Below are 143,094 nucleotides of genomic sequence, written 5' to 3'. Positions count from 1 at the left end.
ATAGTGTCAAGTTAGGGTTGTTAGATATAGTGCCAAGTTAGGGTTGTATGATATAGTGTCAAGTTAGTGTTGTTTGATATAGCGTCAAGTTAGTGTTGTTTGATATAGTGTCAAGTCAGGTTGTTAGATATAGTGTCAAGTTAGGGTTGTATGGTATATTGTCAAGTTAGGGTTTTATGGTATATTGTCAAGTTAGGGTTGTATGATATAGTGTCAAGTTAGGGTTGTATGATATAGTGTCAAGTTAGGGTTGTATGGTATATTGTTAAGTTAGGGTTGTATGATATAGTGTCAAGTTAGGGTTGTATGATATAGTGTCAAGTTAGTGTTGTTTTATATAGTGTCAAGTTAGGGTTGTATTATAGTGTCAAGATATGGTTGTTAGATATAGTGTCAAGGTAGGATTGTATGATATAGCGTCAAGTTAAGGTTATATGATATAGTGTCAAGTTAGGATTGTATGATATAGTCTCAAGCTAGGGTTGTATGGTATATTGTCAAGTTAAGGTTATATGGTATAGTGTCAAGTTACGGTTGTATGGTATATTGTCAAGTAAAGGTTATATGGTATAGTGTCAAGTTAGGGTTATATAGGGTGGGGATATGAAGTTGGGCAGATGATATTGAGTCAAAGAAAGGGTGGTTGATAAAGGAATTTTTACTCTCAGTATTGATATATTTACAGATATTACCAAAAAACATTGGATAGGAATAGAATCCAGGACATTGTGTGTGACTAGATCATGTAGGAAAGCTTTCTCATTGATTGAAAGACCACATCATTGTCGCAGGTAAAGAAAAAAAATCAGGAATTTTTCTCGCCACCTTGAACTGTGAAATCATTTTACATACTCAGTTTGTTATCCCATCCAAATAACCAGACATAAAATTTAAATATGGCAAGACTAGTTAGTGTAGGTAGGATGTCATAGACTATTGTTATCAGAGTTTTTATGAGAAATATTGTTATATATTAAAGATGTGGTGAAGTTTTTTGTGCCAATTGTGTCAAACATCAGAGAAAATTAAATAAACTAGCACATCCTGATCCTGATGGTAAACCATACAAGGTAAAAATATTTATTTTAACATAATTACTTCTGTTGAAGAAATAGTAACAAGGAATTGATGAGGAATGACATCAAATACAGCATAAAGCAGATTCTGTTAGCACATCTCCTATATATGTATTTACCCCCATTTTGGGGGTTGATTTGAGTCATGATTATATCAAAATAGTCTTCAGAAGTACTAGAAATGTACAAAAATCACATAATTCCTTCAAAGATATCTCAATCTAGAAATTTCTTTTCCAATTTCCATAGATGTCTTTCTATATATGACAGTGTCTCAAGAAAAGACGACTCGTCTTTTAAAATTTCAAACGCAGATAATTCTGGACACACTTGCATTTAGAGGCTCAAATTTTGACGGTGAGCTGTAAACACTATTAATGATTGGCTTAGCTAAAAAAAATTCATGATTCTGAGAAGGTATGATTGGTCAAAAAATGGCCTTCCTATCCTTCATTATAGACTGTTGAAAATATACTGTATATATATACTGTATATGTGAATATAGCCTGATAAGTAGACCAAAAAAAAGTATTTTTTAGTATATCTAATATATTAAATATTTTATAGGTTTGTTTAAAATGTTTTGAAGAAGGAAGAGTAACAGTAGGTATACAGAGAAGTTGGACAGCTGAATTTAAAACATTACGTATGACAGCAGAGTTCAATAGACAATCTTTAAGCCGTGGTAGCCAAACATCTTCCAGAAGAGATAAGTTAAGATTAGATAAAGAATGCCAGCGATTAAAGAAAGGGTTTAAGAATAGTATTGGCAAATCAGAAGTTTCCAGAACTTTACAAGAAATGAGAAGTGTAGTAGCAACACCTGAATGGCAGAAGTCTTCTATTTGGATTGTAAGTATTAAGTATTAATAAATCTGTTTATCTTCTTATTAGAGTGAATATTGATAATTGTTCAATTCATATAAGCTTTTTAACTTCAAAATCAAAGTACTATCTGGGCAGCAAGGAGTGATCATTGACCAAGATGCATCTATTTGAACAATAAAGATGTGCAGACCTTTGATATTATAGACGTGGCAAAATCAATCGAAATGCTATTTGATACTACAAATATAAAAAAAAACAAGTAATTAATTGTACTCTTATTCAATGTTACAGCAAGAGAATCTATCTAGTAAATGTGGTAGACTGCTGAGGTCGAGTTTACTCTATTAAGAAGTAAACATTGTTGTAAAGTTTGTGGATTAGCTGTTTGTAAAAACTGCTCACTTAAAGATTTATTGGTTTACATCCCAGATGACCAGATTGATAGTCATAATACTGAGCCATTGTTAGCTGTTATAAAAATAGTTGGGGTAAGTTATTACTACCATTGTTAGCTGTTATTATTATAGTTGGGGTAAGTTATTACTACCATTGTTAGCTGTTATAAAAATAGTTGGGGTAAGTTATTACTACCATTGTTAGCTGTTATAAAATAGTTGGGGTAAGTTATTACTACCATTGTTAGCTGTTATTATTATAGTTGGGGTAAGTTATTACTACCATTGTTAGCTGTTATAAAAATAGTTGGGGTAAGTTATTACTACCATTGTTAGCTGTTATTATTATAGTTGGGGTAAGTTATTACTACCATTGTTAGCTGTTATTATTATAGTTGGGGTAAGTTATACTACCATTGTTAGCTGTTATTGTTATAGTTATGGTAAGTTATACTACCATTGTTAGCTGTTATTATTATAGTTGTAGTAAGTTATACTACCATTGTTAGCTGTTATTGTTATAGTTGTGGTAAGTTATACTACCATTGTTAGCTGTTATTATTATAGTTGTGGTAAGTTATACTACCATTGTTAGCTGTTATAAAAATAGTTGGGGTAAGTTATTACTACCATTGTTAGCTGTTATTGTTATAGTTGTGGTAAGTTATTACTACCATTGTTAGTTGTTATTGTTATAGTTGTGGTAAGTTATACTACCATTGTTAGCTGTTATTATTATAGTTGGGGTAAGGTATTAATACCATTGTCCTGTTTGAATCAGATAACTCTATGAGATACATTTCTTTTCAGTGTCCAGAAGTTGAACCAGAGATCAGTTTAAGTTTAAGGATATGTTTAAATTGTCATGGATTTTTGGTTGAAAAACAAGTTTTAGAGTATGAAAAAGAAGTTAAACCCACTAATGATTTTATGTCTAAAATTAGCCTGTATCATGAAAGATTTGTAGCTGCTGAAGAAAAAATCGATAAACATCTACCAGAGGTAAAGCTTTGATAATGTTGATAAAGATCAAACATAAACTATTTACTACATCAAACATGATACGTGTTGCCTTTGATCTGTTGGTCAAACCTGAACCATGTTAACTCTGATGATCTGGGGGTCAAACCTGAACCATGTTCACTCTGATAAATGGTGGTCAAACATGAACCATTTTCAGTCTGATGATCTGGTGGTCAAACCTGAACCATGCTCACTCTGATGATCTCTTTATCAAACTTGCAATTTCAATATTGCTCAAATATGAACTTTTTTTGAATAATGATTCAAAGATCAGAACTGAAGAACTGAAGGTCCATAGGTCAACATGAACCCTGTTACTAATGAATGTCCATAGGTCAACATGAGCCCTCTTACTTTTAAAGTCCAACAGATATTTGTGTTTATGTTTTAGTATCAGACTATTATAACATCACTAGAAAATAACAGTAGAAGTAATGATAATAAAGGTGGAAGCAATATGAAAATCTTAGCTAAAGCACAGGTAAACTCATTTCTATTTTGTGTATAAGATGTGCCAGGTGAATGTCATTACCTGAACACTATAAAAACCTAATTTAAATGATGTGTTATTTTAAAACTTTTTGTTATCAGATTTGTTAATTTTTGTAAAACAGAGATGACTCAATTGAAATATTACATATTAAGTACTGAATTGACAAATTACAGTAATCAGTGAGTACATGTTATATGATTATCTGAGATGTTAATGTTTGTACTGATATATTTATTAAATTATGATTATTTATTATTATATTTTTTGACAGGAAGATTTAGCTGATTATTTAGCTCAACATGTTTTAATTGTACAGAGTTTAAAATCTTTAAAACCAACATCTAATACACAATCGACTATTCTAAAATACTATATTAAGGTAAATACTGTATTTTCTATTGTTTGTGTACAGGGCCACTACAATTTAAATAATACTTCTTATACTTGCAGATATTGAAACTTTTATGACAGGAACTTTAGAATTAATTTCAATGTGTGTTGTTATTTTTTTCCTATTAACAGAAACTGCACCCATCTTCAATCTCTACTAATGAGATTGTCCTCAGTTGCAATATTTTAAAGCGTTTGTAGGAAAATGTAGGAATTCTTATATATTCAAGCTTTTACTTCTAGATTGCATACTGCGAAATCTTTGTTATTTCAGAGTAAATGTGGCTTTATCTTTGATATTTCAGGGTAAATGTGATTTCTTTCTTTGTTATTTCAGAGTAAATGTAATTTCTATCTTTGTTATTTTAGAGTAAATGTGATTTCTATCTTTGTTATTTCAGGGTAAATGTGATTTCTATCTTGATATTTCAGGGTAAATGTGGTTTCTATCTTTGTTATTTCAGAGTTAATGTGATTTCTAATTGTTATTTTAGAGTAAATGTGATTTATCTTTGTTATTTTAGAGTAAATGTGATTTGTATCTTTGTTATTTTAGAGTAAATGTGATCTCTATCTTTGTTATTTTAGAGAAAACGTGATTTCTATCGTTGATATTTCAGAGTAAATGTGATTTCTATCTTTGTTATTTCAGAGTGAATGTGGTTTCTTTTTTGTTATTTCAGAGTAAATGTGATTTTTATCAAGAGTAAATGTGATTTCTATCTTTGTTTTTTCAGAGTAAGTGTGATTTCTATCTAGAGAATATGTCTACATTTAGATTATTAAAAAGACAGTTAAGTGATACGTCACCACCAGAAATACTAGAAGTTATACAGAGAATAATGAATAAAGATGTAGGTTAAAATGGTTTTTAATGCAATCCTATTTGTTCTAAAGTCAGAAGCTGAAATACATAGTTAGGTTTAAATTTGTGAAATAACTGACTAGCATCATTTTAGGAAGATTGTCCCTTGTAAGAAGTACCTGTGCCTTGCTCACATGCCACTGAAGATAGCCAAATTATGTAACATTGATATCAAATAAATTGATACCATAGAATATATAGTATGATTGTAAATATGTGTATATTTTCAGTCAATAATCAGTGCCCATTTGTATATACGACAGTTAATATATGAATGTATCAATATCTGTAGTAGATATAAACTAGATGATACCTGTCCTAGAATATTGATGACTGTTGAAGAGGTAAACGTATTTTATTTTGTACCTTTGTTTATTTATTAGTAACCGAATGTTTGTGTAGGAGGGACTGATGAGGTGTAAGATGAAATTAATTAACAGAATAAAAAACTAATTATTTTCTGTGATCTTAATGATTTGATTACAGAAAGGTGAAATGTTTTAAATTGATCAATTGTCTTGCATTAGACTATATTTGTCACTCATGGCTTTGACCTAATGTATAGTATGTTACGAATTATTGTTCTGAATTTCCATGATGATAACATTTAATAAATGATGTATATTTTGTAAATTGAACATAGAGAAAGATACACTAGCATGTTTAAGTAATTAAGTAATGATAACATTAATGTATATTTGTATAGAACATAGAGAAAGATACACTAGAATGTTTAAGTAATTAAGTAATGATAACATTAATGTATATTTGTATAGAACAGAGAGAAAGATACACTAGAATGTTTAAGTAATTAAGTAATGATAACATTAATGTATATTTGTATAGAACATAGAGAAAGATACACTAGCATGTTTAAGTAATTAAGTAATGATAACATTAATATATATTTTTATAGAACATAGAGAAAGATACACTAGCATGTTTAAGTAATTAAGTAATGATAACATTAATATATATTTTTATAGAACATAGAAAAAGATACACTAGAATGTTTAAGTAATTAAGTAATGATAACATTAATGTATATTTGTATAGAACATAGAGAAAGATACACTAGAATGTTTAAGTAATTAAGTAATGATAACATTAATGTATATTTGTATAGAACATAGAGAAAGATACACTAGAATGTTTAAGTAATTAAGTAATGATAACATTAATGTATATTTGTATAGAACATAGAAAAAGATACACTAGAATGTTTAAGTAATTAAGTAATGATAACATTAATGTATATTTGTATAGAACATAGAGAAAGATACACTAGAATGTTTAAGTAATTAAGTAATGATAACATTAATGTATATTTGTATAGAACATAGAGAAAGATACACTAGCATGTTTAAGTAATTAAGTAATGATAACATTAATGTATATTTGTATAGAACATAGAAAAAGATACACTAGCATGTTTAAGTAATTAAGTAATGATAACATTAATATATATTTTTATAGAACATAGAGAAAGATACACTAGAATGTTTAAGTAATTAAGTAATGATAACATTAATGTATATTTGTATAGAACATAGAGAAAGATACACTAGAATGTTTAAGTAATTAAGTAATGATAACATTAATGTATATTTGTATAGAACATAGAAAAAGATACACTAGCATGTTTAAGTAATTAAGTAATGATAACATTAATATATATTTTTATAGAACATAGAAAAAGATACACTAGAATGTTTAAGTAATTAAGTAATGATAACATTAATGTATATTTGTATAGAACATAGAGAAAGATACACTAGAATGTTTAAGTAATTAAGTAATGATAACATTAATGTATATTTGTATAGAACATAGAGAAAGATACACTAGCATGTTTAAGAAGAGAAGGAGATGATTGTAATCAACATGAACAACTGGTACAACAAATGATTAAATCACAAATGGTGGTAGGTATAACTGATTGTGTATTGTTTTTTGATCATTCAAAATATTTTCAAGAAACATCACTATTGTTGCACAAGTACATGTATGTTTAATTCAAGATCATTTCTGCAGCTGTTTCTTTGATAATCTATCAGACAATGGTGTATCTCTGATAGGATTATTGAAGCCAACAGATTGATTCAATATTTCAATGCTTAAAATATCATGTTATTATTAAAATCTGCATCAAGTGGAAAAAAAATTCTATCCTGAAGCAATGATATGATTTCCATACAGTTTCCCTTTAAGATGACCAGTTGTAAATCCTACTCCTTTCATTCCTTTGTATTAATTTTGATTTGTATTTTTTTCTTCAGAACCATAAATTAATTCGTACCTCGAGAACATTATTAAAGACACAAGGTGCTCAACATGCTGCAACTATAATGTTATCTAGATCATACGAAGTTTTAAAACAATTATTATTACAGTTACAACTAAAAACTCCTAATAAAAGTTTTAGTGATAGTAAGAATATACTAGAGGAATCTGTGGTCAAATTAGAATCCTTTAATATTAAATGAATCTAAGACAACTCTACCTCGTTTTTGGGCGTTTTTTTTTTACATTACACAGTCTGCCTAGAAAATATTGTAGACATGTATATTTATTGAAAACTTTGTATGCATATACATCTTTACATAAGTATATATTTATATGACTTAATGGATTCAATGTGGCTAGTTGGAAAGGTTTTTGAAATTTAAAAATTATATCAAATTTTTAAATATATAAACATACGTATTTATGATAGATTTCAATAATTTTTTTTTTTGATACAGAGATTACAATTAAGTAAAAAGTCAAAATTATTATAGAAATATTTTACAAACTTTTACTTTCAATAACTTTGGAAAATAGATTCTGGTTAAATATGGTTAAATTTATATCAAAACTTGAAAAGGTTTGTGTATAAATTGTGTTGTTAAGCTATGATTCAATGATGGACTTTTGAATACATTGGACCCGGAGCCAACAAGTGTTCAGATTAATCTGTTAAATACTGCAGAATGTTTTTATGCCACAAAAATATTGTTTTATGTACATATTTCAATGATTTTTACCAATATAATCGTAAAGATGTTAGACATGTTATTTTTTGTGAGTAATTTTATTGTTATGTATATAATATGCTGAAAGCCACCCACTGCTTTTGTTATTGTATATTATTATCTATAATTTATATACAAAATGTGATTCAATTTGTAAATTGTTTAAGATTTTTTTATAAATTAATTGAGGATCAAATTAAAATCATTTTACAAATGTTTAGGTCTATTGCTAAATCAACAAAGACTTTTTTTAATTGTTTTGTACAAGATACATTTTTATAAAAGATTCATTTGAGACTAATATATTTTTGATATTAATATTGTTTATTGTTTTAATGATTTGAATAAATTATTAATGATTTATACTTGTTACATTGAACAATAAATGTAGATTATACATTATTATTATATTATTTGATAAATTTATTTTGAACATGCGAGATGTAAATAGTGAAGAAAACTTTCATCACTTGTGTTGAGAAGGATTTTAGAATAGGCAATAATTTATCCCTTTTTACTATCCACCTGCCATCAGAACCTTCCTAATAGAAGAAGGGGAGGTTAGTATTTATATTCAAATTTCACAGTGAGGAACATTCAAAAGCCCAAATTTCTTTGATGCTGTTTGTGTTCCATGGCCACTGCCCACTTGTACAAAGGGGAGATGTAATTTGCCAATTTTTTCAACAATTGATCATCCGTTGACTTATGCATACTGTACTATAGACTGTATACAAGTAACTATAACTAAATAATAATATATTATACTATATAAATATAAATTTATTATGACATTATATTATTTCCTCTACAATAATAATGATTTACAACAAACAAATATTGCATTTAGTATTGTTAATAATAAATTACTATAATATATTGCTTTTGGTAAGTGCGTTCTCTGGAAAGCAAATATGGAATGGCGAGTAAATTTCTAGTTCAAACTAGGGAAGATGTTTAATATATCTTCTGGTGAACATTTTCAATTGTCAATGAAATTATTGGATATGATAAAAAAACCATAACATAAATATTTTATATAAATGTTTTTAAACACCACTGTCCTAACAATAGAAAAACCTGCCCAGCCCTGTATTTATTTGAAAAACAATCTGCAAGATAAATGAGGCAAGACAAAATGTTCTTTTTTTCAAAAATTTTCGCAACTATTTTTTGACTGGACCAGAAATAAATTCATCAAGCTGATAATATTCGTTGTTAAGAAATAAATAAATAAATTTAGCTGGTAATAATTTGATTGTTATGATGTCAATGATAGCACCAATTCTCTTTTATCTTAGGTGGGATAAAATATTATAAATATAAAACAATAGCTCACATCACCTTCTCTTCAACCAAATCCAATTAGCTTAGATTGAAATAATTTAAAAATGGCTCAGATTCTCATAGTGAGCTTAAAATTAATTAAGATCAGATCTTTCAAGAAAATAATGTAAAAAAAAAAGTGCAATGCAGAGCAGTAAAACAATAATTGGTAAAATAACAAATAAAGAAACAAAAATAAAAACCATTAACCACAACCAATAGAATTAGTAAGAAATAATATTGACTAATTTCTTGTCTATCAAAATATTCTTATCACAATACATATATTTATATACATACAAATACAATACATAATATTAATATTATGTCTATCAACATATATAATCAATACAAAAGGGAAGAAAACACAATTTATTAGGTGATAATTTTTTTACTTTTACAGATGATTATTAGTCACCTTTAGGACAAAATGAAAGTTTAAATTCAATCAATCAGTTTTTAATCAAAGTTTAACAAAGTAAGGTTCCTTTGTGAAAAACCTCAGTTACAGATTAAGATAAACAGAATTTAAACAAACAAAAATAAAAATTAAATAATATGGCAAAACTTTCAATAAATTTTGTTCAAAAATCTCAATAAATGCAGATAAAGAGAGCCCTAATTTACCAACATTTTGATATCAGATTCTTTAACATAAATATACAGATTGATATGTTTGTGTTCAATTTGTCAAATTACGTATTAGAACACAAAATGGTTATATGTTTCAGCACTGTTAAGATGATCAAATGAAAGTACCATATTAAACATAATAAGCAGTTAAACCTTGAGCACCCTTTGTGAATTACACCCCTTTGTTAAGAAAATTGAATTAAATGCTTATTACATTAAATACGGCTATAATAATCTAAATTTCATCTCTCCATTGTGAGTAGTTACCGCTATGTCGACTCATTATGGTACTACTAGAATAGGGTTGTTCATGTAAGGCCTGTTCTAGATCATGTTGAGTGTCCACAATATGAACATGAAATGGGGAACCTGGAACATCCATGCCGGACCATCTTATGGAAATAACATACAACCCTACTTCACTAGGATCATATCGACACAAAATAGTCCGGTCTTTCTGACTGTCCCTGTACATCTCAACTTGGAAAGCTCCTGTAACAGACAATGACATGTACTTAACTATCAATATGAAATCGTTCTTTAAAAAATTTAATACAATAGTAATCAGATATTGGATGTCACATATATGTTAGACTTCATACAAACAAACATACCGAATTCTCTGATCTTAAAAGAAAATACATAAAATTTGCTCTAATTTGGCAATCATAAGTGAAATATAAATATTAAACTGTAGTCTTAACATAAAATATAAACTAACCTTTTGGACCTCTGATTCTCACAGTGAGTTGACCTTGACCAGCACCTCTAGTTTCTACAATAAAACGACTCTGAAACGTGGCCAGTATACCATGTTCAACACCAGGTCCACTAACTCTGACTTTACTAGCATCTGGTTGAGCTGAGATACGGAATGCATAAGGACTTCCTGTAATATATCAACTGGTTGTTATACTGGTTCTTATATAATGTTTATATCCAGAAATTATGATTGTGTGCAAAAAAGGTTCAGAAAGTGAAGAAAAGAAGAGAATTCAAGAAAATACTTTTGGATAACTCTATAACCAGTTGGCATTATATTTGATGGAAGATATAAAGGTTTTTTTTTTAATTTTGCCATACTGGTTTATAGGTTATAAGTGTGTTATATGAAGTTTTGTGTATAGTTTTTGTAACAATATCTATTTTAGGTATAAACTTGCTGGTTGAATCACTGTTAGAAGGTTAAATGAGTTATGGACATTGTTACTTCATGTAAAGAAATTAACTTACCAATTCTAAGAATGTAAAATATGAAATGCTACAAATAATATTTAAATCAAAATATGAAATGAAACTTTAAATACAAATATTTAGAAAAATAAAAAAATACAAACCTAAAACATGTTCACCACCATATTTGATTTGGAGAACATGACGTCCAGTCTCTTGTGGTTTGATACGTAAGTTATATCTTCCATCATGATTGTCTTGTAATTCACAGAAAGCAGCATGAGTTGGTCCCATACAGAAAGCCGTCAATTCACCTACAGCAGAAACATTACAAAGTTTTATAGGCAATATCTTAAGCTCATTTAGCTATCTTTATACCACTTAGTCATGTATAAATAAACAAAATTATCATTTTCAACTCTTGACACAGATGAAGATCCTAAAGATTTATCTAATCATTTCAGCGTCTTCGAACCAAAACCTCAAGTACAGGCATTGTCTTTTATGTGGAGTTTGCACTGTGTGCATTCAGAACATACTATACATGCTGTACGGGTAAAATAAATACCTGGTCCAGCTTTTCTTGTATCAATTCTAACATCAATATCATCTCCCATCATACCACCTTTCAATCCTTCACCAGATACTTCTACCCTATTAGGATAGAATGCTCCAATAACATTGACTTTATATGGTGAACCTCGTAGTTGACGTCCATTCCAGGTAATATGTAGTAAGTAGGCACCAGCTATCAATGGTATATAAGTACATCTAAATTTACCACCACCTAATGGTGTCACTATAACATTAACTTCTGATCGTACACCAGTTAACTGAACTTCAGGATTTCCTGTAAAAACACAGATAATATCATTATAATAATTAATTATAAGATTTTTTTTGACAAATATTACATACATAGACAACGAAAATTAGATTAGTCATCATCTAGTAGATTAGATTAATTTACAGACATTTCCTCTCGAAAGCTTACACATGTAGGAAAGTGGATGCTACTTACCATAGACCTAACCTCAAAAGTTAATTAGATAGTAGTCAAAGAACAGTACTAACCTGGTCCAGCATGAGATCCATCAATCATAAATTCAGCCTCCTCTCTAATAATAGCTTCCTTTAATCCACGTCCAGTTAAAATAACTTTAGATGGATCAGGAGAACCACCAGTAGCATGACCCAGGAAGGGAGAGTTATTTAGAGGATGTTCTGACCAATACAGATGAATGTAATGTTTGCCTGTAAAGATTGACAAGTTTTTAATGGTGAAACAGGAGTCCAGCAGATTTACTTATTACTAAGTTTATTACTGAAAGCATTAATGCTTTTTTTCAAAATCATTATCAAATATTAATATCTATAATAGTGATGAATAAAATTTCTCAATAGTGTATGAATTGAAGATATTGTAGTATATAATATATATGTTTTTATAAAAAAAAATATCCTTTCTGTATGATTTAAGATTGGTAATCATAACATTTTATTAAGTCATGGTATCCTAACCTTCTTCTCTTGGTGTAAACCTGACAACACTTCTACCAGGTTCATGATCATCAACTACAGCATGCACATGACTACTGGGTCCTTTTACTTCTGCTGTTAATCTTCCTGTAACAAAAATACAACATTTTATTGTAGAACAAATTATCTCCCTTGATGTGTCAAGGGAAGTAACTATAGCTTGGAAGTAACTATAGCTTGGAAGTAACTATTAACTACAAGTTTTCATCAATATTGACCAGATAATTTGGATGGATCATTTATTTAAATGGGCAACCTCATCTTTTTTTCTACAGAATTTAAGGTTACTGATTTAGCATTGAAAGTTTTAAAGAAGGAGCATACCTGGACCAGCTTCTGAAGTATCAAATGGTAGTTTCTTTTCTTCTCCAACATGAAGTTGAACACGTTCTTGAGGATCCATATAATGTTGCCATCCTCCCACAACTTGAACTTTACGGGCATCAACAATTTTAGGATGGAAAGGACTTCCTGTAGAATAAATTGATATACTGTGTTATTATATGTGAAGTTGTAGGTTTATTACATTTGTTATGGATTTCAGTCAAGTTTTCTATCAATTTAAAAACAAAAACATATAATGTGAAAGTGCATCAATAACACGTTTGCTATGTTTGTCTCATACTGATATAAAAAAATTCCTGTTCAATAAATAGTGACTATCACACAAAAAACAGAAATATCTATAGCCTATCTCTTACCATGAATATCTCGTCCATTCCATTTAACATAAAGATCAAAGGTACCAACTTCTACTGGTGTATAGGAAACCAGATAATTACCATCAGAACGTTTTTCAAGATTCACTTTCGCTATAGAGTTAGGACCTGAAAAATATGGTTTATTATATCAAAACTTAAAATATTCAAATACTTTAGGGTAAATACACATTTTTCAGCTTTCAAGTCTCAGTATTTTCTTCAAAGGTCTACTCCAGGAATATAATACCATCATGCAAGATAATTTCAATGATATTTATGACAACTTACCATCAACTTTAATGGTAGGTTCACCATGTAAACCTCTAGAATCTATGGTAAATGCTGCTACTCTATCTTCTTCACCTCGATATAAACCATCACCATGAGCTGATGGTAGAGCTCCTTCTCCTATTTCTTGTATAAATGGACTTCCTGTAATAAAATCAAATATCTCTATTCTAATACAAGTCAGTTTTCTCACTGTAGATCTCAAAAAAGTTTCAAAGAAATATAATTATTACCTTTAATTCTTACATTTACTGTAACCCTTACCCCTTTTCAATTAAATAATTAAAAACAGACTTTCTTTGAGCAGCTTAAATTGTGCTCTTATCAATTGTCAAAATGAAAATTGATGTCCCACTGTGATGTCATTTTATATGGTACGAAGTATTTCAAATGTTTTCTAATGTGTCTGATGTAGATATACCAATAGCTTTCGAACTCCTATTTCATTTACGTACATTTTCTCATTACAAAATGTATTAAGAGGGTCTTTCTAGTTGAACACTAATTTTCCTCATTCAAAAGTTCCTGCAAGGGTATCAATATAAAATTCTAAAACTATAAGCTTACAGAAAGAAACATTGTTATTCTTAAAAGTCTGATTCTATGAATAAATCAAGAAATAAAAAAGAAAGTTGCAGGCCACACAAGTTTGATGTGAGTATGTATTTATAGCATGTTATAATTTGATTTAGAAAATAATGTCAACAATAGAGAGGTGTTTCTAATCTTAATTATCCATGGTATGTCTTGTGTCAATATACTCTAATTAAAAATGGTGGCTAGAGTTTGAGCAGACGGTAACAAGGGGTCAATATAAAGTTAGATTTGTAAGAAACATTGATTACACCATGTCTAATTATCATTGAAAGACATGTTTTACTGTCTATAATTTGTGTAGTGTTAAACTACTTCACCTTCAAATCTAAATTTCATGAACTCATGAAAAATGTTTTCATGTGTAATACATTTGCTCAATATAACTGATTCAATGTTCTTTCTGGATTAAGAGCAGACACCTTGGATCCAAAAGAAACATAACAAAGAAAACAGGCAAGGGTGAAATTCTATCCATCAACATCTCAAATAAGTCAAGTGTTCTGGTAACATCAACAAAATTCCACTTGGCCATGCATACATGGGGACACTTTAGCCAAACTTCTTAGTATGTTTGTATTTATTATATGTTAAATGTGCATAGCATTTGGTAAAAATGTTTAACAATATACGAAATGGATTGTAATCTTTATGGGGAAACAAAGTAATTTGTCACAACTCTTACAGACCTGAGAAACATTAATCAAGCAAAATATCATCATACAGAACATTCCAAATAGTGACATATACCCTTTTATCACATGAGTCAACCTACACGAATATAATAGCCAAGAGGTTTCCATCCCCTCATAGAATCAACCTTTAATATCTGAGATAAATATCATGTCAGCCAGGTTATATTGTGTCATCATTAAGGTTGTGTTTATTTACGCCTACTGGTTACTTACAATTGTCTAACAAATATCTAGTTAGGGTCAGCTTTAATGTCAAGATCCTAAGGGTCAGTATAGACTTCTGTCCCTAGATCCTGGATGGTAGAGAGCTTAAATAAACATTATCAGATATATGTACTTAAAAGGGAAGTCAAGCTAGAGAATGTGGCTACATTTGGTATCAAATGCTCATCAAGGGTGAGCAAGAACTATAGGCCCTAGAGGTAACTCACATTGTCACAGTCATTTTTGTAGGTGACAGAGTAGTCTTGATAGGAAATATTCTGTTAACAGTGCACACCATACACCTCAATATTTATAGTCGCACAGTCTAATTCTAAGCATAAACCCTATTTTGCCATCTATTCAAAAAAAACAACTTACCCACATTAGTTGAATTGGAACTATTTTCATGAGGATTCCTTTGTAATGTCAGATTATTAAGAACAACAGGAATATTATGATGAGTGCCATCAATATTGGCATCTAATGTTCCTTGTAACTGTTGAGTGATTGGCAGGGCATTCTCATTAGCTCCACCCACAATTGGCACTGGGAACACAATACGTCTACCATCTAAGAAACTAAGATCACCAGTTCCACTGAGACCATGTGATATATTATGACTGCTTTGAGTTAAAGGGCTGTAATCCCTAGATAAAGTATGACTATTATATAAGGACGGATGAGAAGGTCCTCCACTTAGATTCAATCGATCAAAACTTCCATAGGATATAGGGGAACTAATCTGATTTCTGCTCAATGCCATAAAATCACTACTTATTGTATGAGATAGAGTCTGCTGGACAGGGAATGATTGATTTGCAGACTGGTTCATAGAGTGGTTCATAAGGTGGCTCATAGAGTGGTTCAATGGTTGATTTGTAGAGCGGTGTAAAGAATGATGTGTAGAGTCTACAGCTGGTACTGGAAAGATTATTTTAGGATGATGATTGTTCATATTGGTGTAAGATGGTTGTGGTGAGATAGCATATGAATTATCTGGTGATAAACTTCTAGCTGGACTGGTTGGTAATGACATTAAGCTACTAGCTCTGGATAACTGAGTATCATGAAACACTTCTGGGGTCCCTGGAAACTTTACATTATACACTTTGTGATGCATGTTGTCTTGTTTGGGCTTTCTTCGTATAAAATTGTCATCAATAGAATGTCTTTGTATACTACTATTTCTGGACACATTACTTATATTACTATTTCTTCTACCATCTCTACGAGTTATTCTTTGAACAGTTTGATGCAGTTTCTGAGAAACACTTCGAACCAAACTAGTCTTTCTTTGTGGAGAGTGTTCGTTTCTATGATGATCTAAAGTAGAGTAATCAGGATCATCACTTGCCCAATTACCACCATTCTGGCCTACAGAAATAGTGGTAAATTGTGAATGATTTCTGTTGTTATCCAATGTGTTATCATTATGTTGATGTCTTCTGTTGGTGTTTTGGCGGGAAAAATCATCATCATCCTCTTGACTAAATGAGACTCCACTAGAATTTGAGAGGAGAGTCAAATCATCTGTGTGACAATCTCTATTATGTATTTTTGTGAAAGTTCCAGATGTGTAGTTATCGGGACTAGCATTACTTATTTTAGTAAAAGTTCCAGATTTTAAATTACTATTATTGCTTGGACCTGAAACAAACACTTTGGATGTTCCTTCAGATACTTCTGGTATATGAGAATCAGTTAAGTTCGAATCTGTTTTCTTAGATTCATTATCACTTGAATTACCAGTACTTGTACCTTTAAGAGGTGGATTGGCATCTGCAAATCTCTTACTCAGAGTTCCTTTCAAATGATTTTCAAGATGATTGAGTAAGGCTTTATTGGCAAACACTCCATTTAAATTATCCACAGATTTGGAGAACTTTTTACTTTCTTTAAGATTTGATTCAAATTGATCAATTTTGTCTACACCTTCTATTATACTGTTGCTTCGTCCTAACTTGCGTTTATTCAAAACTGTTCTCAGTTCAGCCACTAATGCATCGTATTGCTTTGACCCTGGATCTTTCTTAGATCTCTTAAAGAACATAGGATATGGAATGGCAGAATTACTGGAAACCCTGGTTGGAGCTGCTCTTGTAAATGGAGAATCATATTCCTGCAGAGATTCCAGACTCTGATCAAAAGAATTGTCTGCAGAAATATCTGTTTGAGGTAGAGTTCCAAAAGAATATGCCACTTCACTTATTCCTGGACTAGTTGGATCATATCCATTCACATGAACATCAGCTGTAACTTGTTCTGTTATCACAACAGACTCTTCAGTCTTGGTATAACTTCCTGTTGACATCCTCACAGCACAATTATTTCAACTTTTTATAATCAATGACATTTTGAAAGGTTATTTTGTTCACCCAACATTTAACTAATTTCCTCTAACACACCCAGCTATAACTCATCAACAACTGAATTCAGTTTCAATCCAGTTCAGAACTATTAAAATTCAAGGTGTTAAAAACCAGTTTCAAACATCCACAATCAAAACAAAGATCTAAAAATAAGAGCCACAAATATGCTCAATGGTTATGTGACCTTTAAAAAATCAATTTTCAATCTTCAGTTTAAATCACACACATACAATCAGTTATGAACAGTGGAAAGTTCCAAACTTAGCCAATATCAACAGTTTAAAGTAAAAACGTGGCTAGACGTCTGCATGGTGTACCACAAATATGAAAAAATAACAGACAGATTACAACATATCCATGTTTAATATTTCCATGTCTTAAAAAGGATATTGACACTTAAATGTTTTAGCTAATCTTTCACAAAATATACGTAAATCTTAACACAGGTCTTTTCTAACAAACAAGATTCTTTTTTTTCACCTTAAAAACACTCCTAGATGGTTTTATTTGAACAAAGTTAGCGTTGACTGTATCCAACTGTAAACAGACCTGTTACACTCAATATGGAAGCTGAATGTTGCCACATTTGTTGTCCTTCTGGGTGTGCCTTAGTTAGCAAGCTTCACAATATACGTCGAAAATAGACAGAATCTGCAATGTCTCTTAACTTGAATACAATATCACCAGTAATCTGCTGTATCTCTTAATATTATTTTTACACGAAGCCTCAACCTTTTTGACTTTTTTGTCCAAGAGTCTGTTCGGGTAGAAATAACAATGAATCTAATTTTTTAAAACAATTCTAGCTGATATTCAAACAGGTGGTAAAAACATCAAAGAAATAAAAACACCACCAGTAATGGTACATATCAGTAACATTGCCAAGATGGCTGTCCAATTTGATTTCCTTATATTTCAGTGAGGAAAGCTGGTTAAATACAAAGTCTATATTGCTCATCTTAACGGAGGTGTTATTTGGCAAGATATGGAGATAAAAAAACTGATGACTATTTGTTGACAGGTTATACCAAAGGCTTTTATTTTCTTTTAGTAGGTCACAGAGCTCTTTCAAAAACTTTCAAATGTCAAAGGTTAAGTTTAGTAATTTTCTCCTACTGTGTCATACTTAATGAAAGTTCACATTTTCGTAAAAAAAACTTCAATGATTCAACCTCCAAAACAGTGTGACAAATTTAAAAATTTTAGAAAATAATTATCAGAGTTAAAAAAACTAATGTTATAAAATAAGTTAGGTACCGGGTAATCAGAAAAATTCAAGAGAATTTGGATGAAAAATATGTAAAAAACATGCTATTTTATCAAATTTTCAGATTTTTACACAAAACGAGCTGAATAAACATTTTTACTCTTTTACATGATATAAATAGTAGATACACTAGTACTGAAATCTGCCTTTTTCAAGCACTGTTATAGCCCAGTCAAATTCTAAAATATGTTTGGTTTCTGCTCATGCATTTAGTTAAGTGTTAGATAGTCATTCGCTAAGTTGTTTTTATCCAATTTTTAGGACAATTTTTTTAAATGTCAGATATCACTAATTTACCCCTGAAAGATATTTTTAAAGTGATATTAAGTTAAATTCCTTCTCACTTTCCTTTAAAAATACAATTCAAAAATGACATTTTCCAGTTAAGTCTTCACAAAGCTGTAACAAGTCATTTAAATTCAACAGTTAAAATTAAACATGTGCAAGTGTGAACAAACACCTAAACCTTTACTTTCAACTCTACATTCGTCAATTAAACAAATATCTTTTCACAATGAAAAAATACATCCTAACATCATTACAGAAAGTTGAAAACCATAGACAGTAACTTAAGAGATAATTTTATATACACTTCAATATTAAATTCAAAAACAAAAATGGATATAATCGATAAGCATTATAATTAATAGCTATTATGAAGACAGAATCTTTATCAGGAAATAAAATGAATTTACATCCAACTTTTCTTCACCTAAAGGGCTAATGAATATTGTCCCATTTGACTGACTTGACGCTTTTTTTTCATGTTACCCTCTCCGACCTGCATCAATGATGGGGGGAACCAGGTTGAAAAATCTGCAGGTATCATCTAGATCTATTCAGCATTAAGGTAACTTGGTTCCCCAAGAAAGAACAAAATTTGTATTCATTGTATATATATATATATATACAGTGTAATGAATGCCTTAATATATTGTAATGTAAAATAATTCAAAATGTGTCACATTAGGATTAAAGTGTTTAATTCAAGATCATTCAATATTGACTCTCAGTTTCTGTCAACATCTAAACTTCAATTATTTCTGCAGCAGTACATTCATAAGATTCTTTTACAGACAGGTTGATGACAAAAAACATGAATCTACAAGAGACTTCATTCTTTAACAATTGATTGCACTTAATGATTATCTTAACATATCTGTCAGTCAGGATTCATCTTCAGTGTTATAAATTTTATACATGGTAAAGACCATACATGTACAGTTGAATATCACAGTATACTCAATATTAATAAATACCATAGAAAGATTCTAATATTTATCTGAAGAGCTCAAGTAGAGATATTTAAACTGTAATATATTTACTAATAAAATTATATCTTGTCATTATTCTAGAAATGTCTCACACCTAGTTAATAAACATGACTACTCAAACTTCTCTCAAATACTTTCAATGACATTAGTAAGTAAATTCCAGCTTGACATTTTTACTCTATTTGTATCAATGTCAATCTGCTTGGTTTGTGTTTACTTTTACTAAAAGGGCGACTCTTATATAAACTGACCTAGTTTACTAACCATTCAACTTTATATTGAAATATTGCTTTTTCAATTTAACTTATGATATCAAAGGAATAACAAAACTATAAATTTCAATAGTTTATAATTCATATACATGTATACATATGGGTTTCTAAGCTTCACTATCACAAACTGTATCACAAGTTGAAGGACAACAGATCCAAACATCCCTAAATGTTTAGACACAGCTTTATGCAACAACCATCACTGGTAACTTTTATGCAAAGTTTCGACATGTTTCACAGGCCTATAAGGACGACGGGGGAAACACGTTGAAACATTGCATAAAACTTTAACTAGTGATTATTGTTGCATAATTCTGTGTACTTACAATTACTAAATGCCATTTAAAGACTTTATAGGTCATAGGTGAGTCACAAAACTTTGGGATTTTCCTTAACATTTAACTGCAGTATCCCAGATGTTCAAAGGATACAGAATTTGCATAAAGCTGTGACTATTAAAAAAACATGACCTAATTGAAATGTGCTTTGTATAATAAAGAGATCAGCAGCATTTTACTGGAGAGAAAGTCTGTGATTGCAAATTCTTGTTAATTTATAAGATATTGGTCTGTCTAATCACATAAATATAATAAATATGTTGTAAAATAAAAACATGTACCAGTTACAGAATTTGTACAACCTCCATTTTATTCTATATTGACTTGTAAATCAGAAATCTCACCACTCCTTTGTTTATATTATGTAAATTACTAGGTCTGACTAGTATGTGTAGGTAACAGTTATTATGCAGTGACGGTACATTGGTACTTATGAGTCAGATGTAAATAAATTGAAGGATTATAAGCATGGGAATAATATAGACAAATATAGTAACTAACTCTAAAATCTTCTTTCAACTTGTGTAAATTTATGATAATAATATGCACTTAATTATTCCAAATCCTACTAGTATTCAAAATGCAGACTTAAAACATTAGTAGGGGACACGGACGCTTCAATTGAAACGTATATGTAAACACATCACTATGTCCTTGTTAATACTTCAATAGAAATTCTTGTCAAAGGAAACTAAACATACTTCTGGTTTTAATAATATAAAAATTAAAATACACTCATAGACACAAGGTGACAAACAATACCTATTGTTCAAGACAAATATACTTCACTTTTTCAACTTTTAACACATTATGTAAAAAACTAGAATAATCCAGTATAAGGTCAAGTTTGGTTCTGCTGGACTTGTCCAAACCATCATTGCAAATACTGGATACGTACTTTTCTGGGTGTCCAAAATCCCCCTCAAAAAACTTTTATTAACCATTATTTTCAAGGGTAAAACACATCCAATGAAAAAAGATTATGTTTATACTACAATGCGATTGTTCCAGGACTAGTTTTGTTGCCATTTGACACCCGGTCGTCCATGTATGTGGAATCATGTTTTTTATCTAATGAACAGGTCATCCATGTATGTGGAATCTTGTTTTGTATGAACAGGTTATCCATGTATGTGGAACCTTGTTTTTTATCTAATGAACAGGTCATCCATGTATGTGGAATCTTGTTTTGTATGAACAGGTTATCCATGTATGTGGAACCTTGTTTTTTATCTAATGAACAGGTCATCCATGTATGTGGAATCTTGTTTTGTATGAACAGGTTATCCATGTATGTAGAATCTTGCTTTGTATCTAACGAACAGGTTATTCATGTATGTAGAACCTTGTTTTGTATCTTACAAGCAGATCATCCATGTATGTGGAATCTTGTTTTGCATCTAACAAACAGGTCATCCATGTATGTGGAACTTTGTTTTGTATCTAACGAACAGGTTATCCATATAATATTTTGTGGAACAAGATACATTTGGTTAATCTAAAAAGTGCCATTGTTTATTAAAATTTTTTGATTGCATGCTCATGAAATGGGTTCACTGTTTTTGAGGACCACACTGTAATTATCTTAATTACATTAAATTTTAATCTAAATTTTATTAAATATATATTGTAATCTTTATTACTTTACTTACCATTAACATCTAGTCCACCATAGGCTACTTGTATTTTATGTTTACCAACTTCTACTGGTCTATAAGTCACGTTATGTTCTCCAGCTCTGCCCTCAACAATTTCAAATGGTACAGTACGACCAGATGGACTGGTTATCATCAAAGTCTGCTCAGCTTTACCTGCTCTTGTACCATCAACTACAACAAATCAAACATTTAATTTAATGAATATTCAATGGAAGCAGTAAAAAGGTGCAACCACTACTATATATCAGACATAGTCAAATTTCTACTAAAAATGGTATCACATAATGAAAGTTGACATTGGTTTTAAAATGGTTGAGAGCCAGAATGGAACTGAATTCATCTATTTTGCCTTGAAAAAAATTCCTTTTGTTCTTGTAAGCACATTTCTTCTACTGAAATTTGCTCTGAAACCTGCCAAACTACAGTCAGTTACTGTAAAAATTTTGTGGCAGATGATACGAGCATATCAGGACATGCTCAATTTTCTGGAACACTTGATGTTACACTGCCATTGGGTTTTGGTCAACATGGCATCCTTTTCAGATAGTCCTCATCAATACATTATATAATCTATATTGTTATATATATATTTTTTAGCACTTCTAACAATTTTTCACCAAGTAAACAATTCTTTAAAGAAATCCAGTCTGAGTACCTCTTGGAGAATCAAAAAAATACACTCTTTTCATATTTCTAAACATGTTGATGTTGTATATTAGAGTTATAATAAATATAATAAACAATATTGACTGTCTATAGGTCAACTATAATCTATATTATATAATATAATATCATTGAACCAGAACATCACTAAGCTTCTTAATATCATTCAATAAGTTGTAATAACTAACAATAATCATTGGATCTTCAACTGTTTTAGTTTTAGTTGTTTTATGTAGCGAAATTCTTTACTATAGGACACTGCTTCTTATCTTCTTATCTTCCATTTGTTAAATAACCATCTTTGGTACATTTTTATAACAATTTTATGTCTCATAGTCTTCAGTCAAAATAAACTTTATTTTAGTAAATCCATAAAAAAAAAAATATTCAAAATTTAAAGGACATGTAATAGAAAGGAAAATGAAAATGTTTGACACAAACCTGTAAAGCCTGCTGGTTCATTAACATTACCATTATAAAAATTATCAACTCTAACTCTAGCTATATCAAATACTTCAATATAGAATGGACTGCCTTGAATCTGTTGTCCAGCAAATGATACATCTACCATATGTCTTCCTACAAATACAAGGAATAAAATATTAAACTTAAAGCATCAGCTTCATAATTAATGGGAATTAAGGAACTGGTCTGATGAAACCAATAGATGCTGAGAGAAATGATTATACTTTTGTTTACATTGATCTTGCATTCTTATCTGTCTTTTAACCTGTACCCCCACCTAGAGGTTGGAGAACCAATTATTTTGAACTTGATCATCACCAGGATCAAGAATGGAATACTCTGGTTCCATAACCAATCCTACCATAACCATCTTAGATCACTCATAATGACATAGCCAGGTTGGCTTGAAAAGAGCTAGTGCTTTCAGTTTTCTCCATGTGATTCAAAGCAAGTATCAGTCAAAATGTATTACCTGCTACATTAGGTGTCCATTCTACTTTATAATCACCATTAGGTTGAGTTACAAGATGAGCTGGAACTTGTTCTCCTGATGGTGCTGTAATAAAAACATTTTAACATCTTAGAATTTAATCATAAATCATCACTGAGATATATTATAATAACACATTTACAATTAAAAATTCAATTAAAATGGTCAAAGTTTTGGCAAGCTTCATTACAATATAATTTATCTTTATAAGAAAACAAAATATAAAATCAACACAATACATCAATAATCATTATAATAATAAATAATACAAAAGATAGATTTATATTTCAAATTCATCAATCTTCTTTCAGTACTGATTCATTTAAACGACTTGACTCCTTTCTTTAGCTTGAAATAATAATACAAATCATATATACATGAACTAAATAATACAACCTTCCCTATCTAATACATCTCTAGGCTAAAAATCATACTCACAATTCCCCACATCCAGTTATATATAGCATAGTCAGTTATATATAACATAATCAGTTATATATAACATAATCAGTTATATATAACATATTCAGTTATACATAACATATATATTTCATTCAACTTAAAATTCACCTGATTATACCTGTGATATAGCTCAAACATTAGTTATTTCAAAAATAAGAGAAATAACAAAGAAATGATGGCTTCTGTCAAAAGAAGCAAATGTAAGAAATACCTGACTACATTTGTAAAGAAAATTTATAGTATTATTTATTATTTTTGATCATAAAAAGATCCTCTAAGCATGGAATAGTAGTATTATAAGCTTATCACAGGTATAGAAAGAAGAAATCATAAACAAAGCAATCAACTGTTTATATGCAGTTTATAATATACCAAAACCATTGTCCATTCTGTAATATCAGAATCAACCCTAGACCGTCAGAATATTATACAACAAATTCATTTTTCGACTAAGGACTGATTATACAACTATGATTTCCAAAAAATACATTTTGTGATCATATATGATATCACAATGATATGATCATGAAAGGTAACTGCAGATCAAAGAGAGAAGCCTATTCCCCATCAAGCCATTGCATGCATATGTTGTTTTGTCTGTCAACCTTGTATTGCAATATTAAGTAGATTCATATCAATCTGTTTTCCATTCATATGTAACATAAAATGGTGATTTTTTTCATTCACATTCAAAGCTTCAACACTTCTGAAACTGATGGTAATAAAAGTTGGTATCTCATCTTCTACATTGATAACAACAGGACAACCTATTGATATAAAAAAAAATACATTTGATAAGACAATATAACAATGTAGTATTATTTCAAATATAGAACAGATAATAGAACATGCTGGCCTTACTAAAACACTCTGTGGCTATAGTTCCTTTAGCAAGAATCTTGGTAACATGAATTATGGTGTAAATTTTTAACTACTTTTCAATTAACTATTGATAATCCTTTAAAGTTGGGTTTCCTTATCTGTTTGTGTCAAATTAAGCAAACTATTTGATTAATTGGTGTTTCTAACGAATTAGCATGTATTCTTTATCATATCATTATTTTCTTATATTGCATATAATTTAAGTTTTAACCAATCATAAATGTACATGTATGTACAGTCTGGATAAACAAAAAAGACTTTTTTTTTTAACCTTTTTTGATCGGTCACTCATTGGAATTCTGCTGGTAATTCTCTTCTAATTTAACTATTTATTAATTAATTATGGACATGTGAGACAAACTGGTACTTTTCCAAGTCCCTGTCCTAGTTTTGTATACTCCAAAACAATTCAGTACTGTGATTGTCGATAGCGTATTTGAGGTCCATAAGACTACAATATAAGACTACATTATAGAGATTTACCTGGAATTGGTTCTTCATTAAATGTAGCATTAACTTCATAATGGCCTGATTCACCAGGATTAAATGTATATCTATATCTTCCTTCATCTATAGATTCTCTATAGGTCTGTACTTTATGTCCATTGTGTGTTACTACAGCTTCTAATTCACCTACACCAGCCATTGATGCATCAACTAGAAATAGAGGAATATACATTTAAAAATTTATTTCTTATTGCTCAATTAACCACTTATTGTACAGTATTTCAACAAGGAAATTATTCCAGCTATTTTGAGAATAGAACCCATATCTACAGTCTAATCCTAAATGGTGTCATATATATCTTCTACTTACCAGTAAAGCCTATTTCTCTCTCTTTCTTCCCAGTTCTATCTACATCAGTAATACGAACTAAACTAGGATCAAATGCATGGCTTATAAATGGACTACCATGAAGTTTATTTCCAGCAAAGAAAACATCGATAAAATGAGATCCAACTTCCATAGGAGTAAATTCTGCTCGACAAATGTGACCTTTACGGCTTAATTTACATGGTAGTTCATGACCAGATGGACCTTAAAGAGAAAGATACATTTGATACAATAAAGGAGGGTGGTGCATTTGTCCCCACGGAATATAGTTTGTACCCCCACTTCATATATGAGAAACATATGATTTTCATACTTTTTTGCCCCAAATAGTTGTCAGAATGCACCAAATCAATTTAAAATACCCACCATGGCAAGCAATCTCAATCCAGCCAGTTGTCCCTCCATTAAATCAATCCACCCACTATTTGTATCACAGTTCCAGAAGGTTCTAGCCCTTGCCACTGTACTTATGTTAGAAAGAATGTTTTGACTTACTGACAATCTGTACATCTAGATCTGTATCATCCATTCCATGTAAATCTAGATTAAACCAGGTTTCACGATAAACTTGAGCTGATCTTAAACCTTGTCCACTCATAGTAACACTACTAGTATCAATAACATCAACATGGAATGGTGAACCTGAAATTATATTCCATTTAAAACATCATTCAAGTTGATTATGTATATACTGTATAATTGGGAATATAATACACACTCCTTCTTAATTCATGCTTCCATTAATAGCTCATTAAAGCATATTAAACAATTTCCAGGAATGGCTGTGGAATTATGGTTTAATTTAAAGTCATATAGCAATCAAACTCATCACTATGGGACTACAGTTGATTGAGAAAGCAAAGAGAGCTCTTAAAATAGTATGGTTGCAGCTTATGTTCTTTCAATGTAGCCCTAATATGTGCAAAGTTTTAAGTATCCTGAACTTCAAAAAGAACCTAAAGCAAAGAAGAGTGAACAGTACCTGGTATAGGATAGTTGTTAAATAAAGCTGTAACATTATGAGTTGACATATCTTTGGGTGTAAAACTCAGTTCATATCGTCCTACACCTACTTCACGGAACTGACTAGGAACCAACTGACCATGAGATTTGATTTCTGCTGCCAATTCTCCTTGACCTGCTGCTGATGCATCAACTAAAAATAAATACATCATTCTCATTAGTTAATTCACTCAAACACCATTTACATTTCTAATCAGATGTTCTGTCTTAGACTTGATATTTTCAATGGATGACATGTAAACTGTTATCTGCTAATATTACAAGTTAAAGGTTAAGATTCACTTTCTCAACTGTTCAATAATTAAAATATAGTAACAGTTATAGTTCTACACAGAAGGTGTCTACATGCTTTCTTAATACCAATTTTTCTCAAGATTAAATTATTCTTACCATGGAAATAGATAGGTCTTCCTAAATAAGCTCTATTAGGATATTCTACTTTAACTAATGATGGATCATAAACATTGGATATAAAGGGACTTCCTTTCACTTCCACACCACCATATTCTACATACACCTTGTACCGTCCTATTTCTTGTGGTGTATAATCTACTTTATAGTTGGAATGAGATGAGCCTGATATACGAGCTGGTATTTCATGTCCTGTTGGTGCTGTCAAAATAGAAGAAATTGATCATGAGCCTTATTTATTCAAGTTCAAAAGGATTGTCTTGCTTATCATGAAATAAAATAGGCTTGTCGCTTAACCCCAAAGTTAACCTTAAACCTTATGAGTTACCTTCTTCCTCAGAAACAAAGTGTCCTGTTTTGCATATTTTTTCCATTACAAGTAGAAGATACTTACAGATTACTTTGACCTCTAAGTCACCTTCACCAGCATCTTGAGGATCAACTTTAAAACTAGCTAGTACACCTGATGGTATTTGTTTAACTGAATCATTAGATACTATAACTCTATCACTATCTAATATACGGCATTGGAATGGACTTCCTGCAAAAAAAATCATATATACACGTATTAGCCTACTGAAAATATGATACATAAAGTGGTAAAATGATACATAGTGATCACAGATGAATATCAGAAACAAAAATAGCTACAAGATAAGTCCATTTAAATCATCATTAAATTCATGGAATGTGGTAAAAGATGTTAATTAACATACCTGGGACAGGTTCTCCATTAAATCTAATATTAACATACCTGGGACAGGTTCTCCATTAAATCTAATATTAACATACCTGGGACAGGTTCTCCATTAAATCTAATATTAACATGATGAGTTCTAGCTTTTTGTGGTGTGAAAGAAACTTTAAATGACATATCGCCATCTTGTCTGACATAATTAGGTACACTATCATGATCAGCTGTAACTTGTATTTCTAGATTTCCATCACCTGCTTCACTAGCATCCACTAAAATTATATACATTCAATTGATTTACTTGTAATCCATCAACATTTCACAAGAAAGGGGATGGGGGCTGTAGAGGTATCAGATCCTAGTTTACTACAGATATCTGGTTGTTATAACAATATTGAAGATAATTCTGCTGTTGCATTCTACTCAGTAAATTACTCAATACTTACATGTAAATGGTACAGGTCTTCCTAAATAACCTTGACCAATATGTGATACTTTAACCATACTAGCGTCAAAAGCTTTAACTATATATGGACTACCATTAATAGACATTTCAGCATATTCTACTACCACACGGTGATCTCCTGTAAATATACATTGAATAGTTCTATGAAACTGTAAATCATGTTTATTCCAGCAGAATACCTGTCATTTCTTTAATATTCAACCTAAACAATAATGTCATTTTAGTAAAATATCAATTTTCCTGTAGATAAGAAACATAAAAGGAATTCAATTCAATTGTGGCATTACAGAATAATTTCCTCTGTGTTACACCGAAAATAATACTCTTTAAGACTTTCTTCATGAAGTTACTATAACATAAAATTGATTCAACAATTTCAGAAATACAGGGCAGTTACTCTTATAATAGGGTCAAAGTACATAGCGAAACTATCCTACCTATCATGTGAGGTGTCCACTCAACACTAAAAGTATCATCATTTTTTTGGCGTATTCTAGCAGGTGTTTCTCGTCCATCAGGAGCTGATAAAAAAATTGGAAAACAATTTACTGATTCAAAAATTACAAGCCAATAAATTTTGTAATATTCATTTTGAGATAGATATTGTAAAATTAAATATAAATAAATTAATTAAAAAAATATAGCAACCTACCTGTAGTTCCTAAAAAATATATCAGAAAAGATGCCCAAAGACTAACCATCACCATGATCTCATTACAGAAATCGAAAGCAGAAGAAACAGAAAAAATATCGCGTAAAGTCACATCCCATTACATGCAATTTTCAGTTTTGTGCAACTATGTGTAAATGCTGCAATAAAAGTTTCATTCATTCATGACTTGATACATTCATCCAACTCCACACTTCTTTCATTCAACCAAAAACAATGATCTTGATCCAAGATGATCATTGGAATTTCAGCACAAAAAAATCTGTAAGCAAGGGTAGTTCCTCAAAAGTGATCGAGGCTCATGCTACCTGAAAACAAATTGTATAGTTACTGTACATGTACAATAGAAAACTCCAAAAAAGGACGTACAACGGATTATTTTGTTTAGTACTTACACATTACCCTAACAGATAAATCAGGCATAGCAGCACCAGGAGCATGAACAGTAAAATTAGCTGATCTGTGACAGGACACAAGACTTAAACCTTCTCCATCAGCTGTTATTCTACTAGCATCTAGAAAATCTATTTCAAATGGACAACCTGAAGGATACAAAATAATGTCTATAAATTCATTGAAATTACAGCATCATTTTATTCAAGAGACAGCATTTATATATCACAAATAGATCTTTCTTGTCAAAATGTATCCAAATTCTATTTGTAAAATCCTGAAACCCAATTAGGCTTCTGACTTGGGCCCAACAAGATCTGTCACTTTCTTACATTTATTAGAACTTAAAAATACTTCATCACACCTACCAGGTACAGGTATACCATTATAAGTAATATTAGCCTGATGTTTGACAGCTTGTCTACCAACAAATGATACCTCATACCTTCCACCACCTAATGATCTAGCCTGATTGGGTATATTACGTCCATGAGCACCAACAGTTAACTCTAGAGTTCCTTCACCAGCTGATGAAGCATCAACTGAAATAGTCAATATCAAACCTATACAGTAATTGATAAATGCAGCTCTGATGATTGTAAAAATATGTGTTTCTAATCCAAATATTGAAAATGCAATGGTTTGTTTGTAAAACTTTGTCATCCTTCTCACCAGTCACCTGGCCATCATGGAAATTGAAATTCAAAAGTCTAAATTGTCAGAAGTAAATTTACTATACTGTTGTAGAAATATACTGACCTATAAATTTACATGGTATACCAACTATTCCTTGAGGCATCTTAGATACTTTAACTTGAGTAGGATCAAATGATTTGACTCGGAATGGACTACCTTTAATAGGTATACCAGCTAAACTTGCTGTAACTGTATAGGTACCAATATCTCTAGGTGTGTACTCTACTCTAAAACCACTAGCTGAATTTCCTGTTATTTGTACAGGAACTTTCTGACCCATTGGTGCTGAAAATCATAGATTTTACATTAGCTTGGGAGCAATATCAAAGAATTTGTTACTTCATATCTCTAAACTTTTGACTCAATAATATCATTTCTGGCCAGGTCAGGTTACCATCTAGAATAATATGTTAGTTCATTAATTCTTTCTACAATTCATGTTCTATGCAGCTTATGCCTTTTTGTTTCACTTTAGACAATATCATTGTAACATTGCCATACATTAATAATGTATTTTGTAGCAATTTTCTTATACTGATTTTGACACTGAGTTTTCAAAGATGAATCTTGAATGCAAAATTGATTACTTATGTAATGATGAAGTATGATAAAATAAAAATACACAGTCTAACCTGTCTTCTGCTTCTTAAATCCCAACATGCATTTCAACCTTCAACTTTAACCTTATTTTCACCAATAGATCTATAATTCCCCTTTGATTAAATATGCTTATAATAAACCAAAATCATGCAGCATGCAAAAATAATACTTAAAATTTGCATTTTCTTTTAAAAAAACAATACTTCTTCTAATTCTTAGAAGTCATAAATAATAGATTGTATATAAACAAAAAATAAACAGAAAATATAATAAAAAGCCCCACACGAATAGTGAAATAATGAGGCCCTGATGATGAAAGATTATGATTTAAATAAAACACAAAACTCGTTTTATAAAACTTTATTGTTCATACACATTCAATATCATAATATACTTCATCAATATTGTATGTAAGAAAATATTAATGAATTTGTAATGAAACTTGCCAAGTAATACCATATTACGTTCATATATATTATATGAAGGAAAAAATTCAGCATAGAAATGTTGCTGATACATAATCAAATAGAATGGAAATTGTGTTTCATTATAAACAGTTGATTATGATCAAAGTGTTAAATAACTATTAAATAACTTACAGAATACTTGAGCTGCACAGTTAAACTGTTCATTGCCTTTAGTCTGTATAACAAACTCAGTTTGTCTGTTAACAATTTCTACAGGGTTTATATTCACCATGGCTAAACTCAGATCTCGAGCATTACAAGTCAATGGGGTGCCTGAAATACCACACAAAGATATAATTGCTGTCTGAAAATTTAATTTGAGTTTTGGAATGGGTTACAGCTTTTCTTAATATAGCAATTTGACATTGTGAATACACAGCCAGGTTCATACTCAGACAAAATTAACTGAGAAGCTGAACAAACAAGTATTAGATCCTTTAAGACAACCAATCAATGCTAGATTTCAGTTACCAATACAGGTACCTTGACTTCCTCTGGAGATATTGTCCTTAAATGACTGCTAAGCTGAACCTTGGTACAAGATAACTTACCTGGAAGATGTTCTTCATTAAAACTAATATCAATAGTTTGTGGACCTGATTCTACTGGTATAAATGATATACTATAAATTCCATCATCTTGTACCTCCACCTCATTAGGTAGATTACCATTATTAACCATAATCTGTAGCTGTCCTTCTCCAGCGTCCTGAACATCAACTAGAATAAACACATCAGATATCTGACTTTATATCAAGTTCATGCTGAATGATCAGATACTGAACTGTTTCAGCTTCTATTCCTATTAAATATTTAGGTTCAGATCGTTTTGTTCAAAGAAATTCCTTACTTTAATAACTTCAGCTTTCTGGATCATATAATAGCAGCTGTTAAACAGAAAGCATGTGAAAGAGTGAACAGAGGGTCAAGATAGTCAGGTGTCAAGGCTCCCTATTTAAACAAATACTTACTGCTAAAATATATAGGTTTATTAACATAGCCATCATCTGGTGGATCAACAACAATAGCTGAAGTATCATAAGCCTTGGCTATAAATGGACTACCATTAACTTGACTTTCACCACATATTACTCTGATTTCATGATCACCTACAATCCAAATATGTTTATCTTAATGTCCAATTTCTTCAAATAAACCACCACATTTCATGACTTCTATATTAAACTGATACAGTATAAGATGAAAGGGATTGCTTCCAAAAATTGATACCATAATATGCATAATATCACTATAATTAGGCAGATTCCTATCCATAATCCCCCATTAAGATTAACTAACTAATAATGATTAAACTTGACTTACCGACTTCTGTTGGTGTATATTCCACTCTTATATCATCTCCAATAAGTGTTATATTAGAGGTAATAGTTTCATCATTTGGTGCTGAAGTAAGCAGTTATATCATATTATGACATAGAAACTTTTAACATTATCCTAATTTATTTTGTGACTAGGTCGAAAAGACATATAATAACTATATCATTATGAAAAATAATATACAATATTTAATATTGAATTTCAAAATCTGAAATCTACAACTCTAAAAATCAATAATGATGTGAACACAATCAGTAATATATCTATCAATTTCAAATCATTGTGTAAATTTTGCAAAAAATTAATGAAATCTACAAAGCTCAATCTACAAATTTTAAATCATTAAACATAAGTCATTTAGAAGTTGAAAGTGCACAAATAAAGTGGATCTATTTTCAGTTATATTGAGAAATGTGATCAGTGTTTGATTTGTTAACAGAAATAAACAAATGAAAATTAAAATAAGCTAAGCAAAGGAACAATGAAAATTGATGAAACAACAAACACACAACAAGTTCACAACAACACAACACAATATAAGCATACAACAATACATACAAGAATTCAATCATCAATCATCATTCAGACACATGATTTTAATAAAAACTTAAAACTGAACCCTTATAATTATTTAAACTTCAATTCAAATAAAACCTTAAAACTTCATGCAGCTGCCCGGTAACAGGGGATGTAACTCTGGCCTGTATCCTACCTTTGACTATAATTTTAACATCATCTAAAGGACTGCCATCACTATGAATTTTAAAATGGGCTCTATGATTGATAGGTATCAATTCTAGACCACTACCTGATGCTGTAATTTGTTGAGGGTCCATCACATAGACCTTCCAGGCGCTCCCTACAATACAATGAAGTGTATGATTCTCAAGAGGTGAGTTATATAAATTTTCAAATTACTTCATGATGTATGCAAACATATCAATATATTTTCATCTCAAAATCAATTCTTCTAGTCTTACTTTGAATGAAAAAATTACTTCTTCCATTAATATTTTTATATTTTAAGCATTGTGCGATTACACTGACATAGATTATATACAATCTTACCATCAACAGGAGCATTATTAAACGTCATCTCAACATAATGTGTAATAGGTGCCTCAGGTAAGAATGATGCTACAAACTGATGGCCACCTTTATTTTCAACACTACAAGCTACCCGTCCTTCATTTACCCGTATTTCAATATTTCCTGAACCAGCCAGGGATGCATCAACTGAAATAAACATTTGTAATACCTGTAGTATTTTTTCACAGATTAAACTTTGTTTTTAAAAGCCATACAATCATCTGTTTACAAATTTTCAGAATACTCAGTGAGGGCATCTTACTTATCAGCAACATCTAATGTCACTCAGCTACTTTCAACTCAACATCTTTTCAAAGTCCACACAACTCATAATAAAATGAATTAAAATACTTTTGACTTATCAGCTAACTTAGGGATAAATATAAAAAGTTTAACCAGGTAAATAAGGAAACTTACTATCAAATAATACTAGATTTCCAGCTAATACTGTTTTTGGCATATTACGAACTGTAAGTTTACCAAGATCATAGACTTTACAGGTAAATGGTGAACCACGTAAAGGTTGATCATAAAAATATACTGTTATTTTATAATCTCCTGTAAATGTAAATGTTATGTAAATTGTATTCAATAACAAAAAAATGCACATAAAATACTTGTAAATTATAGGGAACCATTTATAAAATTCTTAACTGTTTTTAATGTTTTTCATTGACATTCAACATTCAAGGCTTCAATATTGCTTCATATTTCAAATATGTCAAAAAAATAAGGGTCTGAAATATATGTGACAGCTCTAAATTTCTCTTTATTAATGGTGCCAAGGAATCTATTCTCAAGATATTCTTGATTACATCTTACCAGCTTCCTCTGGATAATACTCAATTCTGTAATTCTCTTCATTTTCTTTTATAATCTTTTTACTTATTTTCTTTCCATTTGGCGCTAAATTCAAATCACAAGTACAAATCTCAAAATATTTCTCTTTATTTAGAGTAAGTATAAAAACTAGGTGAGGATTTAATTTACATATAAACATGCAATATTTAAAACAACGACCAATTCCAAAAAACCATTCCATGTGAAAGTGACAACAAAAATTAAACATTTCCCATGAATTGTGGTGTTTAAATAATTAAAAATCATTCACCAATTGTTGATTAAAAAACACTGAAATTCAGTTACTGAATATACTATAGTTGTATATATTTAAGCTACTAATACATTTTATTTTTCAAACATAAGGGAGGGTAATTTCTAGAATATTTTTCTCTAGAATTTTAATTACAACTGACAATAAAACTTTATTTAATGTAACATACAGTGTCACTTTTCAGAATGAATAACCAAAGTTTGGTTAATCTACAATAAAACAATTTTCATTTGAACTTCAAGTGAACTAACTTAAATTGTCATTCTATACAGTAAACCTAGAATCTAGGAATCAAATCAAATATCAAAAGTAGACGTTTTAAATTAGGGAGTGTATATCTTTAAGATTTGTTTAAAACATGCAATTTTTAAAGTTGGATAACATTGGTAAGCATTTGGTAACAGGATCAAATATATAAACTTTTTTTCAGCTGCCTTTTATAATTTCATTTCCTATACTCAATCTATCTCTTGTAAAACAGGATTTCTTGGAATTAAATGGCAGTTGTGTCTGGTAGAGACTTTAACATTTCTAACTATCATAATCAAATTAAATTTTTATAATAAAATGATTAAAAGACTTAAGAATTACTGTTCATTTTATTCAATTCAATCCTTGATTTAAAAAGGGAGCTGAAATTTGTAAGTTTATTAAGGGAGGTTAAAGTTATTCAGTAAATGAATCTCAGACAACCAAACATTATACATACCTTCTACAGTTGTTTTAGAGTTACGCTCCTTTATTTAGCGGTAATAAACAGTTAAGTATTAGAGGACGGGTAGGACTGGGAAATAAAATCTACGTCTGCATTCCAACGCCAGTAACAAAACAAAACTAAACACGTACAAAATCATCTTATAATTTTAGTCAGCACGGCTTTCATGAACAATTTAACAAGTACTACACTTTCACAACACTCTACAATCTTATAGTAAGTATATCTGATATGGGGCCATCTTGTTTTCAATCTATTCAAGGTGTTGACCACATCTATTACCATACATAACACATGCCAAACATGTATTTAACATAGACACCTATATGGTACACCTATGGTAGATATTGAAAATGCAAATTTTATCTGAAACATATCATATAACCTTTCAACCCAATATTTGACTGCATTCATATATACATTCTGTTCCTTGTTTGTTAACCTCTACACCTAAACATTCTAAAATACAGGTACACAATATTCATATCCAAATAAAAAATAAAGCATTGCCAACCACAAACATACATAACCCTCTCAAGATAAAACAATAAAAAAAGTGGAAAAAAGCTGTGCTGACTATAATACATATCATGCAAAAACAACATAACACATATAGATATATAACACATACTAAAACACATACAATAAATACAATATATCATTAATAGGATGCAATGGTTAGTAGCAGGATCATGCATATTAGTAAATAAACTACAGTTAACATCTATTGTAAAGATATATATATATATTGAGAATAGAGTAGATAATGTTCACGTTATATGTAGAATGAGATTTCTGTTTGTCATAAATATATAAGATAAATAATACTCACAAACCACATCAACGTTGATATTGCCCCCGCCAGCTCCCTGTGTCTGTACATTAAACGTGGCTGGACGATTTACAGGAACGAGACTTAGACCATCACCTGTCACTGATACCATACTAGAATCTACTATCTCTAGTGTGAATGGGGATTCTGAAAATAACACAATTTGCAAAGTTTAGAAAATTTCTGAAACAATTAATAAAAATTGTAACATATTCACCTTGACTAGTGATTGTAAAAAAAAAAAAAATTTTTTAACAACATTGATGAATTAATGAGTAAAATAAATATTCATATTATACTTAACAGTTTTAAAGAAATAAACATCTTATTATTCATTTAAAATACCTAAAATTCAAATCAAAATTCATTGATCATTATTGATTTTTAATGACATTTATTTAGCTTATTTCAGCCTACATTCTTTTTTTTAGAAACTTTAACTGAAAGATAATAACATTGAAAGGAGAGAATTCAGTACATGTATACCAGAGAACCATAGTGTAGAAAACCCTAGAATTTACTTCAATATTTTACTTTAATTAGTCTTTTCTCATCTAAGTATTAATTAATTATTATAATAGAACAGCACAGAAGTGAGTAAAGGCAAAGACTACTGACTCAAACACAGCCAAATTGACAAAATGTGACAATATGGTGCAAATATGTATAATGTAACACGAAAAGCAGAGAATTAATAGCATAATATATACACAATTTGTACCAGCAAGTTTTTCTATCTCACGATTTGATTACTTCAAAAAATACTTACACAATTCTAAATTGTGAAAATTCTTTAAAAATCGAACTCTTATAAAAATAAGAGTAAAAAGATTACAGAAGAAAAGAAGAGAAATGGGAATATTGAAATATACAACTCAGCACTAATAAAGCAAAGCACTCAGTAGAATTTCCTGACAAATCTGGACCTAAACTTTCCTCGGACATGATATATGGATGGTGCAAATACAGGCAAGGGGTAGGTCTTCATACAACTCCATAATGATATATGGATGGTGCAAATACAGGCAAGGGGTAGGTCTTCATACAACTCCATAAGTTAAGTCTACCTATCAGATACATTTTGCTTCTGTGAGGAGAACAGGGCAGAATATTCGGTAATGTCCTGATGGATTTATTAATGGTTCAGTTTTGTATAGATACGGCAATGGTGCAAAAAAAAAGCTATCCAAAAACTGGACCGAAGCAACTTGTGTGACATTAAAAAGTGACATTTTACGTCTGACCCTAAATGTACCAATATTCTATCCACATATCATGCCCAAGGATAGGACTATCCACAGACCCACTTTTGTACAATCTGTGCATTACTTTTCATTCTTGCTACTTATCTAGCTACTGAAACATGTGCCCGAAATGGAGTAAACTAAATAATAATCCAATTTGAAGATATCTTGGGCTTACTTGGTACTTCTTCACCAGCAAATCTAACATTAACTTTATAGGAACCAGCTCCTTGTGGTGTAAAGTTAATCTTATGATGTCCATTGGACTCCTGGGTAGTATAACATGGTATATTCTGTCCCTGATAATTAACAGTAACATCTAAATCACCATCTCCTGCTCTTGATGAATCAACTAAAATAAATAATCTCCTGAATTACATTGGTCATCATATGGCAATCCAGCAATATATCTTAACTAAATTGGTCTTCTTTAAACATTCAAAAGTGAAAGTTGAATTCCCTATATGGACAGCTGCAAGCACATAATTCCAAACTTTGACTAAGACAAAAAACATACTAACAAAACAGAAACAACAAGAAAGATGAATCATTAACTCATTACCATTAAAAGCTAAAGCTTTTCCAACAGCACCACCATCTAATCCATAAACATCTACTGCATTAGGATCAAAAACCTTAACAGTATAGGGACTTCCTCCTACATGTTGTCCATCATATGTTACATTCATCTGCCATTCCCCTGAAAATAATTTCCCCATTCTTTTCAAAAATCTTTTTTTTTTTTGTCAATTATTCTTAATTGATTGTTAAGTCTAAAAAAAAATTATTACAATCATTTTATCCAGACATAGTAACAAATATTATGATCCCATGCAGACATACCCATTCATTTACATTGTGTAATTTATGTTTAGCAACACTTTTATCATGCTGATGGCTCTGATTAAATATATACCTTATAGTGAGTGTCATAATTTCAATTTTTTATTAAGTATTTTATGTCAAGTCTTGATCCTTGTCAAAATTGTTTACAGTTGCTTGAATCAAATGAAAACACTATGTGGCCGATATATTTGAGGTGCCAAAATCCAGAACAAACAAATAGTAACATACACACAGATCTGATGCACCAACTTTAATCTGCCCCAATACCCAGGATCCATGAAAAGATGGCACATTGAACCATTGTACTTCTTCTTATAAGGCCTTGTTTTTAACATGCTGGTATAAAATACATTTTTATGCCTTCAACTTACCAACTTCAGTAGGGTTAAAGTTACCATTATGAATTCCACCATTATCAGATACTGGTAGGTTATGTACCCTTCCACTAGGTGACCTAGCTTCAATCTGAACATTACCACGGCCAGCAGCAGATGTATCAACTTTCATATCTGTGACAACACCCATGGGACATCTTTCTATTGGTCTACATGATACTCTAGATCTATCTGATGTTACTTTGAAATTAATAGGACATTCTGATATAACTTGACCTTCACAGTATACATTTAACTACAAATAAAAATAATAAAAAATATGTTTCGAAATTAAAGTGTCGTGTAAATGTAGAGTTATGGGTTTCAAGGTAGTAGCACAATTAGAGTTAGAATGAGACCAAGACAATATTTGGGGCATGGCCTTGGTTGACTTTAAAGAATTGAAGAAAATGAAGACACTGAAATTAAGTTCATTGTTTCAAAAGTGTTGTATTTGCCTTCATGATATGCTTTGGCCTTGGATAAGTTATTTATGGAATATTTGAAGCAGTTGTTGGTAGTTTTGTAATATTCGACATGTTCTTGGTTTTTGTAATCAGCAAAGATATCTTTGCACATGCCTCAACAGTCCATTTTATCAAGAGGTATATCAAGGAATACACTTGAACCTGGCTTTTGGTTCACACTGGTTTAGTAATTCCAAGGATGTGTATGAACATATCTCTGTCCAATTTTATCAATGTAACATTTCATAAACATTCTGAATATTTTGGGCAAAAGTAACTGTTTTGGAAATAACAACAATTCCACCCATTCAATAAAACATACCTTATGATTACCAGTTTCAGTTGGAGTAAAGGTACAATTGGCTGTTTTACCACTCCAATTCATCCTAACTGGTACAATAGAATCAGGACCAATGATCTCTGCTCTAACATCATGTGGTAACACATCAGAGTCTACAGACACTCGGAATGATTTCTAGACAAAATTAACACAGAAACATATTTCAGACAATGTTTCAGAAAACTTTTATCAAGCATTAATTTTCAACTTAAAAAAAAAGACATGCCCATTTACAATATAGAATAAACCAATAGAATGACCCAAAAGTTTAGAAAATAATTTGACATGCAAAATGAGACGAAGTAAATGATGAAATAAAAATTATAAAGAGAAAATTAAAATTTTTAAAAATGATTGGTAAACAAACATGCAGGCAAAAGATATATTTATCCTTTTTGCTACCAAACAATTACTACATGTGTTAAATATGTGAAGATTGAAATTCTACTGTACAACATAAATGATAGTGTAAATCAAGAAATACTACTAAAATATCTTAAATATTATAAATATAACCATTGATAGATTTGAGGAAGCACATTCATCTAATCTTATATTCCTAGAAAGAATTGATAGTACTGCCATCAATAGAAGAAAATAGAGAATTTTCACAAAAATATGGTTAATAGTTGATTTTGTTGATAATAAACAAGGCCAAACCCTGATTTACACTATCAAATAAAACTACTATAGTACTCATATTAATTTTCTATAAACATAAAAAAAAACAATGGAAAACAGAAGAAACCTTGTACAATTAGTGAAACAAAAAATACAAAAAATACAAAAACTAGGTGCCTGCTTGCTTTATCTTTACACAAGTACATTAATAACAACCTTAAGCACTATAAATCTAGTTTAATCAAAAACCATGGACAAAACAAAACCTGTACCATTACCATGGTAACAATTGAAATTATTTCATCCAATTGTTTCTTCAATTCTGAGTAGCAAAAGTACTATACTACTAATAATGTCTAAAACCTAAATAATTTCAATTCTAATTCGAAAAGAGGTTTACTTCTTTTTCATATTCACAATCATCAGGTTCAAAATCCAAAATGGTGGTTGATTTATTAACAGAAGTTTCTACACTTCTGACTTCATTAGTTCTTACAATTTCAGGTTCTAAGTTTACCCTTCCTGTCCTTTCTTCAGTAATAATTTCAGATTCCTAAATACATGTACATATGGAAGATAAATTTTGTATATCCTGATATAGTACCTAATATTGTCCTTGCCATGGACATGACTTTCAAGTGCAGGGGAACCAAAGAGAAGAGCTCAGATCTAGAAGAAATTCAAATAAATCTTCAATAATTCACTTATTTACAGGAATTACAAAATTCAAATTTTCAAATTTATCTTGGTGAAGAAATTCAGTCTGAATCTTAAAGAAGTATTAAAAATTCTCTAGATTTTAGCTCTTCAAAAAAAAAAGACAAAAAGGAGAGGTTTTACCCCAAATGAATACATACATTATCAAAACAAAGCAAAAATCAGAACATGCATATTATGATAGGAGTACAACATGCAATATATTGGAAATAAAGAAACTAATACTTTTAAAATATATGTATCAAACATACTATTCTGTTTGAGATTCCAGCTTTTGCTTTTCAACTCTTCTATTGCGAAATCTGATTCAATGAAACAAATTTTCATATCATCTCAGTTGTAGGCCTCTAGGACTTATTAAGGTCTCAATTGCTTGACAATTGTTTAGGTCTTAAAAACAACATGTTAGACTTCAAAGGCTGGATAAAAAGGTTGACTATTACCTCTTGTCCAACTTGAACATTTGAAAAATCACCATTAACACTAGCTTTCTCAGCTACTACTTTCCTAGGCGTTAGACGTGTAAAATAAGCAGCATAAGCCATAATACCAAGATGTTCTACATCAGGATCAGACATTTCCTTAGCTGATAGAATTGGTTCAATTCCTAATTTCTTGGCGCTATCCATACCTGTTAAAACATAAGAGAGTTCCAAATAGTAAGGGGACACAAAAATTTGGCTCTATCAATTTGTTTCAAAACCATTTTAAGGCATTTTTTTTCAAGGTCAATTTATGTAACAATAATCAATTAAATTAAACATAAGTAGAAAATTAAAATATAAATAAGAAATAACTGCTTAGACTTTTTGGAGCTTTTTCTTATCCTTAGAGACAATATGATATGTTTGTGATTTAATGACATAATTTCAGATGATAATTTTGTGGGGACTAGAATTCTGAACACTTTCAGCAGATTTTTCAGAAAATTCGGAAGAACAAAAACCCTAAACACAAGATAAAGAATGAGAGGAGAGAAGGAAATATTGAAGATAACAGTCTGAGTCCAACACCTTTCATAAGAACAGTCAATCCAAAATAGTATCAATATATAATTCCATACATAATTTTAGTACTTGTCTACTAAAACTACTGTAAAATATTTTAATATAATTTCTCATGCTCTATACAATGTCTTCATGTTATTAATTTATCATGCTTTAAATCCTTGGATTGAATGGTTTATATATTTTACATTTTCAGATTTATTACAAAATGTTTCTCAAAAAGATATCCAAAGTTTCAATTCCCAGCAGAAACAGTGAAAGCATGATCAGATTTTTTTCAAAATCATAGGAGAAGAAAAAGAAACTTGAAGGCCGACTAAAAAGTTTTGAGCCTTCTGTAGAAAATAGTTACTTAGTTATAAAATTCATAAAAGTCACAACCCATTATTAGCTCAAAACTTTTCAGTCAGTCCTTGTAGAAAGAAGAAATTCCTTAAAAATACCAAAATGAAACAAAAAAACAGTTCTACATCCTACTAAATATATTTTCCTTTATAGAAGAGTTTGTGTATTGAACATGCGTCAATTGACTAAATGGTTTACTTATCATGAAGTAAGAAAGTCTAGAATTTACCTGCTAAAATGTAGTGCAATTCAATATTAGGGGAGTTTATTATTTTATTACAAAATTATAAGTGAAATTGGTGTAGGGAGGAAGAAACACTAAGTTTATTTCCTCTTCATTTCACTTAACTAGGCCTCAGTTGCTTCAATAACCAAATGATAATTTTTTTTACCCCAAATGAAATTTTCATGACAAACAAGACATTATTGAAGTGTTCTGTTGAACAGGACAGGATATCAATTGTGAAACAAGAGAAACCAGCCACATAATTAATCCTATTACCTTTTAAAGAAGTGCAAGTATTGATAAAGTTTAAATCAATTCAAAATCAAACATAAGTTTAAGTAGAACTAAAGAAACACAAACTTGAAATGTTTGGAAATGATTTGGAAAAAATGAAAGTAAACAGAACAATGAGAGAAATAAATAAAAACACTAACCTGCTTGTAAGTTTTCCACATTATTTGATGTCATATTTGGCCAGCCTTGAGGTTCAACCCCTAGTGATTTAGTTATATTACATAATAATTTACCATCATGCCAATCAGTCTATAATATCAAGATTACAAATACAGATTACATACAATACATGTACAATAATTAGAAATATACAAAGCTGACAATTGTTACTCTTAGGTCTAAAGTATAGCATGGAATGTCAAGAAGAGAAGCTGAGATATCATGGAATGACAATAAAAAAAAGCTGAGAAATCATGGAATGTCAAAAGGGAAGCTGAGAAATCATGGAATGTCAAAAGGGAAGCTGAGAAATCATGGAATGTCAAAAGGGAAGCTGAGAAATCATGGAATGTCAAAAGGGAAGCTGAGAAATCATGGAATGTCAGTAAGGCAAGTCTTGAAATCATGGAATGCCAATAAAGGAAACTACTTATCATGGAATTTCTGCATGGCAAGCTGGGAAATCATGGAATGCCAGCAAGGAAAGTTTTTTGTGTTTACATAAAGGTATATAAAGTACAATTTATATGCTGATAGTCTCTAGAATTTGAAGATTAGGATATTGCATTAACAATTCTGCATGTCCAGAGACAACTTGATATTTGATATGATTTTATTATAGGTATTGAATTGAGTTTACGTATATTAAAGTCATTTGTTTTGATGATCTGAATATTCACTGTAGAAATATCTTACCGTAAAGTTGTTAATAGATCCATGTTTTAATAAAGATCTAACATCTCTTAATGTAGCATGATAACCAGGAGAATCTACAGTCATATAATAGGATAAATACGTCATACCAGATAGATCATCTAAATGGGGACTGGAGAAATCTTCTGGGCGTACAATAATAGGAATATTAAACTCATTTTTAGCCACATGCATAGCATTGGAACAATTCTCTAACCTGAAATTATCATAAAAGAAACAATTCGGCTGAATGTGTTATCATATCAATCAGTCCAATTCCAACTGCAAATACACAATTAATAGATAATGAAAATATTACTACCAGAATAAGATGAGGCATGTATTAAAATTTATTAAAAATGAAAATATAGAATGAGGGTTTTTAACAATCTTTTTGATTTTTTTTCTAGAAAGTGTGGTTTATAAATGTAGGTCAATAGTCAAAATTTGAGTTGACTACAATTTAGATAGTGTACACTATTTAAACCCAGATAATACCCGAGTAGTTGAAATGTAAGCAGTCTAGAGACTAGAGGAGACTGGAGGTGTAATAAAGATTGTAATGAAAATGACAATAGGACAGTAGTTTTTATGGTTAGCCCTCCAGCTATGAGATAAATAACACTCAATCCATAACTACCTCTTACCAACATTATCAAACTTTAAAATACTGGATTTATTTCCTTCAGCAAGTTTAAATGCACTTTAGAATGATCAAAACAACAATCTTTAATATTAGACATAATTCAATCAGAATTTGAAGGAATTTAGGGCAATAATTCTTTGTTGTAAACATTGTCTTTTAGAATGCTGATGAATATTTTTGACAATGTCCATAGCCATCACGATGGCAACAATTTGCAATGTCATTGTTTCAAGAATTTCAAAGAAAAAAGATTTTAAAAATAATCACGTAGTAAACATCTTGTTTCCAGTAATTACATCAACAATTTTAAACAACCTTTTCATCTATATCAGGTAATGTAAACTATTCAACTATTTACTTTCTGATCCAGATGATTACAAAATAAACTTATAACCTGACACAGCAATATCTACAGTTTGTGATGAAAACTGGGGTAGCCTACGTTTAATATATAAATGTGCAGTTAGATATAGAGGAAAGGTGAATTCTCTTACAACATCATTGAAACCAGCAGGCAAAGCTATATGTATCAGACTTATTTTTCTTTTTCAATGTGAACTATTTGATACATGACAAATCTTTAAGTGGCCATTTCAACTGTTGACTATTTACACAAACCAAATTTTAACAGAACGCCACAAGGATAGTGCTAAACATGCCTTATTAGGATTGGTTTACTGGTCAGAGCAGACTGGTAGTTCTAAAATAAATAATGACACACTTTCACTAAACTCACAGCTAGTTTACTTTCTAAATTTCTTCAATTATGGTCAATCAAGATTTTTTCCCAGAGCCATTTATAATCCAAGGACAAATATCTGAATTATCTTCTAAGGATAAATATCTGATTTATCATCTAAGGACAAATATCTGATTTATTATCTAAGGACAAATATATGATTTATTATCTAAGGATAAACATCTGATTTATCATCTAAGGACAAATATCTGATTTATTATCTAAGGATAAATATCTGATTTATCATCTAAGGACAAATATCTGATTTATTATCTAAGGACAAATATTTTATTTATTATCTAAGGACAAATATCTGATTTATTATTTAAGATCTAATATCTGATTTATCTTCGAAGGACAAAAGTATCTCTATAAACCGAACCTACTACAGTTGGATAGTAAATAGTAACATGTAGATAAAGATTGTACTATAATGTTGAAATGGGATCAAGATTTCTCAGATAATAAAAAACATATAGTACAATAATAAATGTGATACTTCCTTTATATCTTTATATCTTAGTCATGCTTGAACAAAACATTACAATAGTATTAGACTTAGTCTACTAGTATTACACAAAACCTGTTATTTTCTGGGTCAGGGGTCACATGGACTTTTATTCCTGATCCATCAGTAACAAAAGGATTTCTAGAAATACTATGTTCATTCAGGAGATACAATTTATGTTCAGACTAGTATCACGAATATCAATAGAATGTTTCTAACGCTGTTTATTGTTTTAAAATACCACATTGTTTGATTTTAATAAATCATTGTAATGGTACAGATAGTTGAAGCGTGCCAGTTTGTAAAATTTGTAAAGCAAATATTTAGATGACTATAATAAGTTGTGCAATACCTGATTATCTCAGCTGTATATAACACATAGGTAAACTTATTATAAAGATATTTTTTACTGGTTATAGAGAGGGCAGAGAGTTTATTTAGCTAACATAATAAAAATTACATGAAAGCTTTATCAATAATATTCAAATCTAATCAGAATTGGTCACACCCAGTTTATTAGTTATATACTGAAAGTTAAGATTCATATAGACTCTACATGACCTTACCCTTTTAATATAACTTTAAAAACACCCAAAAATATCATACTTGTCCTGGCCCAACAGAGCTAACAAAATTTGAATGAATGCCTTATGGATTACCTCATTATTATCTTATTCATTTATTTCAAACTTTTATCTTTTAATAATATACTGCACAATGTTGCTTTTATGAGGCATAGAACACAAATATAATCCATTGCAGTTTTAGGACAAAATATTGTGCAATACCATTGCTAATGTCACTTATGACAGGTCAATAAAAAAATGAACTTTGCAAAATGTACCAGAAAAAATTACACAAAAATTTAAAGCTAGTTTTCTCATTTCAAAAGAGCTGCTAGCTGATAAATCTTTATCATTTGAAGTAATATAGTTAACTTTAATGGAAAATATCATTACATCACAACTAAGCATTCTTTTGAGCAAAAATCACACATGACTGGTAAGTACAGCTGAATAAACAAACCTGTTGCTGTCAAGTTTTATAAACAAGGTAAAAATGACAAGTAAAAGATCTTAAAGAAAGTTAATTAAAAGTTGTTGTGCTATAAAAATCAATAACTACTGATTGAATATTAATGATATCTCAACCTTCAACATTATATATTTATATTGGTTTCTTATCAGATTAGAGTTTGGTCCTAGAAAATATGATTGAACTGGTTCTTTTAAGAATCAAAGGACACAGGCTATGGTGGAATTCAATATATACCATAGGAGTTGATAGGTCTGAAACAATTCCAGAACAAAGTTTTCCAAGAGCTTAAGAGTTGGAACTCTGAAAATCTACACTCATATTGAAAATTTTCAAGACATTGTTATCAAAGGAGGATAAAAATATACTTACCTATTTTGTCTACTAAGTTGTTTCCAGTTAGGGCATAATCCTGGTTTACAATATTCCAATAAAGCACTGAAATCAAAAGTTACATATATATACACCATTTGATATGCAATCGATGATTGTAGAAAAACAATTTTATTATACGAGTTTTTAGTTTTAAATCATCTTTTAATAAAGTTATATATGTTATATATAAAGTTAGTTATGTTTAGCAACATCAATTATTACTGTAGTTACCAGGTACCAAAATATGAAGGCAAACTTACTGTAAAGCAACACCATCATTCCAATCTGACGTAAAATTACTGATATTACAATCTGGTATAACAGCTTGTAACCAAGCTAACATCAACTTCTTGGGTGGAAATTTGGTCTTTCCTATCTGGTATCGTAAAATTAGATGCCATATTAATCCCAGAATTAACTTTTGATTACCATTGACGATATCTTCACTTCCTGCAAAGACAAGAATATTAACAATTCAGAGCATAGAATACCAACTGCATTAAACTGACTATAGCAATAGCCAATCTTGTCTTGTCTTCCCTTCAGTAACTCGTTGATATGACTATTTGTTCTATAGAAAACATCATAGCAATACAAAATATTTTGAATCAACAGAACACAAAATTAAGAACAGGTTGCTTATTCTGAATCTGTTTGGATTAATGAAAGGGAATTTTAGCTTTAGCTTTAGAAGATTAGAAGATACCCATGCCTATTGTCAAAATTTTGAGTTCCATAAGGATCTTATTGTATTGTATATTTTCCCCATGCAGTTTGTCAAAGTAGTTAATTTTCAACTACCAAATCAAACCAGCAGCTGAAAACTTAGAAGGTTATTATCAAATAAAACTTAATATAAAATAATGTATGTAAGTATAATGAAATGTATTATTATAATGTTATATTTTCAACCTGTTACAATACATACTGAAATATAAAACTCATGGTGTTATTTGACATATAGTACACTATGTCAGTCAATAGATGTTACTTCACCTTAATCCACAAGGTTAATTTAGATAATATAACAGTATTCACTTAATCAACCACCAAGCTTGACAATGTACAGGTATTTTGATGGTGTGAACACTATTAAACCCCCTGTTAAATCTGTTTTAACACCTCCTGGTGGTGTTATTGTTAGTTAATAGGATATTGGTTTTTAAAAACTTTGTAGTCTGTGATATCAGTTAACTAGAGGTGAACATGAACCTTGTTCACTGTGTAACATTGCAACATTTCTGATAACTCTGATCTTGATGGGTACAGAACTCATATAAAATGTTTAAGCCATCTGACTGGTCAAAGGAGAAAGTATTGCAGGGATTTCAGAAAGCTATAGATGTAAGTTTACTGCCTTCTGTGGAAGAAATGACCTGACATGGTGAACATTCTGAAAATATCAAAAATATATCAAATTCAGGTATAGATTTATTGCATGAAATATACTTTCACAAACTGCATTTTGCTTTTAGTAATTCTATATGAGTGTCTCTGTTATAATTTACAAAAAGTTATACATAAGATACACAGAATTGCAAATATATCAACAGTTACAGAACCAGAGCCAGTTTAACACACTTAACTCAACCAACCAAGCAAAAATATTTCATAGAAATTGTGTTATAAGTGAGTCTCAAATTGAAATTCAATAAGAGTAAAAGTATACTCTTCTCTGTTCAAACATTACAATACACAGACGAAAGTACTTTCTAGTAAAAATACCCCAATTCAAATATTTCAATGTAAATAGTATTATTGTAAGACTATTTTTTTCTTGTATGCCATTTTTAAAATCTATAACTTGTTTTTAACTGTTTTTATATTTGACATTATATTTGTTATTCTTGTAGAATGGTAACATCACATCATTAATACAAATCTTTACCAGTAGTGTTTCTATCAATCATTGTGGAAGGGCCCTTTGTAGAAACAACACTGATCTTTAAATCATGTTTGTGAACTACCATTGATCATTTCCTGTCAATCATGGTACATTGAGCAATAAAATCTTTCAAGACATGAAGATTTAACGTTAGACAAATATGTTGAAATCATCAAACCAAGAATTTCCCTGATTTACTGGACACAATTATATGGATAACAATTACTTTAATAAATAACTTGCAACGTTTCAACAATGATGCTTTGCTTTGCTTGACATCATCGTCAAAATGTTGCAAGTTATTAATTAAAGTAATTGTTATCCATATAATTGTGTCCAGTTATTCATACCCCAGTTACTAAATGCCACTCAAGGAAATTACCGTTAACTGATTGGCAATCACTGAAATGTTAAGAAAAAAGTTCTGAAACTTGGCACAATTTAGCAAATGAGTGTGTTTAAATGAGTATGATCAAATTTCTACCACTGAATAAAACCTTGACAAAATCAACATTAAAAGGATTTTACGAGAAGTCAAATCTCTGATCAAACGCTTTAGAAGTTAACCCCACAGTCAACATGACACTATCTCAAACATTGTTTACAAATAAATCTTCAATCTCCCTTTGTCAACAACAATAATAAACACCAGACAACAACCTGATGCACTTAATAAACAAACAGACTTGGAGAATGAACTAGCTATTAAACACTGTGAACAATAAGAGATATCTGGACCATGTACAATGATTAGTGGTTGAAGTTAATAATAAAACACCAAACAATGAATTGTTACACAGGGTTCAAGTCTGTAGGTATTCTGTTAGCTATGATTGATGGATGATGACTACTATATTGTTAATGGACATTGATAATCATAGTGTCCATGCAGATGGTTGGTTGGTAGATGACAAGTTAACTTTCGCTTCCAGAGGATGCTGATATCGCAAACTAAGTGTCAACTTGACTGCATATATACTGTTTTATAGCCAACTGAACTAAGATGAGATGAAAAGAAACACCACTGACACTGATATAACCTGTTGAATCATTTGCAGACAATTTATAATAGACATCATTAATATGATTTTATTAAGGCATATATTTCAGCTATCTTTAACACTTTTCAGCTTTGGAATACTTTACCACAAACAGTAAAAGATAATCCTTCTCTATATACATTTAAACAAGAACTGAGGAAGTTTGTTTGACAATAATTATTAATTATTTGCATAGCATTTATAACCATTCCTTTTGTTTTTATCACCATATCATTTTACTTAGAATAATCAATTATATCACCTTATAATCTTATAAAACACAGTGTTTACATTTATATATTTTTCACCACATCCATGAGGCATTGTAAATGTATATATATATATGTGACTTTGTATATAATTTGTCGTTTGGTGGGACCTATTAAAAATTAAACTTCTGTCTAAAAGGGTTGCCAACATAAAGTTATTATTATTATTATTATAAAGTAAAATCTGCTGCAAGCTAACATAAACATATCCTGTAAGTTCAGACTACTGTTACTTCCATGCCATTATTAGCATTCTCACACACCGCTTGAACAGATGGCATCATGACAGAGGTAAAATCTGCATCAGAAATTGAAAGTGATAACATGCTTGATTTTCACAGTATATTTCAATAATACAACATTAAAATATTAAATCTGAAGAGTGCTATGGATAGCTGAAATTGATATTCATCATCTAATAAATTGATTAAGGATGTATATACTTGGCATTAGTTCTCAATAATACTTCATCTAAATAAATTACTCCATTGTTTTTTAGGCAAGGGGATATTTTTATGGACTTGCACCAGTAATTACATTAAAAGTATAGAATATTTAGATGGTTATTGAAATGTGAAGGCTAACAATATTTGAGTATAACCACCCATCTTATTGTCAATATTCATTCTCTATCAAATAAATCATAAAAAGCAATCATTTTGAGAGAAAAACAAGCCTCACCCTCTGCTAGAAAATTAACCCCATATAGTGATGGACACTTATTGACTGAATTATAATCTTAACCTTATCAAAAAAACAAAACCTTTTATTATGAGGGTTCATCGAAAATGAGAAAATGTTTTCTTTCCTCAAGGACAGGAACATGAATAGATTCTTAAAATGTTTATTATGGGTCCTTATCACTTGTATTTGGTCTGTTGAAGATCCTTAAGACAAGCTGGTTCAGGGTCATATCTGTTAGATAAAATGTCTGATATAAAACAGTAATGTAAAACAGATCAAGATGTATATTTTTCTATATTTACCTAGATTCAGGGGGTAATAAAAGCTAACATATGGTTAATTAAAGTATATAATAAATAATTAATACATTCAATAATTACTACTGTTATTACTATTAATATTGATAAACTAACTATCTCTTCTTATACCTATACAATATGTCTATAATTTATACAACTAATAACAATAGTAAATATTAAAATTTTGTAAGATCTTTGTTACCATATATTTTACTATTTTTTGACTATTCATTGTTCGTTTGTTTCTTCACAATCACATCTTTTCCAATTGGACTTAAATGAATCATGAAATGCTGCCAGAATAGTTATTTATGCTATGTTTGCTACAAATAAAGAAAGGGGAGAGCAGTTAATCTCTTGTGATTTCTCTTCTGGAGCATATTATACCATTATTTAACTATTTATTTATTTATTCATAAAAGATGTTTATGTTGTGTTGGGTGGGGCAACTTTATATTTGACTTTTTTCAACATCCTAACAGCCTGCAAATGTGTTACTATAACTGAATGTCTTCTTCATCTAGTTAGTACATCAAATTCTATATACATGTATTATTTTTATGTGGATTTGAAGTATGAACAAATAAAGTAGGGAGACATTAGATTTATAGAACATGGACTTGATACAATGAAAACAGCACACGGTCAATGGATACCAGATGGTACTCAACGAAATACCTGGATTTTCCTTATACACTTAAACTTCAACAAATGCTGAAGAGTAATTTGGAATGACACTACTGTTTAGACAATGATCACACTTTCAATTACCAACAGTGATCCCAAACCTTACCAGTGAAATGATGTGAAATTAGCACTTGTTACATAGTTTACTTGTCAACTCATTAAAAATGTAGTTTTCATTTTTTTGTGGACAAGCTGACACAAAACAGTAACAAAACATTAACTTACAAAAATAAAAAGAAATTGAAATGTTTGAGTTTATTTTCATTATAATGTAGTAAAAATATTGAAATATAAATATATCTACAAGTTTATTATGTCATTTAATACTTTTAACATCTATTGTTTAAACATGAATGAAAGAAGTGCTTTTCTGAACTTCATATCTGAATGCAGGTCAGAACTGACTCCAGCTTTCTTAGTCAGATTATCTTCAGTACGCAAAATGGATCCACGATGCCTTATTCCAAAACTGTATGTAAGAAACATTATTTCAGAGTTGGACATAATCTGGTATTGACATTACTATAGCTACTGATGTAGGCATTATTGAAACCAAATAGAAAAACAACCATGGATATTAGCTTTCAACTTTGAACATCATCAATAATTTGAATTATTTTAAAATCTACTTCTCAAAAAATGAATTTAAAAGTTTTAAATTGAGTCTTCGATGATAAAATGTTTGTCAAATGTTTAAGAAATACTCTGTTATTCAAATGTAAAGAAAACCACACTATCAGTGTTTGTTGAAGACCTAAATGTCATTAGAATGGCATGTCGTCATTTTGTCAACAAAACTTTACACAGGTAAATGTCAGAGGTAGACTTACCCTACAAACTCTCCCCAAATTAACACTTTATAAATTTAGTTTTAGGTAAGATTATTGAAGATTTTTGACAAGAAGTTATGATCCAAAGGTTTCAGTCCAGAAAGAGAAGCAGGCTTTAACTCAAGTATTGTAATACATATTATTTAAAAACAGCCCTTCATATAAATATCATTTCTCTTTCTAACAGCTACATCACTAATGCTGGGGTCTGAAGGACAAACAATAAAGTAATTTCCATGGAATTTAACCAATTCAATGCTCTGAAAATTTAGTACAATTCTTAAGAGATAATCCAGGAATTATTATATCAAACACTGACTCTAAACATATAAATTATAAATCAGATAATGGATTATATTCTGATGTTTTTAATATTATTATCCTAATGAGATATAGAAAAGTGCCTTTATTATTAGGACAGTTCAACATATTCTGTAACATTGGTTTCTCTTACAACATTTGACCTGTCTGATTCTATAACATAACAATTCCTATTAAATATTATCGTATTAAAAGAAGCTTCCTCTTGTAAAGACTTTTACAGCACTCTCCATGTTTGAAATACTCCAAAATAATTAATCATATATCATTGATAAGAACTGTATCACTTATTTCAAAATATTCACTCTCAGATTGGCATACATGCACTTTTATCATAATTTTTCTTATGTCATAGTATATCATTCATATAAGCAGCTGTACCTGTCTACAGTGTTAATATTAAAACACAATAAAACAGCGAGATAATAAATCATTCTACTATAATACTGAAACAATGTAATATGATGAATGAGAGTCATGAACATCATTATTACATTTTTAAATCAGTGTTTGTTAATCTGAAACTTGACTGAGATAATCCTTTAAATACTCTGTAATTTCATTTCATACTATTTTCTTCTGTTCAATACAACAGAGTGTAATCTAAATCAAGCTGTTAAATGAAAATATATTTTTATCAAGATATAACTTCAATCAATTTACCACATCACCTCACTCAAAAGAAATGTCCACCTAAGTTTTTGCACACTAAGTTAATTCAAAGGGTGTATTCAGGTATTTTCTCTAAGTATTTTCAGTTTAAGGTGCCATTGCTTCACATATATATATATACATATAATTATGTTACATAATATATGTAACTTTAGTATTTTTAATAATAATTCACAAAATGAAACTTCATTTTATTGGACACGACTCTTCAATATAAAGGTAACAATAGTAATATTGTAATATAATAGTACAGGTATTCAATATACAATTCTAGGACTACTATAAAAATATCATTACCTACTACTCATTATAGTAGGATAGAGTCTAGTATGTTTTTCAGTCCAACATATGATGGATTTCTTTGCTAATTATTGAAATACTGTTGATTAGACTCAATGAAAGTCACTGCTCGATACTAACTTCTTCCACATAAACAAAATCCTTGAGATCTAAGTGACAAAAACAAGATGTAAAGTAACTATTCTGTAGGATAGTCCAAATTTATACATAAACACAACAGCGACCTTGTAATAACCTTCAGGATGCACCAACATCTTCAAAGAATTTCCTGCTCACCCATTATAATTCTTTCGTTTGGGTTATTTAGGGCTTCGATTTAGAAATACAAGCTTCTGTTGAAGAAATTTTGAAGTCAGTGTGGGTATTAGAATAATTACAAGCTAAATCAACTGTACATACATCATTATTTTATGAAAGTAATATAATGAATGTAGATATGATAGTATAAGATAGATGACTGACTAATTGACTAATTTGTTAGAATATAAAATTCAAATCAATATTTTCCCAGATGTTTCATAACAATCTGTATAGTTCATATTTATATCAATACAATATATATACTATATATATATAGCTTCAAAATATGTTTCAAGAAAAGGTTGTAGATCTTTCCTCCTAGAAAACAAATAAGCTGGAAATGTGATAGACTTTGATAATAACTTCAATAATTTTGATCATTGAAATATCTTAGCTAAGACAATGTTATTGTTTGCTATGAGTAACCCCAGAGTCATTTGCAATTTTCCTGACCAAAATTTGATACTTTAATGCAATCTTTCAGGTTAAAAACAATTTCTTTCAAGAATATCCACAAAATTAAAAACCACAATTGATACGTTAGAGATCCAGACTAAAACATACATTGAAATCATCTGAAAATTTGGGTAAACAGACCTATTGCACAATCATTGAACAGTTTGTCTAGACCTACCCTCACACACCTAATATATGACAAATAGAGCAGTGATTTCTGTGTAAAGGCTAATACTGAATGGGAACTTATTAACTTTTAGACTAGTCCCTTTATTACACATTTCTCTGATATTTTTTGCTTTCACCAAATTATAAACAACATTGTATTAAGCTGTAGGTGTGCATTCTGATGTAGAGTTGTTCATTGCTAACAGTTGACACACCTTGACTAAATATAGTATTAACAGGACAGATTGTGACTATACATAATTAATTAGACTATAACAATGTCTGTTATGCAGTAATTTAATCATACACTGATTGTCTTACTTTAGACTTAATTTGGAAGATTTTCTTAAGGGTTTTTATCACAAATATTTTTTTTTTGCAGAGAAAAAAAGCTGTTAGGCTGTTAATTTCTCTGCAAACCCCACACCCCATTTTTAAGAGCCCAGACTTACCTATATTGACAAGTCTAACATTATCATTAGCAATAGCTGTTAATGCTACAGTAACATTTTGAATACTCTGATGTTGGTTGATAGGTTTGGCAACAACTCGACCTATTTTCTTCTGCTGTAATGCTTCCACCAGAGCACATAATTTAACACCATCACAGAAATCATCCTGCAAATCCCTGACTTCTAAATTCCTTGGTTGAAGTTGAACATTCACCCAATTAGTAAATGTTGTTTTTTGAATAATAATCCATTTATCACTATCCCCACTTCTGACAGAGATTCCTCTACCTTCTTTAGATCTGGCCTGATGACCAACAACATCAACCTGTACCTCACTCATTCTCAATCTCAATTAAACTAATAGATAACAGTGATTCTTAACAGTGAAAATTTCACGGTATGTAACACGATTAAAACATTAAAAGAATCAATAAAGCAAAACGACTACTCCTTGAACCCTAAGTTCAATCCTGTGTGTAAAATAACTGTTGTCGCGGTCGTCACCCGTAGTACAAGGTGGCCCTTCAATGAAATCATCCACTCGAAACATAAAAGAAAACCTTATCCTTTGGGTGTTGGTTGAAATAGCGATACTTTCAATGAGTATACAAGACGAAACGCCATGCATTTATCCTTCTCTGGTCGTTCGTCATATAAAACCGGTTTACCTGTGAACTATATATAACACATACAGGTAAATTATATTGACAGTTAACTTATACTGTTATAGTTGACAACAATAGACACTGGCCAGTCGAGCAGCTATCAATCATATATCACAACAACACTGACCACATTTTTACATCACCTAGCACTATTCTCATACATCAAGAGAACAGGCATGTCTTATAACAGACCTATGGCGACTTGTTATAGATATAACTGTAAAATTATATATCATTGCATTCTAAACTTATATTGTATTGATTTTATCGAACAGTGAAACAGGTGTTTACTATAACAATAAATCTACTATAGGCCTAATTGAAGTATTTAAATGCATTCAGTATTAATTAAATTTAACTAATTAACGTCAATAAAGATTTGGGTCTGAGTGCAATTGACACTGAGGGCAGACCACAACATTTGGTCAAGTCGGTGATAATTCAATAAATTGGTCTGAAAACTGAAATGGCATTAACCAATTGATCTGATTGACTTCTGATGACATTGACAAAATAACCAGGACTCAAGGAATGGTACCTGGATCAAAGTCAGTACCTATATTTAGATCCACGACAACTTTCCTCTTTATCAAGTTACCTATGCATAAAGTTAGAGCAAATCTGTCAAATTGTCCTTTCATTTAATAATTATATGAATTGACCCTCACTTTTAGTCATGTTTCTCACTGAGTAGGCCTATCTAAAAACTTAAGGTTACCCATTGTTGTGGAATTTTGTCCGTGACTCATTGATTCACTATATTATTAGATATAAATCTGTGAGATTTAATTTAATGATTAGTTATAGTTGTTCTTTAAGATTATTGTTGTCTTACCCAGAAGTTGAATAACATGCTTACGTCCCTTTATCATTTCCCGCTACAAGACCTATCGTCCTGGCCAAATGATGCCCATTAAAATATAGGGCAATTTATATATTGGATTGGGAGACTTAAAACAATGATATGTTACAATAAGTTAGTACGTAAAGACACACAGAGATTGTTTCCCAACCATGAATGAAGGATGAAGGCAAGTGAGTGAAACCAAACTGGTCATTTTGTCATAAAGGGACATTAATATGCCCTGCTGCTTTATGTACCCAGGGCAGTCATGTTGATTTTGATTGGGGTTGATGTGGTAGTACAACCAAGCTTTCAATAAGAGTCGCTACAATGCGCAAACCACGAATTATATAGGTACATTTTATTATAAGATCTGATCATGACAAAAGTCACTCAAAAGTCAAATAGCCTAATATTGATGCATTAAGGGATTCTAAATTTTTTTGAAATTAGTGGTAACTTGAAATAATCTGACATCACAAAAAAGACATAAGTTTTACATATATTATCACTTAAAGTAATAAAGATTAAAAATTTGATAAATGATTTACTTTACTGAATCTAAACAAATAGACGATATCATCACAATAATAATTGTGAAAAGACTGAAATTATGACACACTTACTGCAATGGTTCCAGAGATCTAATCCAATATGCTTGGAACATTCAGTATGATCATTTGGAAATTCTTGGAGTTCTTTAAAGGGACAGGTGCGCCATTTTTCAGCTAAGCCAATCAGTAATAGTGTTCATAGCTCACCGTCGATATTTGAGTCTTCAAATCCATGAAAGTCAAGAATTATCCGCGTTTGAATGTTGAAATGACGACTCGTCATTTTTAGATACTCTGTGATATAGGCTATAGAATGGATATAGATAGAAATAGTGAATAAAATCCCTAGTTTGTAATATTTTTAAAGGAATTATGCGATTTTCGTATATTTCTAGTACCAGTGGCGGAGCCAGGTTTACGTCCGGGGAGGGGCAAAATATCTGGGATAGTCCAAATTTCTAACCTAGTTATGAAATTTTTGCCCGAAAAAACTTGCTTTCGGTGCTGTCAAATGTTTCCAATTTCAGATTTAGATAGTGTATACTGGAGATGCCAGCCAGTTGAAACATCGAGGATGTGAATATTATACATTTTTATCATGATGATATTTACTTTATAGGACACACCTTATAGGTGACGTACAATAAAAGGACGTCCAATTTATTCATAAATGAGTTCTGGTCTGTGGTTTTGATACAGATTACGCATGTATTTAGTATTTTTAAAACGTTGATATTAATGTTATATCTATCTATAAGAAGCTGGTTATTGATCGTTTAATTACGTCATTGGTGAATGTCATTGAAAGAGAGTGCGTCCTGTCTTTTAGTAATTGATTCTATTGCAACGCATTTACCACTCAGAAATGAAAGAAAAAATTCTCTTAAGACCCCTTATATTATATTTCTTCATATATGTTAAATTTGACTTATTGACCCTAGAATAGTTCGTATCGGTAAAGAAATTACTTAAAATATGGTTGTACATAATTACAAGTCAAAATTGAAAGATATGAATGAGCCATATATAGATCTAGGCTATTCTATTGATATGTGTATTTATGTAAGAACGAGGAAGTTTTGAATGAAAGATAAGACCCATTATTATAATATGTACTTCAACATGTCAATAGCCAAACAAATATACCACTTACCTATATTGACGAGCTTTACATTATCATTGGCAACAGCGGTCAACGCCACAGTGGCATTTTGTAAAGATTGGTGACTATTCTTCGGGTTCTGGACAACTTTCCCAACTATCTTCTTATTTTGTAAAACTTCCACAAGAGCACAAAGTCGAACACCATCTTTCATATCCTCTTCTAAATTTTCTATTCCCAAATTTCTATCTTGCATATGTATATTAGCCCAGTTGACAAAAGTATTGGTTTGTATTTCTTTCCACTTGTCCCCCGATGATATCCCCCGTCCCTGTTGGGAACGGGCAGGATGACCATTGCTCATAGTCGTCACTTCGCCCATATCTATCTATAATTGTAGAGCGAGACACGTCCTGATCAAACCCAACCCAATCCACTATATACTTTGAACGTTAAACAGGATACAGGTTTTTTCCAATAGAGTAACTCAGCCGTGCAAACATACATTCCGATCTTTCAATGGTTCAGAAAATCCCTTTCATAAATAATATCATATTCGTAGATACGTATAATTTTAGAAGTCTCCTCATCTTACTTTTTAAATAGACTTAAAATTTAAATATAATACACCATTTGATGTTGATTTATTGGAAAATAAATATTCTCGCATGTATGCTATTTACAATCACTATCTAAATGTAGTTCGATTTGAGACTTGAAGTTTAAATGTATATATTATAGCATATATATTTATGTAAGATGTGTGCATACTTATACAAAATAATATTAGTATGATGACGACGTCAATCACAATTGCAATTACCAAATTCAGATGTTGATGAAGACTACTACAAGACGAGGAAGATGTTACTACAGGACGAGGAAGATGTTACTACAGGACGAGGAAGATGTTACTACAAGATGAGGAAGATGTTGATCCACAAGACGAGGAAGATGTTGATGAAGACTACTATAAGACCAGGAAGATGTTACTACAAGACGAGGAAGATGTTGATGATGAAGAGTACTACAGGACGAGGAAAATGTTACTACAAGACGAGGAAGATGATGATGAAGAGTACTACAAGACGAGGAAGATGTTACTACAAGACGGGGAAGATGTTACTACAAGACGGTGAAGATGTTGATGAAGACTACTGCAAGACGGGGAAGATGTTGATGATGGAGACTACTACAAGACGAGGAAGATGTTACTACAAGACGAGGAAGATGTTACTACAAGACGAGGAAGATGTTGATGAAGTCTACTACAACTACAAGACCAGGAAGATGTTAATACAAGACGAGGAAGATGTTGATGATGACGAGTACTACAAGACGAGGAAGATGTTACTACAAGACGAGGAAGATGTTGATGATGACGAGTACTACAAGACCAGGAAGATGTTACTACAAGACGAGGAAGATGTTGATGATGAAGAGTACTACAAGACCAGGACGATGTTACTACAAGACGAGGAAGATGTTGATGATGGAGACTACTACAAGACGAGGAAGATGTTTTACAAGACGAGGAAGATGTTACCACAAGACGAGGAAGATGTTGATGAAGACTACTACAAGACCAGGAAGATGTTACTACAAGACGAGAAAGATGTTGATGATGAAGAGTACTACAAGACGAGAAAGATGTTACTACAAGACGATGAAGATGTTGATGATGGAGACTACTACAAGACGAGGAAGATGTTACTACAAGACGAGGAAGATGTTACCACAAGACGAGGAAGATGTTGATGATGAAGACTACTACAAGACGAGGATGATGTTGATGATGAAGACGAGGAAGATGTTACTACAAGACGAGGAAGATGTTGATGAAGACTACTGCAAGACGAGGAAGATGTTGATGATAGAGACTACTACAAGACGAGGAAGATGTTACTACAAGATGAGGAAGATGTTACCACAAGACGAGGAAGATGTTGATGAAGACTACTACAAGACCAGGAAGATGTTACTACAAGACGAGGAAGATGTTGATGATGAAGAGTACTACAGGACGAGGAAAATGTTACTACAAGACGAGGAAGATGATGATGAAGAGTACTACAAGACGAGGAAGATGTTACTACAAGACGGGGAAGATGTTACTACAAGACGGTGATGATGTTGATGAAGACTACTGCAAGATGAGGAAGATGTTGATGATGGAGACTACCACAAGACGAGGAAGATGTTACTACAAGGCGAGGAAGATGTTACTACAAGACGAGGAAGATGTTGATGAAGACTACTACAAGACCAGGAAGATGTTACTACAAGACGAGGAAGATGTTGATGATGAAGAGTACTACAAGACGAGGAAGATGTTACTACAAGACGAGGAAGATGTTGATGATGGAGACTACCATAAGACGAGGAAGATGTTACTACAAGACGAGGAAGATGTTACCACAAGACGAGGAAGATGTTGATGAAGACTACTACAAGACGAGGAAGATGATACAACAAGACGATGAAGATGTTACTACAAGACGATGATGTTGTTGATGAAGACTACTTCAAGACGAGGATGTTGATGAAGACTACTTCAAGACGAGGAAGATGTTGATGAAGACTGCTACAAGACGAGGAAGATGTTGATGAAGACTACTTCAAGACGATGATGATGTTGATGAAGACTACTTCAAGACGAGGAAGATGTTGATGAAGACTACTTCAAGACGAGGAAGATGTTGATGAAGACTACTACAAGACGATGAAGATGTTGATGAAGACTACTTCAAGACGAGGAAGATGTTGATGAAGACTACTTCAAGACGAGGAAGATGTTGATGAAGACTACTTCAAGACGATGATGGTGTTGATGAAGACTGCTACAAGACGAGGAAGATGTTGATGAAGACTACTTCAAGACGAGGAAGATGTTGATGAAGACTGCTACAAGACGAGGAAGATGTTGATGAAGACTACTACAAGACGATGAAGATGTTGATGAAGACTGCTACAAGACGAGGATGTTGTTGATGAAGACTACTTCAAGACGATGATGATGTTGATGAAGACTACTTCAAGACGAGGAAGATGTTGATGAAGACTACTACAAGACGATGAAGATGTTGATGAAGACTACTTCAAGACGCGTATGATGTTGATGAAAACTACTATAAGACAAGGATGATGTTGATAAAGGCTAATACAAAGATAACGGAGTCTTCTACATAATGATAATGTTGCTGACTACTACTACACTACAATGGTGGTGAGTGATGAAGACTACTAGAAGCTCAGATAAAAAAAGAGGAAGTTTAAAGTCTTCTACGTCTCAAGGATGATGGTGATGACGTAAAGGACATGCCAAGTATGACTACAACAAAGCGAAGATAAAGTTTATGGCGACTACTAATAAAAGTAGATAAGAGCTCACGTAAAGTTGTTTGTCTTATACAACACTTACCATTTCGAACTCCCTTCAATTAGCTTAAGATATGGCATGGGTGAAAAAAAAACCTTGCTGATAACATACAGGGCGGATCTACATCTTACATTTAAACAAATTATATTTTATCTGTTACTCAGTCATGTGTAAGACTAATATGTTTGAATGATTATGCATACCCACTAGCATCTTGATCATCCTATTCGGGAACATTGTATTTTATTTATGACTAATTTTAAGCTCCATTAGCGGTGCATGCAAGTCACAGTGACTGACTAATCATTAAACTGCATTATATTATGGGTAGTCCGAGAAACTGTTAATACTATCTGCAAGATCTGAAATTATTTTGATGGTTTGTTCTTTTGAAGAGTCCGAAAGAAATGTACCGTTTTGGTGAAAGACGCCACACCTTTCGTGCTTTGAAACCTCTCAATCCTTAACCGTTGTATCTATACCCCCAAAACCTTTTTATTCCTTATCTCGAGAAAATACCTATCGATTGACACCCGTCTTGCCTTTCGAGAATATAACAGCATATGAATTTTCTAAAAGTTTAATTTCTATTGTGTTTTTGACAATCTTCTTGCACTATCTTTCCATAAAGTAACTTCTTTTTGACCCTCTTTCGGTGGCAGAATCCTCTGTTAAAGCCTGTAAATGGTACAAGAGGTTTTCGGGATACTTTACGAGTCATTACACAACAAGAAGTTATAATTCTTCCTATAATAAAACTAAATGGGTAAATCTCATCTCATCTATGCACCTTAATATGGGTTTGGTTGTTTCTCGGACATGATAGTACGTATTATATCCACGAAAAAGAATAATTCATGGGCGTTTTTGTTATCATATTTATGATATTTTGAGAGAGCGTCCTTTAAATACTAGGCTACCATGCAATATATTGATATAGCTGATTAATGTGAACAGAAATGAATGGGTATCGTGTATCAATATAATACCCAGTACTAATTCCATTGTAATACCTGTTTATTTTATTATTTATCATATTGTTGTAAACAAACCATCATGAGCTTATATCAAATCCCCTGTTATAATATAGAAATTATTTTTCCTATCATCATTAGTTAACCGAAGCTTCTAGAACTATTAACCATATTTAATCTCTTCATTCAATTAATTGATTATTATTATCATATACGATATACGTGTCTAACTAGCGGTGTCTTCCTATTAGTGCTAATTTCAATTTGAGCTATTTTTCCTGTGGTGGTTACGGGTTTACATATACATATTTTCTTTTACCGTTTGGAGCAGAAGTTTATTAAATATTGTGATTTGAACATGGAGAGCCACCATTAATGTCAAATATAGGATTGCAATTTTTCTTGGTTTTTTTTAATCATGGTATATCACTATGTTAAAATATTCCAATAATATGATGTATCAGTGTAGCTAGTTGAATCAAAAATCTTTGCCGCCATTAGTCCATCAAACTGAAACTAGTCTTCGATACTTGAAAAGGTGCATTAATGTCTTTCACTTTTTCAGAGGGAGATAATATTTCAAAATCGTTAACTGAATTTTTCTTTAGTCATTATCAAGGGAGGTAATTTCTTTGTCGAAATCCAACATTAAATATAAAAAGTTTAGAAAAAGTCTTTCAACAAATCAAATTAATGTCTTAAATTGAAAACACCATTGTTGAAGTATCAAACTTAAAAACGTAAATCTACTAAACATGTAGAAATTTGATATACAAAACTGTAGTTTATAATACGTTTAAATGTTAAAGATCAGATGACAGTTGTTAATAAAGTAGCCAATCCTTTCAAAGTTTACAAATGAGTCTGACTTTTATATGATACTTATTGTCTTAGTTATTCAAAATATATGTATTACTCTCATTAAAACATCCATTATCTGGATTCAACAGAAAGCTATAAAATCTGAGCAAAATTCAGCAGACCTTGATTTCAACGATTTGAGCCTTGTATCATTATGATGGTTGTGAGTTTGGTGATTATGATCTGGTTTATAGCTACTCGCCAGGCTACAACAGACGCTTTTTATAGAGGAAATGTATCAGATAGTATAGAATATTCGTTACCGTTTGAAGAAGCTGCAATATTTCATGACGATTTTCTGTCGCAAGCTAATTATATCTACAAACTATATTGTCAACAGTCTTGTCAGCAAGTGGACATCACCATGAACAACAAATATTGTAAATATTGCTTTTGTGATTCAACCTGTAGTTACTATGGAGATTGTTGTCCAGATTATCCTTACATCAACCAATCAAAATTGATGCCCCACAGTTGTCTCCCGACACAATTTCCTTTTCGAGGCAAGTACTTCAAAATTGTTGGGTTCTGCCCTGAAAATCATGAAGATAACAGAATGGTTGAAAGATGCAAAAAAACATTTGTGTACAATTGGAAATCAATACAACCGGTTTCGGACCAAGATACAGGTTTAACGTACAAAAACCGGTATTGTGCTAGCTGTAATGGTGTTCGTGGTTCTCGAGTTGTACCATGGGAAATTGGTGCTAAATGTGATGGTGTCACTCCAGAACTAGATGTGTTAGACAGCAAACAGCAAGTTTATATTAGTATTCTTACCACTGAAGATTGTAATGTAGTTTTTGTAAAACCTGACAACATATCTTATCGACCCTGTTCAACAAACGATTATATTCTTCCTAGGCAGTGCAATTCGACGGGAATGTCATCGATTGAAGATCCCTTAGTTGAGAAAGGTTGTTTAACATTCCAAGAAAACATTGTTCGCTTTTATCCAAATGTCTTCTGTTATATTTGTAACTCTTTTTTAACATGGGAAGAAATCAAAGATAATATTGTAGGACATGATTCCAATGTATTTCGCCTTGCTCTCTCGGCTTTATTAGATCTTGATGGCTCGGACGATTATGAAGATGATAAAGTCAACAGCATGAAATCATGTCCATTCACAGATCCATACACAGTAAGTTCTTTTATGACAAGTAATCAAATGAGACCAGTGGCGGCGCCAGCCTTCTGAGACTGGGGGTACAAATAGGGGGCAGACTGACTCAATGGTTGTGTGGGGGGGGGGGGGGGAGGGGACTACTCTTTGGTGGTGTCATAGTCGCAAACCTTAGCGTCTTAGAGGGTTCTCTCAAGAAAATGACCTCCCTTTGGCTCCGCCACTAGTGCAAACCACTTTTCAAGTATGTAAACCTTTCTCCAACAATGACAGTTAGCTATCATAGGCTTGATTGATATTATTTTTTTCAATGTGTTTGATTTAATATATTAAAGAAATTTTCATAATATACGTATACGCGACCATATATTGTTCTGTGTGTCCACTAAGGAACAAGGACAGTTGAAATTGTGCAGTTAATGATAATATTCTTATTACAGTGTCAGTGCAGAAATATAAGTTGTGTTGAAGGAAAGAAGTTCGAAGATGGTCAATGTGTGTCTGTGTTTAAACTGACCAATACTTATAGATATAACGTTTGTTTTCATGTTCAACTTAACTTTAACTCTAGTGTAAATTCTCCTAATGATACATTCCTCGAAAAGTTTGTCCAGAATATGGCATCATTAGACGCTACCTTTGATTGTAATTTGTATACTGATTATTTATCAGAATGCGGACCTAATATAACTTTGAAATTTCTTATGAAATGCACGCTTTATTTTCGAAACCCAATAAACATTGACGTATTTGAAAAAGCGATTTTATTAATGACTGAAAACAAACTAAATTTGACTGTTGATTATCCGGGAATAGAGATATATTTGACTGATAAATGCAAACGTGTATCAGGAGCGCTATACATAAATAATGATTTAACTGTTCCATGTTCTAAATATCTAACAGCCAATATCCTTATTACTCAATATAATTTCACCTTCGATCGAAACATGAAATCCCAAACAACTTCACTTATCCTTACCAAAACATTTTTGTGCCCTAAAATAATCTTGAATGAGGATGAAGTTGTGGTTTCACCCACAAATGACTCTCTGTTAATTCTAGCAACAAACGAAACAATTGAAGCATTTCAAGATGTATCTGATGATGAAGAGTCTGGGTATTTGGTTTGTGTGGATGATTACTTACATTCACAGCTTGATATGTTAAACTGCGACACTGAACCTCCTACTGTGTCTATAACGCCAAGATATTCAACTCTTGGGATAGTTTCCGGAGTTTGTACCTGCATTTCTGTTATCTTTCTCGTTATAACTTTGGTGATTTTCCGATGTGTTAAAAGTTTGAGAACGACCATTGGAATTGGCATAATTGCGCTTTCTGTGTCTCTGGTTATAGCCCAATTGCTATTTGAATTCGGTGCCGAGCAGACAGAAACCAGTTGGGTTTGTCAAACCTTAGGAATACTCACCCATTTCTTTTGGTTAGCCTCAACGTTTTGGATGAATGTCTGCACTTTAATCCTGTTTTACAAGTTGAATTTCCCTGTTGAGTCTCGGAATCTATCAACTAGACTGTTACTGATAGCTTCCAATTTATATTGTTGGGGTAGTTCTGGTCTTATAGTAACCATTCTAGTCATGTCCTCTTACTATACTGATAATTCGTATGGGTATGGAGGCACCTCGTGTTATATTACTAGTATTAATGGTCGACGTTATGGCTTTGCTCTACCAGTTGGTCTTCTTGTTCTGATTAATATACTTCTCTTCTCCTCTACTTTCATCAAGTTAAAGATGAACGAGAAGCTGCAATCAAACCAAGAAAGTCAGATCAGTATGTTAGGTTGTCTTAAATTATCTGTTATCACTGGCCTAACCTGGATCTTTGCTTTCGCCTTTGAAGCTACTGGAAACGTCTCTTTCGCTTATCTGTTCACGATATTTGTGGGATCACAAGGTGTCGTGATTTTTCTAACCTTTGTGGGCAATAAAAGAGTTTTCAGAATGCTTAAAGCAAGTTTTAAAAGTTCAAGTGAACACTATATTCAGTCTAGAAGAGAAAGCTCAAATGTAGAAAATAGAAACAAATCTGTCAATTTAAAAAGTAATCCTGAAACTGAAGAGTTTGATGAAAAGAAGAAATTGGGACAGAAGTGATGCAACAGATCAACGGACGAGTTCCGAAGATTTCGGAAGATACGTAGTAATATAATGCATGGCAATCTATGTCGTTTATTTATTTTCATTATATGTTAATTGTTATTTGTGATTTAAGTAAAGAATAGAAATAAAAAGTAAAACGTAGACTTATATCTAATTTACGGAGCCCCTAAGTACGGAGCCCCTAAGGCGCAATTGTAAACATATTTATTTATTATATGTTTACAATTGCGCCTTAGGGGCTCCGTAGAATTTAACTCACTTTTTCTATATATTACAAAGTATCTTAAAATGACGAATCATGATTTGAAGGCTGAAACTTCAACTGTGAGCTGTGAACACGTTACTGATTGGCTTAGCTAAAAAAACATCACGTTTCCAAGACTGAAGTATGACCCAACTGTCCCTTTAACAGAGGGAAATGTGCGAATAGACGGTGTACATTGTGAATATCTTTACATTAAAATGGAAGAAGCAAACCATGGTCGAGTTCGCACCTCACGTATTCGCCTTTTTACATTATTGACAGTATCCATCATGCGACACAGAGTACCGGGTAGAATACCTCTGTTCACTCCTAGCATATAAAGAGAGTCCAGGAGTATTTTAGGGGGTGTGCTATTGGGCCCTGCCCACTCCTTCAGGCCTGTGAAATGCCCAATTTTGAAGTTGAAAAGTACATTCATTTCATTTTTAAAGCCCTCTAAGTGCTCATCCCCTGGCCTCAGTGGGCCTTGGTCCTTTGGACCTTGGAGACACACGTCTAAGTCTGAATATTTGAAAAAAAAAATACTCCAAAAACAATCTACCACAATCCTCTTGTACTTAGTTGTCTGTAAAAAAAAACCTCCTTTATCGTTGAACTTCTGAATCTTGCACAATGTACTTGATACCTGCCTTCATTAGAAAAATAATTTACATAAATTTAACTCAATTTTAGAGGACAAGTGATGTTTCGGACTACGTTTTATCATTTTCAGTTGATTTTACAGACCTGCAAATCGAACACACCCCAGGAAATCGCCCAAAGTGCGCGTGCATATCAGCATATATATCAACATCCGCCTGAGTTCATCGTCTGTTTTAATGAATGGAAATGTTTCTGATACCTCCAATTTGGACCCGACGAGTAAATATCATATCATGGACGATATTTTTTCTTATCATGTTTCTTGTCCAATTTTGTTTCTTGATATCTCAGTTTTCAATAGAAAAGTCGGCACAAACCAAGGAAATTGATAACAGGTAATTATCGATACTCATTATTGCCTGACAATCGTCTTATCTAAATCGTATTCTTTTACATCAAAAGAGGGGAAAATACTGGATATGTGGGTTATCTTTATGTGGGTATATGGAAGTATGTTTTTGTCAACGTAAAGTTTCCAAACCTGAACCGGAAAACATTCTAAACAAATAATAAGTTTTTGAAAAGTTTGAATATTTGTAGAATTTAAAACAAAATTCAATTCAGAAGCACTAGTGATCAGATAGTTAAACAATTTATTTGCTTTTAGCAATTTATGATAATGGGAATTAAAGATGGGTTTCCTTATATTTTAGTGTCAAATTAAGTAAACTATTGGTAAATTGGTTTTTCTTATGAATAATCATTTATTCTTAATCATATCATTATGTTCTTATTGCTTACAATTAAGAGTTTTAACCAATCAAAAATGTCCATGTATGTACAGTCTGGATAAACAAAAAAATAAGACTATTTGACCTTTCTCGATCGGTCACTAATTGGAATTCTGCTGGTAATTGTCTTCTCATTTAGCTAAATATGAATTAATTATGGACATGCGAGACAAACTGGTATTTTCCAGGTCATTAGAATACCTCTACTTTCAATTCATATAATATTAGCATTTTCATTTTAATAAATGAAAAAAAGGGAACCCATCTTTAAAGAATATTCTAAAAACACATTTTACTCATATAATAAGGCAGCTAAAGAAGCAAATCATTTGTAACCGTCAATAAATAATTTTGAGGCATAATTCATGAAATTTTTTGGAACAAGATATTTAACTTTTGTTTAAAAAAGAATCATTAATAAAGGTATTATATTCATTTAATACTGTAGATTACCCAACGAACAACGTGAACGAAAAAGAGTATTAAATGCTACAGAATTGAAGATTTTATTGGGGGAAATCATTCAAAATAAGTTTCGACCACCTGATGCAGCCTATAATTTTAATGTTAGTATAAGTGATGAAATTCCATTAGATAGAGATATACCAGATACAAGACCTCCAGGCTGTCTGGCCAAATCATACACCATTCCAGATGGCATCAAGGTGTCTGTCATCATCATTTTCCACAACGAAGCTTTGACAACTTTATTACGAACAGTCCACAGCGTACTTTACAGATCTCCAGCTAATATACTGGAGGAAGTTATACTTGTTGATGACCTCAGTACCTTTGCAGATCTTGGAGAGGTTTTATCAATATACGTGTCATCACTGGATCCAAGAGTACGTATATTGAGGAACACACAGCGTCAAGGGTTAGTTAGATCTAGATTAACAGGTGCTGATAATGCTACTGGTGATATTTTGATATGGTTAGATGCTCATATTGAATGTAACACTGGTTGGTTGGAACCACTGGTTCATGAATTAGCTCGCAACAACCAAACCATAGTACAACCTCACGTTGATGTCATTGATTCCAATACTATAGATTTTTATGCCTACCCTGGAGATATGTTCCGTGGAGGATTTGGATGGGATTTAAGGTATGTCATTCTTTTTTTCTTCCACATCCTCTAATAGAATAGGCACATAGTTTTGCAAGACTTTCATTTACTGGCTGAAATTGACCACTCTGTTTTCACAACAATTCTGCTATTAGAAATTGTCTGCCATACATGGGTGGCCACCTTTATATACAAATACTACAAGGTTTATACCAATAAAACTGTTTTTTATTAATTATTCACCTAGGTATTTACAAAACATTCGAAAAAATATTGTGATGAAATTGCAGAAAAAAAGTATACATGTGAATGATCTTTGAAAGTAATACTTGTTTAATTAACAAATGGTATAGTCCGGAAGGGCCGCCATCTGCAAATTAAAATAAACAATCACGTGTGATAACTTATCCAATATTTTCTTGCAGATATTCGTGGTTTCATTTACCAAAATACTTAAGTCAATCCTTTACATCAGTAACAGATCCTTTCCCAACACCAGTACTAGTTGGTTGTGCTATAGCTGCCAGGAAAGACCACTTTGATTCTACTGGAAGATTCGATGATGGGCTTAATATTTGGGGTGGAGAGCACTTTGATTTATCATTTAGGACATGGTTATGTGGCGGAAGAATCCTAACTGTAACATGTTCTCGTGTGGGACACATGTTTAAAGAAAATAAGTATGGTTTTGATGGCGATAAATCAACTGTCATACGAAAAAATCTGATGAGAATATCAGACATTTGGTTAGACGAATATAAATGGATATTCGATGCAGTGTCAAGAGCATTCGGACCCGATCCAGTAATGACACACGCTGAACTCAAGTCAAGGATGGCTAGAAAACAATTGAGGCGAAAATTAAACTGCAAGCCCTTTAAATGGTTTCTGGACCACATCATGCCTGAGATTAAAGTGCCTTCTTACTCTGATGATTATTTTGGAGAACTGACTAATTATAAAACAGCATTATGTTGGGCTCCACTAGAAGATGGGTACATTGGTATAACATATGATTGTTTTAAACACAGAATATTGCCAGAAAATCATTTCAGTTTGGATTTTCGAGGTCGACTTGGGCACGATCATCAATGTGTTTATATGGACAAACATACTTTGTTGTTAAAGAAACAGCCCTGTGAATGTCTTACTGACTCTAACCGTGCTGTTTGGTCTTTTCATCAGATCAAGGAATATGCTGGACAACTACTTTATGAGTTCGATGGTAGATTCTGGTGCCCAGTCCATGTTACAAATATTGCAGGCATCCACTATAAAGAACAAATGGTTCAAATGCATCAATGTAATTCATCCGATCCCTATCAAATCTGGTCTTTCACTTACACTTTAGTTAAATAAACCTCCTCATTTTTATTTGCATACTTCAAAATGAGTTTTTGGATTATTTATTAAGAAATATTTGCAAGAATTCACAAGGCAGAAATCGGAATATTTCTGACATAGCATTAAATCATTGACTCAGTAGCTGAACAGAAGTTATATCTAAAACGCCTTCATCGATGGAAACATTTAGTTAATGGCATCAATTAAAAATCTGTGCATAAAAATCGTTCCAGGGATCGAATCTTTATCCAAATTGTAGCCTATAAATCATAACTGCGATTTGGTTAAAATATAGTTACTGTCGGTGAATCGAATGTGACTGCATAGAAATTGCAGCTCCAAAACAGTCATGAACTGACATAAAAAATGAACATAAAAATGAGCACACATTATCTCTTCGAAATTTGAAATTCGGAACACTTTCGGATGAAATTTTTGAGACGAAAATCGGTAGCTTTTCAATGTAAACTTTGACTTTTTATATTTCTATGTCACACTTAACCAATCAAACCCGTTTTGAAGTTGATATTTAAATTTATTTTTAAAAAAAAGTCAGCAAAGTATTTCTCAAGGAATAGGCCTACAGTCTGCTGTAGTATATATTCTAATACTTTGAAAGCTTTCACACACTATTTGAATGAACTATCAATTAAACTATTCCACATGATGAATTTGATTTAAAAAAGATGCGAAAGTTTCTGTACTTTCCCACCTTTATCCCCGACCTGCACCCAATCTGTCAAAGATCAAAGTGTACCGCTGCATTATATATACCGTGTCTGGTAGACCGCGACTTGTAACTTGCCGATTGTACGCAAGAGAGTGTTTGATTGGATAAATTCACTGACAATATTTCTTACAACTCTAATTGGTTGACAAAAAAAGATATAAACCAGACTCGTTATTATCGTCTGCATATTTTTGCATTATACTTGAGAAATGTCTGAGCAAACTATATTACATAGTGGATATTTTCACCCTGTTTTAAGATCATGGCAAACTAGTAATACCTCAATCCAACCAGAGCATTTGATATATCCAATATTTATCACGTAAGTATTGAATACATTATGCCTTTACATTGTATAGCACGCGACCCGTGTTCTAAAGGATACCGTACATTTCATGAAATAATTCTTTTAAACCATGTAATGTTTTACCTGTTTAATAAAAGTGCAGGTAAAGTTGAATTTCTCGACAAAGACTTACTTCTTTGGACTGGATGGTACTAACAGCAAGAACTCACTTATATCATTGGTTTGCAGTTCTACAACATGTTTTTCTTGTAATTTCTGAAAATGCTTATTTTTGAATTATTTTAGCATCTTAGAATCGGTAGTGTGGTGATGTTATCCCTTGCTTGATCTGTCCAGTCAAATAGTTGAGCACCCGGCCACAACCCCTCTTGAAAAAGTTCCATTGCCTGTATTTACATTGCTATATAGAGCCAAATGTCACTACTAGCTACACAACTTTTACTCTCGATCTTATCATACATTGGAGATTTTGATTAACCAAATTGTCTTGCTTTGTACGGATTTTATTATCCAGTCGATTACACGTTTGCATGTTATTGTTATATACGGTTAGTTATTATTGTGGTTTGTGCTTTGTAGCCTATAATTATATCCATGCGAGAACAATGAAGTGATCACTCAACAGTTACCAACTAAATGCAAGTAGCATTTTATGATTTTTATGTGCGGAGCTTGCGAGTCGATCCCGATTCGCCAAAACGAACTTTCAGACCATACGTAAAATCTTTCTTTCTCGTCAATTAGAAACGACCCAGATGCATTAGAAGAAATTCCCAGCCTTCCAGGACAAAGCAGATATGGAATTAACACATTATTTGATGCTCTGGAACCCTTAGTAAAGAAAGGGTTAAAAACCGTTCTGCTATTTGGAGTGTTATCTAAAACTGAAAAGGTAAGTTATGAAATATAACGAGATATGTATGATGATTATATAATAAAAATAAAAATATCTTAACGTTTCAGTGGTTAACACACACCCCATGCATACCCCATACTGCTGCAAATACTGCATTATATGATTTTGCAGCTTCGATCGTAAAATTCAGCGGGTTACACGACGCGAAACCAATTTTGCGCGAATATGACTAAAAAGATATCTGATATATGAGATACCTGGAATAAATAATGACTTTGAATATTATTATTCACAATATTGTTGGCAATTATTTACATAATAATGATTAAGCTGTTCGGTAAATTGGTAAATCAAAACTTTTTGGCCTTACCCTGATCTAGGTCAGAAAAATGAAAATATGAAAAACATTAACTTATTCACTTGAGTTTTTAAAATTTTATAATGCATTTTTATACGCCCACACATAAGATGGGCGTATATTGTAATCCCCCTGTCGGTCAGTCCGTCGGTCCGTCCGTTCACATTTAGTTCGTGCTCACTCTACAGGCTACAATTCTTTACAGATTCTTTTGATTTTGATTTTGAGCGTCAATGTCAAGATGATCCCTATCTATTTTCATTATCGGATAATTTTTCACCGAAATATCGTGTCTAACTTGACGTTTCACTCAATTAGCTATATTGTGCAACTCGTGCTCACTCTACAGGCAACAATTCTTTACAGGCTCTTTTGATTTTGATTTTGTTTGTCAATGTCATTATGAAGATGATCCCTATCGATTTTTGTGATGATTGGATAATTGTTTAATAGTGTTATATTTATATCTATTAGCTATATTGTGCAACTCGTGCTCACTCTACAGGCTACAATTGAATGGACAGCAAACAAAGACTTATACTTACAATCAAAGCTATCAGTGGGCGTAGGTTAAGTAATGCAATCTATTTCCAAAGCTTTCCGATTGAACGACAAAAAAGAGCAGTTTCAATAACTCTACAGTGCGTTTGCAATTATTTTTCGAAAATAATAAAAATATTTTTTTACATTGTGGCTGAAATGATTTATATACTTGTCAAAACAGCCATGTTTATATAATAGTGTATTTTAATATTTTACTAAATTTTGGGTGTCAAGTTGCATTAAAGTCATTATTTAATGTCAGAGGTTTTTATTTTTGAATAATTTTCAGGATTCCAGGGGGTCTCCAGCAGACAGTGTTTCTAATCCTGTTGTTGAGGCATTGCCGAAAATAAGAAAATGGTTTCCGAATTTACTTATTGCTTGCGATGTCTGTATCTGTCCTTATAGTAGCCATGGACATTGTGGTAAATATTTACCTATTCCTACACGCGCATAATCGATTAAATTGGAGCAAAAGTTGGCATGCCACATTTATCATACTATTTCTTATAACCCAGTTGCTACCAACATGTATGATTCATGTATGAAAATACTATCCCTACACCCGCCTCAGATATTTTTCCGTAAAGAATTTCAGTAAAACATGAAATTTGATTATATTTGGTAAACGGTTTGTTATTTTCCTGCCAGGTATTTTAAAAGAAGACGGCTACATTGACAATGAAGCATCTATAAATAGACTAGCAGAGATCTCAGTCGCATATGCTAAAGCAGGTATCAGTATGCTTAACTTAACTGGAGTTTTTGCCGGACGAAATCAAAATATCATAAGCTATGACAAAAGTCAGCAGCTTTCTATAAAATATTGTGGATTTTCTAACAGCGCTACTTTTACATCATGTTCAACGGCATCCGCATTTCAGGCCACCATGGACATAAACGGGATAGACGTGAGACAACACAAAGGAATGAAAAAAGAAAAATATCCACGGTAGTATCGGTGAGGGTGACAAACCTAGTCGGCCGTATAAAAACGGACGAACGCAACAATTCGTGACAGTTCATAAATGGATGTAACAAAACTAGGAAGCGGTCTGTAGTGGCACGGAAAGCATTTGTCTTCCCCGGTATCTCACAGTTCTTTCAAATTTTGGACAGTTAATTCACGTTTACTCCCCGTTGCTGCGCCGATGGTAAAACGGGCGATTTCTGTTTTCCAGGTTGTCATATAATTGCTCCATCAGATGTAATGGATGGTAGAGTTGGTAGAATTAAAACTGCTTTAAGAAGTCATGGCATACAGAATCACGTTTCAGTAATGTCATATAGTGCTAAATTTGCATCAAATTTTTATGGACCATTCAGGTAAAATATTATTCACATTATGATTCACATAGTCAACCAAAAGAAAACGTAATTATAATCTCAAATTTGATGTTCATATTATTGAATTTACGCAAACTTGAATGCCAATCATTCATACATTTCAGGGAAGCAGCAAAGAGTGCCCCAGCATTTGGTGACAGAAAGAATTACCAATTACCTCCAGGTTCTATTGGTTTGGCTGAAAGAGCAGTGGTGGGTACGGGTATTAGACCTCCATACTGAATTCAACGGGATTTCGAGCCCTTGCACCTCGTTTCTCATCGAACAGTTTGTATCAGTTGTGTATGACGAAACATAATAAGAAGTTGACCGGAAAGAGCTAATCTGTACCTACAGATGTACGGTGTCATATTAACATGTACATGCGTCCTATTCTTTGGTGTGTGGTGAAGACTTCACTTAATTAATATATTTATTGTTTCTTAAAACTTACAGGATAGAGATGTTGCAGAAGGAGCTGATATGTTAATGATCAAACCAGGAATGCCTTATCTTGATGTGGTTAGAATGGCAAAACAAAAGGTAAAAACTCAATGATATCATTTTAACCAATGTCTTTACCGCTAAGGTGGAATTATTCAAACTGAAACCGACTCTTAAAGTTGGGTTTCCTTATTTTTGAGTGTCAAATTAAGCAAACTATTTGATTAATTGGTGTTTCTAATGAATTATCATGTATCAATATCATTATGTTCTTATTGCATATAATAAAGAGTTTTAATCAATCATAAATGTCCATGTATGTACAGTCTGGAAAAACCTAAAAAAAGTCTTTTTGACCTTTCTTGATCGGTCACTCATTGGAATTTAGCTAATTATGAATTAATTATGGATTTGTGAGACAAACTGGTCATTAGAACACCTCTACTTTCTGTTTGTATAATACGTATTATCATTAGCATAAATGAAAATAAGGGAACCCATCTTTAAGAGAAATGTCAAATACATCTTCAATGTCATCTATTCGAGCATATGGCACCTTTTCTACAGCCCAACTTACTATTAATCAGGACTCATACACTCAAACCCATACAATTTAAATTCCATCATATTGTATCCCTTTATCTACAGTATCCTAATCACCCGTTAGCTATATATCATGTATCTGGTGAATATGCTATGTTATATCATGGTGCTAAGGCTGGTGCTTTTAAACTACAAGATATTGTTCTGGAAAGTTTACAAAGTATGAGGAGAGCAGGTAATATTCCATTATTATATTAGACGTTCTTATCTTAGTATCGGATTAGGGTCTCATGATTTTCTATGGAATTAACTAAGACTGCGACATTTTGCGATCTTACGGCGACATTATCGATTCCTTAACGATCTCAACGTCGATTATTGGCGACAATGCCGCTCACCGTACGGTATCTGACGCTTCCTTCACTTTTATACCACTCTTATGGTGACCTTAACATGTTCTGAGCTTTTGGCTTCATGCTATTGATAATTGTATCAAGGAACATGAATCAGCTGCATATTGGCATTTTGATCATATTGACTGCTAGACTTTCTCGCTACTGGGTTGTCTCACTCATCACAAGTTTGTCGGCCGATTTTCCACAGCATCGTGATGTCACTGTATACACTAATGGGCAACCAATTTTGACCAAAGCCACTTCTGGAGTGCAAGTTAGAAGACGGTGATTCAAGCTTAATTATGAGACTTTTCAGAATACTGACAGTCTATCTGGAGGTAGCTGCCATTGGACATAGTTGTCTGACAAGTTGTATTCTTTGTTTCAGGAGCAGATATCATCATTACATATTTTGTACCCCAGTTGTTAGATTGGTTGTGTGAGAATAGATAATCGATTGGTAATGGTGATATCTTACCGTAGGACTGATCACAAAATATAAGAAAGAAGTCTACTTCTGGCACAATAATATACTGACGAATACTAATTTGCACATTAACAATGTCGCTGGTTACCTTGGTTTTATCTCATTTATTCCTATTTTGTTACCGATCTTTTTGGGTATTCCGTATATTATATATTTTATCATGTTATCTATACCTGTGAAAAATATCATAATCAAATTTTATTTAAGAAATCCACTAGACATATTTATATTTAGTATCTATTTATATAATAAATTGATAAACAAGTTATAGTCGATGTTATCACTATTACACACCCATCATCCACAAGAAACCTAGAAATCTTTTGATCGTGATATTAACATAATTTAACTAATCAATCTTTTATTGAACCCTAGCCATACCCAGTATTCGCTACCGAGGATCGGAAATGTCAAAATCATTCCTTGAAATTTACCAAGCCACATCAACGACTCTGTGAATTAAACAAATATAAAAAGACAAAATAGGTCGATAACTGCAGCTCACGGCTTTCTCTAAGAGTGCATTAGAATACAGTCCTAAACTAAATTTATGTTCCATTATGTACTCTACTGCAATATAATTACTATAACACTTGTCATTGTCAGGGGAGTGGCACTGGGATTTAAAGTTAATTTCCTCCTCCGAAGGAAGAATACATTAGCATTTAGTAATATTTGTCTTTATAAGGTTAACAACGCGTAGGTGCCTGTTTCGCCCAATGTAATTTTGCACACCATTACAGATGTCGTAACCAAAACCGAGAAATTGCAACTCTGGGTCCTTGGTCCTTGGTCCTTGTTTACTTTGGTTTTGCTATTTGCCTTGTTACCTGATACGAGCGTAGAGAATGGGTACAAAAGCTGTTCAATGGAATTGCACCATCATTGTCATGTTTTCGCAAAAGGCGGTATAATTCAGTTTAGATAATATCATTGCTTATTTTTCAAAGTGCTAAATTGCTGGCCGTAATTTCCACAATTTAATTGATGTCAAATATTTTCATATAAGGTAATGTTTATCTTCAATAGTTAAATGAAAATGACGAAACTTGCTGTATAAATTTATCAGTAATTAGTATATGTAAATAATTCGATTTCTACAAGAATAAAATGAATATCATCGCCGTATCAATTAGAAGTCTGTTATTATTCATCAAAAAACACGTAGCCTAGTTTTTAACACTGTTTGAATAGTTAATGGATTGTGTTTTATAATTTATGTAATTTGAAACGAATATAACCTGTTAATATTAATTACTTCTCATTATAATCGGATTGATCATGAATTAGTACAAATTCATTATCGCAATATAGTTATCATGATTTGGAAGGATTATATAGGCTTATCAAGACACGCGGGAAAAATATCAAATCTTTTGCATCTGTTAACTCTTTAGATACAACGTCTTAAGTAATACTAAAACGGATTAAGAAGTTTGGAATATTGATCTATATTGTGTGAAACTTAAAACTGTCGTTTGGTATTAAAAGGACTCTTTTGAAAAATGCCACTTTACATCTGTGATCCATCATAGAACAGATATTGACATTTCTAATTATTTGTTGGCAGTTGATTTATATTTGGAAAAAAGCCTTTATTTGAAACGGTATTTTACCTCTGTGAACAAAATGAATATGAAACTGAAACTAGAAAAGATGGTAGACGACTTTTTAGCTATTTCAACATTACATGGACTTAACTATGTTGGAGGAAAAGGGAGGTCTAAATTTGTAAGATGTTTATGGCTTATTTGTGTAATTGTTATGTTTGCTGTATTAACTGTTAATATATATTGGGAATATAAAGAATATAGACAATTTAATTTCATAACCAAAACTGATGTCAAGTTTCAATCCAAACTGGAATTTCCAGCCATCACTCTATGTAATGCTCAGGCATTTGATAAAAATAAACTTAACAGATCTATTGATAACGATATTGCAGCTTATTTTACCAATAGTTTTCGTCCACAAATTGCCATCCAAGAAAATTTGAACTATTCCACTGAGAAATGGCAAAATAAAATAGTGAGCGTTAAAGACATTAACAGTTCAACCTTTAATATTTATGATACCATAAAAGTAGCATATCATGTTAATAGTGAAAACTATTCCATGTCTTTAAGAGAAAAATTCAAATATGTATTCCCATATATAATGTCACCATGCTTTACAATGAATGAACAATGGTTTGAAGAGGAATACAACCCTTTGCAGTTTGGAATTGACTCTAGGATTGTTATGTATATCAATGTCAACCAAGCTAGATACGCCTTCGAAAGCCTTACTTGCGGTATGTCTGTGTATATACATCCTCCTGATGAACCAGTCCATAAGTCACATCCTTCCGTAAAACTTTCTCCAGGTCAATACCATGATATCAAATTATCATATAAACAATATCAATATCTCCCTTCGCCGTACAATTCTTACCAAAATTCTGATTGTGTTCAGAAATCGCAACTGTCTGACACATTGAAATATTTTCCTCGTTATTCTCAAAGTGCTTGTTTATTAGAGTGTCTAACAGATTTAGTGATAGGGCGATGTGATTGTGTTGTTGAATACATTGTGTATAACACAAGCCAATATAAGTTTTGTTCTGTTTATCAAAGGGAATATTGTGCCAACCCACTGGCAATAAAATTCTATCAGAATGCTCAAAATTTCAGCGACAATTGCAACTGCCCTCTGACGTGTAATGAAGATGTGTTTGAACGACAACTCTCCTCGGAATTTTTCCCTTCTGAATCGTTTGTTGATATTTTAATTCGCGTAAATTTTACTACTGGATTACAACATGCTAGAAGTAATTTGATGCGAGTAGATATATCCTATAATAATTTAAAACTTGAACAGATTATTCATCAACCAAAGTTATATTTAAGTGATGTGGTTAGTGTACTTGGTGGTTACATGGGATTTTTTCTCGGTGCAAGTATTTTCACCTTAATGGAACTAACAGATTTGATCATACGAAGTATTATTACTGTGATCTCCTCATACTTTACCACTGAAATAAAATCAAATAAGACTTCAGTGGTAACACAGTAAGATAAATAACACCAGTGGAAAAGTATGCAACTCATTTGTAGCGACTTGTGTAATTCTATAATTTAACAGCTGAAATCCAAAGTTTTCGACCATTTGGGATTCAACATAATCTTTATACGCTGTATTTACTCTACCCTTCGTCCACAGTGTTCGAAACTAAATGTAAGCTTTTCAGGAAACAGGTTACTGTTGTTAAAGATAATGGCCTATCACTTATTAAAGAACAGTATATCTTAAACATGTCGTAGAAGTCTTTCTTGGATATACCCCTTACGGGTACTTATTTTCGTTAACATAATATGTTAACCTCATAATTCACAAAAATAGCTTTATAGGTAGAAACAAAAGTTGATATATTTAAAGAAAAGCGGTTGCTCCAAAACAGTGCTCTTTGCGCCTTTCTAATACTCTAATTTCACTGAGCATTATGTTGGTCCCGATAGTACAGTTTTTGGGTCGATCGGTTGCATTTCTGCTGAAAGGTTAGGAACATGCGAGCACCATCGAGGGTAAAACCTGGTGCGATCGTCCCAGTTCATTGAGTTCGGGTAAAAAAAAAAGTGAAGTGAACAAGTGATCGGTTTATTTTTGATCGGCCCGATTGTTGTCTCGAATCGCCTCCAGTTGTCCTCTACTTTTTTACCTGATTGAGTCCCGACCAATGGACCACAGGGAGGTGGGGGAACGAGGGACGAATCATTGATTTCTGTGAACTATCGACACGATTCCGGGTCGCAAGTATGCGACGGTATACACTGTTCCCGCTCGAGATTGGCCAAATGTAGGCGAATGTTGACACAAGCAGCCGTAGGAAACCGAAAGTAAACTGTTTTCGGACGATTTAACCAAAAGCTCCCCCGAAAGGACGAGACGAAGGAACTTTCAGACGATTAAGAGGAACTATGGTCCAACAAATTTAACATTTTCGATCTGAAGTTGCCGAGTTCTTACTGCCCTGTTACTGGCTCAGAGCGTCTTATGGTCGCTGTTAGCATAGTATAAGCGTGTAGGACACGCCAGACGTCGTGTAATTGGCGCCACTATTCGCCGAGTCACGGCGTTTGATTTGGTCAAGATTCGTCGATCTGTTCTGAAACGTCATGAGATCAAGACGGTCGTCAGATTAGTTTTGTAACATCTAATTTGCGGAGTAAAAGTGCAGTACACGCGTCTCAATGACGCTGCAAAAAAGTTAGAACGCAATACGGTCGCATAACGTATGAGGTCGACTGTTTTTAAGTTTGTAATTTTGGGGGACTTTTCCTCACGTTTGACCGCGATATCATGTCGTCGCAAAAGTCGCAGTCCGGTTTGATGGTGCTTTAACAAATATAAATGTCACCACCCTTTGCTCCACATATTCATCTGGATATTGACATATTGATCACAATAAAATCAAAGTATTTCATTATATCATTGCTTTATTTTCATATACTCATTTGAGCGCACATCACATAATAGTTGTTAAGTGGCCCGCGGTTGCTTATAAATTTGCTGTGTAGGTGAGACTCAAAGTAAAGAGGTTTATACCGAGATTGGTTATGATCTGAAAATTTCAACGAGTGGGCGTAACCAAATAATAGGGTTTTCAATTTTTATTAATTTGTGATGATTGAATTCACATAATGTTATCATTACATCTGACTGTGGTTGAATATCTCCTCGGAATAATTTGTCAAGAAGCGTATGTTTTCTTGAATGGTAAGCTCCCTAACGTTAAATAATCTGTTGGTTTACGAATGTTGTTCATAAAATGTCATACTATTGCTGTCCTAGCCTAACATATATGAACAACATGTTTCAAAAAAGAATATTCATTTTCACGAATATACAAAATCTGCCAAGGAAGATTCAACCGTCTTCCTAATTATTGTCTCTTACTTTAAATATTTCACATACCTTCCTCCGTTGTTTTCTCATTTGTGATATGAACAACATTTTTACCTTTGAACTTGTATCGCAGAACTGTTGTTATGCCAGCTGATATACTGCGATAGACAACTTCAATAATTTCTACCAGAGTTAATATACTGGCTCCCAAGAAAAATCCCATGTAACCACCAAGATCACTGATTGCTTGTCCTACTGTCAACTTAGGAACGTGGTTAATTTCTTCCAACATTGAATACTTAAACGATATGGTTATCTGAATCAGGTTATTTCTAGCATGGTCATAACTCTCTGAAATATTCTGTTTGATAAGATAATCTGAAAATGATTTTGCTGGAAACACAACAGACGAGCTATCCACATCATAAACGGTTTCGTAACACGGGTGAGAACAGTTGCAAATGGAATGAAAAGATGCCTCCGCTTGAATAATAATAGTATGAACACAATGTTCCCGTTCATAAACATTACAGTAACGTAGCTGAGTGGTTGGAACCATAAACTCAACCATACAATGACAAGTATCCAATATCAAATCAGTTAAACATTCAAGTTGGCATGCTTTAAAAGTGTATCTTGGAAAATATTTCATAACTTTAGCTGCAATGTCTTTTCTTTCAATGCAATTTCTGTTTTCAAATGAGTTGTGAGGCGCAGGTAAATAATTGTATTTTTTAACCGATACTTTGATATCGTAATGGTTACCAGGAGACAGACTCACTGTTCCCGTTCCAAATCCAATTGGTTCGTCATAAGGATGTACTGCCATTTGAATGCCGGCTCTTGAAGCTTCAAATGCATAACGGTCTTGGTTGATGTCAATATACATTGTCAGAGTACTACCTATTTTTGATATTTTTGGTGTCAAATTTTCATTAAACCATTGGCCGTTGTAAGTAAAACAAGTACGTAGGTTTAATGGAAAGACCATTTTAAGTTCATTATTTACGTCTATTTTGTCCGTACTGTATTTTGCGTATATAAATGTATCGTTTGCAAAAAAAGACATAGACTTCAAATGATCAATTGTAATTTCGGTCCTTTTCCACTTTTCTCCAGTATAATTTGGTCTCTTCTGGTGAATAGTAAAGGACGACTTGAGATAGGCATAAGATGGGTCTGTGTCACGTACTTTTGTTTTATCAAACGGATGTGTGTTACAAATAGTTAAAGCTGGAAACTCAAACTCGTTGACGAATTTTACATTTGTCTTTGTTTCAAAATTATATTCTTTATACGTGTTATACAGTCGATTAAGATTATAACTTAGACATGAAACAGTACATACAACAAAACAAGTCCATATCACTTTCACTATCTTATGTCTATTCTTATGTATAGCAAATCGAACACCATGTAATGATGTTTCGCCGACAAAGTCACTCCAAATGTTTAGCTGTTGCTTCTTTCTGTTCATGATAAGACAATCCTTCAAACCACTATAAGAATGTATATTTTCTACAAATACATCACCATATACACGAACTGTTGATGCAATACACTGTTTCATTACAACCCAAATGTAAAAAGGCTTACAGATGTTTTACCATCCAAACGAATAAGGGCGTCCAAACGTTTCATCCAGGTATACAATACCATGTAACAGATTCTAGATAAAGATTCCTACCACCGATATGTATGTTTGGGTGTTTAGTTCATCCAAATTAAAAGTAATATTTTCAGTGTTGACAATGTAACAAAACTAATTTCGGCTTCAAGTTAACAATCTGGAGAAAGGAGAATTTCCTCTTGCTCATCACCTTCCTTAATTTTCCCGAAGATCGCCTTATAATATTGATTCTTTGGTATTATACGATTGTTTAATTTCAGTCAGTTATTTTATCACTGTTTTAATACTAATTATATTTATAACGAACATTTTATCTAAGTTTTGAGAATAATCTTCTGAATAAATATGTAACCAGTTAATGAAATATTTTGAAAGGAAGAGGCAAGCCTAATTCCAATATTTTATTGGTAGACCACTCCAGACCGGAAATGTTTCCATAACATTACGAGTGGGATTTGTAATATTCTTTAATACCCATTATTATATTAGTCCAGAGATATCCTGGAATTTGTTACATTAGCACTCACATTCGTAATGCCCCTTCTCAATAAAACGTGATATATTTCATAAGGAAACAGGAAATGGCGATAAACCATGATACACAAATTAATCGATCGATTCTCGTTAATGTCCAGGCTTTGATGACTGATATTTGAATAGTGTTCAGTCAGAGGAACTGGATCTGTGGGTAACTCATTACCACTTTTTGATGTTATCAAGTTCGATACAAGGCCTTACCTAGTAAGGTCTGAAAAGAATTGTAATTTCAGATAATTTGTCTCACAGAATAACAGTTAAGAAGTTTGGGAATATCATTTTCAACTCTGAACTTGTAGGAAATCTTATCAAATTACTACAATTGGATGGACTTTTACATGATACACCATTGCCCCTCCGGATATATTATCAACAATCAAGTCTGGCTATGGGCCTGCTCAAGTCTGATATCTACCGATGATATCATGAATTATTGAATGTCTTAAATATCAGTAAACTACAGCTTAAAATTAGCTTTTCAAATTTTTCTCCTCGTATTTTCTTTTCTTTTTTATCATTCATGAAAGTTGTCTCCCTTGATATTCTTTTTAATTATCATAGGTGTATCTTTATGACATTTATTTCTACATTTGGTTCTTGAATAAAACGCTCTCAAATGGAAGACAATACCATATATTCTTTGAAATTGCATGCTTTAATTGAGATCTTGATCTTTTGATTATTATTTGAGTACGGTGGTGACTGGTAAGAGATAGAAACCAGATAAAACTAGTATCATAAATTATACCGTTACCTTCACACCTCTGGTGCTTTTGAGAAACCAACAGGATTATAGGAAAAAACTGCCTCTAGTGATTGTACTTTTCTTATGTCATTTCATGCACTGCTTATGGGCCTTATTGAACGAAAAGGTACTCGACCAGCTCGAGAAATAACAACTGATGAACAGTTATTGGTTGTCCATATGTCAATCTTGTTTACATGACAACAAACACAAAAGGTTAAGTTTTTATATACAATATTTGACATTATACATAGCTTTCAAAAAAAACTTTACGACGTCATTTGATTTCTGTAAATGTTATCTTACATTGTGACATTGTGTGCTTTAATTAACCTAAATCTGTGCCAGTGGCATTCGAAATTGAATCTGGTTAATATATATTTATGTATTTAGAAAAAGTTTAGAAAGTGAAGAATCTTGAGTATCAACAATGACAGTAATAATAGACAGACGGTGGATCACATCGAAAGTAGTGTATGTGGTAAAGCTTTCTTGACATTACGCACAATATTTGCCACTAAACTTTGAGGACCGCGATATCCTAGTTTACCATTAACACTACTACCTCACTGGAGCTGATATTTGGATTTATTAAGATTTTATTGTTATATTATATGCGATGTTGAATTATATATTGAGTTGACCCCATTCAACTCTAATGCTGAAATCAACAGCTGGTATTCATTCTTGATCATCTCTATATGTCTCTAATGTCTAATGGGTACCAATATAATTAGATGCCAACTAGTATTTCAACAGTCTTATCGTAGAGTTATGTAAATTGTTCATGAAGGTTTTTGGACCTCAAATGCTAAAATGTTGCGGATTTACCTCGGAAATTAGAACGTTACAGAATAAATATTATTGTCACGAATGTTGATTTTGTAGAAAAGTCTCTTAAAATAAAAAATGTGCAGGTAAAAAACGAACAAAAAAAATCGATCACAAAATAACATGAGTAAGTCCTACTAAGCATTATGTGATGACGAACTAAATATGTAAATTGAACACATGTCGATCATTGGCAAGGTGTCGCAAGATACATATACATGTATATAAAAACTATTTATAAACTTGTATTATTCACTATCCGACCATTATCTGCCACTAAAAGAAGTTAACACAAGCTTTCACCAACAGCAGCACTAAAACTTGTCTTTTTACTCATCTGTATATTCATTAAGAAGCTGATATAGGACATAATTAAATCATCTATATTGTGACCCTGGAATTAGATCAGACAGAGAAAATTGTTCATTTGATATTAAGTCGTAAATATTTAAATATATTTTTGGAAATATCAGTATCCCATAGTATGATCATTCCTGATAAAAATAATTCTACAGATACTTCTGAATTGTGATATTAACGCACAGATCTTTAAGCATAGCTTTGGAATTATCACATTTAACAGTACTAGAGTATGATAGTACTTTCCTTCAGATCATTCCTAAAGTGAACTGCAAAAGAAACTAAATGGTTATGCATAAATTCGCATTGACGTATACACAATTTATAAGGTTTTGTAACTATTCTAGAAAAATATACATTTTCTTCACGAAAATGTCTCATGACATGCTCATGTCATTAGGTGTTTAAAAAGCTTATCAGAACACCATTTCAAAAATATAATGTTAACGTGAATTTAGACTAAGAAAATGACTTACAACTCTGGTTTCTAACAAAATATGTCTCGATTCTTGTTTCTCTTGTAACATGATTGTAAATGAATTTTCATCATAAGCCCAATTTGGTATGTTGGCAAACGGATGGGTTACAATCAACTCCTACAAAAGAAAAATAACCCACTTTTTACTAAAAAAATACCCAATCTAACATGAATTGTCCGACTGATTCTTGATCAACATTACCACAATTTGACTGTAGTTTTCAGAAAACGGAAAATGGACCCAAATAAGGAAAACTGTATATTTTTTTAATTGAGCAACGGACGTGTTAGTATGTTCAAGATATAAAAAAAACAAGCGGGGATTTTGCTTGCCTGTTACTCATTTCAATAAATATATACATGTACGTGTATATAATTTTGTTTTATTTACTTTCTTATTCAAGTTTCATTTGTTGCAAATTTCTATCTTTGATAAATTCAGATCATCACACAATTTTACCAACCTTTGTGGACTTGTGTAATAAATGAACACCTTTAGAATTTATTGCGAGTAACATTTCTTTTGGTAATGTCTTGGAGCTTCTTTGCTGAAATCAAAAAAAAAATTATAATGCAACCGCATCATCAGTAGGTAATAACCCATTTATTTTCTATTTGCTTTATTAATAAGAAGTTTGCTGTGAACACAATTCTTTACGCCAGGTTATTGTTTTTAGGTGTATGTAACAAATTGTCATGCTGGACACACATTCCCTAGCGAAAACGAATTGATACATTTCCCATGTTATCTCCAGAAAATTCTTCCTTTTAGATCAATCTTAAAATCAATTCATGGTGGATCTCGGTTCCTACAAAATTCTGAATTACTATAAATATCAACAATATTCTTACCTTTACTTCAAAAAACACAGAGCCATATGTTGGATATTTTTCTGTCTGTTTTAAAAATTCTGTCATGGCATCGTCAGACGTCAGACCTTTAGACTTCTTATATTCATCAGATATATGCTGAAACGACAATGGAGACCAACAATTACAATCATAAAACAATACGATAACATATCGATAAAAAACTATTTATACATTCTTTTTTTGCATTCATAATAGACTTTAAACATAATATATTGCTACGATAAAGAAACGACATACCTGAACCCAATCTCCAGCTGGGCTTGATGATAATAAATGTCTTGGGATTATTGATGTAGCAATTTTGCTGAAATAAAACATTTAAGAAACATGCCAAAGAACGAAATAAAGATATTATTATCATTATTACTAGCAGTTAAAATTGTAATTTTCGATTATTGAACTATGAACCCTTGTTGCGGACTATGATACAAATACATGTATTGTCTGTTTTTTTTTTCCACTCATAACCCATTGTCTACTAAGTGACTAAATCTGAAAATTGTTTACCCGAAGTTTGTAAATTGTGTGTTATCATCACCATATTTAGCCCTATACGCCAATGCTGCAAATTGTATAACAGCTGCGTCTGTACATTTCAGATATCCTTGAAGATAATTCTGTAACTCCTGAAAAAGGTATTGTCATAGTATGATTATTCAGCCTCCCTACATGTAGATGAAATTTAACAGATGGAAAATAGAACGATTCTTGGAATCTATCGGGGAAACTGTCACATTGTAAAATGGTAGTGAAACCAATCTTCTGTTTATGTATACCAGTCTACTAATGTATTCGGTAATTCTTTGTTTAATACTAATATGACCAATAGAAAGAAAAGCTTCGTACCTGTGGGTAATGAAAGTGGAAATCGGCTGATTTGTTATCCCCACTCTGTGTGTTTACCCATAACTTCCTTAACATAACAATACATATTCCTGTTTTCGGCACTGAAATACGATACGAGTAATATGAATTAAACATTTCTGTTTGAAATCAAGAACAGTACAATATTTATATTAGAAAACTTTTCACCGGAAAGATGAATCCATACGAGTAAGTTGTGGGCACTACGGTGCACATTAACGTCGCTTTCTTTGCTAACCCAAAAAATTAGAGAATTTTCTGCAAATATATTTCTCCTTAGAGAGACTAAATAGTAATACTTACACGGAGTGTCTGGTCGAGGTCGTAAACTGAATATCTCGGCATGAGAAATACCATCATAGTAAAAATGATCCCAAGCCATTGCATGAACTGAAAAAATATTTAATAAAGGTCTCAATATAGGAAGTCGACTAAAAACCTTTACTGGTATGAAACATAGGTAAAAAGGAGTGTTTACTTACTTCCATTGGCTACTGTTATAAATAAAGAATATTCGTCGACATATTGTAGTTTTAATTTGACACCAATATGTTTAGTTATATCTCTTACTCTGGTATCAGTACTAACAGCTACTGTCTGAAAATAGATTCGTACACATTGCACATTTAGAAAAAAAGTCTTTCTATAATCCTTCTTCCCTTATTCTGTGTAATTTTAAAGTGTAAATTCGCCTGCTGTAAGCGAAATGAAGGGTCAAATATTCACTGACAACTGAACTGGGTTCAAATACTCAACCGAAACCTATGACTTTTTAGAATCTGAATATCTTTTGATTTTAATATAACGTATTGTTTCGTCACTTGTGCCTTCTGCTGTGCTTTTTGGGAGTCAAGATCCATAATCATACAGATTACCTAATTGTTACGTGAATCAAGGTGGTCAATCTTTTCGAAAAGAAAAGGGACAATAATCTTAAAATATTTAAGTTATAAAACTTCATCATCTCCTGCATCTTAATAACCTACTAAACGTTTACAAGACGCGTTCCTATTTTAAGAGTTTTATTGGGTATTTTTCCTTCTTACACTTAAAAATTTGGTATATTTACCTGTTTAGTACCATCTGGCAAGAACACGTCAACAGGTATAGTAAACTGGGTGTTGCTGATAGCCTCATATTCTACTGGATGAGGTGGATGTAAACGGCAACCACATCTAAAAAACACATGTGATTTTAGACTAAATAAACATTACATCAAATCAATACCTTAAATTATGAAAAAAAGAACCGGAATTGTCAAATTCTCAGTATCATTTTGTTCATATGGATTAAGAAATAACTAAGCTATCATTATCATCTTTGACATCTTTTGGAATTCGATAAAAGTCAAAAATTTATCCACAAAGACACCCCCACGGCATTTATTGTAGATATATATATTGAACTTCTGAATTTTGAAAGCTTAAAGTTGAAGCTTGGAAAAAGCTTAGAAAATTAATCTCACTTTTTAGCACTATGTAGTCTTTGAATACAATGTTTAGCCATGAAATGTTTACTGGTATGTAAAAATCGGAGAAGTTCTTGTTGTATTTCATAACTAGGTAGAGCTGCACCACAAATAAAATACAGCAGTTGATAGCCTCTATCACAACTTATTCTACAATTAAGAAAATATTCAATCAGGGAACAACTAGGGTGACATTATTAAGAGAATGTAACACAGGTTCAAAAAACATGTCTGTATCGAGTATGATGAATACATTATTTCAATATTATTGTCGAATTCTATTTCGCACTAGAAGGGATGATAAACACATGTACAAGACATCCCCTTTTTCTGTAAGTATATTAAATCCTCTTGAAGTAAAGAATATATAATATTAAGGTTTACACTGAAAATATATATACTTTAAAATCTACGTATTCAAAAGCAAGTAATGAGTGATTCAACACTTCAGTTAAATTTCTTTGATCATCAAGTCAACTTACTTATTTGGGTTGTTTGTTAACTGTTTAATCATCTGACAAAAGATCTCCTCTCGTAGATATCTCTAAATATTAAATATTACAATGCATTACAAGTCAGGGTATCTAGTGAAATTGAAAAAAGGTAGTGTATTTCCATGTTCTTTGAAAAACATGCAGTTATATTTATGAGACGAAAGACAGGGGTCGTACCTCTCTCATGATATTACAAGGAACATTTAAAGCTGTATCTTTCTCCAAAGAAACATGTTTATAATATGTTTTATTTTTTTGGAACGATGAATATTTTTCTATAAATAACTTAAACTTACATTTCTACTGACTTGATCTATAACATTCTCGTTAACAACTTCTGTTACAGTTTGTGTTTCCGGTGCCGGGACATCACCCATAAATTGTTGTATTGGTAATATAGAGTTAAGGAATGTTAAATTAAAAAAATGCTATAATAATGATATTCGTAATATCTACCAACACAATATAGTCATACTCCCCCATTCCCTGCTCTTCTCTGTTTTCTTTGATGTATAGTGACATCAATATGATCACTTAAAGGCATTACAATAAGAATACCTGCACATTATTTTATAGATATAGAATTATTAATAAAAGGATATCAAGAAACGAACGTATTGCACAAATTCGTACATCTTCTTTTAGAAATGATTTCTTTAAAAATGGTTTCTTAGATACTTCTCTACTGTACTGCCATAATAAATCCGATTTCTCTTTTTTAAATGAAGCTTTAGACAATAGTTTACTAACTGCATTTTCATTACTTTGCCTAAAGTGGTAGCGAGCAAACAGTGCCAGGGTATGCTGTTTGTTACCATCCTCAGAACAAAATGGCATGACATCTTTCTTTAGCTGGGACGTCATCATTGTCTGTAATTAATAGATATAGATTCGGGATGCTGAGGAGGAGACACTACATGTATATGTCATAACTTTCAATATGTTGAATATAAATGTAACGATCTACAAAGGCGACGAAAATTAAGCAGAAATCAGAATCATTCACATCCAGTAAGTATAAAAACAATTTCCAAACTTAACATTATTCAGACAGTTCTAAGACTCCAACACTTTCATTGTCGGTCCTTCGATATCATCTTATTCAATTTTAAATCTAATGAACTTACCATGATGCTTGTATTTGGTTTTTGGACTGAGGGTAATATATATAATATGCCACGTGGAAGTTGGCCAGATTTACTGGTTCGAGGACAGGTTACAGAAAAGATATCACAACCATCATACTCTTTATTGGCCTTGTCTAGTATTACTAGATCTCCTTTCGATAGAGTCATATCAACTGCACCTGAAGGGATAACACAGTTACTTATTTCAGGACTGGTGCCATGGCTATATACAGTATATTATATAACATGCAGTGTAAGTTTGTGTTTGTGTCTTTTCAACTAAAATCATACTAATGACTAACTAATTTTCACATAATTAATAGACTTATCTATTGCTCTGTGACCTAGGCCAGTGCTTTCATTGAGACTCGTCTCAATACACCCTAACACAGTTATATAAGTCTCTCTGTATTTCCAGTCCTTTAGCTGTTAGATATTAGCATGGTATCGAGAAGAAAACATTAGAACGTTCAAGCATTGTGACTTCTAACAGATAGTTTCAACAGTTTAAGATAAGCATTTGTTATTATACACCTTTTACAGAAATTGCTGCGATTTAAGACACATAATTTGTACAGTGTTATCTTTATAACTACTAGATATATACCGTATTCAGCAGCATCTTGAATAACCAGAGCATAGGTTGACTGATCTTTTAAACCATCATAAAATGTACTGAGTAATTGATACATATCATCAGAATGTTGAGATGTTACAACAAAACTCTCATTTTTCACTGTATTTATGGTCACAGAGTGTCTGAAATAGATTGAATTCAATGGAAAGTTATGTACAGTAATCATATACATGTGGTTAATGCAAATGCAAATATCATCGAACAAACTGAAAGTACGTTGATAAATTACTTGACAGTTCATTCAGAATCAAGCAGTCATGGTGTACTTACGAGTTCAGAATCAAATGGTTGTAGAACAAAAGTTTGTACTTACCTCCATTTCGATAAACCAGAAATTTCTATATAATTTACAGTAGAACGAACATTTTCAGTTTCATCAAGTATATGTACACCACTTGAATTTATAGCCATAACAACATTACTTAATGCTTCAACCGGCCCGGCATATCTTGACACATCATAAAAGCGTGAAAACAACAAACACCATTTTTCTAGAGCAAACGTTACAATGTCGACTTTCAGCTGGTGAGGCGTTGGTTGCTTTTCTTCAAAATTGTTTTTGATGGCATCTTTCACCTTGTTTGTCCATTCCTCCATACTATTTTTATATTTGCTGTCTTGTGGAAGCCAAGATCTTAACATTAAGTCTAATTTCTTATCATCTACACCAGGGGGATATTCTAAGTAATATTTCTGTGCAGCTAGAAGGACCAATACATTTTCCTGTGGAAAAATAACAATTGTACAGTCGTAACAGACTCGGGAATAAATACAATGGCCCCCCCAATATCTGAAATTAAGACACAACAACTGACAGCTCACTCATTGGTCAGTCGGTATTCTTGGGTTAATTTCTCACCCGGATTTGGGTAGTGTTTGGTTTACAAAGCATACAAAGTTACAGGTAGTAAAAAAGAAATACCTTATCGCATTCATATTCCCCAAGTGAAATTCCCCTCATTATCTGTTGATACACCAGATTAGTACCAGTTACATCTAATGTAGCATTGTGCCAGGGCGTAAAGTACTCTTTTCTATAGAACAATCTCCAGCTAGAATTACTCTCTCTCATTCCTAACTTTCTTGTATGTTGTTCACATTCTGAGATGGCATCCATAATTCTTAATTGACCATTTCCGAGACAAGATATCTTTTAAAAATAAAACGAGAAATATTGCTGTACAGTGAAATAATGGTATCTGAGATATCCGTTGGACCAAAGCTAACTTTGTTTTGCAAATATAATACAATTGGGTAAACAGGAAAAGGTATAAGGCTTTAAGAAGCTTTACACCACTTGTCAGATGTGTCGATATCTCATCTCAGTTGACATCAAACTCGCAATTCCGATGTATAGTATATATATATATTGATCAACATTTTTCGCATACTGGCTTGTATTGTATGCAATCAGTATGGAAAGAAACTCACCTTATTATGTATAGATATATAAACAGAGAAGCCGACATCATCAGTTATATTATGCTTGACACAGACATTATAACTCAATTCTTTTACTGTGGAAGAAGCATCAACTTCTACAAGGTATCGTTGTCCAGTCATAAAACTTATTGGAAGTAAAATTGGTTTACCATTCTTCGCTGCCTATAACAATTGTTCACATAATATTTGAGTTTCGCGTCCTACGAAAGACGAGCTATGTCATTCCGTGTATGGTATTAACATATTTTCTTTTACACAACCTATAACACGTTGAACCTCGGTTTATTGCTGCCATCTAACGATCTTACTATATCAGTCCTAACGATCTACATCAATGACATCAATGAATGGTATGACAGTTTTCAATGTACTCGATATTTTGTCTTATTTTATATCTCGGTTAGCTGTTAACTCTAACTAGCTTATTGTCTTACTGGTTCCTTTTCAAATTTCAAGCAAAGAACTTACCTGAAATTCTAACCAGCTTGGTGGGAAACCTCTAGTTCCAACAGAACCCGTTCTTCTGATCAGTCTGTCTACTTTATTGGCTAATTCACGTGGACCTTCTCTTAAAAATCCTTTCAAACAGGCAGCAAACTACAAAGAAGAGATTTTGCCATGGAACTATTTTTTTTCAAACTCAAAGAATATGCACAGTTAAAGGAAACAGTTAAATATAATCTATAAAAGGAGAAAAACATGCTCAAGTACTTACATGTTCAGTTGGTGTAAAACTGGCGGCCAGTAATTGCATCAGTACCCAACCTCTGATGGTACTGTTCTTAGATGGGTTACTGGAAAGTTGTTTACAGAGTTGACAATACAGTTCATCTCTACAAATAAATCAACGTAATCATTGATTGTTATCAGTTTCGTGGATTCATTATGTCATTATTGCATTACGGACGTTTCATTACATCTTTGATGGCATTGATACTGCTTTTTGACCATTAACAGCCCTGCAAATAGTGTATCTTTATGCTAGTATCCCGGGCCGTTTATGGTAAACAATACGTGTTTTAGAGATAGATACCTTAATTCTGGTTTATATATCCCAAGAGCAGTTAAAAACTGAACTTTTTCTAGCATTGTTTCCTTTCCGTCGTATAAGAAAGGTATGTCCTTTACTGAAGAACTTTGCGGATCTTTGAACTAGAAAAGAATTAAGAAGAAAACTAAGAGTTTGAATTCGGAAGAAACCATTCCGATCTGGAATATTTTCTTTTACTTTTATATTTCTCTAGGTATTTCTAAGCGTATCAACCCATTATTAAAGTAAGTATGCGATGCTGTCTGTACAATTGAACCAAATTTTAGTATGTATTATACAAGTTAACTCCAATAAACCTACTAATTCAGAATATTTCTTCTGTGCTTCATCAATATCTTTCTTCGCATACTTTATTTTGTACGAATCCTTCACTTTAGAGACGACAGATGGTACTTCCTAGAATATATACGGTTTTAAGGTGTTATACAACAGCCATCGTTGAAATTCAAACTTTTAGATAACCAATTGAACTATAAATGTATTTAATATCATGATTTGATTATATCCTGTGTACTCGAGGATAAAATTTTAATACATACCCCGGGTATAGCTATTTCTAACTCTTCAGTACGTTCCGGTAGATCACCCATAATCCTTAATATGGTGACCCAGGAGGCGAGTGCTGCCTGAAATGATTAAATATCGCATTAATACAATATTTGAATAATAAAAATAGACATATCTACAATCTTTATTAGACTCCAATAAAGATATTGATCTTTCTAGTCAAGATAAAGTATGAAAAATGTCGCAGTGTCGTTTTATATGACATGTATTTGGAACATTTAAAAATCTTTATTTGAATTGATTGTACTAAAGTCGCGTTCAGATTGTCAAATTCCACCTACCAAAAAGTCCCCTTTATCTATCTTTTGAAGTAAGGGTTGTGGTAATGCTGAACATGAATATACATGGGTTGTTTTACAATGAAATAATGTTTTAGCATACAGAGCGAAACTCGAAGGTATGATGTTGTTTTTACTAGGTGTATCAGAAAAGTCGGGAAAGGAACTGGTCGTGGTTATAGTTTCGTCTGTCGCTTCACTCCCAGTCTCTTCTTGTCCATTTTCACTTGTCGATTCTTGTCGCAGACCCTGGAAAGAGATGACTTTAATATGACCCTTTGAGAGAGTTCGATCACTGGATCACTCAAATTGAATTTATATCTAAAATCAAACTATAAAATCTCTGAAAGCTCTTGGAAGTCATTACCAGGTAAGCTTCATTTAACATGTCATAGTAGAAGTTACTTACCGTTCTTTGAAGTTCAGGTGGAGTTTTAGTAATCGTTCCATAAAGAAATTTTGTAGGTTTTTTGTCTTTATTCTTGTTTTCTTTCTCGCCATAAACTGAAGTAATCTCTGAAACGCTGTACATATCATCATCTTTCTCAGGGCCAAAAGCTGTAACAGGACTGTTAGTGGCTGTGACCATAATACTAGCACAGTTAACATTGTTCTAAAATAGGCATATTAGAATATTAGTTCATATTGGATGTTAACCTTTCAATAAGAACTAGTGTCTTTTACGATACATTATGTGTTTTTCTAAATAGTCTCTCCATTTGTAATGTATTCTCAATCAATTAAACTTCGTTATATATAAGTGTTTTATTAAATGTATTTGTCATATTAATTACATAGTGTTCTATATTATATTTTATAATTTTAACCATGTATTATAATTTTGACCGCAGCACCTTTTTTGTCCTCTAAATTGGATACATTTATCCCCTACAAATATATATCCTTCTTGTTGTTTATCTATTGTAGTGTGTATATTATGTGTTTATTTATTGCAAATCCCAAATATTTCATCAGTAAAATATTATGTAGCCTTGTTAATCTGACATTGACTGTAATTGTAAAAGTGAGAAAATTCATATTTTGCCTTTTTTCTTTTATAGTTGAGCTACTCTCAAAGATATCATCCAGCTTCATCATCATACAGAGGAGAGTTACGCATCAGTCACTCCCTCTTAGATAACACCACTTTTTCTAGTATTGGGTGTTGTAGAAGATACTCTCCTATAGAAGCACAAACCAAGGTCACAAGAAGGGAACATACATATTTTACACAATTATCAACAATAGTAATAAAGAATACAATTTACTTTACCGGGTGCAAAGAGAAATATAAAAATTACCACAATTTTAATTCTGTAAAAAACTAAAATAATAGGCCTAAAATGATTTAAGTAATATGAAAAAAATAAACTAAAACCCATAAATCAGTTGACTCAGAGAGTAACTGGAATGCGATTTAATTAGTACAAGTAAAGCAGTAACCAAAAATTTAGTGTGAATATTCTTGTATAATTTTGTCTCAATTCATTAAAAAAAAATTACTTTGCAAGATGTATAAGAGTAGGGTGTAGATGAATAGAATTGTAGATTTATTATTAGATATTTTGAAAGCAAATATTAATGATAAAGGTTTCTTTTATCTATCCAACATAACTTGATTGAATATATGAGCAGGGTAAATGATGGTTTACAAATAAAAATTTACATATATAAAGGTCTGAAGACTTTGTTAAGTTTTTCTTTATCTCAGATGAACCAAACTTTTTCTGCTACTACTGTCGAAAATTATCTCCAGTGACAGAACCACCACGGGGGACTTGTTGATCCAAGTGCATGGGCCCGCACCCCGAATGGATCCCATCCCGATAGGAAAAACAAATATCTATATATCTATTTTCTACTTATCCTTATCCTCAGTTTGTGTTTGCTTCTTCTTTATTCCAATTATATGCTGAAAATGTTTACATTTTCTAAAAGATTCTTATATACAAATCTAACATTTTCTTACTATTCAAATGCTTATTGTACTTTTGTATTTTGTTCATATTGAGTTTTTTATTTGGTTTTCTCTTTAGACTGACAAATTTCCCTCTTGACCTTCTTTGTAGCGTATCAATGAATAATTATTAGTTTAGCTTTATTTACTTCCTAATTACAATCGGAATGTGGTTTAAAGTATATTATTATATTATTTGGTGTTACAAAGAAAATAGACCAACCGTGTTAGAAATCGTCTCTATGTGAAAGGTGGTTTTGACAGAGTTGGGGTCACAAATGTATTATAAAAGTAACTTGGTTCAATTTTCTATTTACTCACTATATATACAGTATTTGTGAGAAATAATTTCATAAGGCGCAACGATGCTCACAATATAATCTTACGAATAAAATTAGTTTAAAATTATATTTAACATCTTTTACTACAAAGAGGTCGATTTTGAGTTTGGATCAATTAAACCTACAACATTCAATGCCTATATTTTTACTACGCTAATTTCTTGTAATTTGACATCAAAGCTGCGGGTAGAGGGATATTTACCATCCAAACTCATAACTACCTTTTAAGAAATTTTACGGTCGTCATCATGATGTAGTAAATAATGTTTTATTTATAACATAAGATCAAAATATTATACATGTAATATTAGGTATATACAAAAGTGTTTACTTGATTTTTTGATAAAAAAAAAACTCTTTTATATACCTAATATTACATGTATGTATGTTTGTATTATATAATTTTGGATTATCTTCCACGATCCAGGCTAAACAAAAATGTAAAATATAGTCATGATAATACCATGATAATGAAAGAAATGAAAGGGCGTCAAAATAAAGCTAAGTATAGAAATATAGTGCATTACATCCACATAAACTAAACTCAATCGGATAAAAAATTTCAAAACACCACAATTTCATCATTCATCATTCATCATTTATATAGCTAAAGGTTATTTTCACCGATCCAAAGTAAACATAATGCAACTAATGAAATATGTACATTTTAAAGTAATATGTCTTAATTAAAACTCATTGATGATTGAATATGCTATATTGTTTTTAATCTGAAGGCGTAGTTAGATAATGCTATTTAATTTAACAAGTTAATTCATAATAAAATTGAAAAAAAATTTTCCTTCTATCAAGCAGTAAAAAGAGGGTGGAGTGAAAGCTCAGGTTAGGAAAAGGATCAACTGCTTGAAAACCGCCCTAAGAATATTTGAAGATCTTGTATTGAAATAAGAGTATTATAAAAACCCAACCATGCGTTTTATCATACACGCCGTCCTTTATTTCACTGTTATTATACAAAAAACTTTAGCTGCATTTCGAGGTCTACGCCTATATTTAAATCTTTTCGATCTACTTTTCAATGTGTCTGCATGAAGTATGAAGCAGAAATCTCTACTTACATCCATATATTAGTTGTACATACATAACCACGTTATATGAATTTGCATATACCTCAATACCGACTTCAACTTTATACAATGTACTTGCAAAGAATAGCAGTAGATTCGGGCAACCGTTGATATATAAATCAAGAAAATTTAATTCTCAAGGCAGGAGAGGAGGGGGTTGTAAAGAATAAAGCTACAGGTCGCGCGAGGATTGGGGAAGAAAGGGAACGTTGGCAATAAGTGGAACAGAGACTACTTGGAGATGCCTGTTAGGTTATTGAAATGCCACTTCTTGGTTTAAGGAACATTGAAAATTAAGGTAACATAGACCACTTTAGGGTTGGAAAATGTTACTTGAATGTCATTTTAAGGTTAAATAAACATTTTTACTTGTAGTAGGGGTTTGAGATTGGAAAAGTCCATTTCAATTTATTGAAATGTCATTTTGATATGAAAGGAATATTGATATGCAGCATGTACTGTTAGAGGAATAGAAAAAGTTCATATGAGGTTTATGGGATTTATGGAGTAATTTATGGGATTAAAGGAACAATGATAGTAGAGGTTGCGCAGGAAGGTATAGAATTTGTAAGGTTCTTGTTAGGATATTGGGATGTCATTTTGAGGATAAAAAACAGTAGAGGTAGCATCGTTCGGAGGATTGGAGAACGTTCATGTCAGATTATTAGAGTGTCATATAGTAGGTTAAATGAACAATAGAGCTAGAGTATAGAGGATTCGAAAGGTTCATATTGATTATTGGAGTCATTTTAAGTTAAAGAAGCATTGATAGTAGAGGTTACACAAACTGGTTGGGGATTGGACAGAGTTCATGTCGGGTTATAGATATGACATTATAGCATTATGAGATATATCTATTGTTATTCTAACCTAGTTTCTGTCTATTATATTTTGTCAATGGTATAACATACAGGTATAATAACTTATTCTATTACTCCCTGTAATATACACCTTGATCAATATGTTTAAAATATGTATTAAAAGTTCGTATTGCTATATATACAATGAAAGAAGTTCTGATTCTTCACGTATCTTTTTAAAACTCTTTTCTCTCTAAAGTTTTGGTGACAGCCTTACCCCTCCATGAGTTGTGTGAAGTTCGAAATCACCCCACATATAATTTTAAGATGGCCTAGTTGGTTCTACTACTTTATTTCATAAGTACTTTGTAACTATAAGAAATATCAAGAAATAATGCAGTGAAAGCTTCTCTTCAAGTGTAATATGGAATAATAATAATACACCTATGTTTCTTCAGGAATATAAATTAATGAACCAATATTCATAAGAATTATCTATATTCAGAATGAAAGATTCTCATGACAATTTCTACGCATCTCTCATTCATTTCGTTTACTTACCTTTTGCGGAGTCTCCATTTTAAAATATTAATAACTACTCTATTGCACTAGTTAAAATTACACTCTGATTAAATCCTTAATCACAACATATACACAACGAATTATTTAATACTATTCCCCACTTGTACTGTAAACGATAAGAGTTATAACTTCATATAATTTGATATTTAGCTCTGGAAAACCAAATACGATTCACTTCTATTCACACTTAGTTACCAGCATAAGGAGACTTCCTTGTTTGAATAGCTTGTATTACATTATTAAGTATTCAAAAACCATTGCACTACAACATACGAACATTCTTAACTGTGATAACTCGTCTTAAAACCAAAATAAACGATCGTTTTTATGCTCTAGTCTTATGTGACTATACCGTCACTACTATAGAGCATTTATTACAGGTATATTTAGCCACGACCCTGTTTTGCTTCACTTCACGTTCCCTAAAATATCCCTGAGTTAACATCGTGTTATCTTTTTCTCTACACAAAAACACATCACTATGATTTGTCCCGGGGCTCGATAAGGGTCGATTATGTACACGTATTTCAATTTCTCATTTCAAAATGTGCTCTTCACGCTCTGTCAATTATTATCACTCTTTTAAATTATCGAACTATTTAAGTCTCAAGTCTCAATTGACGTTTGGAATTACATACTTGAAGATCAAATAAATAAAATGAGTATGTAGCTGTGAATTGAACACCCAATATCTACAGCTTCTTGAATTCTCGGTATTGCAGGTCGTTTGGGGAGACATGGTTAACTTTAGGAACTACAAACTGTTTGAAACCTGGAATGGTGCAAAAAGATGCTACAAGTGTTTAGATACACATGAAATCTTCAGAAAATCTCTTGACAATCTCTTACCCTAAGTACCTGTACATTAAAGAAAAGTCATATTCGCCCCCCGCCCCCTCTCCCCAACACTATATATTAGATTCTAGGGCAGATCTAAATGTTTCTGAGATATACTTATATATATCGATATGCCACCCATTGGTATGTCAAACATGATACATTAAAACCTATTTCAAATTTGACAATATAAATGCATTATATTTTTTTATATATTTCAAGATAAACGTTACACATCTTTTGTCGCCGATAAGCTATATAATTAAAGCTAGAAAACATTATCTAAATTATCGACTACCAAAACCAACAGCACATAATCATCAACTTTGAATCAATCCATCTACCAACTACTACGCCTACCAACAACTACCTAGTTTGCGATATCAGCATCCGCCGGAAGCGAACGTTAACTTGTCATCTACCTACCTACATTATCAAATTCTGCCGATCAATTGTAAAAACACTATCACTACCCGTCGTTACCTGTGGGCAATTTTGGTAAGTTATGGTCAGTGATCTTTTTGAATCGGATAAAATCTTACTTATGTTGGACATGGCAATTTTAAATTATTGGTTGTTGTTTACGGTTGACATAATAAATATTGTCTTCATTCATGTCCATCCATCTGACAATTCATGTGAACGCAATGTTTCAGTTTTATTATACGCCCACATCTCTCTATGTAGACCCCTGTCCGTCCGTTGGTCCGTCCGTCAACATTTGCTTGTAAACGCTCTAAAAACTAGATTATTTGATGGAATCAAATGAAATTCAGTATGTGGATGCATATTCATAAAACGAAGATCAAGTTCGAATTTGAGCAATTTTCGAGCGTTAGAAGCATAGTTATTGCCCTAGCCCCAAAATCTTGAATATATACCATCCGCATGCCGTGGTGGGCGTATATGGCTGTGGTCCACTATCTGTATAATATACGATCGTATTTTTTTCTTTTTATATTATATTATATTTTATTATTTTTATTAATTAAATGTAGTTCTCTTAGATTTCCTTAGAATTTTTGGGGCTTTAATGTAGATAATACTACGCTTACATGACAATAAACACTCAACTTTTAAGTAATACACGTAACCTTTTGAAATTGAAGTCAAATAATGTTCAAGTTCACCCTAGGCCTGCTTGTGCTTTCGTAACCTTGTCATTAGTACAAAGTTACAGATTTTACTCCCTAGATCTTAAATACTCCCGTGAAGTTTCATTGTAGCTTTAATCGGGATAACAAATGCTTCTGAACGACTAGACCGAAACTTCTGGTAGCTATCTGACATTATCGGCTGGTTTTGAGACAGAAATACTAGGCCCTGTTTTGTGGAGAACTTCCTCATCGGTCCTCCGAAGATGTGTTTTTTTTATACGCTCACAAATATATTTAGGGCGTATAATGTAATCACCTTGGCGAACATTTTGTTCGTGCTCACTCTACAGGCTACAATTCTATACAGATTCTTTTGAGTTTTATTTTGTAGGTCAATTTCATTATGAAGATGATTCCTATCGATTTTGCGATGATCTGATAATTTTTCACCGAAATATTATGTGCAAAAGCTATAGTGAAGTTTTTACTTATTGAAAGCTACGCTACGCTTCAAAATGGGAGCCAAATGTTCTTCGCCTTTGAAGAAAAAATGATTTTCCAGAAAATCCTGTAATGTCAAGAGGAATTCAGTGGTGCCACTCCAAGTAAAATCAGCAGAAGATATTGAGGGTCCAGTGAGTCTACTGAAGACAAGAATACCAAGTCCAAAACTATGTCCAGAGCTAAGTGTACCTTCATCACCAAAAGGTCTAGATGTACTTACAGTAAAGTCCAAAGATCTGGATCTAGCCGACGGTGAATACAATGAAGATGATTCTAGTAATATAAAACATCCAGAAGTACATTATGAAGAAATAAAATATAGTGTACCAGCTGAAATCAAAACCCACTATTTTAATAGTTTTAGTCAAGAATGGTATGTTTACAAGAGAACACATGTATTTGTTCTTTTTATATTATTATAATAATATTACATTATTTTGTATCATATTATTGTATTACTAAAGTGTAGTTCTCTTAAGATTTCCTTAGATTTTTTGAGGCTTTAACGTAGAAAATATTAGCCTCACATGACAATGAACTTCCAACTTTTAAGTAATACACGTAACCTTTTGAAATTGAAGTCACATAATGTTCAAGTTCACCCTAGGCCTTAAGCCCTGCTTGTGCTTTCGTAACTTTGTTATTAGTACAAAGTTACAGCTTTTACTCCATAGGTCTTAAATCCCTGGTTCCCAACATGGGGTGTTTTCATCCCCTGGGGGTGTGGAACTAGGGTGTAAGGGATGTGGTTAACTGGTGAAGAAGAAGAATTTATTGAGCACCTCACATCATCACATGGTGGAATTCTATACAGATTCTTTTGATTTTTAATTTGTAGGTCAATGTCATTATGAAGATGATCTAATGATCTAATAATAATAATAATAATAATAATAATAATAATAATAATGACGATATTTATATTGCGCAGCAATTAAATCCTCGTGGAATTTCTCAAGGCGCACTCCAGTGATCTCAATTGGTGAGTTAGTTTTCACTTTACATTTAAATGCAGACACTGATGCACTGTATTGAAACTTTCTGGAGCCAATTTTTTTCAGGTTGTATGTAGGTACCTCAAGTAATATTTTGCCTTCAGATCTTAATGAACGTTTAGGCTTGTATAATGACAGTAGATTTTGAAGATAGCATGGGGAATATTGTTGATGGTCTCATACGTCAGCGATAAAATTTTGAAATTGATCCTTTCACGAACACGAAGCCAGTGTAGATCATTTAAAACAGGAGTAATATGTGATCTTGATTTGGTTTAAGTAACAATTCAGGCGGCCCGATTTTGGATAATCTGTAGCTTAGAAATCTGTTCTTCTGTTATACCAGTAAGTATTGCATTGCAGTAGTCAATTCTGGATAGCAAAAATGATCGAGCTAAGCAAGGAGCAGCATCTCTTTTTATGAGATGACGAATAGACCCGATCCTTCGCAGATGGAACTGGCAAATCTTACAAATGTTATTGATGTGGTCATTGAAACTGAGACCTGAATCAATCAGATAATTTTACATCAAAATATCATGTGCGGCTTAGCGTTTTCACTCTGTTAACTGTATTGTGCAACTCGTGCTCACTCTACAGGCAACAATTCGTTACAGATTCCTTTGATTTTTTTTTTGTCGGTCAATATCATTATGAAGATGATCCCTATCGATTTTCAAGATGATCTGATAGTTTTTCACCAAAATGTCGTTTTCAACTTAGTGTATTCACTCTATTGGCCATATATTACAATTTTTGCTCACTCTTCAAGCAACAATTCTTTATGGATTCTTTTGATTTTTATATGCCCACACGTATTATGGAAACATATTGTCATCCATCTGTTTGTCTGTTCACAATTGGCTCATACTCACTGTACAGGCTACAAACAATGATTTGTACTTGCAATCAAAGCTGCTGGTGGGCGTATGTTACCTTGCTTCGCATGGCTGTCTTTTGATTTATAAGATATTGACTATTTGAAATTCAATTTTTATGTTAATTACGAAACATAATTATGAAATTTCTAATCGCACAATGAAACATGTTTTTATATTACAGAGAAATGGTATTTTGTATAATCTATAATATTAAGTTTTTACATAATTACATTTTGTTAAGATCGACATGTCAACTAAATTTAAAGATGCAGAATCCTAAGGTTAGACGGCAAATTAATGCTTAAGTAATTGCTTACAATTTCATGTATTATGATCGTACAATATATAAAGGGAGGTAATTCACAAACAACTCATATTCCCTAGAGGCTGGAAAAAAACGTACATTGCTCATGGTAACCTTGTTGTAGTGAAGCGCCAGATCAATATTGGACAGTACGCGTGGTCTAGTAGCATATCTGGCCCAGTCAATTTGCCATGCCTCATATCTGACCCTTTCAGTCAAAAAGGTTGCCCACCCAAAGAAATTTAGATATGACATGGCGCAGATTGGTAACAGGAGCCTGACCTTTTTCGCTAACCACACCTGCCACAGCACTTAAATTCATTCATTCGGCTCCAAGCTAATGGGTTAAAAAATGACTTAGGAGCAGCAGCAGTTCTATGGCAAAGATGGTTAGAGCGTAGGTTTATAACATGGCGTCCTTTGAACTTGGTCGCGTCCAACAAATAATGGTTGTGGGTTCTAATCTCGGCAGGTGAATGCCTGATGACCTCGAAATAATCATCTTCACTCATATAAATGTATGTAAATGGGTACAAATAATCTGGGAAAAATCAGTGCCAGTAGGCTTGGCCACGGACCAGCTATTAGAAAGGATCCTTAACTGCAAACAAAAGTTCTTATCTTTGTAAAATATAGGTTAGTTGTTTCGTCAGACTATTAGTGTGAAATAAATATACAAAATAAACAATATCAGCTTTGTGAACTTTATGGATGCCGAGTTGACACAGCTAGTTGCGGATTGATGAAGCGATCCGGGAGCCGGCCATGCCCTTTGCGTTAGGGACACCCGTCACAGTGCTTATTTCATTGAAGCTCTAATATCGTTTTAGGATATAAATAAAAATTTACAGTAAGATAGACCCTTTGTGTTATTGAACTTCAATAAAGTGAGAGAAATTAAAAATCTATCTTGATAAGCAGAACACAACCGGAAGTAAAGGAAATACTAAAGACTTTTAAACCAGTGACTGAAATTTAGAGAATTAATAGTAGAAGTGGACATTATGGAATTCAGATTTTCAAAATATTTGAAACAAATAAATATATAAAGCACTTATTTGTATGTGGCACATCACAAGTGTGTTTTTTTCCCGGAAGTAAAGAAATGCGGGTAATGCTTATAGACTAAGATTTTCAAACTTGACTGAAATTTAGTGAATTCCGGTTTGAGGTGGCATTGTTGTTGGCAATTATTCATCTCATTTCAATACTAACGCACATAATGATCGTTCATATAAGAACTACCAATTTTCACACAATGTTGTACTTCCGATTTAGCTAATTAGTGCCTTTATAATGTCAACCCAAAACTTCTCTTCATGGACAAATATACCACAGGTAGCTAACTTTTGCATTCATCCTCACTGGTGATTTCACTTTCCACGAAGTCCTTCGAGATTTGCTTCTCTTTTACTGTATTTTTAACAAATTTACCATACTGATAGAGAGCTATTCCTACGTAACATATTACCAAACCTGTAAAATTAAAAACTGTTGCGTGTCTGGATCCAACGCAATATAACATTAAAACTACTGTAATCCTTTTAACAGTACACCATACTGAGGCCGTAACAACTGTTAATCGTTTTAATAAAACAAATGTATTTATATATGTACTCGAAACACCGAAAATCGAAGCAAAAAGTGCCAAGCAAAACAATAAACTTGTAAAACGAGGAATTTTATCGTACAGCTCTAAATAAAACAGAAGACATGTAGCACATAATACACATAAAACGCACATTGCTATCGTTTTCCCACTCCGAAGTTTCATTTCCCCTTTTTCGTGAAATTCCATAGAAATGACGATGTTCCTAGCCGTCAGCAATATGTTTGAAAGAAAGGCCAATAAAGACCCAATATTTGGATGAAACGCATCGGTTGAAACATTGGTGAAGATCAGAGCTCCACACACCATGATTGGTAGACTTAAAATTATTATCCAATTTAATGCAATCTTCTGAAAAATACGTTGTCCAAGTGCTGCAGTAAAACAATCCAGAAGTTTTATTGTCATTGCTGAAGATGGTTCTAGAAAAATGAAACTTGCGTTATAGAGTAATGTAGTTCCGAAATGACTGGTAATTTTAACAACTGATCTAAATATATTCTCGTTCTTGCCATTCCAAAACACAGGTATTGTATCACATATAATTAAACAACAAATACATTGTAGTATTGATAATAATACTGAAGCAATCGCTACAGAGCTATTTATCAGGTGCCATTCCGATATAAACCATGCAGTCATATAATTATAGAAAAATGTAACACCAAGTCCAGTAAAAAATGATACTGATAGTATAACTTTATCAGTGAACTCCATCTACAAATAGAATAAAATAAGAATTAAGTTAGTAATATATCAGTATAAGTAGTTGAAATAGAAGTTCTATACAGAAAGTTAAATTCTATATAAAAATATGAAATCTAACAAAAAAAATAGTCTGACTTACGATAGTATAAAACATCGGCTAGTATTCAATACAAATACTGTTGAAATGCAAAGGGTCGACACTTGCAATTCAGATAAATTTAACGAATGTGTTCAATTCCAACACAGAATGTTCACAACCATTGTTAATACTGAACTAATACTTTATACAGATACTCTAACTGTATGTTTAATGTTGTAGCGCCGATAATGTCGTCACATTTTATGAGACTGTAAACATCATTCATGCATCTGTAACGCAAAATTTAATAATATACAATAGTATACAGGCATCATTAACGTTTAAAAAAGATAAGTATCTAATCATTAAATAAAATCAACTGAAATGAAATATGAACTTTACTATTACAAAACACTATTCATTGTGAATACACGATGTTCATTTGTTCGTTAGCTTTTTTAATATCCGTATGAATAGTTAATATTGTGAGTTTTGACAAACAATAGTTTAGAAATTTCAGTTTTATTCTCAAATCGAATGTTCTACAAATGTCTATTTTAAGTGAAATAGATATGCAATTAGATAACCAAAAATATAAATTACAAATGTGTAAATGTACCTTTATAAGCAAAAGGAATTCAATTAAATATTGTTTAAAATGTTGAACACAAATTGCTATAAAAACACTTCAGCCCTTCCCGAAACCATTTACTGGATGAGCTGTTTGTCAAGTATCTTTATTATGTGACATCGTTGCTGGCTCATCTCAAAATTATGATAGAACTGTAGAAATCGACCTAGCAGTAGAATCCAATGGTTAGAAGTTTGCAGATATCAAAATACATTGTAATAGTAAGGTAAAGCAAGAGAAAGACAGTAATTATCAGGTGACAAAGCAGGCAGGTCAACACAACGCTAATGTTCAACAAAATAGATGTCCTGAATATAGAGCACTAAGATAGAATCTCTCTAAATGCAATCATTATAAGATTGGCATTGGGTTTACCTAATTTCGAAAACAGGAAATGACAGCCATAGTTTCGATTTTAGAAAATTCTGATTCCAGTGCTTCCGAAACTCAGGTCGATGTCGACCTTCCACCCAAATACATCATGATTTTGTACTATGAAAGAACCCTCTTTAAACGTGTATTGTAAGTATAACTTTAAGCTAGTATACAGTTATTTCGTCTATTTAAAAGGCTTAAAGTTAGAGTATTATTCTCATTAATTCGGTATTAGGAAACCCAATAGTAATATAGTATAATAGCTGGGGTGGACATGTTGAATAATATGAAGTAAGCCTATGGTTAAATATCAAGGTATTTCTATTATTCCCTGATTACAAATCAATGGTAGTCTATTAGCCACGCTATGTCAATCTTTACACATATAAACCATATAAAGTAATAGATCTATGACTTAAGATATATACGTATCAACACAGTCATGGCTACGGGGTTAAAGTTCAAAAACAATATTGAAATCTTTTGAAGACATCACTTGTAAAATGTATCACTTTGTTAAAAGGTTGTGTAAAGTAAAAAGGAATATTTAAGTGTAGCATTAATGTTCAGTTAAGGGTAAGCATTAGTATTATTAGTATTATTAAAAGAATATAAACTTTTTCATACCAGCTAAAGCGGTAACATGTTTTTTTTACTTTGACTAAAGTTAAACTTTGGCTGGCTGAAGTAAACATGGAGTTAGACTTATATTTAATATTTTTGTTATGCTCAGCTTCTTCTCTGCCAAACTTAATACTATATTGGTTTGGTACCAAAAGTATTCTGTAACTAAGAAGACGAACGATGTCAGGCAAATAATATGCCCAATGACACCAGAATAAATTCACCCACATTCAAATATAATTATCAGAAATATTTCTTCTCCCTCATTATCAAATGGGCATATAGGTGTGTCTGGTTGACCATGATGAGACCCTTCATCAGTAACTTCGTCCTTCTACTAAACTATGGGCAATCATGACTATTACTGTATCCAAGTAGCTCGAATATTCCTATAAGACATGGAAACCATCAGTGCAGTCTGACTTTTTATACTGAATGTTCTTTTTCAAAACGATGTTAATTACAGACGAAAACTAGATGTGTAAAAATAAGAAGGCGAATTATCTCTCGACGGATTTAGCTTCCAATACCAACCAAAAACATAAAAAATCAGATAAGGTAAGAGACACGCATCTCTAACATTTTGATATATGGTTTTCGTTAAGTTGAGCACCTATATCTAAAAATCAGACTGCCCCTTTTGTGGTCGTATAAGAAATGTTATAATTCCGTTCATAATAACTAAGTGGATTCGAAAATGGTGTTATTAGCGTTCCCTAGGCTATTAGCTGCCAACTTGACCTTCGTAATTGGTTGATATATCGGTTGATGCCAGCCTTTGCGGTTTCTGAAAATCTGACAATCTATAGTTTCTATTTCTCATGGAAACTGGGCCAAATTGATGTCGGACTATTGATTTTTTAATTTTCCGTCGGTCCTAATGTAACATCAGATCTGTGGCGAGCTATTCCCATGGATATATCTGTGACAGTAAGCGGATAGTGATGCTCATTATATCGAAATAACTGAAATAACTCAGATGCATAGCCTACCCACGGAGTCGTAAGTCTTAACACGTAAGGAATATGAATAATTTATTCGCGGCAACATACCCATAATAAATTAATTAACATTCCAATTAATTAGAGGGATATTTAACAGTTCTGCGTGTTAGAGAAAGCCTGTTAAACGTTTACATTGCAGCCTTTTGCAATTAAAGCAATGCTTTTGTTACAATATGGACATTATCATGATGGATCAATTTAATGGGGGTTGTCTACGTTACTTATAGATACATTGTTACAGCGTTACAAGTAAATTTCAAATCAAGTATACATTTTACTAAGATTTCAATCCTCATAATAAAGATCTGTTTTAAATTGAGAAAACGAGATTAGATTATCGAAGTGACCAATTTAAGAATTTAATGAGCCAATAGATTGTTAAATATATAAGGTATATTTAAGCTATAAATCACTGATAAGTCAATAGTCCATTAAAATATAAAGTATAATATTTACAACTGATAAGGCTTGATTAGTGTATTATCGTAGACTAAGGGCCGTACGCAGCAATACTATAAATGTATGTTTTTCTTGGAGTGGGGGTCCCAGAAAATGGAGAAGTATTTTCCCTGGGGTCGTGTCCTTGATGTAAGTTGGTTTAGATAAAAGGCTGCACCACAAGAAGACGCTGTCGATATGACATGGTTCTTTGAAATGTTCTCTTAGGTACGTGGTCAGGGTGATTAGATCCAGCTCCCTGTGTCCGATTGGTGGTTTTACGGATGACCTTGCACTGAGGGCATCAGTTAGTCTCCGAGCTTGCCCAGGTAGTTGTCTGTAGTGTAGTGTAGTTGGCTAGTGTACTCTAGGAGTGGGTTAGAAAATATGATAAGTATAAGTTTAAGTCCAGAGTAATGATGAAATTCAGAGTTTGACCGACTGACCAACTAGTTATTAATGAAAGTTATCGGTCAAGTATGATTTTAAGGCAATAATAGGAAGCATTAAAAGGGGATAATCTGTATTGATTACTGAAAGATGAACTTTTTAACCCTCTCTCAAACGTCTATACCTACTTAATCAATCACATTAATCCAAATTGATTTGTGTAATCTTGTTGGAACTTATTTCATAATCATATCTACGTGATAACCCTAAGTTCAATTTATGTGCCTTTAGAGAGATAATAACTCTTGGTATAGAAATAATATCTGAAGTGGGTTCTGATCTAATCCTGCTAGCCCCACATTGATCTGGAATCAGATGTGACATACGAATTGAGACCAGTTAATAGCGGAAAGATAAGTGAGAAAATGTTTCATATAGGCAGTCGAATTGATACGGACAATGGTACTGTATTTCTGGTCCGACTGTTAAAATAATATATTCTTCTCTCGATATATGTGTTCCATATACAAGAATGTCTTGAGATTCTGGAACATTTCCAATTCCCTCGTATGATCGAAATTGAAAGAGTTGTCATTTCACGATATCGTCCCTTACAGATCACAATAAATAATATTACATATACTGTAATTGTTTTGCCACATGTAAAAGGAACGTTAACTTTATGATACTTTGATACAATAGTGTTCAGGGTTCCGCCTGAAAAACCGTCCCATTATTCAAAGTAATATACCGAAAAGTATACTCTGATTATTATTCGACAACATAATGAGCATATTTTTCAAAAAAATCACTAAAGTTTGACAATGAGGTCCTTCTTCATTGATTTTGTGATTGATTAATAAAATAGTGGTTGGTGGTTGTTAATTGAATAAGTTTGATTTATAATCAACTAGAAGACATTGTTATATTGTTAATTTCTCGATTCATTAGCATGAGAAAAGCTAAGCTTCACAAAGAATTTATAGAAACAAACATTTATGTGGATTTACATTTGGTTATTGATTTTTAGTATGACGACTCCACTTTAGTGATAGCACTTCTTATAATAGTCTTGACACCGAATTAATTCTTAAACATTAATCAACTATTTTTGATACAATTAGTCAAACATAGGTACAATATCAAAATAGTAAGTGTGCTCGTTGTTTTGTGATAAGGATATAAAATAGAAATACTAAAATACACTTTTTGTTTTGCAGATGATGTGTCTCCTGAGAATACCTTCTTAAAATGTCTCATGTAAAACGAAGACATCATTCAAAGAGACTTACAAAAAAGAAATCAGTAGTAGAACCATCGGAGACTCCGTACCATGGTCCGTATGGAGATCGTCCACTCTCTCATATTGGATATAGGGAAGGACGACATTTACATCCAGGAAGATTGCCAACACCAATAGGAAGTGAACGTGTCGTGTCTCTACGTTTATTAGATATAAGTAAAGAAACAGTTGACAATGTTCAACATCTATCCTCAACATTAAGAAGACTTCAACTTTGTCGTCTGCGCTTACAAAAGATTCCAGGATGTCTTGTAGCAAATCTGGTACATTTGCGAAAGTTGGATTTAAGTGAAAACGAACTCGTTGATAATAGTTTTCCAGACGCTATTGCAGATTTAGAAAGTCTGGTGGAGTTACGTCTGAATAGTAATAAATTGACAAAATTACCCGCTTGTCTGAAAAAACTAAAAAACCTTTCGCGATTAGATCTTGGAAACAATAACTTAGAAGCAATAAATGGCATCGACAAACTACGCAAAATTCAAATATTAGTTCTGGACGGTAATAAACTTTCATCTGTGATAAGAGAAATCTCTAATTTAATACATTTGGAGATATTAAGTTGCAATAACAATCGAATTACCGACATACCTCACGATGTTCGGCATTTACAATCACTCTCTGATGTTGATATATCGAACAACCGTCTTAAAGTGCTTAACCCGGAGGTATTTAAATTGCCGAATTTAGACGCATTTAATGCTAGTCAAAATGACATTAGCAAAATTCCATCATTTAATGTCCAACTTCATCATAAAAAATGGATATCAATGTTAGATATTTCAAACAATAACTTGACAAAGTTTCCAGCCCATTTGCTACAGATGACAAATCAGCTTGATATTTCCAGCAACAATATAAAAGTGCTTTCATGGAACGCAATAAAGAAACTTGATCCTGAAATAGATCAGGAATTGGATGTTCGGGATAATCCTATTTCCTATCCTCCATTATCAGTTTGTGAGAGTGGTTTAAAATCTGTATCACAATTTTTCCAAGAAACTAGAATTGATGCCAAAACCTATCAAGGAATTAAAATTTTGGTGCTAGGTTCGCATCGTAGTGGTAAGACCAGTTTGGTACAAAGTATTGTTGATCAACAGTCTAGGATTACGAGGGACGTTGATGAGATATCAGCTGGTATTAATAGTTTTGAAACGACCTTCGATTATGATGTGGAAGACGGATGTCCAGGCAAACAGCTTCAGCTCAATATATGGGATTTTTGTGGACACTCATATTATAATTATCCCAATTATGTTTTCTTTGAAGAGTCGGCAATAACTATTTTAACATTCAACATGGCAAAGTATCGAGAGATTGATTTTTATGAAATGATTGGATCATGGTTTGATTGGATGATCACAAAAACTAACAAATTGGTAGTCCTTCTGGTTGCAACACATTGTGATCTCGTTCCAACTGATAAAATTAAGTTAGTATGTGATAGTGTATGTGATCAGTTAAAATCTCACATGAATCAGAGGAGAAAGTTAATTGAAGATAAAATTAAAACAATAGAAGAACAAATGTTTATTTCCCCAACATTGTCAGAACAACTAAAATCGTACACATTTCTTCTACGATCCAAATTTTCAGTTCAAACAAATGTCATTGTAACGAGTGCAGCTAAGTATAAAGGTTTTGATAAATTGATCAAAGCTATCGAAAGTTTATCAAATGATAGAAAATTATTTCCACATGTTATGCGTGTAATTCCTTCAATTTGGGTGAATATAGAAAATTATTTAGAAGACAGAGGCAACTCCTTGGTAGTTCCCGTTCTTTCATGGGACGAGTACATTAACGAAGTAACGGGAAAATTTGGAATGAAGCATATTCTTCGTGATATAACTACTTATCTTCACGAGACTGGCAAAATTATCTGGTTTGGACACAATAAATATTTGAAAAACTATGTATTTCTGAGACCACAATGGTTATTTGATATTTTGAAACTGATTTACAATCATAATGCGAGTGAAATTTTAACGTATGATATGGACGATCAGTTTAAATCTGTGAATATCAGCCAGACGAAATTTGATCGTTTGAAAAGAGATCTGTTATCACAAGGAATACTAAATATTGATTTAATGAAAATATTATCAATACCACACCTCCATTGTGATAATAATCTTTCATCATTTGTTCAGAAAGCTCTAAATGTACTCGTTGAGGCTTTTGAAATAGGATACCCGGTAACCAAAAGACCCAAAGATTTGACAGTAACATTTACAGTTGACCAGAAAAACGATCAAGATAAACCAAATAAGAAGTTCATTGAGTATCTTATTCCTTGGTTAAGAAGTACAATCCAGCCCGAAACTTCCAGTAGTAAATGGGAAAGCATTTCTCATAGACGAAGTTTGGCAATCCACTATTCGTTCCCAAGGTATCTTCCACCTGGGCTATTTCACATCATCAGTGTTCGGTTTCATAGGAAGGGGTTTAAATTACGATATGTAGCTCATTGGGCAAACGGAATACATGCTGAACACGAGGAGCATCTTGTTAGGTTACTTGTGGAGGCTGATGAAGGAAATAAATCAGGTGGGATCATAAGGCTATCTGTGAGAGATGATACTGATGGAGAAGACGAGGTACCAATTTCAACAATGTGGACTCTATTAATACCACTTCTTGATGAAATTGATGATCTACTGAAAGACTACACAGGTAGGAATTTGAGTTTTGCTAATTATAATTACAACGACAAGCAAGCAAAAGTTTGTTTTAATAAAGTTTTAATCGTTCGTTACATTAAGCCATGCGTTATTGTTCACTCTTTAGGTGTTCTTGTCGACAAATCTGTTGGATGTCCTTATTGTAAGGAACCATCGTTTGTTGGTGAATGGGCGACTCCTAAAGAGACGCAAGCAGTAAACATTAAAGTATGTTGTTGTTGTGGTGAAGATGTGGATACTAACCATTTAGTTCAACCCAAAACTAAAACTAGAGGTAAGAGGACAAATTTTGCTTAATATCAGGACCCATGGTACATGTCCACAAGATATGAGTTCCAGAAATGTCCATACTTAAGGATTATATATTGTTATATTTTAAGCTTCTAAGGCAGATCTTCATTTCTGGGATACCGGATTGTCATTTCGGTTTCTTTTATCATGACATATGTAGTATTACAAATATAGTCTACAAAGATATTTATTCGCAGTTAAAGATACCATTGCTTTCAAACCAAAATTGAATTTTCGATTAAGAAAGAGAAAGCCATTTGTGTATATCTTGTTGTCAATAGAGATGACAATGGATTTCACTGTAGTATAAGACATATTAAATAAATGGATAATAACATATTTTAGTAAGAATAAAACGAATTGGTCAGTTGCGACCAGCGTCACAGTTGTTTGTAAGTAATGTAATTTCAATTTAACAGTGTTTTACTCACATTAGGTAGATCTAATTGCTTTCTTAGAAAGTTACATAACATTACTAACATTTACAAAGTAGCATCTCTTGCTGGGGGTGATACATACATAAAAAGACAGTACTATACTGATAAGCGGTTCTTGGCACAAACTGTCCATCAATCCTGAAAAAGACAGAAAGATTACTCACTGTTGCAAATTAATCTGATCTCTTAGAAGCTTTGGATTTTGGTTAATTCTTGTGCAAAATTAACCAGTATTATAGTTTCGGGACTATTAGTTGTCATTAATGTGTGCCTGTCACAAAAAAATATACAATTTTTTGTTAATTTACAGTGTTTTGCTTAATTCATTGAAAAAATTCTAATGCACTATTATATACACAGAGGTGACTAACATCTGTTTATATGTGTGCTAATGACATCAATAATATATAATAGGTTTTTGTACTATTTATTAATACATTACTTCTGTTCTGTCAGTTAACTATGCTAAGTGCCAAAACGTATTTTAATTACATATCAATAGAAACAATATATAATATGGTAGTCATCATTCTTGGGATTTTGTTATACTTCAAGAACTCATATTGTCGTACCCACCCTTTACAGGTGTCGTTTACAAAACACTCCTTCTTAATGTCTGAGTTTATCACTTAAATTAGAAAACAGCTTAGAAGAATCAGCTTCTATTTTAGAAAAAAAGATTAGGTAATCAAATATATCAATATTTGGACACTCGAATTACTAATGCAATAAGTCATCAGTAGATAGACTTGAATTTCATCATGAAACTATAAGCAGTAGATTAATATCTAAGTAGAATGAATGTTTCCATGATGCATCGAGCATCCACAGTTGGTTTTAATTTTAACCATATATGTCCCCAGTGCCGTTCGTTTTGTTTTGATAATGATCAGATTATGCAGCACCAAGAGACACCATGTTACAACAGTTTAATGAATGTTTCATTATTTCACTTGGTTGAAGGAATAATTTCCATGTCATATTTAATCAGAACAGTTTCATAGATAAAATATCTCAACAAAATAACTATTATTTTTCAGACGCAATCCTATTAAATATCCGGAGTAAGAAAGGTAAGCGAAGAGATGCTACGGTTGTGGAGCCTGTGATTTCATCAAGAAGATTATTACACAGAAAAAAACGAGCATCGGTTCCTAATTTATCATCTGGTCGTACAATACCTAACTTTTCTACCAGAAGGAAATCAACTAATGATCACATTTAATGTTATATAAAAGAGTATTTGGAATATTAACACATTGAAACCATATCTCTTGTTGTAAACTACACCATTCCTTGTGGAGTTTTCTCATATCGTCATCAGGGCAGGTTATACAAAGATGACGATTGTCCGTAAAACATGTCCTTATTGGAGTTGACAAGAGTATCTAAAAAAAAGAGTGTCCCTAAGTATCCAAAACCACTCTTCCATTTAAAGCATTTGATATGTATGCATTACCATTGTTTAAGTAAGTAAGAAGTACTATCAGTATTAACTAAATATGAAATATAGTCTTAGTCTTATCTACAAGGTTAAATGTTACAGATAACCTACATGTTAGATCTGTCCACTTGTGGTATTTCACACAGGCCACGACTCTGACCTTGGAAGAAATGCTGTCTTTTTATGGAAAATTGTGAAGATCACTTATGACTTGATGATATTAATGTTACATAAGGCATAGCGATGTCATCGCGAATATTTTCACTAAACGTTTGGTTACTGTTTTTAAGAAAGACAAATTTACAATGTTATAATTTCTCTTTGCACGCAGCGCGAAACATTTATAGTACCATTTCAATTTAATCTTTATTTCTCAAATTGAGACTTTATGTAAAAGACGAACGTTCTCTTCTTGATCTTCTTGTGACCTTGGCCAGTGCTTCTATAACAACAAAACCAAAATAGGCCCTTATTGCTTTTTTCTGACCCTTTTTTCTCATTAAAAAATAAATTAACCATATTATAGTCACTTTGCCTCCATAGATTCTTGCTCATACCACTACATTTCCTCAACTAAAAGTTTGAATCGTCTGCATACAATTTCGGAAAAATCAAATTAAAATCAGAAAGCCTACTTGGCGTTGCCAACGTTATACTTTTTCGACTCAACAGAATATTTTCTCGTGATGATGAAGAGTCAGCTTTATCCGTTGCTTGAAAACATTGAAACAATGACCTTCAGGTAAAGAAACTGGTCGGGCTCATGCCAAGATATGATCCGAGGTATTCCTCCTCGATTCTGACTTGTCTGGTTGTAACTTTGTAAAGACGGGCCTCAGTTCCACGATAGTTTGTGTTTAACGATTTAGAATCTGATTAGCAATTTAGAGTTAAATCTTTTCTAAGTTATTTCTGGGTGCCAATTTCTAGATTAAAACTCTTTGTAGGCCTATTTTTAAATGGAAACATCGGCCTTCATTATAGATAAGAAAAGATAACGCCCTATATAAAGCAGGGACTACGTTCCGTTTAGAAGTTGTTGCCGAATATCAGCAAAATGATTAAATCAATAACGCTGTTAGTGCTATTATACCCAGCATTGGTTTTAGCAAGCTTTAAGAAAGGATTTGGACTGTGTGGAGCGTTGTATAAATGTGGTGATACGCATGCTCTATCTTCATCAACATGGTGGTAAGTATTAAACTCTAAAATATTTTTTACATCGTAAAATGTATTGATAAACATGCATTAGTTATTGACTTGAAACAAACGTACAAGCAGGACACAGTGACAAGAATTTCCTTCAGTTTTACAGAATCGTTATCTTTGTAGAAAAGAACTCTGAAAGGACACAAAAATAAATGTTAAGGGAGCTAACTACTGTGTAGTCAGTCAGTTTAGGACAATATCAAATCGCAGATATCGCTAACTTTTTACAAGTAATATTGTTAATTACTGTCTAAACATATAAAAAAAGGCACAGGTAAAGAAGCACAAGATATATATGGATATACTATCTCTGATATACTGTCATTAATTAAGGTATGACCTGAACATTTTTTCAGTTTATCGATGTATAAACAGAAAAAAACCTGTGTACACTGTATAAATCCGCATAGCGGTTTATACACAAGTGTACACAGGTTTTCTCTGTCTTTAAATAGTCTTTAAATATATTTAACAGGTATAACTGGCACGATAATTTTAATAAAGACACGATGTATCATTGCTCAAAACGATTTCGTGGTGAATATATACCAATGGTACACCAGGAAAAAGATGTGCACAACTTTAACCCTCCCAGTAACGCCAAGCATATTCTAGGATTTAATGAACCAAATGTATGGAGAAATGGACATTTCGAGTTATCACCTGAAAGGGCTGCTGAACTCTGGCCACAAATTGAACAGAAGGCACATGGAAAGATTTTAGTATCGCCTGCTCCAACAAGTTGTGATAATTTTCCCAATTCATGTTATTCTTGGTTTGATCGATTCTTTAAAGCTTGTCATAATTGTCGTGTAGATAGACTAGCTTTACATTCTTACAATTGTCAACCAAACCAAATCATGGATATGATTAACAAGTTTTACCATAAATATAATAAGAAGATTTGGCTAACAGAGTTTGCCTGTTATCACGCTAAGAATGCTGATGATAATGTCAATTTCTTGAAGCAAATTTTACCTCGTCTTGAAAGTTCACCCTACGTAGAAAAATACGCCTGGTTCTGTACCAGAGAAAAGCCTGGTTATTCTCATGAAAACTGGAATTTATTGAATCAAGGGTCCCCAACTCTTAGTAAAGTAGGACAATATTATAATTCACATTAAATAAAATAATTCATAATGCTCGTTGTTTTATATCAATTTACAATAAACAAATTGGACATTTGCAAATCAATAAAAAATGTAGAAAAAAATTGACGAATGTTCCACCACTACATCCAACGGAATCTGCTGTTTTTGGGGTGTCTTCACAGTCTTCACCAAGATTGGAAGCACACATCTTGTATCCAGAAAAATGTTAAAGGTTTCAGAAGGTTCCTTCATTCTTCATGACACCAACGACTGAAGATAGTAAAGGAAAGTAACTTATCCTGATCATGATAAGATTAATGCATTTCAAGCTTACGTTATGTTTTATTATTGTACGCCCGTTTCATATTGGAAATTGAATATTTTTGTTGTTTTGAGCATATTTGGAATAGAATTATGTAAAAATAAAACATAACTTTTTCTAAAAGTTTATTCCATAATCAAAATTAACGTCACCAAAATCTCCACCCAATTGAAAGTTTCTTTTCGTGGTATGAAAATTAAACCGAACTAAGTGCAATTTTTAATTTCCCGTTGATGTGGTAGTGGCGAAAGGGTGATTGGGATCTAAAACTCAAAGCACCCATTACGATAATTGCTCCACAGATGTTATAGAACAAATTAAAACAAGAAAAAAAAATTGGCTACAGGACTCATTCCACTAAAACATTTTATGCAAATTATTGTATATGTATGCGAATGTAGTCCAGGCTATTTTTAGAAATCTTCTTTCTCTCTCCCTTTTGGGGTTTTTGCCTGCCTATTTTGGGGTAAAATTTGGTCTAGATTTGGAATTTGATGTCTGAAATTGCATTATCTTTAAGATTTAGTGAGATGATGAGATACCTAAAGGCGGAAGGCGAATTCTAAAAATAGTCGTTTTGTGAACTACCAAACTCTAGCGGATGAGTATAACCGGTAGTAGTCTACTTTCAATTATAGTAGCTCAAAATTTTCATGGTCATCATATATTAAATTTTTTAAGGATTGGTCAGCCTTTCAGTCGACAAATTGGAAAGCTTTCAAAGAAATTTTTAGAAAAAGTTGTAGAAGGTTGAATTTCGTTTTTTAACATGGGAAGAGGTGGCAAATGAATGGAGCGAGTCCATATCATATAGATATTTTTATCACTTACCTCCCTTGAACTATTAAAATTGGTTAGTCAAGTCCGTTTTTTAAACGCTCACATGCAATAAGAGCTTATATTAGGGTAACCCATGTCCATCCATCGGTACGTTCGTCCACGATTGCTCGTAAACCCTCTAGAAGACACAATTGTTGATTTTGAGGGAACTTGGTGTAAGTGTTTATTAGGCATACACAAGGGTTAACCTTAGTGAAAATTCAAAAATATTCAGAAATATTTAATGTGAGTTATTGCCTTAGTTCTTCTTAGGCACTATGAACCTTCAATGAACCCTATTGAAAAAATTGAAAATCATTTAGTATAAGTTATTGCCCTTGGTCTTTAAATATTTTAGCTATCACTCCAGAAGGCACCATTTTTAAGGAGTTATACCAAACTTGGTCATATAATATAGTGATCGTTATTACCTAAAAAGCGTAATGCAGTGGTTCAAACTAGATGAGTGGAGGCTTGTGAACTTAGTGGGACCCTCATCACCATTTCGTTAGTCTCTCCTGCAAATTGTCAATAGTCGGGAATCCCTGGGGCTGGGGCCGGTGTAATTAGTTCATCCAGTGCCTATGGTAGTTGAGCTGCTGTTGTATGAAAAGGTTGAATATGTATTACTAGTAAATGTTATTGTACTGCGCAGTAGTTTGTAATGGAAAAAATTAAATAGCAGCAACAGCAGTGGGTTGTTAGGTCTTATATGTTAATATCTAAATCAATATTTTATGTCATCATGTCTTACTTCAATCATGGTCTCTATATATTCATGTTGAATGTAATACAGGTGTTTTGTTTACCGCACTGGAATATGTACAGTACACACTAGAGTTGGTCGGCCTATTGTCTTTTTTTATACTGTATCATAATGTATATATATTGTATTATGTTCTTTGTGTGACTGTTACCTACCGTATTCATTCCAATTGAAGTCCATGACCTAACAAACGCCTCAACCCGTTTCCAACTCAGGGAATTCTTTTTACTTCAGTTACACTGAACTATAAATCCTATCACGATGACAACTAGCGGTAATAAACTAATACACTACACTATTTAAAGATCTAACAGGTGGCCTTGGTGTAGGGATGGGGAATCAGTTAAAAATCATAATTGAAAAGCATATCGGTTGAAATCTGTTTAACCTTACCTACCATTCGATTAGCCAATTATTATATATCGATAATCTGTCGATTAACCATGCATGATGGAAACTGATAACCTGTTAAATAGATCACAGGGTGGAAGAATACTATTTTTTAGATTCCAGGTGTCAGCAAATTCACATGTATAAAAAGATCTGTTGGCGCGTAATTTTTATCAAAAATATATTTGTACAGATGACACAAATAAATGTTGTTCATTTTACATAAAGTTGTATAAAATGAATGTTATAAAATGAATGTTAAGTATTCTTTTGATGAATCTATGACAAGTTGTATAAACTAGGTAATTTTGCTAATGATAGCAAGTGTTATGATAAATTCAAAGCGGAATAATATTTTCAACAAGGGCACTCTTTTCATACTAAATTGTCGCGCGAACAACTTGATGTGATATAATTTATAGTAACCAATGCCCACATAAAATTAATCAAAGAACTTCTTATAATACAGAATACAGAAATCAATTAGCCCCCGGGCTTCAATTAGAATGAATACTGTATTTATCTATGAATAAGCTAAGAACACGAGAAGTACCTTTTATAAATTACTAGTGTATAAGTATCGTGTTGTCGCATGACATAAGGTCTCATTGTTATTATACGCCATTCGATAGGATCTAGGCAACACAAACCTTTCAAAGTTTATTAGCTCAGATCATTTTTAAGTGACAATAAAGATATGTTTTCTGACTTCTGTGGTAATTCCTAGGCTTACTTAAAACAAAAATACATATTAGACCTTTTTTCATAGTAAGCCTTTGGAAGAAAATATACTTGGAAATAATTGATCTGGATGCACATAAACATTTATTAGAAGACAGATGCAGTGTATTTATACACCCTAGAAACGCTCTGAGACACAAGAACTAACGATTGAACTTAGATCAAGTTGCCTACATTCTATACTTTGTTCTTAATATAAAGTATCGACAATAATGCGTAATTTCCAAGAGAATATTTTTAATAGAAAACGAAAGTTAACAAATCTTGATTTTTAGAATTTTTTTTCTTCATGAAAACTCTGTTTGTTAATCGAGACTATTCGACTTACCAGGAACAATATTACAAAAATTTAATCGTTATTTCCAAGAATATTATTATCATAAGACATTATTAGTTAACCGTAGTTACTCAATAAGCAAAGAATAGTTGAGTGTTCGGCACATAACCATGTTTTAAATCCATATAGTCAGGTAAGAACACATTCACTACATAGCTTTTACATTAGAAATATTGGCCCATATGCACTTACTAAATTTATCTAATTCTTTTCTATCGGAATAACATTTTACTCTTTATTTGGTTTTATATTTTTCATTTAGGCCTATTACATGAATCTTTGAATTCATTTTGAAAATCAGTAGAATTTTTTTGTGTTTCTCTATTTAAAGTATTTTAAAGTGGGGCAATTTATATCACGGTTTTGATTAAATAAGCAATTGGTGTGATATATATTAAGGTTTAGAATAATTCTTTTAAATTTTCTTTTAAGTAAGTAACTAGCCATTTATTAGTATTCGTTCAAATACAAACTTATCTCTGCCATTGAGGGGAAGGGGCTGACATTAATGATGCGTATCTCGATAAAAGAGATAAGATAAGATACAAGTTCCTATCACAAATGTTAACGATTCATCTGCAAAGTTTCAATGAACTTTTTTTACGCAGTGGCTCAACAAGATCATTGTGTACTTAAATGGGTTAGTGACCATCCCGCTGGAAATTTTCTTAACATATGCTCTCTTGCATTTTGAGACCCTTTGCAAGTCATTTTAATGCCTGTTAATGGAAGATTTAAATATTTTTGTATTTAATGCTACAGTTTGCTACAGCTTAGTTTGATTACAAGTGTATTGTTACCCGCAGACACCAAAATATAGGACATAGAGACATATATAATTCACATTTGACAACAAAATATACTTTATTCCAACAAAGTACAAACAGTTGAGTACCCGTCGAGCGGAAACGGGTATCGGTACAGTAGATAAGGATACTAACACCTAGTATCTTACATTCAAAAGCCCCCTAATCTTTTTCTAACTATGTAAGCGTCCCTACTTACATAGGGAGCCTGTTCCTTCAGACTTCTATCAATTCTGTGTTCCAGTTCAGAGTACAAGCGAAATTTGATGTCTGAAATTGCATTATCTTTAAGATTTAGTGAGATAATGATAGACTTAAAGGCGGAAGGCTAATTCTAAAAATAGTCGTTTTGTCAAGTGCCAAACTCTAGCGGAGTATGACCGGTAGTAGTTTACTTTCAATCGTAGTAGCTCCAAATTTTCATGGTCATCATATAATGAATTTTTTAGGAGACATTGAGGATTGGTCAGGCTTTCACTCGACATATTAGAAAGCTTTCAACGAGATTTCTGGAAAAAGTTGTAGAAGGTTGAATTTCGTGTTTTAACATGGGAAGAGATGGCAAATGAATTAGTGGAGTGAGTCCTATCTAAAGGTGAATTTCAACATGATTATCTCCCTTTAGTGAAAAATACAGTAAAACTCAGTATAAGAGAACCTAGCTGAATGGAACATTAGAATATAACAAAACAAGATAAAAATGAAATAAAAGGACGAATTGATCAAGACCAACCAATCCTGGAGTAGCTAATTAAGTGTAAAATGGTCATGGTATACTTTGGTATATGTATTGAGGTTGGGGACCCCTTATGGTTCAACCAGTCCCTGTGGTAGTTGAGACACTGTTTTTACGTCTGTATATATCACTGGTAATTCATTTTCGATAGTTAAGGGCACTGTCAAACATTTAAGACGTGTAAGCTAGTTGTATTCGACTTTTATGCTATGGGTAAGTTTTGTATATCATAAAAAAAATACGTTCAAGCACTCTGGAATACGTCGTGTAAGAGATTGTATGAAAAAAAATTGTAACTTGTAGTCTTTCAGACGTGGACCATTCTCAAATTTTTTATTCAACTTATGAGTGCTTTAAACTTATGCCAAACTTATCTCCAATGTGTTTTACGCCATCAAACAATGGCTGTTAGTTCTAAGTGTGAAACACGACAAATACATCTACCTACGTCAATATTAGTGACGTATGAGCCATATGCAGATAAATGTATACGTGAACGCACAAAATGTTTTGACGACCTCAACGTTTAACAGCTTGCTTCCCCATAACATATTTGACAAATGCCAAAGATTAGCATAATCTCTTTTGCTTCGGTACTGATTTTTTCAAGAGCATGAAGAGGACATTAAGAATGCGAAAAATTAACCCTTTAGGTTAATTTGGTCACGTGCTAGAGCAAAGTCCCAGTTTGTTATCGAAATGTCAATTCTAGGACTTTGCTTCTGCAAGAGCATGAAGAGGACATTAAGTATGCGAAAAATTAACCCTTTAGGTTAATTTGGTCACGTGCTAGAGCAAAGCCCCAGTTTGTTATCGAAATGTCAATTCTTTTTTTTTTCGAAATTTACACACCGTCCTGTGCCCAGACTGCAGTAGTTACAGCAACCATTCAACATTCCTAAACCTCCTGTAGTGGCAACGTGCTCAGCATGTGCAAAAAATAAAAAAAAAATCGGCCCTAAAAGTCGCATTTTTGGGTCGATTTTCTTCGGGTTTTCAGTTCTAGAATCTACATGTAACTTCTTATATAAAAGCACTTAAAAATTCGAAATTCGAAATTTGTGGCCCGTGCTCACTCTACAGGCTACGATATAGAGTTTGTTTTACAGCTCACATTAAGCTCTTTATTAAGCTGCTGGTGGGCGTATTCGCTTGCGAGATTTGCCGCAAGCCTATGTTTAGCTTTTTGTCTGATTAATCTAAAAAAAATTGAGCAAACACAGTTCAAGAAAGTGAATAAAATTTTATAGACAAATATTTTACTTCACTTCCGGTTGAACTACTTCCGGTATAATTAATTTAGCTCGACGAAACTTATAAAATCGATAGCCAACGTTATGACAAAACCACGGAGAAGATAAAATCCGGTCCGAACATGATACTTTGGTCGCCATTTTGATTATTCTGAAATGCGTCGATTTTGATGATTTTGATCTCAAATGAAAGAACACAGAAAATAAAAAAAAAATGTCACATATTTGAATTTCGCTTTTGCTTTTATGCAATTTCCGGTTGAACTTTGTCATAGTTTGAAGGCTCATATTTCATGACCTTGACCTTTGATGACCTTGACCTTATTGGGTCATCTACTTCCGGTTTTATAGATGTTAAAAAAAAACCCAGCCAAATTCGCAACTTTGGACTGCTCTAGCACGTGACCTAAATAACCTAAAGGGTTAATTTTTTCGAATTCGTAATGTGCTCATCATGCTCTTTACAATGATATATAACAACATTTTTTTAAAACAAACTTGAAATTCGTAATTTTTTTTATATTTGAGTTTTTTTTACAATATTTTTGTCTCAAGTAACCTAATTTCGTGGATTTCCGGAAAGGATTAATAATTTACATGTGCGACCTCGCGTGACCACCGCATTTGCTTGTTTTAATAAACATGGGTTTTCTCTACAATATCAGCTAGTAGAATGAATCCAGTAGTTTCAAGCAAGGTAAAATGTATTAATGTATACTTCACAAATACAAAATGGCGGATTTCAGTTATTACCAAACGTCACCATTTTTATCGGCCGAATTTCCTTATAATCCCAAGCGGTAATCGGAATTCCAAGTGTCGTCTGCTAGAATATAATCCAACGAATGAAGTCACGTGATCAACTAACGGATTCCGTGTCAGCAGAAAATTTCTATGGAACACAAAGTGGGCCATATTCTTATGTTGTTTCCGTGACTTTTAGCAATACGTATCTTATTTTGTCAGTCACTATTTTTTTTTTAAATCGTGGTTCTTTGAAGGACTTGTCACTAGTTATAATGAATTGATATTAAAGATAAACACTAAGAGAGGTTAATTATACCACTGGGTATCCATACAACGTGTTTTTCTCGACTTATATATAGACCAAACATTGTACACGAAAATAGATGACGCATTCTGCCGCCGTTGCCGAGTTGGTTGCTCATGGAAAATGGGTCAAAGTGAAGGATTCATAAAGAAAATCAAAATAAACCAATTTTAATTATTTTGTAGAATATCCGAGGAAACATCTAAGACATAAAAAAAAAAATCTTTTTTTTATAACTTTGACGAAATTCGGTGTTGATCCTTATATCCACGAAAATAGGTTACACCACTGTATATATTATATCATCGAAATTATTGTCAAGAGACGATTACTACCAACTACCATTTACCCTTTTGACATCGGTTGATATTTTTTTGTATGATAAAAACATTCATGCACTAATAGTAAAATCACTTTGTATATTTCGGATTTTTTTTTTATTTCAGGTACCTACTAAAATGATATCTCGGCTACTGAATCGTTTAAGCCTTGGCGACGATGATGATTCTGATAAAGGAGCTGATCAAAATTCAGTAAATGACAGAATACCAACTCATACCAGAAACCAAGGTCAAAGCCAACAAAGAGGTCGTGATTCGACTGTGCGTGGTTATACTCGACAGCGAAGTGGCGGTGGTAATCGAGGAGCAAACCAAAATTTGACTCGATTGCCAACATGTCCACAATATGAGCGAGATCAAGGATGTTATCTTGGAAATAGAGAGTTAAGCCAACCGTTTAATATAGGACAAAGAGACAACAACCAGTACCACGGGCTAATGAATTCTAATCGGCAATGGAGAAGAAGAAGACATGCAAATGAATGCAGAATATCTCACATAAATCAGGTTGATGACATCGATACAAACCAAGACAGGAAATCCGATGTTTTAACTTTTGATACACTGCGATATTATGAGGGAAAGGAGTCGGTGTTTATACTATTTTCTTTAGGACATGGGAGTAGTGGCTTGTATGAACTATTGAATTTACCACGTCAAAATGTGGACATGGTGAAACTTACTGTATCTGTCATAGCCAAAGGATGTACATGTAATACAGCCCCACAGAATAAGATCAACATTCTAACTAAGTTAATCAGTTCACCGTTTCTTACGATAGGCGTTCCTGATCTCCTGATGAAAATATCAACTGATACTGATGAAGATGGCGACGAATCACAAAAAATATTTAAAAACGTTTGTGAGATAGTTTTGGCTCTCATCCTTAATATTCCTTCTGCGTGCGTCAACATGAATTTGTTAGGTCTTACTACTTTAATTGAAGGAGTTATGGACACTTTAAGAACTCGTACAGAAATTGATGATGAGCTAATGGAGATATATCAAGAAATTCATGATCTAAAGGACAAACGTTTAATCAACATTAAAAATAGAGGATTGTCAGATGAACATAGAGACTCCCCTGAAGAGCTTGCTCCTCCTGATGACTTTCGTGACATTTCTGTATTACCAACAATGGAAGACATTGACCCCAGCACAAAACCATTTTTAAGGAAAAACAAAGTAAAAGGAGGCTACGCCAGTTCAAGCGATTATCTAGATGTACAATTCAGATTGTTAAGGGAAGATTTTATTCAACCTCTACGTAATGGAATAGAAGAATACCAGATAATGGTTCGTGGAGAAAACAATGGGCGACATAGATTTTCAGATATTCGTGTTTACACGGATGTATCTGTTGTCAGATCGATATGCACTCGGACTGATCTTTTGTATCGGCTGCAATTCGATGTGTCAAAAATGAAAAAGGTTAACTGGCAGATCTCTAAACGTTTAATATTTGGTTCACTTGTTTGTCTTTCTTCTGATGAGTTCAAAACTTTTTACATTGCCACTGTTTGTGATCGAGATGCTAAAAAACTAGCCGATGGTTATATTGATGTCAAGTTTGAGCATCAACTTAATGATATTGATGCTATAACACCAGATCAAAAGTTCGTCATGGTTGAAACAACAGCATATTACGAGGCATATAAACATGTTCTTAAAGGTCTTCAGGATATTAAACATGTTCCCTTCGAGAGATACATTGTCCAATGTAACTCGTCCGTTAATCCCCCCAGATATCTACTAGACTGTCCAGCTCTTGATTTAAGACCACTTGTTGATGAAAAGGTTACATTACGAGGAGATCACGACAACCTACGACGACAAGGAAGGAAAAGAAATTATGAGTTCAGTGGCAAGTCTAAACCTGCTGAGAAGATTAACTTGTTGAATATACAGAGCTGGCCTAACCATGAGTTACTAAACGTGGATGAATCACAATTCGCCGCCCTACAGACAGCTCTAACAAAAGAATTCTCTGTAATACAAGGACCACCTGGAACAGGAAAGACGTATGTTGGTTTAAAAATCGTGAAAGCTTTACTCCATAATTCCAGTGCATGGAACTATGATGACGAGATCAAACGACCAATGTTAATAGTTTGTTATACTAATCATGCCTTAGATCAGTTTTTTGAGGGAATTAGTAATTTTTACGATGGGAAGATAGTTAGAGTTGGTAGTCGTATTAGCAGCAGGAAGATCGAAAACTATTCAATTCAAAAACAAACATTCGTAGGAAGGGAGCAATTCAGTGATTTGGATAAAATAAAGTTTGAGAACAATAACGAAATTTTAGAATTAAAAAGTCAAATTGAGAGTGCTGGATGCAGAATAGAGGAAGCCACTGGGGAAATTCTAACAGAAAATGTACTGGGCCCGCTAATGTCTCCAGCTCACAGAGAGCAGCTATCATCGTCCTTCTACGAAAGAAGGCTATTTGAAACAGACGATCCTATGCTTGAATGGTTAGACATCGCAGTAAATGACTATGAAACAGCACCGAAAGATAGATTTCAAGTAACGTCACACAAAAAAAGAAATTTGAAGCAAAATGTACGCAAGAAAATAAATTCAAGATCCGAATTGACCAAAGCAGAAGTTGATAGAATCGCGAATATTTGGAAAATCGACATCAATAGCCGTTGGCGATTGTATCGATACTGGGTGTCAGAGCATTGTAATAAACTCAGAGAAACGATTTCAGAGCTGGGAGAAAGGTATAAAACTAAATGTGAAACAATGAAAGAAGTTAATCTTCGAAAAGATAAAATTATAATGACCGAGGCCACAGTTATTGCCATGACTACCACAGGTGCTGCTAAATATCACAGGATTCTGCAAGAAGTTAATCCAAGAATTATCGTGGTCGAAGAAGCCGCAAAAGTGTTAGAAGGTCACGTCATAACAAGTTTAAATGCTGGATGTGAACAGTTAATACTTATTGGTGATCATAAACAATTAAGACCAAATCCTAACGTATTTAATCTTGCCGTCAAATACAATTTACAAATATCATTATTTGAAAGAATGTTGAAAAATGGGGTCCACTGTGATTGCTTGGAAATTCAGCATAGAATGAGATCCGAAATATCAAAATTGATGAAACCAATATACCCTACCTTGATGGACCACTTTTCTGTCAGAACATTTGATAACGTAAAGGGATTGGCAAAAAATATTTTTTTCATAGATCACAAATTTGAAGAGCAGCACAATGAAGAGATGAGAAGTCATTCAAACTCCTACGAAGCAGAGTTTATATCTAAACTGACTGACTATTTGCTGAAACAAGGCTACGACAAAAAACAAATAACTGTCCTTACGGCATATTCTGGCCAAATACATCAATTGAAGAAAGTAATGCCAAAACACAGATTTGAAGGTATACGTATAACACCAATAGATAATTTCCAGGGCGAGGAAAATGATATCATATTATTGTCATTGGTTCGAAGTAATATTAAAGAAAACATAGGATTTTTGAAGATTGAGAACAGGGTTTGTGTAGCATTATCCAGAGCTCGGAAAGGATTGTATGTTATTGGTAATTTTGGAATTTTGGCATCTCAAAGTTCTCTATGGAAGGAGATAACAATAATCCTTAAGATATCCGGTGAAATTACTACACCAGGAGACTTTGATATGGTCCCACATGGTGGATGTCAGAAACTATGTTATGCTCGACTTCAGTGTGGACATTCCTGTATCATGACATGCCATCCTACAGATCCAGACCATAAAGAATATTCATGTCCTAAACCATGCACCAAAACTTGCAAAGATGGTCATCCCTGTGAGAAAAAATGTTACCAAGAATGCGGAGACTGTCAAATTAAGGTTGAAAAGACAATCCCTGTCTGTGGACATACAAAATGGGTCAAATGTTCTGAATCAATCTTCATCCGCAACTGCCAAGCTGTAGTTGCAAAGAATTGGCCGTGTGGTCATATAGGAAATATTGTATGCGAACAATTTGATTACTCTTTTTGTAGACAACCATGTGGATTAGTATTAGAGTGTGGCCATCCATGTACAGGAACCTGTTCTGATTGCTTTTCCGGAAGACTTCACAAACCCTGTGGACAAAGATGTACCAAGAATCTTATATGTGATCACAAATGTCAATCTAAATGTTCGTATTGTCCACCATGTGAGAAGGCATGTGCAAACAGATGTGAGCACAGTAAATGCAAGAAAAAATGTGGAGAAATTTGTATTACATGTAAAGAACCATGCGCCTGGAAATGCCAGCATTTTACTTGTGGTAAAAAATGTTTTGAGCCATGTGACCGACCACCATGTAATCATCCTTGCTGCAAAATATTAAAATGCGGTCATGAATGTATTGGGCTTTGTGGAGAACCATGTCCAAATCTTTGCCGAATCTGCCACAAGGATAAAGTTACTGAGATATTTTTCGGCACAGAAGATGAAGCGGATGCTAGATTTGTACAGCTCAAAGACTGTGGTCACGTTATTGAATATGAAAGTCTCGATAACTGGATGAAAGAAGGTACATCTTCCTCAGAAACAATATCAATTCAGATGAAAACTTGTCCTAAATGTAAGACTCCAATCAGAAAATGTGTTCGATATGGTTCCATAATAAATCGTGTTTTGCAAAGCGTTGACCAAGTAAAACAGACCTACATTGGAAATAAGACAGCCATTGAAAAGCTGAGAAGAGAATTACAACTAAGGGCTTTGAGGAAACTAGGAACGTCAGCAGTGTCAAGTCCTTGGCTGAAATTGGTACGGATCATTCCTGTAGCATCAACTGAAAACCATCTACTGGCAATTCAAAATCAACAAGAAGTTCTGATCAAAATAGATAAACTCCTTGTTAAACTTAAAAAAGTTGCAGAAAATCACCAACCCTTGTCTGCATCTAAATATAAAGAATATGATGTTCTTAATAAAGAATTTAAGAAGTTTGTTGAATGGTTAAGTCTTGACAGGATGGTGTTTAGTAACCAGGAACTGAATGATGCTCAGGCAGAAATGAAACGATTGTTCTTATATCTGAAATTTTTTAACCTGATTGTCACAGTTGAGAAAAGAAACATTGATCTTGGTATACTACAAAAGGATATAAAACAATGTTATACGTTATTCTCAGATGGCAATCCGTTAACTGGAAGAGATCTACAGACAATTGATAAAACAAATGAAACATTAAAGAAAATGAAAAAGATAGTACACAGCAATGGTTGTTAAACTTGTTAACTTGGAACAAATGCGAAAATGGTAAGTCTCTGTAACTTATCGTAATATAATCGTTTCCTTATATAAATCCCCCCCCCCCCCCCTACAAAAAAAACAACAAACAAACAAAAAACAAAGCAATTAATGACGCAAAAACGAAAACCCGGTGTAAATAGAAAAAAGCTCCATAGCAGTGCTTCTCAACCTCAATGAGATCAATCCTCATCGAAAAAGTTTTTCAAGATCTATTCCTCTCCAGAATATTTCAATAATTTAGAAATGTATTTCACTCAAAAAATGTACTTGATGATTAACCATGAATAGAATAAAATCATACTCAACATATCAAGAGAGAACCCGATTTTCAATATGTGCGTGGTACATCCAGCTCAGTTATCTTCAACGAATCACGTTTCTTTGTGAGTACATCATTAACACATCTGGACCCGCACTCCACCATACGTGGAAGGAAATGGCAGCAATAGGAGTCTCCCCCTCCCCCCTTTGTAATAATTCCTCCCAATGGTCGTCCAATTCCTCCCTCGTTGAGAAGCACTGCTCTACTGCCTCCGAACAATTTTTTGCATCTTATAATTCGAATGAACTAGTTATTCTCTCTTTAACCATAAATTATGTGAAATGGATGTTTTTTCTATAAAAATTCAAATTTGACTAAATTAAAAAAAAAAATCATAATATTATGTTAAATTGTTTGAAAGATAAACATGTTATACAACATTGATAACAAAACTATTGATTATGTAATTTCATGTAAGTTATTCAACCGCTAAAATCCTTTTGCTATCTTCTTTATTAAAACTCCCACTACAAATGATTTATACTTGTGACCTATGCCAATGTTTCCATAGGAAAGTATCTCTTTTAAGTCTAATACAACACTTGGAAGACGATGCAAATTGGAGATATTGTCTATTTAAAGGGAATCAATTATCAAATCCTTTAGAGTTCTTCAAGTACCATGAATCAAGATCAATCTCTTTCAACTATATTTGTAAATCCTTTATTATATATACTGTGGATACAATGTAGATATGCAATGTGTTAATAAGCATCTACTTCTCGTTTTGTTTTTCCAAAAAGTAACCCCCCAAAAAATAAGATCCAATTATCAACTCGACCCAGGTAGCTAGAGCCAGTAGCCTGGAAAGATCGACAGTTGGAAATCGACTAATTAATTAATGATTAATTAACTCCCGTTAAATTCCCGTTGTAAGAAAACTGTGTTGTCTTTATTGAACACAGGGCTGATTCTTTTCTAGGTCACTAAAACGAAACTGTAAATACTGATTGTGGTGAGGCTACAGGAGAATCATCTATGTTTAAAGATATAATTGGTGGAATTTATCACAAGCTGCGGGAAAGTGCTACAAGATGTACTGAACAAGACGGCCTTAAAAACTACTAATTTGATCTTGATTTATAAAGATTTTCTCTACTTTATTACAGGCTATTTCAATAGTGTATAATTTTTTCATTATTTATTCTAACGCACAAATGCCTTAAATACGCAGTTGTTTTCAACTTCTTTTACCATTTTCAGAATCCTTGATCGACTGCATTACACCCTTTACCCTTTTTAGGCTTGTCCTGCATTTTTTTTATTTCTAAATGGACTGGATAAAACAACTTAAATTATAATTGTCAATAACCCCGCAAAAAATTCAAAAATCCTCTTGGGGGTAATTACCCCCGGGCTGAAACACCTGTATTTACAGAATATATTTATGTTACAATGAGGACTGCACATGAAGTAGACTTTGTACTCTATGTGTACATAGTGACCCTATAGTCGTCCTGGTAAATTTGATCAGGAAAAGGTTTTGAGAATAATAAAATCTTTGTAATAATTAACAAAATTTAAAATGTTTAAGTTGTCGACAAAAATGACAGTACAGTAGTGTAACCTTTTTTCGTGTATATAAGGATTCAACACCGAAAGTCAAAGTTAAAAAGAACGAAATTTTTTTTATGTCTTAGATGTTTTCTCAGATATTCTACAAAATAATTAAAATTGGTTTGTTGCGATTTTCTTTATAAACCCCTCACTTTGATCCATATTACACGAGCAACCAACTCGGCAACGGCGGCAGAATGCGTCACCTATTTTCGTGTTCATTGTTTCATCTATAAATAAGTCTAGAAAAACACAAAATTCGACATTTTGTATTTGTCAAAGTAAACATTAATACATTTTACCTTGCTTGAAACTACTGAATTCATTCTACTAGCTGATATAGTAGAGAAAACCCATGTTTATCAAAACAACAAATGCGGAGGTCACGCGAGGTCGCACATTAAATTAAATTATTAATCATTTCCGGAAATGCACGAAAAATAGGTTAGCACGAAATTAGGTTACTTGACTGTATAGTTAATGCCTTAAATTATGATCAAACTTGCTGATACATGATCTCTCTGATCTCTGTGATTTGTGATTTTGTAATTCGTTTAACGAGTAATGTATAAGTATATGAACAGCTGGTAGTATATTTGCATTAAATAATAAAGAATTGTTTCTGACACAGTATTACAAAAGACTTTTTTTCATAGATATTGTGGAAATATATACCTACAGACCAAACTTGATAAATTCGGACAACAAATGAAGCATCTATAGCCTTCAAAAACATTTCACATTAATTGGGTATACCAAGACTCCTTGAACTATGCTGAATCTTGTATGAACATATACCTATACACACTTAATTTTATAAAATTATGACAAAAACTCTTGCCTCTTTCGTATTCACATGCCACTAATAATGTATTTTCAATATACGGATTGGTCAGGTGTCGTGGATATAATCCTACATACTAAACTTCAAACTTTCACAATGTTATTGTGAGAAAGAAAGGAAGAGAAAAGACCTTTTTTAGATTTTACTCTTATTACAGCAACCGGAATGAAACAATTGTCAATGACAACAGTTTCTAAAGCCCCGTTTATACGACCACGTTTACTTATATAATAAATATACTTACATATGTAAAAGTGGTTGTGTAAACGCTTTAGCTTACTTAAGCAAATATACTCCAGGAGTATTTTACTTCACCTCAAGAGGTCGTGCAAAAGTATATTTACTTATGACCAATTATACTCTTGGAGTATAATATGTGGTCGTGTAAACGCATAGTTCATTTTCTCAAGTTCCCAATCGTTCGAAACTCTGCAGAACTAGCTAGCTAGTAGACAGCTGTGGCGAGCTTATGGTCCAACTCGATGGGGTCTGTGATATAAAACTCTTTAGTTGGCAAATAGGGTTTTATTTCCTTACAGAGAAAATACGATGTTTGTTTTCTCATACGTAAATTCTCTATCCACATTGTATCATCTCGAGGCCTTTTCACAGTCGTATTCCACCAGTACTGGGAGCATAGATTCCTCCACACACTCCTCTTCCCACATAATCCCAGGACTAATCCCATACCCTGGAAGTAGGGAACATTTCTCCTGCGTTTTGTAGAAAAAGCCTCATCGATGACATTTTCTCAAATGACCAAAATGTCATGAATATAACAGGAAGCATTATTTATTCATAAAACACCTGACATAATATACCTGACATAAAACATCTGACATAAAACACCTGACATAAAACACCTGACATAATATACCTGACATAAAACATCTGACATAAAACACCTGACATAAAACACCTGACATAAAACATCTGACATAAAACACCTGACATAAAACACCTGACATAAAAAATCTGACATAAAACACCTGACATAAAACACGCGGACGCAAAGTAGATATACTTTTACTTACATGAGCAACTTTACTCAAGGAGTAAATATGCTTATGTGAGTCGTAAAAACAGTGCTTTAGATACAAACTATTGGTTTTTGTCGACTTTTAGTACATATTCTTTTATATAATTCCAACTCTTGGTGCATCACGCCCCTTGATTTAAAGAGGGAATATGTGTCAATTTACTTGATATATTTTGAATATAAAGTCTAAAAGCAGAGTTAAAACCTTATTGTGAAACCCCCAAAACACCTTTATTTAACCAAATGAAGTTCACAAAACAAGGAATATTTTCTCTATTGTTATAAATATAAAAACAAAATTCAATTTAAATAAAATTCATGTTTTTGCACATGGGAGAAACTTTATCACAATTCTTGTGTTTATGATGCTGGCCCTTTAAAAGAATACTATTTCTTAGAATGGACATCAAATTTTAAGCCTCAAACTTAAAAGAGCAAATCTGTTGAAATGTTTTGACACAGTTAAGTCCACTGATGAAAAAAAACTCATTTAAGTTTAAAAATTGCAATCTTTTTGTCACCGTAAGAGGTAGTATAGATTTAAAGATAAAGAAAGGCCGTCTGTCACTTTTATTCTTATCTCTAATGTCGAAACTTAAACCTTCTATTCAAACAAATAATGATTTGATAAGACTGATTCGTTCATACTATATAACGTTTTATATACGCTTTCTAAATATACATTTAAAATGAACATGGTGTTTGTTGCACTATTGGAACTTGTGTTGGTGGTATTTCAGCAGCAAGTGGATGGTTCCTCTAAAAGAGGATTTGGAATGTATTATAATTATTATGAGTGTGGAGATACTTACGCATTAAATAATACATATTGGTGGTAGGTTATCTTTCCTATGAATTTATAGCTCAATATATTATCATCATATACTGAGAGTCCATCTGTGTAAAATAAGACTTCTTCTAAAAAGTAAATAGAAAAGTTTTGAAATATAATGAGATGAAGCCTATGTCTTTTAACCACATTCTTTGTAAACCGGCATTATTCTTATAATTTGTCGGTTTAGAAGGTCATATCATATCTGATTGCTTCACTGCGTATTTTCCTTGATTCCTTTTCACATGCATATTAATACTTCTGGGACAATCATTCTTAACCTTTGATTTGTATTGTACTCAGTTTTATTTAGTACGGTGTTATTGTGCCGGAATTCAATTAAACGCCAATAAGAATGATTCGACAGAATATGGATGCCGAGTGCAGTAAGAGACATAAAAATACGAAAAAAACATGCAGATTCAGTTCATAATATGAACCTAGGTAGCCTATGGATACTATGAAAAGTCTATGATTTTTTTCAGGTACAACTGGCATTATAATTTTACTAAAGATGTAACATATCACTGTCCACGACGTACCAGAGGTGAATATCTTCCTATGATATTTGGAGAAGCTGATACTCTCGATAGCAAAATACCAACAGAGAGTAAATACGTCCTTGGTTTCAATGAACCCAATGAACCAAACCAATCTGATATGTCTCCTGAACGATGTGCTGAACTCTGGCCTCGTGTTGAGAAAATAGCAGGGGGCAGAATATTGGTTAGCCCAGCTCTAGCCGCTTGTGACATTTACCCTGATATGTGTATAGATTGGTACGAGCGATTCTTCAAAGCTTGCTCGGGTTGTCGAGTTGACAAAATAGCGGTTCATGGTTACCATTGTGTACCTTATGAATTAATCCAATCGTTAGGGAAAATATCATCCCATTTTAATCGACCAATTTGGTTAACAGAATTCGCTTGCCATGGTAACGTTTCCAGTCAAGATCAGATTAATTTTATGAATATTGCTCTTCCTCTTCTAGAACAAGCTTCTTTTGTAGAAAGATACGCTTGGTTTAGTCAACGAAGTAAAGAGGTTTCCACGTTTATGCCTAATTTTAGCAATAACCTACTGAAATTAGATAGTCCTACCCTCACATCTGTTGGAACATTCTATAATAATTATTGATGCTATGTAGAAAGCTTATGATAATGATGTCAAGAAATTGTTCATAACCTCATAATGTTGAATGGTATGATGAACAACCTATAAATAAAATGTATTCTATTTGATGAATTATGAAGCTTAAGGCCGAATGAGTCAGTTGACCTCTAATCCTAGATTTAACACCAACATATTCTTGCCGCAATGCTTTGGATCACTTTGATTCATTTTAACATCGTATTAAAGTGATTTATGTCGAATATGTTCAGTGTTCTAAATTGGCCAAATTGAATCCAACTGTAGGTAGGGTTAACAGAGGTGATCTTAATTTTGTACCATGTAGGTAAATACTATTTTCACCATTCTGATTTCCCGATCGAAATATGTGGTTCCAGTAACTCATAAAATAAACTTACCAGATTTTGAATAAAATTCCGTGTAATACAAATAGTTTTTGCAAAAATGAAAAATATTTGCCTTCATTGTATCTTATATAGCATAACAATTCCAATTATTGAGAATTGCAAAATAAGCTGGCTATTTGTCTTCATCACTAGACGGGTTACTTACCTTGACAGTATCTTCGCCAATTACAAACAGTCCTTGATACGATTTGAAATTGTGTTTATTTTACTCCTTCAAGTAATCAAAAACCTACAATGAAAGTTTATACTATCGTCACCACCAAACACCTAACATTTGAAGGATCAAATTGATTTAATGTATTTTGATAACCAATTATCACGAAATTATATAGCCCGAAGCCATAAAAATCATATTTGAAAATATCCACCGCACGTACCATGCTGGCGCTGCCAATTAAATGCATTGAGAATGTTAGAGGGAAAGAAAATAGTTTAAGGGCTTTATCCCTTTATGAAAAATTTGCATTTGGAGTGATAATTAACATTTTAAGGCACACTTTATCAATGTGTTTCTTTAATGATTAAATTATACACTGCCTATATAAATTACAAAGAATCCAAAGAGGCCTATTTTATTTCCAACTAGCTCAACTAGATGAATGGGGTTCGTTAACTTAAGTAAACTTAACCCTACCCCTGGATTTGTTTTGAACACAATATGCTCTCCTACATTCTGAGAGCTCTCTGTAAGTAAATTTAATGCCTGTTAATGGAAGATTTAAATGTTTTCAGTCTGTAGTACATATTATTGTCCTTGGAATGGTCCCGGCATTAGTTGTGACCTTTGAGATACTTACTTAGGTACATTTTATTTAACTGTTTATAAGTCTGTTTGTCTAGATTAATGACTTTGTTCTTATCTTTGAGATCAAGGTTACCGTAAAACAGAATTGTGTTGAGTGTTATTCCAGTTAGAAATAGTGGATCAAGGTCGATAATAGTTCAAAGTGTCTTGATGCGAAATAATCACTATTGAGTCATTTAATGAATTAAAGAGTCTACCCAAGAACTTTTTTTACTCCAGTTTAACGAATGCCTCAATACATGTTCTTTAGGTAAACTTATACCGAGCACCGAGATGTTTTACTTACTAAGAAAATCTGTGTAAAACAGATGTTAGTGCCAACCCCATCTTTTAACTGATCCACATAATGGTGTTTCAAGGCGGTTAGGTGTCGTGGGTTCGAATCCTCCTCACGGTAAGAAAAATTCGGCTCTTATAATAAAAATAAATCGACAACGTTCCATTTTGCTGAGCAGTACAAGAAAACCATCAGAGTAACTTCTAATTTGCTTGAAAAAAACTGACGAAGGAGAGTACCCTTTCAATATGGAAAATAATTTTCACCAAATCCTATTACAGATACTGAATACTCCAAACTAAACTGTGACATGCACATGAATGAATTGCACTGTATCAATTGTGTCACAAGCGCTTATCTTAAAACTATTTCTGATATGATTTAAGTAAGTTCTAGAACAGTATATTCGACAGATTCGATTCTATAATGAACCTGGCTTTCGTTGCTCAAGTTGTACTAGTGTTGCTAGTATGTGAACAGCGAGTGGATTCTTCATATAAAAGAGGATTTGGAATGTATTATAATTATTATGAGTGTGGAGATACCTACGCATTAAATAATACATATTGGTGGTATGTTAACCTTTAATATTATGATGTTTACCTCCAAACTCTCCCACCATAGAATTTTAAAACTGAATTTAGCATTCGCACAACTGAAAGCTAGTAAGAATTCTTATCTCTGACAAGCCATTTTTGTAGATCGAATGTGATCGCCTTCAACTTCATTTCCCGTCATAAGGATATCCAGATAAAATATTTACACATCAATTAGGCATTTTGTTCCAGGTACAATTGGCATTATAATTTTACTAAAGATGTAACATATCACTGTCCACGACGTACCAGAGGTGAATATCTTCCTATGATAGCTAATGAAGCCGACACATTGGATGCTGAAATACCACCAGAGAGTAAATACGTCCTTGGTTTCAATGAACCCAACGAAGCGGATCACATGTCTCCTGAATGGTGTGCTGAACTCTGGCCTCGTGTTGAGAAAATAGCAGGGGGTAGAATATTGGTCAGCCCAGCTCTAGCCGCTTGTGACATTTACCCTGATATGTGTATAGATTGGTACGAGCGATTCTTCAAAGCTTGTCCGGGTTGTCGAGTTGACAAAATAGCGGTTCATGGTTACCATTGTGTACCTTATGAATTACTCCAATCGTTAGGGAAAATATCATCCCATTTTAATCGACCAATTTGGTTAACAGAATTTGCTTGTCATGGTAACGTTTCCAGTCAAGATCAGATTAATTTTATGAATATTGCTCTTCCTCTTCTAGAACAAGCTTCTTTTGTAGAAAGATACGCTTGGTTTAGTCAACGTAATAAGCAAGCAACAACTTTTATGCCTAATTTTAGTAGTAATCTGTTAAATTTAAAGAGTCCCACCCTAACTTCTGTGGGGTTATTCTATAATGATTACAAGTAAATTACAAATAAATATGATAATAATTGTTGGTGTTTATTTTAAATACAAAACAGTGGCTTGGTTCTAATTTGTGTTCTCTAATCTGAATAGTAGTTATAGACATATCAATGATAATATTGGAAGCCAGATACATAACAATATTTGGCGTTGTTTCATTGGTACGTTGACCTTGAGTTTCGGGTTCTGCAATTTGTAAAAGTTATAATCATAGAAAGCATATTATTTAATGAATGATATTACTTTACAAAAGTCTAAGAATTGAAGATTGATATCCATTGAAGAGAAACAATATCTTTTCTATGTGCATTATTCTTATCAGCCAAACGTTTAAATATAAAATCAGACGTAACCATAATTATTAAGCTTCAAATGCAGAAGTAAAGACAGGTGTCCTTTGAATTTCTTACAAAAGAAACGTATACATTGTCATGTCGGTATATTTATATGCTAATTGTGAAAAATATCTAAAAGAGTGCAAGGAGGGTGACGTTCTAGTTAATGTTGTAAACGGAATCCAATCATTGATAATTATGTAATCAATTAGACATATATGCAGTGGAAATTACAAAGAAGGAGTCGATACAAGGAAGACAACGTTCTAGATTATGATGTTAATACTGATGAAAAGTTGAAGGATAGCCATTCAATTTTTATGTAGATCATATTATCTATTGAGTCCAAGGTGAATATATTCCAGATTCGTTTGAATGGTTCATTATAATCTACGGCTGGTAATTCTCACCCTTCAACTACTGTATATAAGGTAAAAAGACAACAATGTTTCGATATTCAGTATAATGCTGTTAGCACTCTTACTAGTTCTATTGTGCACATCTGCCGGTATCGCGACCCCTAAAAAGGGTTTCGGGTTATGTGGTAGATTGTACAAATGTGGTGATACCTTTGCTTTGAGTGGAACATCATGGTGGTGAGAAAGTGTTAATATTTGTTTTGATTTTCGATATACGATGTCCAAAATTAAGATTATGTAAAATTGAATGAAAAAAGACATGAATTTGATGGATTTTTGGATAGATTCGAGGATTTCTTTTTAATGAAGTGATTTCAGTTAGTTAACGCTTAATAGTAGATCATGTTCTAGGGAGCAGAATTCCCTATTTCTGTGGACCTAAAGCTTAGCTTAGCATAAACCATTTATTTTTACGGTTTAAGAGACAAATTCATTCGGAACTATCCTCGATTGTCTAACAATAATGTTTGTTACAGGTATAACTGGCATTACAGCAGAGAGGAATACCATTGGAAGCACTGTTCCAAGTTCCCGCGGGGAGAGTTTGTTCCAATGATATGGAGTGAGAAATATCTTCATGTAGCCAAAATTCCAGCTGATGCGAAACATGTATTAGGCTTTAATGAACCGAATGCCAAGAATCAAGCTAATTTGACACCTGAAAGAGCAGCTCAACTATGGCCTCAAGTAGAGAAACTAGCTGGAAACCGAATATTAATCAGTCCAGCACCATACGGATGTGATAATAATCCAGATATGTGTATTCAATGGTTTGAAAGGTTTTTTAAGGCATGTCATAAATGTCGAGTTGACAGAATCGCTGTTCATGGCTACCATTGCGATTCTAACAAAATGATAGATTCATTACTGAAGATCTACAACAAATTCAAAAAGCGAATCTGGTTGACTGAATTTGCCTGTACTGCTAGTAACAGTGTCGATCACTACATTAGTTTTTTGCACGATCTTGTACCAAAATTAGAGCATCATTGGGCTATAGAGCGATATGCATGGTTCTGTTCTAGAGGTGATCAGAGTAGCAGTGGAAGACGACCATGGAACTTACTGAATATGGATTCTCCAACTTTGTCACGATTGGGACAAGTGTATAACAGCGTTCAATAAAAGCTTATTTTAAAATACTGGTGCATATATTATATCCAAGTAGATATTTTCAGTTAGGATCAACGGAATTATAATTTGACAATCACGTTAGTGCCGCGAACACGAACTGGAACTTGGCCTTGTAATTAAGGTTGCACCCTTCTGTATTTGAATTATTTACGTTAGAACATTTTTATCCAGGTGATACATTTTTTTTATTTAAAGCAAACCACCTCTAAAACTTAAAACAAAATAGAAAGCATGTTGTGTAATAACAAGTGGCAAACACGAAAGGTTGAAAATTGTGAGTTTTGTCTTATTGATTTTGTATTTCGATACTAATCTATATTATGGATCGACGTCAACAGCCAATTTTGGGGTATTTGGTTTATCACCGGTCTCTATAAAAAAAAT

At 32.5% G+C, this 143,094-nt stretch overlaps 19 protein-coding genes across 19 annotated transcripts in view; 13 read left to right on the top strand and 6 right to left on the bottom strand.

The window, feature by feature from the left end:
* LOTGIDRAFT_231197 (hypothetical protein) overlaps positions 1-7,556 on the top strand; it is a gene marked incomplete at its 3' end in the record, with an annotated part of 8,013 nt that extends 457 nt beyond the window's left edge. The window contains exons 2-21 of the mRNA XM_009052215.1: positions 686-791; positions 980-1,070; positions 1,644-1,928; positions 2,196-2,392; positions 2,432-2,436; positions 2,563-2,611; positions 2,651-2,655; positions 2,695-2,699; positions 2,781-2,828; positions 2,867-2,958; positions 3,110-3,301; positions 3,714-3,803; positions 4,087-4,194; positions 4,511-4,549; positions 4,607-4,638; positions 4,670-4,730; positions 4,943-5,059; positions 5,301-5,414; positions 6,897-6,995; positions 7,350-7,556. Of these exons, the coding sequence (XP_009050463.1) occupies positions 3,230-3,301; positions 3,714-3,803; positions 4,087-4,194; positions 4,511-4,549; positions 4,607-4,638; positions 4,670-4,730; positions 4,943-5,059; positions 5,301-5,414; positions 6,897-6,995; positions 7,350-7,556 (939 nt within the window). The 5' untranslated portion in view covers positions 686-791; positions 980-1,070; positions 1,644-1,928; ... (6 more) ...; positions 2,867-2,958; positions 3,110-3,229. The remainder of the gene's footprint in view (positions 1-685; positions 792-979; positions 1,071-1,643; positions 1,929-2,195; positions 2,393-2,431; positions 2,437-2,562; positions 2,612-2,650; positions 2,656-2,694; positions 2,700-2,780; positions 2,829-2,866; positions 2,959-3,109; positions 3,302-3,713; positions 3,804-4,086; positions 4,195-4,510; positions 4,550-4,606; positions 4,639-4,669; positions 4,731-4,942; positions 5,060-5,300; positions 5,415-6,896; positions 6,996-7,349) is intronic.
* Positions 7,557-8,850: 1,294 nt separating this feature from the next.
* Positions 8,851-17,548, bottom strand: LOTGIDRAFT_231196 (hypothetical protein; the record flags this gene model as incomplete). Its single annotated transcript, XM_009052214.1, has 10 exons — positions 8,851-10,535; positions 10,765-10,932; positions 11,381-11,530; positions 11,785-12,066; positions 12,291-12,470; positions 12,738-12,842; positions 13,080-13,226; positions 13,457-13,582; positions 13,745-13,888; positions 15,616-17,548. The coding sequence occupies 10 exons, from the start codon at positions 17,546-17,548 to the stop codon at positions 10,279-10,281; spliced, it is 3,492 nt and encodes a 1,163-aa protein (XP_009050462.1). The 3' UTR covers positions 8,851-10,278.
* Positions 17,549-21,748: 4,200 nt separating this feature from the next.
* LOTGIDRAFT_231195 (hypothetical protein) lies at positions 21,749-49,265 on the bottom strand (the record flags this gene model as incomplete). The annotated part of the gene is made up of 36 exons (XM_009052213.1): positions 21,749-22,071; positions 22,410-22,586; positions 23,520-23,657; positions 24,016-24,099; positions 25,101-25,262; positions 25,861-26,034; positions 26,195-26,416; positions 26,708-26,854; positions 27,195-27,368; positions 27,626-27,847; positions 28,041-28,187; positions 28,439-28,612; positions 28,787-28,924; positions 29,244-29,327; positions 29,872-30,018; positions 30,238-30,411; positions 30,629-30,850; positions 31,765-31,905; positions 32,184-32,351; positions 32,603-32,740; positions 32,955-33,035; positions 33,682-33,828; positions 34,038-34,205; positions 34,476-34,616; positions 34,881-35,027; positions 36,720-36,866; positions 38,142-38,315; positions 38,526-38,663; positions 39,181-39,439; positions 39,973-40,125; positions 41,772-41,959; positions 43,341-43,449; positions 44,056-44,269; positions 47,353-47,418; positions 47,616-47,805; positions 49,244-49,265. The coding sequence occupies 36 exons, from the start codon at positions 49,263-49,265 to the stop codon at positions 21,749-21,751; spliced, it is 5,700 nt and encodes a 1,899-aa protein (XP_009050461.1).
* Positions 49,266-55,424: 6,159 nt separating this feature from the next.
* On the bottom strand, positions 55,425-56,058 carry LOTGIDRAFT_158778 (hypothetical protein; the record flags this gene model as incomplete). Its single annotated transcript, XM_009052212.1, has 2 exons — positions 55,425-55,486; positions 55,719-56,058. The coding sequence occupies 2 exons, from the start codon at positions 56,056-56,058 to the stop codon at positions 55,425-55,427; spliced, it is 402 nt and encodes a 133-aa protein (XP_009050460.1).
* Positions 56,059-58,929: 2,871 nt separating this feature from the next.
* Positions 58,930-59,187, bottom strand: LOTGIDRAFT_89490 (hypothetical protein; the record flags this gene model as incomplete). The annotated part of the gene is made up of 1 exon (XM_009052091.1): positions 58,930-59,187. A coding segment is annotated over one exon (258 nt), but the record flags the coding sequence as incomplete, so codon positions are not given.
* Positions 59,188-59,747: 560 nt separating this feature from the next.
* On the top strand, positions 59,748-61,321 carry LOTGIDRAFT_158776 (hypothetical protein; the record flags this gene model as incomplete). The annotated part of the gene is made up of 2 exons (XM_009052211.1): positions 59,748-60,614; positions 60,818-61,321. The coding sequence occupies 2 exons, from the start codon at positions 59,748-59,750 to the stop codon at positions 61,319-61,321; spliced, it is 1,371 nt and encodes a 456-aa protein (XP_009050459.1).
* Positions 61,322-64,251: 2,930 nt separating this feature from the next.
* Positions 64,252-67,343, top strand: LOTGIDRAFT_158775 (hypothetical protein; the record flags this gene model as incomplete). The annotated part of the gene is made up of 2 exons (XM_009052210.1): positions 64,252-65,241; positions 65,664-67,343. The coding sequence occupies 2 exons, from the start codon at positions 64,252-64,254 to the stop codon at positions 67,341-67,343; spliced, it is 2,670 nt and encodes an 889-aa protein (XP_009050458.1).
* A 2,204-nt stretch (positions 67,344-69,547) lies between these two features.
* Positions 69,548-70,665, top strand: LOTGIDRAFT_113802 (hypothetical protein; the record flags this gene model as incomplete). Its single annotated transcript, XM_009052209.1, has 2 exons — positions 69,548-70,095; positions 70,482-70,665. Coding segments are annotated over 2 exons (732 nt in total), but the record flags the coding sequence as incomplete, so codon positions are not given.
* Positions 70,666-70,668: 3 nt separating this feature from the next.
* On the top strand, positions 70,669-71,415 carry LOTGIDRAFT_113902 (hypothetical protein; the record flags this gene model as incomplete). The annotated part of the gene is made up of 1 exon (XM_009052208.1): positions 70,669-71,415. A coding segment is annotated over one exon (747 nt), but the record flags the coding sequence as incomplete, so codon positions are not given.
* A 924-nt stretch (positions 71,416-72,339) lies between these two features.
* Positions 72,340-77,355, top strand: LOTGIDRAFT_114080 (hypothetical protein; the record flags this gene model as incomplete). Its single annotated transcript, XM_009052207.1, has 9 exons — positions 72,340-72,452; positions 73,182-73,329; positions 74,484-74,619; positions 74,846-74,929; positions 75,376-75,520; positions 75,646-75,733; positions 75,977-76,063; positions 76,613-76,742; positions 77,291-77,355. 9 exons carry the CDS (start codon positions 72,340-72,342, stop codon positions 77,353-77,355), a joined length of 996 nt encoding a protein of 331 aa, XP_009050455.1.
* A 2,509-nt stretch (positions 77,356-79,864) lies between these two features.
* On the top strand, positions 79,865-80,374 carry LOTGIDRAFT_87026 (hypothetical protein; the record flags this gene model as incomplete). Its single annotated transcript, XM_009052088.1, has 1 exon — positions 79,865-80,374. A coding segment is annotated over one exon (510 nt), but the record flags the coding sequence as incomplete, so codon positions are not given.
* Positions 80,375-82,430: 2,056 nt separating this feature from the next.
* LOTGIDRAFT_56347 (hypothetical protein) lies at positions 82,431-83,180 on the bottom strand (the record flags this gene model as incomplete). Its single annotated transcript, XM_009052069.1, has 1 exon — positions 82,431-83,180. A coding segment is annotated over one exon (750 nt), but the record flags the coding sequence as incomplete, so codon positions are not given.
* A 3,122-nt stretch (positions 83,181-86,302) lies between these two features.
* On the bottom strand, positions 86,303-94,849 carry LOTGIDRAFT_213603 (hypothetical protein; the record flags this gene model as incomplete). Its single annotated transcript, XM_009052206.1, has 22 exons — positions 86,303-86,410; positions 86,853-86,972; positions 87,319-87,402; positions 87,707-87,823; positions 87,965-88,031; positions 88,235-88,353; positions 88,574-88,674; positions 88,895-88,981; positions 89,074-89,188; positions 89,661-89,766; positions 90,057-90,209; positions 90,542-90,603; positions 90,850-90,981; positions 91,187-91,423; positions 91,681-91,859; positions 92,288-92,439; positions 92,631-93,040; positions 93,240-93,467; positions 93,749-93,922; positions 94,229-94,357; positions 94,476-94,593; positions 94,794-94,849. The coding sequence occupies 22 exons, from the start codon at positions 94,847-94,849 to the stop codon at positions 86,303-86,305; spliced, it is 3,054 nt and encodes a 1,017-aa protein (XP_009050454.1).
* A 17,662-nt stretch (positions 94,850-112,511) lies between these two features.
* On the top strand, positions 112,512-112,985 carry LOTGIDRAFT_84738 (hypothetical protein; the record flags this gene model as incomplete). The annotated part of the gene is made up of 1 exon (XM_009052086.1): positions 112,512-112,985. A coding segment is annotated over one exon (474 nt), but the record flags the coding sequence as incomplete, so codon positions are not given.
* Positions 112,986-118,102: 5,117 nt separating this feature from the next.
* On the top strand, positions 118,103-119,799 carry LOTGIDRAFT_231191 (hypothetical protein). Its single transcript, XM_009052205.1, has 2 exons — positions 118,103-118,250; positions 118,744-119,799. Exons 1-2 carry the CDS (start codon positions 118,117-118,119, stop codon positions 119,390-119,392), a joined length of 783 nt encoding a protein of 260 aa, XP_009050453.1. The 5' UTR covers positions 118,103-118,116; the 3' UTR covers positions 119,393-119,799.
* Positions 119,800-127,359: 7,560 nt separating this feature from the next.
* Positions 127,360-132,150, top strand: LOTGIDRAFT_114056 (hypothetical protein; the record flags this gene model as incomplete). The annotated part of the gene is made up of 1 exon (XM_009052204.1): positions 127,360-132,150. One exon carries the CDS (start codon positions 127,360-127,362, stop codon positions 132,148-132,150), a length of 4,791 nt encoding a protein of 1,596 aa, XP_009050452.1.
* Positions 132,151-136,631: 4,481 nt separating this feature from the next.
* Positions 136,632-137,905, top strand: LOTGIDRAFT_158766 (hypothetical protein; the record flags this gene model as incomplete). The annotated part of the gene is made up of 2 exons (XM_009052203.1): positions 136,632-136,771; positions 137,254-137,905. The coding sequence occupies 2 exons, from the start codon at positions 136,632-136,634 to the stop codon at positions 137,903-137,905; spliced, it is 792 nt and encodes a 263-aa protein (XP_009050451.1).
* Positions 137,906-139,814: 1,909 nt separating this feature from the next.
* LOTGIDRAFT_158765 (hypothetical protein) lies at positions 139,815-140,825 on the top strand (the record flags this gene model as incomplete). Its single annotated transcript, XM_009052202.1, has 2 exons — positions 139,815-139,960; positions 140,177-140,825. 2 exons carry the CDS (start codon positions 139,815-139,817, stop codon positions 140,823-140,825), a joined length of 795 nt encoding a protein of 264 aa, XP_009050450.1.
* A 797-nt stretch (positions 140,826-141,622) lies between these two features.
* LOTGIDRAFT_231190 (hypothetical protein) lies at positions 141,623-142,718 on the top strand (the record flags this gene model as incomplete). The annotated part of the gene is made up of 2 exons (XM_009052201.1): positions 141,623-141,753; positions 142,053-142,718. The coding sequence occupies 2 exons, from the start codon at positions 141,623-141,625 to the stop codon at positions 142,699-142,701; spliced, it is 780 nt and encodes a 259-aa protein (XP_009050449.1). The 3' UTR covers positions 142,702-142,718.
* Between the last annotated feature and the right edge of the window lie 376 nt (positions 142,719-143,094).

The sequence above is a fragment of the Lottia gigantea genome, assembly GCF_000327385.1.
Source record: "Lottia gigantea unplaced genomic scaffold LOTGIsca_18, whole genome shotgun sequence".
NCBI classification, from domain to species: Eukaryota; Metazoa; Mollusca; class Gastropoda; family Lottiidae; genus Lottia; species Lottia gigantea.
This window is presented reverse-complemented; position numbering and strand designations above follow the sequence as displayed.

What these genes read in the sequence shown, in the direction of transcription:
- LOTGIDRAFT_231191 (XM_009052205.1), top strand. Translation starts at nt 118,117, where the DNA reads ATGATTAAATCAATAACGCTGTTAGTGCTATTATACCCAGCATTGGTT. An exon ending in CTATCTTCATCAACATGGTG is followed by an intron (nt 118,251 to 118,743) that starts GTAAGTATTAAA and finishes TATATTTAACAG; the next exon opens with GTATAACTGGCACGATAATT.